At 39.6% G+C, this 132784-nt stretch overlaps 2 protein-coding genes and 1 long non-coding RNA gene across 6 annotated transcripts; 2 read left to right on the top strand and 1 right to left on the bottom strand.

Moving 5' to 3' along the window:
• The first annotated feature begins 2633 nt into the window (after positions 1-2633).
• GABPA (GA binding protein transcription factor subunit alpha) lies at positions 2634-32705 on the top strand. Of its 2 annotated transcripts, none has more exons than XM_026089220.1 (9): positions 2634-2734; positions 6737-6881; positions 9214-9298; positions 17583-17828; positions 21255-21449; positions 22233-22289; positions 23407-23547; positions 24953-25145; positions 29859-32705. In XM_026089220.1, the coding sequence occupies exons 1-9, from the start codon at positions 2658-2660 to the stop codon at positions 30085-30087; spliced, it is 1368 nt and encodes a 455-aa protein (XP_025945005.1). In that variant the 5' UTR covers positions 2634-2657; the 3' UTR covers positions 30088-32705. The 2 variants fall into 2 exon arrangements, with proteins under 2 accessions (XP_025945005.1, XP_025945006.1); XM_026089221.1 differs by lacking the exon at positions 29859-32705 and adding an exon at positions 29658-29773.
• A 1293-nt stretch (positions 32706-33998) lies between these two features.
• LOC112977183 lies at positions 33999-42867 on the top strand. 3 transcript variants are annotated; one of them, XR_003257349.1, is made up of 5 exons: positions 33999-34544; positions 35618-36575; positions 36765-36885; positions 38179-38372; positions 42119-42867. It is a non-coding gene; the product is annotated as an uncharacterized LOC112977183 (long non-coding RNA). The 3 variants fall into 3 exon arrangements; XR_003257348.1 differs by lacking the exon at positions 42119-42867 and adding an exon at positions 40264-40982 and having other exon boundaries at positions 35618-36570; XR_003257347.1 differs by lacking the exons at positions 33999-34544; positions 42119-42867 and adding an exon at positions 40264-40982 and having other exon boundaries at positions 34968-36575.
• Positions 42868-64434: 21567 nt separating this feature from the next.
• On the bottom strand, positions 64435-129309 carry LOC112977179 (amyloid-beta A4 protein). Its single transcript, XM_026089222.1, has 9 exons — positions 129233-129309; positions 127825-127983; positions 114377-114505; positions 112137-112236; positions 93122-93343; positions 87171-87224; positions 76364-76464; positions 73019-73165; positions 64435-65393 (listed from the first exon to the last, which is right to left on the bottom strand). The coding sequence occupies exons 1-9, from the start codon at positions 129302-129304 to the stop codon at positions 65292-65294; spliced, it is 1086 nt and encodes a 361-aa protein (XP_025945007.1). The 5' UTR covers positions 129305-129309; the 3' UTR covers positions 64435-65291.
• Positions 129310-132784: the final 3475 nt, after the last annotated feature.

The following is a 132784-nucleotide window of genomic DNA, read 5'->3' as shown; positions in this document are numbered from 1 at the left end:
CCGGGGCCCCCGGCACCGCCGCCCCCCGCCGAGGGCAGGAAATGCAGCCCGGCTCCCCGCCGCCGCCGCGGCCACCGGCTGCCGGAGACCCGGGGGGAGGCCCCTCCGTCGCCGGTGCCGGCGGGCGCGGTCCCGCCCGGGTAACGGCCGGGCTGGGGCTCGGCAGCCCGGGCGAGGTGCGCGGCTCCTCTGCGGCAGCGGCTCGCGGACAGGCGTCCTCGCGTTGAGCTCTTGCAGAAGCTAGTTTAGCCATCAGTAGCGCTCCTGGCCGAAAGCCTAAGGGGGGCTGTGGTCTTGTTTAGTTTGCTTCCTGGTACTTGCTCAGGGCCGCGCTGCACAATCGATTTCCCCAGTTTGGATTTGCTTTCTGGCTTCTGATGCTTGATGAGGAAGGAGACCTGGCAAGACTCCACCCCTTTTAGCGGTCCACTGTCCTTAAATCCTACTCGACTGTTAATTTCCCAAAGTGAAATCCAAAAGGATAAGTTGTTTACTTTGTTATCTATTTAAGGATAGTTTATATTGGTAATTATCAGTTGGAGAAATAATGTGAATGGCTACTACCAAGTACTCCACGTGCAACTGAATCCCTGTTATAGTGGGAGCTTCCTAAACTAGCACGAATATCTCTAGTGGTTGTGCTTTTTAAACATTATTACTTGATAATGCATATAGGCTCCAGTAATTTACCCCACTTCACAATAACCTGGTAGAATGACAAATGCTAATTCTGCTAGTAGAGTTTGTGCTTCTCTCATGAAGCCCTTGCCTAATTCTGTGCCTTCTAGGGAAGAAAAGATAGATTTTTACAGAATAATTACACTTGGAGGTTTTCAGCAAGAGGAGACACTCCAAAGATACTGGAGTAGCAGTGGGCTGTTGTGCAGAGCGAAAAAAGGCCTTGTTAACAGGTGCCTTCTCTTACATTAGCAGAGGTCTGTGTCTGGCTTCGTCTCATAGTTAGAATCTGTCTTAGATGACAGGTAAGTCTCAGGGCTTTATATGCTGAAAAAAATAAGACTGAAACAGAAATCGGCAGCCTGTAATGTGCACAATTCAAGCACAGTTCTGTATGTTCCTCCAGACAAATGCTGCTGTTGTAGTATTGCTACTACGTAACAGGCTGCTTGAGTACTCTTATTCACCAGTCTTCAGAGAAAGCTCCAGGAAGCTTAATAAGGACAATATATGTCTTCAGTACTCTGAGGAAGAAAGCAAATGCCAGAACTAGTTCTCACATGTTTTGCAATTATTTATTTATTTAGCTAGTTTCAGGCAGCTGCTGTACTTGGTCTAGCCAGGCATCTTTCTTTTGGAGAGTTTGAGAGCTGACACTTGGGGTGGTATTCTCCCTGTTTATTTTATTTAGTAACTCCTGGTGAGTTCATCTGCATGCATTTGTCTAGTCCCATTTGAACCTGTATACGCTTTTTGTCTCTGCACCATCCTGTAGCAACAAGTTTCATTAGAATTTGTCTGACATATTGATTTTTGTTTTAAACTTGCTGTCTTGTCATATCACCAGGAGTCTTTCTATTCAACTGTAAGATAGATGAATAATCTTCCCCGTTAGGCTTCTCCAAACTGTTAATGACCATACATGTTTTCATAATATGATTCTTCCTCTTTCTACCCCTGTCATCTCCCTTTCTTGCTCTTTTGCTGTGTGGAACAATCTTTTTCCTCTCTCTATGCATGCTGTCTATGCCTGTGCTGCCTGCTTCTCAGGCAGGGTAACCGGAGCTGTAGTGCAGCCATGCGAGATGCAAGCACATTGTGTGTTTATATGCTACCATGTTAATGTATGCTTTCTTGTGTTTCTGTATCTTGCCTAACAATTCATCAGTTAAAAAGACAAACCACTTTTTATTAAAGAGAGTGAACAATTACTAATCCAGATGCCCGTTTAGAGCCCAATCCACAGGGGACTCCAGAATGTCATATCTAGTTCTGTACACTTGCAATTACTATGTTCTTATAATATTTACTCACTGTGTGTCATTTTGCATTTATTGTTATTAAATTTCTTCTGCTGTAAGTCATTCAAGATCATGAGTTCTTTCTGCAACTTTTCAGTTTTCTCAATGGTCTTGTGTCATTAGTGAATTCTGTCACTGTGCACATCCCTTTTTGTAGTGACTTATGAAGGTGTCAAGGAGCAGAAATTTAGCTCAGCCCTTTTAAGTGCTGCTTGAATTTATAAGCAGCATCTTCCAGCCTTTCTAGGAGGGTAGTATGTAGGAGGATGTAGACAGCAAAATTTAAACATTTTCAAAGAGCTTTTGAAAGTTCTTTGAAACCAGCCATTAAAAGCTGTAGCCAGTCCATTCCAAGGGTATCCAATAAATATGGATGCCTCCAAGTAAAACAGGTGCTGGGCTCTGTATTTATTTCCATTTATAGTCCTGAATTTGCATTCATTTAAGGAACAGGTATTGTCATTTGTTCTGTGAAATCTGTATTAGCTTTTCATATTTTTTTGAGAAATAATGTGAATGGGTAGTACCAAGTGCTCCACTATTTTATAGTTAAAATGCTGTCCAATTATTTGGTTAAGTAATGTTTGATAGGACACAACCATCATCTAGTTTTATTTGTCTGTAACTTCCTAAAAAATTATTTTCTGTTCATAGCTCTGTTTTTAAAACATTTTAGCCATGACTAAGAGAGATGCAGAGGAGCTGATAGAAATAGAAATTGATGGAACTGAGAAACAAGAATGCACTGAAGAAAGGTATGTACTCTCTTTGCTTTTTGGGTCATTGTATTGTAACTGATTTTTTTTTTTCTTTCTTTCTTTCTTTAATTGGTTTCAGATTTATGGCTGCACATACTAAGTTCAGTTATTCAGATTTTTTATTTAGTTATTCTGTAGTGCTTCAGAGATGGCCAGTGCTAAGAAATAAGTGTTTTCTAGCTAGGCAAAAAATAACCTTACACTAGCAGAAGTAACCGGATCAGTATGATCTCCACACTCCTGCTGTTGATTTTATGTGGCAAGAACGCTGAAAAAATGTGGAAACAACATTCTCAGTTTTGTGTGTGCACTCTTCCATTCTTATGTTCCTTATCTAATTAAATGGTGGTTGTCTTGAAGTAGGAATGTAGCCACTATAGGAAAGCAATATAGGGCATTGCCTTCATCTTAATTGCTTGAATCCCAAACCAATTTATCTCTTGCCATATTCTTCATAGTTCTCTTTCCCCTAACTTTAATGTCTGTAGGAATGTGTCTACATGTACTTGCTGTGAACCTTACAGCTCCAGCATATCCTTCTGTAAGTGAAATGAACTTTTCAGGTTCTCCAGTCAATTGCTTTACTCTTACCCAAGGTCATTTTTTCAGTGCAGTAGAAATGATATTCTCTCTATATTAGAGATTATCAGGTCCATTGAAATGATAGATATCGAAGTCTGATGTTCTTTGCCTTATTTGCCTCAACCTAATTTTTCTTCCTAATGCTTCCTTCCTAATTCTCACACTATTTTGAAAGCTCAGAGAGGCAGTTAATACGTTGGGAAGAGATAGCTGAGGCTGTAGATGACCTGCTCTTTAAGAACTTGTTTTGGAAAACTGATTCTGAACCATTTATTAGTTTCTCCTTGTCCTGAGCTCCTTATATATTTTTAATTCTTACAAACTGACTCTATCCATGTATTTTCTAATTTCCATCTGTGTAAATTGAAAGAGGCCAACTCTCATGATTGTTGTTGGGATATGAGTCCTATAAAATCGAGATTTCTGAATGCCTGTGCCATATATTCAAGTCATTTTAATGCATGACAGCTATAGCATGTCGCTAATGTTTTTTGCAAGGTTACAAGTTGCTGTAGTTCCTTCTGGTTGTCACTTGTATGCATAAGCTTATGCTGACTGGTTAAAAGATACAGACGATCATTCTGCGTGACAGGAGGTATTTTTCTCCTTCTTTGTTCCCTACCTGGCAGTCATCATTCATCAGTCAGTCACTAACTTAGGTGACTAGTTTCTTTACTTGAAAAATCTCCCCTCCTTCACTTGCATCAAGGTTGGGGTGGGTTTGCTATGTGTCTGCTGCTCTGTATGCTACAGCTTTAACAGTTATTCTGTGTTAATATCTGAATATGACTTCTCCTGAAGCCTGTTTACCCTCCATCAAAACTAATGACTACCTTGCTGGCAAGGATTTGAAATTCAAAAGTAAAGACTTGGGTTGAGCAGTTTAAACCTTTTCTTTCGACACAGAGACAAATGACATCACACCTGCCTTTTGACTGTACTTCTCCATTGTTCCAGTCCCTCTCAGCTGTTAGATTTTCTCTTTGATCTTTCTTGGGCCAAACTTCACTGTTTGTTCCTTTTCTTTTTATTCAGGTTTTAATTTATTCCATTGCTTTCTCAAGAAGTTCTTTCAACACTGTCTTCCACGCCCCCACAACTCTTTCCAAGTGTCACAGAAACTTCCCATTCTAATGTTCTACCCCTTTCCTATGTAAAATTTTCTATTTTTAATAGAAAAAGTTATCACACGAAGTGCATTTCTTCCTTCACTGAGGATTTCACTAGTGCCAGCAGTGCCTAGATTTATTTAATCACTTAATGTAGAACATTATATAGCACTTAAAGACTTCTAAAAGCCCCATGGGAGATACCAGTCCTAAAATCTTGAATTTTCAAGTAATCTGGTATGTACCTAGTGGTTATGAGTACTATTAATGATCTCTCTGGCTAGCTTATTGCAGCCTCAGAAATTGATCTTAAAAGCAAACTCCAGAGCTGAGTAATGATTGTTCCGCAATGTTTGGTCTAACTGCAGAGACTTGAGGAGGGAAGAAAGAGAAATGTATATCCAAGAGGTTACTGTGCAGATATGTTTACCTCGGAGAATTTTCTTTTTTCAGCTCTGTCCCAAGCTTTCTGCTTAAGCATTTAGTGAATTGCTTAGTCCATTCTTCAATTACCCCTGTTAGAAAGCTAGTTTGTGCCTGTTCAATGCAGATTGCAGGATGCTTAAAGAGATCAGAAAGGGACTGTTTCACTGTGGACTATGATCACAATTTTTAAAAAGTAACATCCAGTACTAGACAGCAAGGCCCTCTGCTGTATGTGACATCTGAGCTGCACATCAACCAGCCCTAGAACTGCTACGGTTTGCAGTGCAGCATTTTAAAAGGCTTATTTGCTAGTTCTGGTTTTCCTTAGTGTTCTTCTCTATAAATCACAGGGGTCATAACTGACACTTTAGCTCCTTATCAAGCAATTTGAAATCATACCCTTCTTAAACAAGGTAAATTATCCTCACTCAGCACATGCAGCCTTTTCTTCCTCTGTTAAATACTCTTTGTATTATAGTTTGTCTCTTAATAAAATATAATTGTTTCTTAACGTATAGCATTAATCATTTCAATTTGCCAGCATAATGAGTTTTGGGGTGGGGGTTGCATTACAGTGAGAGCAAAGGGGATTTGAGGATTAATTACCTCGATGTCTGGAAGTAGTAAAACTTTCAGAAACCTCTTGGAAATTTTTTTAATCATCCAGGACGTTCCATCAAGTTGTTTAGACACTATTTATAAGTTAGGAATAACTTTAAAAGTTGTTTAATTACAATTTAATTTTCCCCCAAATAAGAGCTATTTACTTTAAGAAGAAATAATAAGCAATTTGGGGGAGAGAATGCAAAGAGCAGATAAATCTAAAATTTGAATCAGACTTTTTTTTTAATGATTTGCAACTGAAGAGTTTTTCTGCCATGATCGAAGGAATAAATTATCTTTGTTCCCTAGCGCAAATCTTGCCAAAATTTTGAACAGCATATAAAATGGAGATTTTTAACGTGAAGCTGACTACTGTCCTAACAGCATAAGATTTTCCTTCATAGAATCCATTGTAGAATTTGTCTGTTTATGCTCATTAATAATCCAGAAGGAATGAATAGGAAGGCAGCAGAGGTTGCAGATGGTGCAAAGTTAACATAGGTTAGTCAAAATCATCAAAGATAAACTGTGGAGGGGCCTAATAAGAGTAGGTGATTGGGAGTTATGATGATACGGCTGCGCTGAGCAAGTGCAGCATGGTGCCTCGTGGTAGGAATGCTGCATTCAGTAGGAGCTCTGAATGTCAATAAAAAATCGGGAAAAGACTTGGATTTAGTAAAAGCATGTTTTAACAATATGCAGTTGTGTTTTAAGAAGAAACACTAAAATTTTAGAATGAATAGAAAACATAACTGATGTGTATGATGCCATATGGATCAAAGGTACAGCTTTTCTTATTTTTTACACCAAGTTCTGAATAGTTGTGTTGTATTTTTATAGTTAGTCATTAAATCATTCCTAGATCAGGCAAGATTGTAAATACTAGGAAATTTGAGTAAGTGATTAATGAAAGCTTAGTACAGTGAGATACAAAGTTCTAAGTGATACTGAAGTGTTTGAAGAGACTCCTGTTTATACGTCTTCGTAATATGTAGGGACTTTGAATGAAACTAGAAAGTTTTTGCAGTTGATCTATTTAACATAACAATTGTGTTGGATGAGAAAGTTAGTTAATTGTTTAGTTGTTTATGCTATTTAATGATGTAATTGGTCAATAAAACATACTTGAATCGAGCTCAACTACATGCATTTCATGAAGCAGTTCACTTAAATACAGAAGTAAGCACAGTGGAGGTGGAATTAAGTCACCTCTAAGAAAAGCAGTGACCAATTTCAGTGCTGTTGTTTCATGATCTGTTGTATTTATTTCGCATTTAAGCATTGTTGAGCAAACCTATACCACAGCGGAATTTGTGAGTCAAGCTATTGACATCAATGAACCAATTGGAAATCTTAAGAAGTTACTGGAACCCAGACTGCAGTGTTCCTTGGATGCACATGAAATTTGTCTGCAAGATATCCAGGTAAATTGAAAGATTGTAGAAAATTGCTTTCAAGGATTTACACTCTTTTTTGAGAAGCATTTTACATACTTAGTCCCTTTCTACCATTCATGGAATTCATGCTTCATTTGGTATATAAATTACAAGTATAATTGTGTCAGCTTCATCATCTTCTGACTATTTAATATGCACACACTAATTCAGTACAAATGAAACTGGAAGACTTCATGAATCATGTGAGATCAAAGGGGTTCATGGGAAGGTGTGGGGGAGAATGGAGGGGGAACCCAAATGCAGAAAGACCCTTCCAAGTGAAAGAACATCATTGCATTTCAGGAGCATGAGGGCAATGGCAATACTATTTAAGTAAAAGCTCTTAAGGTAGCTCACATCATTTGTTGCCATCTGAACTTCTGGGAGTCTAATCTTGCTTTGACTCTCTGAATAAAGAGAGAAAGTTTGTTTTTATAGTTTTCAGGTGCATAGATAGCAAAGCATTACACAACAAACTTTCCGTAATGATAAACTCTTGGCAGTTGAAAGCCTGAAATAAGTGGTTACTGTACTGTTCCCTGACTGATGCGTAATTTCAGTATAATGTGCTGTTTTGTGATAATTCTTTTAAAGCTTTAATAAAGCTGCCATACAAAAAAGCTTGGTAGTCCTCTCTATTGTCCTGCTGTTCTTACTGGTCCTTCATGGTTCTCTGGAGTACCAGAAAAATCAGTGGAATATTTAGTGCAACTTTAAGATTTTCATGATTTGGATAGTAGTGAAAAAGATTTAAAGTTCTTAAGGAGGAAATACCTGATCTGTAGTAAATTTAGGCATAGTGAAACCTGGGAAATCACCTTCCTGTTTCTAGATCTTAGTCTTATCATTCTAGTTGCTTTCATATTGCATAGCAATTCATTTTAAATATTTCGAAAATTAGTAGTATTACAGTAAACTCTCAGAACCAATATAATAGCATTTAACAAGGCAAAAAGGATGGTATTTTAGATCCTGGATTTTTCCAAATACACCCTTACAAAAAAATTAAGACTTTTAAATTATGATGGATAACCAGATTGTTGTTGTGGTCTTGTTAAAGCTCTGTTGGTATTGCTTTTGGAGTTTTCTCATAGGCTGTTCAGATATGGCAGAATGTCACTTTCATTAGAAATAAATACAGTGGAGTTCTGGAGAAGTATGTGTATACATGTCAGTAACTTGCTGATGGAAAAGGAAGAAAGCTAAGTTTTATTTAAGTGAACTAAATTAATAATTAGACTTTTTCAACATTTTTTTTTAAGTGGGATTAGAGATTTCCCCCCCACCCATCTTTCCATAGTTTTAACAAGGTTAAAAATGGGAAAAGATAGTCTTACAGAAGAAAAAAGACTGTGTTTGGTAGGGTGAAGAGATGATTCCAGTAGAAACTGAAGTTTTTGACATTCTTCCCTGCATCCTCTGGACACCAGGCAGCAAGTTCTTAGTAACTCCCAGTGAGTTCTGTGTAGTTGTTGCAGACGAGATGTCATTTTAAATTGTATAATATAGAGAAGAATATAAATAATTTATTTTACTCAGATATATATTTTAAGCAAAAAATAGTAAGTGATGTAATTACACTAAGATTGTTGGGCAAAAGGGAAGAACCTTATGCAATGACAGAAAATGATTCCGAGGCCATGTCGGAAAGACTGAAAGATTAATTTAAATTAGTGTTAACACTGCCTGTGTAGCAAGATATAAGATTTCAGAGGAAATCTGATTCTAAAGGAAAAGCCAGTTGAGATGATTATCTTTGATCAGCATTTATTGGAAGCACTGCAGTGAGAATATTGCTGGTTTCCCCAAAATGGAGTTTTCTCTTTCTTTTACTCCTCCAACCCACCCCTGCCACACTCTCTACAGGCACCATCACATGTTAAGCAGTACAACTATTTCACTTTGTGTTCAGCTGGATATTTTATTTGTAGTTAGTCAGACATCTTTGGCCTTTCCAGAAACAACAGGAAGAATACTGCTTTTAAGACAAAAGTATTTATTAAGATGTTAAAAACTGAGAAAAGGAATTCTAGAATTTTTTTTACAAAGTAAGGGTACTTCCAGGCATTTCTTTACTAATCAGGTTAAAAAATGTTCCTGTAAGTGAAACACCATTTTAATCAGAACAGGGTGACACATTTCAAATTCTGATGAAGTTCTTGGTGTTGTGTACTATGTCTACTCAGTAATAAAAATATTTTCACCCTTCTTTAGAAAATTCACTGCAGACATTTTTATAAAGTTCAAAGGAAAGTAAGTGTTTCTTGTAACTGTGAGACTAATGCGTGTTTGTTTGTTTGTTTTTTCTGCTTTTATCAAGCTGGATCCAGATCGCAGCCTTTTTGATCAAGGAGTAAAAACAGATGGAACAGTACAACTCAGTGTGCAAGTAATATCTAGGCAAGGTAAGTAGTTAATTTTGTCTGTTGTACAGACAAAGTAATATTGCTGGAGTGCTTGTGATCAAAATCAATCCTCTACTCTTTTTAACAGTAATTCTGAGAAAATAACTGAACTGTCACATAGATTCAGAATGTCTTTTCCATTGTATACCATGGTTATGTGTAATTAAAATATATAGTATAGTAATTAAAATAAATATGATGGACTGATGCTATCTAAAATGTATTTTTCTCTTATAATAACTTCATATTGATTTCACAGTAAAGAAAACAAAAAACTGAGTCAAATAGTGGTAGTTGCCTAGATTATGAGGCTTTCATTAAGGGTGAGTAGTTATTCATATCAGACCAAGCGTCTAAGGAGGCAAAAGATTTTATCTAGCTATATGACAGTCCTGTCTGAATGAGGAGTGTGAGCTTGTGTACTTCCTGAATAACTGGCTTATGAGAGTACATGCACCTACCTGAAAATTGTTATGAAAGGCTGGTTCACCATCTGTTACCTGTTTTCTTTGGATGAGAATTTGGACTAAACCATTGTGACAGATGAGCATTAACCAGGTGGATAGGTATTTGTTGATACATAGTCTTTATTTGTTTGCGGCGTCAGGCACACCAGGATTTCACCTTGTCAAATTCTCAGCAATTAGTAGCTCTGTTTGTTGCTTTGTGCCCTGTTCTTCTCCTTTGCCCCCTCCGTATGTCTGTGTGAAAGGACTGCAGCCACTCACTGAGAAACTGCGTATCAGACTCTGGAAACAGCTATAAGTGGTTCTAATGTTTGTCGTATTTTTAAATCAACAATGGCAACAAGTTCCTATTGGAGTAGGATATCTTTGATTTTCTGTTTTGAGTTATGTCAGCTAAGCAGATTAGCAAAATTTGGGGAGCACATCTGGTTTTCTTGTGGTTTCAGCATAGATTAGACTGAAGAAAGCCTTTATGTTTTGTATTAAGTGTTCAGTAGGACTAAGGGTTTACATTTAATGCTGTCAAGTGACAAGTGCTAGGTTGAATTCAAAATTTCTCTTATGTAACTGCTCTTAATTCATGTCCAGTAGCTTATAATGTGCAGTGCTCAGACTTCCATTTTCAGAAGGGTGCAGGTAATGATAAGGATCTTTCAATAATATCCTCCATTTTTCTCCTATGTTTTCAGTATTTTTAATGTGAAACTGAAGTATATGACCAAATAACCCAAAGAGCCTTTTTTTTCTTTTCCCTCTTCAAAATAAACACCGAAATACTAAATGCTTTTGTATGACTTCAGAACAGTCCTCAGTGTTATTTTCAAGCCCTGATACTTAACGCTTAAGCAGCTCATAAGAATTGTGACAGTTCAAATTGAAAAAAGTGTGGCAAGGCAGAAGATCACTAAACAAATGGCATAGATGCAAATAAACTAAAGAAGTGGTCAGGTCACTACCAGGGAGAAAGTCTTGTTATTCTGACTGCAGTGTCTCGTTAAAAAGGGAGTTTTGTGTTGTTGTTTAGGATATAGAGCCATAGAAAAAAAAAAACCAGCTTCTTATGTCACCTCCCGTTCCTTCTCTGTTCTGTGGGTGAAGTATCTGAAAGATTCTTGATTTCTCCCAAGTTGACACCCCCCCCCCAGTTGTCTTTTACAGAATTAAGCAAGCAATAATCAGTGATGCTAATCCTCGCTGTGGACTGGATTCTCTTATTTCTTGACAGGCAATCTGTTATGTCAGTTCAAGTGTTGTATCAAATTTTGATTAGCCATCTATAAATACAGAGGAATAAACACCAGCTGGAATATGACTCAGTGTAGCTCTTTTATAATATTTCATCCAAAAGTATCATAATGGAAGTTATGGTAGATTAAGTATCAGCACAAAAATCAACAGATTGCAGTACATTTAGTAGGTGGGCTTTGCTGCTATTGCTTAATGTTTTAAGGGTTGGAGGGGGGTGTTTTTTTAACTTCCCTTGCTTGGTTCATTAGAAAGACCATTCTGTCACTCCATCTTCACTTAATTTCTTCCTCTTGGTTTGAAGAATGGAGATGTATATGTTTTTCCTGCCACTGTGACACCATCTGTTTTGAGTGCAGCCTGGTTCTACATGACTCTCAAATAAGCCTCTTGCAAGTTTGGGGAGATCCGAGTAACAGTGTTGCATTGTATGTCAAAGAATTTGAAAGAAGCTTTAGTTTTGAAGACTTCCATAGCAAGTATTTTAGTATTTTTTTTTTTTTTTTTTTTATCCAGACACAAGTTATATCTGATTAAGGATTTATCCTGCCTGTCTGACTGATGATAACCATTAACATTTTGCCATCCTTAAACTGTAAGGGTTGATATTCCTGAAGACAGGGATCTTGATGCTAGGTTAGACTGTGGTAGTCTGTTTAGTCAAATGTTTAGTTTGTGTAGTTTCTTCACAGTAGATAGTGTAACTTAGATGCTAAACACCAGCAATGGGTATGAGGAGACACTGTCAAGAAGTTGAGGTTAACTGGTTGAGGTTTGTTCTTTTCAGTGAACATCACTATCTACATGGCTTCCAGCTAAAGCTGTCCAAAGTTGGGTGGGGTTTTTGAGATGTGGTGAAATTGTTTCTTACTCTATTTTTAGTTGCTTACTTTGATCTTAAAAAAAAAAAAAAAAAGTTGATAAACTTTTCAAGTTGTAATTCTTGGTGCTGGGTATACGGCTTAAGTTGAAGTCTCTTTTGGAGGAACTTCCCCCAACAATATCTCCTCTGAAAGAAGTTCAGTAGCTGTTTTGTTTGTGGTGCAGTCATTTTGAAAGACTGTTTCATGCAGAAACATGCTATTGCATTTGTGATAAAAGAATATTGTGATAGAAGAATTGTATGTCAGCCAAAATGACTGCAAAACAATATTGCTATGCAAGAAATATTGTATAGGCAGTATTATAATTCTGGTTAAACTTATTTTTTACTTTTTAATTTCCTGTGACTGAGAGCAGTGGTGGAAGATCTGGCTGGCAGTCTGTCACCTGAAGAAATCTTTTCTGTTTCTTCTACCTCCTTAATCACCAGAGTAGAGACAAGGCAGAACAGAAGTACTTAACACACTTTTTGCAGATGGGTTACAGGAGATGGAGGTACAGATTCAAAGGGCTGGAATGAGAGCGGGGAACGGAGATCTCTGTCCATCATTGGTTTAAGCAGTAGGAGGAGAGAGACCTGAATTATGCAGGTGTCCAGTATGGTTTTACTTTCTCTTTCTTGTTTGGGTGGTTGGTATATAAACAGATAGTTCAGTTAGCCTGGCTTTCAAGACACTCAGGTACAGAATAAAACAAACTTAAGCTTGTCAAGGCAGTGTCTATAAATGAAAGTGTCTGTAGTTGCTTTGTCTGTGTTGAACTCAGTTTTGTCAGAGTATGTTACACACACCCAGAGCATTCCTGCAGGGTTAACATGTTCCTGCACAGATGCAATTCCACTTACTTTTTGAGTGCTTGAATAAGGCAAGAGCTTAGTATCAGCAATTTTTGCCGAGAATTTCTGAGCATGTGTACATAGCTGTGCTATAGGTAATTACAGAGATTTCAGGGATAAGCGGTGGTGAAGCATGAGATGTTCTTTGGATTTAGGTATCTGAAGTCTGAGTCCTGTTTTAAGTGCATAACTCCTTATTTGACTGTGATTTCTAAAGAGTTTTTTGCAATAACTAGGCTTTAATTTCTAGTATGTAAAGGAAGGATTTGTCAGCATAACGAGCCGTGTTGGTTTAGATTAAAGGTGCAGTTTGACTAATGTCCTGTCTCTGGCTGTGGTCATTAGCATGTGCTTAGAGAACAAAACCAGGGTGCCCATAGATCAGTCTTACCCTAGTATATTCTCTAGCTTCAGACAATTAGCAGTGAAGGGACTTGTGCTGGAGGCTACATCTAGAAATCTTGATGGCCAGCCTCCTTGAATTTTTTTCTCCTTTTTGGACCTCTTTATACTTCTGATGTGCGTGAGATTCTGTGACATTGAGTTCCACAATTTATTTGCTGGCCAAGGAAAATGGCTGTAAATTTATCATGAGAAATAATTTATAAAAGCTTTATAAGAAAATTTGTAACATTTAACTGAAAAGTATCAGAAATAAAGCTGCAGAAAATATAAAATCTAACTTGCTTCAAGGCATGTATGAAACATAATATTTTCCTGAAATGTTTAGAATATACTCTGAAACAAAAAACGGGCTTTGTTTCCACAGAGTGGAAAGTGGTCATCTGTTTTCTTGTAAAGTAGGTAAAGGGAGAGATTTGAGAAGAGATGCAGCCAAATCCAGTGAATTTATTTTAATCTAACATTGCAGTAAGGTAGGTGGCAGACTGTTACTTCACAACATTTTTACTTATAAGCTGATCCCTCTACAGAGACTCATCACTTTGATCTCCCTGTTTGCATTATGGATAAAGCAGTAGATTCACAGTTTTTTTGGCATGTAGTTATTTGACAGACAGTGAATTATTTTGGAGCAATAGCAAACAGTTTCTTTCTAAAAGCTTTTTCTGGTTACTTTCTTTGCTTAATCTTGAGGATCAAAAAATACAGCTTTAACCCTTAGTATTTTCCCTTATCTATTCCTATCTGAATTTAAAATGAATCTTTGCTTCATAAGTTAATGGCCTAGTCAAAACACTTGCTACTCTATGCACGTGTTCTTACTTGTTTGCTTTATATTTATGTCTGTTTCTTCATCTAATCAATCACTTACTGGTTGCCTACATCTATTTTCACATCCTTAATTTCATATTACTGTATACAATCCCTTTTATTTTATTTTCCCTCTGCTCTCTCAGACACAGAATTTTTTGTTTGAATTCTGTTGCATCAACATCTGATCAGAGTAGCTCCAGTATTTGCAGTCTGGTAATCAAAGTTAGAACTAGGTCTGTATAAGATGATTTAAAATGACATATTCCTTTTATGTTTTGCTTAAGTAGTAAATACAATAGGGAGCCTCAGAAGTCTCATACTTGAGTGTCACTTCAGGGTAGATTGTTTAGAATGTGGAACTATGTTTTAAATGCACTTCAAATGGATTTTTTTAAAGGAGAAACACGATTTTTGAGCAGAGATTATTGCACTTTTTAAGTTAGGGTTGTAGAGAGGCAACACCAGAAGTTTCTCCTATGCTTAAGAAGACTTTCACTTATCTTAAACTATTTCTACTGCTTGGAAAAGATGCTGAATTGGCAACCCTACAAACATAAAACCTGTTTGGCCACATAACAGACAGTGGACAGCATGGTTCTCAGCCGGATGATTGTCAAGTTTTCCAGAATATGACAGAGCCATGGAAAGACAAACAAATGACCAAAATAAGGAATACCTGGTTTTGCCCATTGTATTATGACTGGCAAACTGGATGTTCATTTACTACAATGCTGCTAGTGTTATCTACAATTTACTGTAGAGAGCGCATTTTCATTCTTTTCTTTCAGCCAGCACGTTTCTTTGTCCTATACAATGTGATTTTATCAGTTATATGTGCATTACCAGTGAAAAGTGTCCACTTATGCCATCATTCTGTTAATCATGTCAACTTTCATCTCTTTAGTCTGTTGCTCCCTTAAACACCTTTGCATTTTTTCCATGCATAGCAAAAATCTGAAGTCATCCCCTTATCCTCTTCTCCAAGTCCCTTTATGAGAGCTACAGTTGTGAGGCCTATTGAATGCTTTCACCTGAGCATGACTAAGTAGGCAGTGAGTTGTAGCTACTTTGTTATGATGCTGAATGCTTTTTTACTACCTTTACTTATCCATTGTCTGGATGTTTTCTTTTTTTTCCTTTTCTTTTTTTTTTTCTTTCCTCCGTGATTCTTGGTAAGATTGACAATCTTGCTTAGCTTATTCACTTTTTTGGGTACAGATTGAATTTTTATTTGTGTAATGCACAAAGAATCAGTGTATGATCTGGAGCCTGGATGTTAATGTAATACAAAAGAAATATTCAGGTCTTCCTATATATTTCATTAAAAACAAACAAACAAAAAAACAAAGATATACTGTATTCTTCAGCTTGGTTTTGTTTTCTAAAATGTCAAGTTGTCCAACAAATTTTAATAAGAATTAAAGTTAGTTGGAAGATCAAAAATGACACTCCTCTTGCTTTTGATTTCTTTAGTTAGTTTTGATAATGTTGTAATTACAGGTATGATATTATGCCAGACAGATCAAACATTAATATTAAATGCAACCAAGTGAATGGAAGCACTGGCTTACAGTTTTCCTCTACTTGTCTATATTTCTTGTTTGGGAAGGTTGAATGGGAGTACAGTGACAAAATTTGGGCTATTGTGCTTCAAATATTATTTGGAAAACTTCTCTGTCTTTCTGAATTAAAATGTCAGGAGTAGGATGGGTTTCGAGATGTGCTGTGATTTTGGGGTTTGTTTGTTTTTTTTTCCCGGTAATTTCTTTGGGGTTTTTGTGAGTTCTTTTTTTTCTCTTTAAATAGAATTCATCCATGAAGACTTCAGTGTATGTCACTGGAGAATAGTCTCTTTACTAGAAAGTGTAACATTTCCATTCAGCATTTGCCTTGCATCTTCAGGAAATTTCTGATCAAGGAGAAAAATAAACCTTTTATCAAATCGGAATGTCTACAGTCACTGAGTGTTTTCTAACTGACATCTTCTCACGTTAGTTGTGTTCAAATCTAAAAACGCACAGTAGGAGAGAGAAGTACAGTTGACCTAAATGTTCATGACCCAAATGAAACACCAAACAGCTATAACAGCAAAATAGTGGTTTTACCACCAGTGTTGTAGTACCAGAGTTGTGTTTCTCCTTTTTTGTCCCATGTGTCTTGCAAGTTTGTGTAGAAAGCTCAAGGCTGAATAAACTGTACTTACTATCTTTGTACTGTTCTCATTGTCATTTTTCTCAAGCTGAATTCATTTAAAATCAATAGGAGTTCTTGTCTGAAAAAGACAAGACTTTATTCGTTCTTATGGATGTGCTACTTCTATTTTTCCTCCTAAACAGTAAATAGATTGTGGTTTTTAGCTTTTATGGCAATATCACCTCCAGAAACAGCCTTGTTGTGTTAAGCTTTAATATAGGTTAGACAGCAGGGATGTGAAGTAGTATCTTATGGCACAAGATCAAACTGAAATTGTTCTGGTCATGTGATTTCCTGTGAATCTTGCCAAATGAATATCTAGTCCTAGTCAAGGTTTTCAAAGTCATGTTGAATTTAAAGAATTTTACAGATTTTCACAGAATCACAGAATAGTAGAGGTCGGAAGGCACCTCTGGAGGTTGTCTTGTCCAGTGCCTCTGCTCAAGCAGTGTCAGTCACAGCAGGTTGCCCAGGACTCTGTCTAGTTGGGTTTTGAGCATTTCCAAAGATGAAGATACCCTCTTCAAGGATTTTCCCCAGAAGTGTTGAAGGAAGGTTCAGATATGTTTGACAGAGATCTGTTGAAGTACAGTTGTTCTTGGTATTATAATGGAAATGATATAAGCAACCTATATGCCACAAAAATGGAAAGAAATTATTTCTATTTAGTATATTATAATGGCATTGGAGCTGGGGAGGGGACAGAGAGAAGGTATCTATCACATGGCTGGAAAAGTCTCCTAAGCAATGTCAGATTTGGCGAGGTACAAGTAGGGCAGAATGCCTTCTTGGAAGACCACAGAGATGGCAGTGATATAAAGCATTAGTATCATTACTGAATGCTTTCTTCATTGCTGCCTAATGGATACAGACATATGCAGCAGAGTTGGAAGAGGTCTTAAGTGACTGACCTAAAACCACAAAATAAATAGCTGATAAAGATGAAGTCCTGCAGGAGGCAGTGTATTTAACAGAGCACACATTTTGAACAACAGTGTTAACTTGGGTATGTAGACTCCAGAGAAAGTGGAGAAATATTGTAAAGACTAAAAGTAACACCTGTTACTTTCAGGAGAAGGGAGGCAAGTCCCACCCCCCACCCCCCGACGCACTGTATTTCTTTTCTAAAGAACAAGTGTTTTGTTCAACATAGGGGCATGCTGAGCATCTTGTTCAAGATAGGTGAAAGGGATCACCTATCTAGAATATGAAACTAGAACACAGGAAGGGAAGAGAGACAGTTTCGTGTTCACTTGTAAAGTATGTACTTGAAAGTAGGTACTTCAGTAAGTATGGACACTTGCAGAAATTAGATGATGTTTCTTTTGTGCCATGCTTCTTTCCTAAGTTTGCTAACACTTTTTAATTGGCAAGTTTTAAAATAATATTTATCTGTTATTGTTGCACTGTGATCTTTAACTTTTATGTTTGTTCTTTCTGTACCTAGGGATAGAGCCCAAGTTAAACATCCTTGAGATTGTGAAGCCTGTGGAGACTGTGGAAGTAGTGATTGATCCAGATGCTCATCATGCTGAGGCTGAAGCTCACCTTGTTGAAGAAGCTCAAGTGATAACCTTGGATGGAACAAAACATATAACAACAATTTCAGATGAGACCTCTGAACAAGTGACACGATGGGCTGCAGCACTGGAAGGCTATCGAAAGGAGCAAGAACGCCTTGGAATTCCCTATGGTACTTAGTACATGACTCTGTGTGTGTACATGGAGGGGGGAATGCTCTTTTGTTTATTTGGAAGTTTGCATTTTTTTAATAAATGAGCATTACTTAACATTGATTATACAATTAAAGTGCTCTGGTACCTCAGAGAAGGCTGCCTATGGTATAGGTGAATGCAATGCAAATATTTCTGCAAAAGAGTAGGCTAAAGAGAAATAGAATCAACGTTTCTAAGAGTTTTACTAAAATAGTGCTGTTTGCTCCACAACTTCCTTGTAATTGGAGTTTTTAGAAATCATTTTTCTTCTTATCACTCTCTTTAAAATATATATGTTAATGGCAAAACTCTTCAAATATGGATCTGAATTTGAACAGCACTCAGGACTTGGAGAGGGGAGGAATTTAATCTAAAGATACTGCAACAAACTATTTGATAGGCTGCAGGAAGTTGAGCATGTTGTAAAATTGGATTTTGCATGGAAAGCAAAATGTTGGCTTGAACACAGTGGAAAAACGTAATTCAGAATTGAATGTAAAGATACCTGTATCTTACCTGAATGTAAAGTAAATCATAATCTTTTGAGCTAGTGTTGTTGCCACTAAGCAGGTTACTAATTTCTTGTTATCTTAGAAAAAGTGTCTTTTAAGTGTATGTTCAAGATTGAACTGTAACTGCAGTTTCAGACCTATAATATATTCAGGAGCTTATGCAATTGAGTTGCTTTTTGTGACTCTGAAATGTACTGTCAAGATATGTCCAGCGCATGAAGCTGTACTACATAAGCAGATTTGAAGAACTGGAGTATTTTTGGCAAAGGGGGTACTTGGAAGCAATTAAAAAAAAATGCCAGTGAAGTCACAGGATACTTAATAGGTTAACAATGTTAACAAATTTTTGATAATTAAAGCAATGGCTTTTTGATACTTTTTGTTGATCTCATTGGCAAGCATTTCCAAAATAGCTTTTATCATGTCTGTGAATTAAGGGTGTGATGCAAAATGCTTTTAGAGATGTCATACATTATCAATAGTCCATGAAATCTGTCCACATGTTCTCCCATTAATACAAGAAGAAAATTATTTAAGACCACGTTGTTATGACATTGAGTAATGTGAATAAATTTTACTAATTTTGCTGCCTGGCTTTAAAAAGAAAAAAAAAATCCACACAATTGTGGCTTTAGAAGTTTAATGTCTTCTGTGTCATGGGAGTGCAGTTTTTCTAGGAAAATCATACTAGTTTGTTGTGACAGAGATCTCTATAACCATAGTCTTCACTTGATATCAGAAAAATGTGCTAGACTGGCTATCTGCCCATTGCATGGACTTGAGTTGAAATGGGGCACCACTAAGTTCTATACTGTGATGCAGTCAGAAGTTCCTGAGAACATAAAACACTTAAAATTTATGTGTAGTCCTCAAAAAAGTAGTTTGTTTTTTTTTTAACATTATAAACCTGTATTTAAAAAAATGGAAGGAGAGGCCAGTTTCCTTTAGAGTTGTGTAGTCAGGGTCTGTAACACTTTCTGAAATTACTAATCATTTTATCAACCTTGAATCCGAAAAGTAGTGTATGCTGGTATTAAAAGTCAGATCTGATCAGTAAATAATATCCACCAAAGAAGTTAGTACCTTGGTGTCTCCTTCCTTACATTCCTGCAGGTCTACCTCTTTTGCTGTAAATTCAAAATCAGTTTTTAACAGGTCTTTAAAATGTTGTGGCTTTCCCTTTGTTATATGTTTTTGGTGGTTTGTATCAGAGACTACAAATCTTCAGCTGTTAAAGGCATTTCTGCTAATGGAATTCAAAAGTTTGGTACCATTGCAAAGATCCCTAGGAAGAATGAGACTATTAATTGATATGAGAAATAAAGCCAAGAAAGGAAGCAGTAGAAAACGCAGAAACTTTGGGGTTGGTTAGGGAAAATAATGATTTGTGTTCCTCTGCAGATCATGTTCTGTCAAAGAGAGCAAATTAGCAGATTTTTGATGAAAAGTCACTGCATTTCATGTTACGATTTTTAAAGACCAAAACCCTTTGGGTTTGGCTGTTCTCAAAGGATTACATTGCATAGTTTTAGGTAGTAGTAATGAAAAATGATGCAATGTTATCTTCCTTTATTAGGAAAAGTGGAAATTGTGGCTCCTAGATAACGTTTGTAGACCTAGAAAGCTTTGCTTTCTTTGCTTCTTAAGATAAAAAACATCTTTTGGGGGTATCTTAATTTAAAATATAATTGTTTTGCTCCTATTCTTTTGTTCTTCACTTTTGACAATGAAAATAAATATCCCTGCTTTAGTTTCCCTTTCCAGTTCTCATTCATTGACATGTCTTAATATATTGCTTGTGACATTAACAATGTTGTGAAGATGATACTTAGATTTACCCATCCTCTTTTCAGTTTGTTTGTACTAATACGGCTTGAAACAACAGATTTATGTTAAAATGCCTTGAGTCGGCAAATCACTTATTTCACATATCTAGACTTGATTATTTGTTACCCCTTCTATGTGCTCCTCTATTGTGGCTTGCTTATACTTTTATACCTTTTGTATTGGCACTTAAATGTTGTGCATGATATGTTCTCTTGAAATGTCAAAAAAAATCCTTAAATTTGGTGTTTTATTGTTTGATTTAAGGATAGGTGTGCAGTGGGGCCTATTATATATAAACTTAGTTTAATGGCTTAGTTAATATGGTCTTGCTAGATACTGTACATTACAATTACTATTATTTTTGTATATTGTGCAAATCTCTTAAATGTGATTTTAAGTAGTTTAGAAACTGGGATAACGTGCATGAGTCTAGAATTTAATATTTCACCATAATCACATGCTGATGAACATATTTGAGGAAGAGGAGCCTGGTGTGTGTGAGAAACTTGTTTTTGAAACTAAAGAGCTACGGAAAAAGAAAAATAATGATGTTCTGTGTTTTGAGAAATTCAGTGCATAGTTCTGATGCAAAAGCCTTTGCTGAAGAAAATTCTTTTTTTTTTTTGCCTTTTCCTTCTCCCCATCAAGCTACACGAATCCATCAGCATTTTAAGAGGAGTCAGCTTTTCACACACTCAGATTTGCTCTTGATAACTATAGTTATCCTTCACGTTCATTACTTTGATTTTAAATAGAAATTATTACATAATTGAAAACCCTATCATCAGTGGACTTTGAACACCAGTACTGACTGGCCTAGAAGCAGGCCCTTTTTTAAAAAATTAAATAGCAAGAACCCCCAAATAAAGCTTAAAAAAGGCCTTCAGAAAGTTATATAAAAGAACAAGTTCTAGGCTAAGCTTGTCTAAATTCTGTGAGGTGATAGCCACTTGCATTTAGTTCTCATTGCCAGTTACGGGAAGGAATAGTTACGTATCCTCAATGAGGAGGGCTCCTTGTAGTATGTAACGGATGTATTGGCGTTTCTTCTTTCTCTTTCCCTAGATCCTGTACAGTGGTCGACAGACCAGGTGCTCCACTGGGTGGTGTGGGTGATGAAGGAGTTCAGCATGACTGACATAGACCTCAACGCGCTCAGCATTCCCGGGCGGGAGCTCTGTAGCCTCAATCAAGAAGACTTCTTCCAGCGAGTCCCGCGAGGAGAAATTCTTTGGAGCCATTTGGAGCTTCTTCGAAAGTGTATGGGAGATTTTTCTGTGACTATTTTACTCCTCCTTGCTTCTCCTTCTTTTTTTCTTAAAGATGACAGATGGTGAACGTTGTTTTTCCTTCACTTCATATTAGCAGTAAAAATGAGGGCACCGAATACAGGAGATATTAGTGAGAATGCCTGCTGTTATGAAGCTTGTCTGTATATTAAACATTGTTTGCCCATCTTTCACCAAACTTCATAACTAATAGGGAGGAAACACTGACTTATGATTCATTCTTTGCTTCTAATAAAGATTCTTAGTTTGTGCATCTTCTCATTTTGACAGTTTTTTAATTAAATATTGATTTTGAGTTATTTAATGTATACCTCTATCTCAATAGATGTGAATAGTATTAAGCATATATAATGAAATCCTTAGACTGTGCATAGCACAGCTGATGAGTAATGCATTGTATGGGCATTAATATGCTTTCAGATCTACCATGCTCGGATATAGTTAGGCAAGCTAAAAACAGTTTCTATCTTGAGTCGTGGTATTAATTTACATTATATCTCTAAAATTTTAGAGGATAAAGTATTGAAAAGATACCTTGGAATTCACCATCAACAGGTCTATTTATTTCTAAAAATTGAACAACAAACATTAAATGTCTTTACCCATAAGATCATGGATTGTGCATGTCATTTGCAAATAGTTATCAAATTTTGGCTTCTTTAACTTTCTCTGAAATGCAGAAGTTTTTGACCTTCAGCTGACTTGAAGTTTATGGGTTGAATAAAAATGTAACTATTTTTCTTTTTATTTTCAGATGTGTTGGCTAGTCAAGAACACTCTGGAGAAATAGCAACTGTTACTATTGATCAGCGTGAGTAGTTTGTTGATTTACACTATTAACTGTTAGCAGGATCCTTGGTTTCAGCACTGTGATGATAGAAGATTTAGAAAAACACTAGAGAGAATAGTTTTCTTTTGTGGGGAGAAGTGTATTTTAAGCTTTAAAGCAAAACTTTGAGTTTGGGGTATTTTGTTACTGGCTGGAAAGTTCAGTAGAACCTGAACTACAAAAGTTTGTAGTTTTCATTTTGGATTATAGGTTTTCCGCTCTGTTTTGTAATTGTGATGAAAAGTATTAGTCTTCAACAACTGAAGTTGCTATGTTCTGTTTACATATATGTGTGTGTGTGTGTGAATGTGTATTTATTTATACAAAAGATTTCTAGGATATATATCTGAGACCTTGAGGGTTTTTTGTTACATATTGCATTAATGAATAGCTATATTAAAATGTTTTGAATTTTTAGAAGAAAGCCTTTTCAAAAATTGAAAGGGCACCTGAAAGAGAGGACTTGCTTAGGACTGGTACAAGAGAAAATTATGTGAAAGTAATTTTCAGGTTACTTGAAACTCATTCTTCTTGTTGTCATACAGTATCATCCATTAGTAAAATGAATCTATTTGTAAACAAGCTTATGTACAGTGTAGATAGGCCATGTGTTACATCCTTGGTATGTGTCTAGTTAGTCATTTAGAGTGTGGACTTGGCACCCTCTTACACCATTGCAGTAGAAGGATATTTCATTGCTGCTTGAATAGCAGGTTTGGAGGGTTGTTCAGTGACTACGGAAAAAACTGCATTAGGGCAGATTGTATGGGAACAGCTTGAAGATGAAAATACAGGCGTGAGACTTCTTTCATAGAAATGTGTAATGCTCATGATAATGGACAGAAGCTAATGCCTTACCTATAATTTAGCATCTCTCCTACAACTCTAAAACCACTATTTCCATTGTAAGAGGTAAAAACTCTTTAAATTATTCTTAGCATGATGACTTATTAATACTGCATGTCTCTTTTTAGCAAAGGAAAAAACTAGCTCCTAGATGTTGTTATAATACAAATAATAAATAATATATGCCTATGCATCTGATGTTTCTGTGCCAGCAATTTATAATTGATGTTTTGCAATGTTTTCTGCTTTACAGCTGTGCAAATTATTCCAGCATCTGTACAGCCTGCTACCCCAACCACCATTAAAGTAATAAACAGCAGCGCAAAGGCAGCTAAAGTACAGAGAGCTCCAAGGATCTCTGGGGAAGATAGAAGTTCCCCTGGGAATAGAACAGGTATTGTCTCCATTCTTTAAAAATGTGAAGGCAGTAGGTACTTACTTAATTTGAATTACAGATTTGCAGGACGCGTATCTGTCACTTTGGATATGATGGTTGTAGAAAAAATCCAAGTGGTACAAAGAGAGTGTATCTACAAAGTATAGCACAGGCACGTGCCAACCTGCCGGGGTGGTTAGCTCACGTAAGCGCTATGCTAAGGTGGCTGCACAGCTTTTGAGTCCTGCTGACTTGGAGCAGGTGGGGCTAGCCTAAGTGCTATACAGTAGATGAGATGCAAAAAATGGTCTGTCTCTTCCTATCATTAAACAATCTGTTCTCTCAAGCCACTCTACAGCATTACTCAAGCTTGTAACATCTTTCCACTTTTGTTCGCAGAAAGCGGAGGAAATAAACTGTATGTTGTAGAATCCTGGCCTAGTCCGCTACTGGCCCTGTTTGGCTTGCTTTTTCTTTTTTTTTCCTTTTTTTTTTCTTTTTCTTTTCCTGTTGCCGACCTCAGAATTTAGCAGGTTTCAGATTCCTCTTTTGTTGTTAAATTAATGCACCTTCTGGAAAACGGCACACTAAATCTGCAGGTTATTTTCAGAATTCTTGTTATTCATACTTGCTCTTTGATTCATTAATAACTTATCACATTGCTTTCTTGCTGTCACTTCCCCTCAGGTTCTCTCCACTCTTGTGAATTGTTCTGTTAAATCCTTTCTTCTCCTTGTGCCCCCCCTCCCCCCCATTTTTTGGGGGGTGGAGGGCAAATTCTCTGATAAAGTCTGTGATGCTGAAACTGGGTTCTTTGGCCAAGACTGTGAACTGACATCAGTGGGAAAGGTGTTATGGGTTTCTCCCTTCAAACATCAGGTCTGCTACATACACCTCATTGAGAATTTAGGAATTTAACTTCAGATGGTCAGGTAAAAAAGAAATTTTAGTGACATGGAAGATGTTATATTGGCTTAAGCTGAGGGTTTTTTGATATTTCTAGTATTTCAAGTAGAAACCTGGAGATTAAAATATTTTAAACAAAAACTTCTATTATGTATTTCTGCTGTATTTCTGAAGAGGAATAATCAGCTCTCACTAAATCTGTTCCCTTTTAAGGGATGGGTATGTGTCTAAATGACTGTGTTTAACTTTATATAAATTTCTTCTTAAGTTCTAGAAAGTATATATGAAAAATCTTAATTTACCATATTCCTCAGTTTCTTTTTGAATCAGTTAATATTTATTAACTTGGAAAGTATTATTCTTTTGTAAAGTAGGAGAAATTAAATAAGGGCAAGTTTTTCTTTTGTGAGCACATTCTGTGCTGGTTTGTTTTAATGTGGTGGCTTAAAATTTTTAGCCATGATGGGAACATAAAAAGGACTGCTTAAAATGGATATCATTATTCCTATTTCAACAGGAAACAATGGCCAGATCCAGTTATGGCAGTTTTTATTAGAACTTCTTACTGACAAAGATGCTCGGGACTGTATTTCTTGGGTTGGTGATGAAGGAGAGTTCAAACTGAATCAACCTGAACTGGTTGCCCAGAAATGGGGACAGCGCAAAAACAAGCCCACCATGAACTACGAGAAGCTTAGTCGGGCTCTGCGGTAAGAAACTTTAGAAACTGATCATATACGAAGTATTTTGCTTCCACTTAACTGACTAATTTATTTTTGACTGTCATAATGTGACACTTGCACCTTTTTTAGTAAAGGGATAAACAACTTCTCTGAAGCTACTTTTTCCATCAGATCTCAATAGCATTAGGGATAAGGCTTATTTAAAAAAAATTAAAAAGCAGGGGGAATAATACAGTAATGATCGAATATTTGAAAATATATCTTCTTAAGTTTATTGAACCATGATGTGATTATTAACTTGTGTAGCTCTCTTTCCTAAAAAAATTTTTTTCTTTTTGGAATATCTTCAGCATTTGTTTTTTAGTAATGTGCCAACCAGTATTTGTTAATGATGAAAGAAACAAATGTGTGAATACTCTGATTTGTTAACTTTTATATTTTACAGTTTACATATGTACCTCTAGCTCATGTTATGGTATAAAGAAGACATTCTTCTGTAATTAATCATTAATAATTTCCTATATGTAACAATTTTTTTCTATACATAACAAATCTTTTTCTGAATTTAGACATTCATTGATTCATTCCATTGTTCTTAGGGTACAGATGTTAAATTCCAAAATACAGTTGATAAACAGATAAATGTAAACCAGTGTTGTGATTCCCATATAGTGAACTTCTATGTTTGAACAAATTGAAATGTTTCAGGCTGCCTTAATTCCATCATGATTTTGTACTTTGACATGATAAAAGGAACTTGTGCTATTACATCAATGTAGATGATGTGCCTGGGGAACAAAATGCAAGTACCTGAATTTTAGACTACTTTTTCTGATTATTTTGGCCTCTGGAAGCATTTGGAAATTCTTCCAAGTTCTCTGAAATCATTCAGAGATTGAACTTTCACTTTCTTATTCTGATATGGCTAAATCTATTTTGGTGATTAGTTTGGAAGACAGGTTTTTAGTGCCTAATGCTGCAAATATTTAAGCAGTTTTAAAACTCTTTTTATATGAGTAAAGTTGCACATCAGTTTAAGTCTGAGATTTAAGATTTAGTTTTAGTGTTTCCATTTTTGCTTGTTATTTTCTAAAAGGAAGTAAGCTCTATTCATCTAATACTGTTTAAAAGTACAAATTTCTCTTTCAATGTAACTTGATTAGAAACTAAGTTAAAGTTACTGTACATTGGCTTTTTTCAGTCTTTTGAGGAGGATTTAAATAACATTTATATGCGTTATGCTGAATGCAGTACTTTCACTTGGGGAGATTGAAGCCTATAAAACTATGAATGGCATAGACTCAGTAAGGAGCAACTGCTCACTATCTCATACAAGAGAGACAAAAACTTGGGGCATCAAAAGAAACGAGCTGGTAGCAGATTCAGGAAGGCAAACAAAAAGATATTGCTAAGCTGTGGAAATCCGTGAGACACTGTTGTGGGTGCCAAATATATCTGAGTTTCAGACAAGAGTGGACAAATTAATGGAAAAGGAGTCCTTTGGGCATGAAATACAGAAAGGTGCATCATCTGGAAGTTTAAGCTACACATCTTTGGAAGCAAGAAAGAGTATCATTATTTGCTGACTCTACTTTCATACTTTTCTTTAGACCTGTTGGAGACAGGATACTGTTCTAGACAAATCTTTAGTCTGGTCTTGTATGGCTGTTCTTAAATTGTTAATATTCATATATTAAATTAGAGTGTTATTCCCTTCCATAGGATTACAGAGTCACTCTAGTGGGAAGGTCCACCAGGAGGTCTTCAGCTCAACCTCCTGCCCAAAGCAGGGCCAGCTCTGGGAGCAGACCAGGCTGCTCGGGGTTGTGTCCAGGCAGGTCTTGAAAACTCCAAGGACAAAGCCTGCGCAACCCCTCTGGGCAACCTGCCACTGCCTGCCTGCCCTCATGGAAAAATGTTTTTACTTATATCCAGCCTGAACCTCTCTCGTTTCAGTTTGTGCCTGTTGTTTCTTGTCCTCCTGCTGTGCACCGCCCTGGAAAGTCTGGCTCCTTCTTCTTGATGACTTCCCCATAGATCCTGGGAGAGCAACTATTAGGCCTCCCCGCAGCTATCCCTTCTCCAGGCTGAACAAGCCCTGTCCCCTCAGCCTCTCCTCACAGGGCAAGTGCTCCAGCCCCAACAGTCATGAGGGCCCTCTGCTGAACCCCCTTCAGCTTATCTATATCTGTCTTGTACTGGGGGACCCAAAACTGGAGACAGTATTCTAGATGTGCTCTCAGGAGTGCCAAGTAAAATGGCATAATCCCTTCGTTCCATCTCCTGGCTCTGCTCCTGTGCGTACACAGCCCAAGACTTTGCTGGCTGTCTTTGCTGCCACAGCTGCTGGTAGCTCATGCTCAGCTTGCTGTAGGCCCAGACCCCAGGGCCTTTCCAGCAGAGCTGCTCCCCCATCAGCCAGTTCCCAGCCTGTATCGTTGCAATGCCATTCCTACATTTCCAATGTGTTTTACTGAATCTGTGCAGTTGTGTACTGAAGGTATATGTGCAAAACTTCTGGAACATCAAAATCGTTTATATGATTTTGTAATGTTCTCTTGGTTTTTGTCAACAAACTATGCAGAAGATCTCAAAGGCAGCTGAAGAAATGAGGAATAACATTCTTATCACTGGGATATTAAACAGATGTCTGCACAATAATTTGCATAAATCACTATTAGAGAAGTTTTGCATTTGTATTTTAGTTGCAGAATCACAGAAATCACATTCTTCAAAGTCTTGTCTTTCTGGCAGCTACATCAATATTGACATATTTTCTAACACTTGAGTGTCTGAGGGGATATTTAATGCCACTTGCTACTACTGAGATAAACGCTGTTGTCAACCTAAACTTTTATTAAAACAAAAATGGTAGTGTAAATGGTTTTTTTACTAATGTTTTGAAATTACTATGTTAATTTTTGATTAATATAGAAAATAGTGTTGATGTTATTGAGAAAGATGCTAGATTTTCTGCCCAGCTGTAGGAATCTAGGCAGTTTGAAGCTTCATATAGTACTTGATAAGTACAGGGCAGGGTTTAAAAAAGAAAAAAGAGAGAGAGGAGGAAGAGAGCTTTTTTGAATTGTTACATACTGCTGGCATGTTTTCTAAAATTGATGTCTGTTTAATTATCCAGCAGGGAAGCGATACTTGAAAATGAATCTGTCTCCTGGTTTGTGTTTTTTGCGTAAGCAAACACTGTAATCAGAACTTCATTCAGCACAGTATTTTTAAAAACTATTATCTGGTCATATTTACTTGCTTCTACCTCAAGTATTTCCAGCATGATGTAGGGGAATTTTCCATGATTTTGGCCCTTTGCATAAATGCAGACTACTGTCTTGTGGCACTTGACACATACTATGGCCGCATTTTACAAAGTCTAGCTTTCCACAGATGCTTGGAGTTCACCCAGGTCAGCTTAGCTCACAGTTCCCCACTTTTACCATGTATGGTCCTCTTAAGCATTCAGCAGCAGTAATTCCTGCCCAGTGTTCCCATGCTGAAGTGTTCTCTAAGCTGTATTGTAATTCCCACACAAACGATGCGTCAATACATTGCTACTCATACATAGCTTTCGTATAACTAGGGCGCCCAGGAGAAAGGGGAAAGGGCAGCTTTGGCAGACAGACTGGGTTTTCTTCACCCAATGGCAAGCTATTTTGACAGTTCTTGTACTCCATAACAGACCTCTGTGTCTTCCTTGATGATAGCATTAACCAGCAGGCTTGTCAAAATTTTCTCTATATAGTGTCTCTCATCTGTCCTTGCTTTGGGTCCTACCTACTGCTTAGATCCTGACTCCAAAAAGTAAGAAATTCAAAGGCTATGGTATTTTCTGAATTCAAAGTGTCTGAAGAATTTTGGTTCCTATTTATCTATTTTCCACTAGAGCTAGGAGACAAAAGCTAGTCTTTAACCTAACTTTGATGAATGAGAAACCTCTTTGCTTTACAAACATGTTATTCAGAGGATTGACTTTCAGACAGTCAAGAAATATGGGCGGTCTCATATGTATTTGGAGGATGGTTTTGAGGAAACTAAATCATGTGATACTTTTCCAAATTTATCACAAGCTTGCTAAGATTATCAAGTCCAAGTTACGTCCATCTTATGTTTTCTTAATGTGAAATGTAATGTGTATTTTATTAGTGCCTGCAGTGAGACAAGAACAATAAAACTGTAAAATGCCAACTTCTTTTGTTCTTGTTAGTATTACCTAAGGATTTATAATGTCTCTGGAGTACAGTAGGTCATATAGGCTATATCTTTACTGCATCTCTGTTCAGTGTGATAATTCTTCTGTGACATAAAAAGCATTCATAAGTAAAGAAAAGTCACTTTTAGTTGTAAATAAAGGCAAAGGATGTAGTTTTGCCAGTACATGAAGTACGCAAAAGACAAAGTAGAGCATGCTTTTACAGTTGTACTGTCTTTAGAGTAATCATTCCCTTCCTATTGTTTTCAGTAGCATAGAAAGCAGTGTTAATTTTCAAACTGTTAGCTACATGAATTTTTTTATCCTTGGAAAAGCAGGGAGAAGAGTAAAGAAGGCAAATGACAATAACAAGGGGAAGACAGCACTCTCTTATCTTGATATATGAAATTACATGAGAATCTTGATGAGGAAAAGATCAATTTTTGGCCTTGGAGTATCCTTAGGCAAGTGACTGTGTATGGAAGTTACAAATGCTGAAAACTTACATGGATATATATATATTTTTTTTCATTTCACAGATATTACTATGATGGAGACATGATCTGCAAAGTGCAAGGCAAGAGGTTTGTGTACAAATTTGTCTGTGACCTGAAAACCCTCATCGGATACAGTGCAGCAGAGTTGAATCGTTTGGTCACAGAATGTGAGCAGAAGAAACTGGCCAAAATGCAGCTCCATGGCATTGCACAGCCAGTCACAGCAGTAGCATTAGCTACAGCATCCCTGCAAACAGAGAAAGATAATTAAGCACTAGGACCTGAAAGTGGGAGCCTGAGGCCTTTCATATATAAGCGGAGCAGTTGCTGCTCTTACCTTTATCACAATTGGAAGCTTCTTTTCTTTCTTGACAGTACAATATGATGCATGACTTTCTACAAAGAACTGGGACTCCCATAAATTTGGATCTTTTAACAGCGTATATTTCAGTATAAGTTAAGGGATTACCACAACTTCTGCAACTTTGAGACTGGGCCTCTATGGTATGCAGTCTGGAATTGGTGAGAAGGGCTGAACTGGTCAGTGTTCTGTGTCTATAGCTCTACAAAGTAATTTTTGCAGTGCTTTTAAGAAAAATGAAGCACCTACAATAAGCAGGGTGATCAGTTGTCTGAATTCGATTCTTTCCACTCTTTTGTTCTCTGCTGAACTACCAAATGGAATGTGATGCTTTCAAAGTTAAACATGCTCATTATTCTCATCTAATCAAGCAGAGCTGAAAGAAAGGCACAGTAAACATTATAAAGCATCAGGTTCTCAAAATAACTTCTGTGTTTATAAGCAAAGAAATCTAAGACTAGACCAACTGAAGATCAGTGCTGAAGAAGGAGATCCAGGTTTAAATCTGGCTTAGGTAAAAAGCCAATTATGAGTATTTCATTGTAATATGTAGATAATATGCATATATGAGGGCAAGTACTGTTTTGAAAACCTGTTTTGAAAGACTTATTAATGCTAGCCATTTAGCAAAAAAACAAAACAAAACAAGAACAGACAAAATCCACCCCCACCCCACCCCAAGTCAGGGTGATTTGAAAACTTGAAAAAATATCCCTCACCCAAAGAGTAGGTTGTTTTGGTGGGATTTTTTAATTCTCTATTGTCAAGGTGCTTATACCTGTGGTAGTCAATCTTAGTAACTGAAGACTTAAGTTGATCACAGTCAGCAGTCTCTTCCTGTTTAGAAACAAAATGCAAGTTGAAAATAGTTTTACAGAGAACTGAAGTTTAACTTCCAAATTATTGTATAGTCTGACATACTAAAATATGAAGATATGTAATTTTTATTTAAAATTAATTTGTTTCTGAAATGATGTTTTTGAAGCCTTATAAACCAAATGCATGCTCCAGAGCCAGGTGCAATTTAAAGTCTGGATGATTAATAGAAATAGCTGGAATGTGTTCTGAATTGTGAGACACTGGTATAGAGAGTACTTCACGCAAACCTAGACATGCAGTAAAAAACAGGCTGCAATTTTTGAGCTTCTATACTGATGCCCATTAGACTATTTCTTTTGATGTCTGAAAACAGTATGTTTTTGCTTTTGCCCCTTCATATTCTTAAACAAGTATAGATGTTATGTCACTGTGTGTATTTTCTAACTTTTATAAATGACATTTTTTAAAAGCCCTCTGGTAACACTTGACAATTAAAATGCAAGTGGATAAGGGAAAACCTTTTGTTCTGTGATGGATTGAGCTACTTCTAAAATGTGGGTCAAAAGCGTTTGTACAGAGAGATTCTGAACATAAAATGTGATTATACTGAGTAGTGGGAGCACTGGGCTGTTGCTCTTGATCCGAAAAGGAATGGTCATCTTGCAGTCAGAGGGCAGAGAACACACGAGACCTATTTTCATTTTAAAGATACTTTGAGGACAAAGCTGTTTGTTTTGAGGTAGATGTTCGTCTGCAGATAGTTTTTGATTGACTAGAAATCTTGCATGTACTTCTCTAGCCTACTTTTTCATCACCACCAATTACACTTTTTCTTGCTAAATTCTTTCACTAACTCTTGTCTTAATTCTTGAGCTTTTAAAGCACTCCATCTACTGAGCATGCTCCCCCCCCCCCCCAATTTGAAAAAATCTTCAAAGTCTTGAGCAAAAGATGTCAATGCATCTGTCAGAAGAGGTCAAGCATCAGTCCCCTGTTGCTGTTACAGTAGTCTGATTCCACCAGTTGGCAAGTGTTTGAGGTGACTTTTACAAATAGATGCAGATTTGCTTACTAGGAATAAAATGAAGCTGCTAGTTCAGTGGCAACAACTATTTATATAACATCACTCTGTTACTAAACAGAAGTCCAATACAAGTTACTGGTTATATTGAACAGAGTTTATGAAAACCTTTTAGTTAAAATACAGTACAGAAAGAAGAGATCTTAAAATATTAGCTTTCTAAATCAAAATGGACTCTAGTAGGATAAACTAACAGCAAAATTGAAAGGTAATATTGCTACTTCATCCCCTTGAATATTCTCTTTACCTCATAAGCCCCCTAGGGGAGAGATCCAATATCACGCTTTCTTTGTAAATGTATTTAATTATTATTTTGAAACTTTTCAGTAGCTGTGATAGTCCTTTGGATGCTTTGTTGTGGATTATCTGCTTTTCCACCTTGTTCTCTTTAGTAACGAAAGAATCTTTCAAACAGTGTAAAATTGCTGTCACGTTTTCTGCAGTTGAGGGAGAAATCTGTGACTAACTTGATGTCTTCAATGAAATAAAAGATGTAGAATATATTGTCAAGAGTTGTTCTGTTGCTGCCAGAAGGAAAACATAGAATATTCCCAATTTTTTTGTAAAACAGAAGGGTTTTTGCATACTTTTTACTCTTTAAATAAAGACACTTATACTCTGCTAATAATTATGTATTTCTTTTGTGGTTTGCATTTTTTTTTTGGTAATTTTACATGAAACAATTATTTTCTATTTTTACTCTGATAAAATATTTGTGCATAAAATGTCAATATAGTAAAATAAAAATGTTATACAGCTGATGCCTGTTGATTTGTTAATTTTTCAGAAAGCTGTCATTGCTTTCAAGTGTAAACAATTTAAGGGTTAATGCATGCACTTCATTTTTATTACTTTTAAGAGCACAAGCTATTTACAGGAAGAAAGCAAAATATTTGTCTTTTTTGAAGACACATCTTTTACTCAATACTTGGCTATGTGTTTTTACTTTTAAACTGGAGCTCAGTATACTTCATCTCTGAAACAGCTTTCTTTAGAATCTTATTTGTAAATCTCAGAATGGTGCTTTGCTAAAAGTACTGACTTAACAGTATAACAAAATAATGCCTCCTATAAATAATTAAATTTTTTTAGGCTGTTAGTGTTTAAATTGGTAAGGTTCATGTTAACCTACAAATTAAATACATCCCAAGTACATTCTTTCATATGTGCAAATAGTCCCACTTACCTCATAGGGCCTGCTTACACAATTGTTAATATTGCTCTTATCAACAATATAATCACAATTTGGTCATCTTTTTATTACTTTATTTTAAATTGTGTCTAAATAGAGATCCTTGTCGTTATACCTTTGAAGGATGGGTAAGCTTAGGGTATGTCGTCAGTTACAATTTTCTCATCTATCTGGATTGTGAAATCCAAAATGGAAATATTTAGTCATCTTTAGACATACAGATTGCTTGATTTCAAAACATTTATGTTTACATCAGCAAAAGTAGCATGTAATTGACTGAAAATAATTTTTGAGGGTATTTCAATAATTTGTTGGGCTTTCAAAGCGTACCTGCAAATGTTTAGCATCTTATTAATTGAGGGCTTTTTATTTGTGTTTATAGTGATTAGTATCTTGATGCCAGTGTGAGTTTGTTTCAGATTACCATACTCAGACTGAAGTGTTTACTGTACCAATATAGGTAACTACAAACTGAGAACTTGTTATTATCGATCTTAAGCAACATAAGCTGATGTTGCCCATTAATATTGCTGGGTCTTCATTGCCTAATGATGAAAGAAGCATGTTACAAGGTCCATTGACACAGGTTTATGGGAAGTATCAGCTAGACTGGGATGTTTTGCTTTGCAAGATCACACACATTGTTAACAGTAATACTTTTTATGTGGTTCTAGCATGGCTTCTGCAAGATACTTGGTTTGATACCAAGTAATTTTTTTTTTTTTTTTGAAAAGCAATACTATGGATGATGCTAAACAGAATATTACTTAATTAAAGGAGAGGAAAGATTAACTGGTTTCTAGAGTTGTAACAGTGGGATCTAATATAGCAGACAGATATTATGACTTGGTTACATAGCATCTTTATTTCTGGATTAGAGCACGCAATATCTAACCAGACACCAAACTGAAATTTTAGCAGCATGTAATTTAGAGTATTGACATCTTAGCCATTAATAATTTGAAACTAATGTTAAAAAAATTGCTGAGGAGGGAGAAACATATATTGAGCATCTGCCTTTAATTATAATTGTTTTTTCCATGAGGAACTGTTTGTCTGGAAACCAAAATTAAATGATGCTAATGGCAGTGGTATCAAAAGCTATATCTGTAACCATGAAACTGTTACCTCATTTACCTTGATGAATAGAGGAATCGATTGTGTTTGAAGTTCACGACACACTTAACATTCAGCTATGTTCTTTTTGTAGGTGGTATCACCATAACTATTTACAGTGGGAAAGGAAAAATCTGAAGATAGTTATTGATCATAATTGTAAGCAACTTATTAATGCAGTTGATTAATAAAAATGAAGGAAGCTAGAAATAACTCTTTATAGGAACCAGTTGAATTCCTTGTGTAAATAGCTGTCTTTATGTTACCAAAAACAGGTAAAACTACAAGAATGCATCATTTGACATGTCTAACAGTTCTTGAATTGTAAAACAGCTGTTGGACAGTAGGTATTAATAAAAATTCAGTTTATTCTTTGTAGTCACTTTCAGGTTGCCAATGTTAAAATGATCATTTAGAAACAAAGCAGGAAAAGTGCTTGTTTAATTCAGAACAGCCCCAGTGGGTGTGAAAACTTGTGGAAACATTTAATTTTGTCTACTTAATTCCTTCAGGTATTTGCTACTAATGATCTAAATGAGTTAGGAGTCCTTAGCAGAGAAATAAGTTGTGCTGTCAATAACAGATCTGATCTCTAATGACACTTTTTTTTTCTTACCTTTGCAACCTGCATTACAACCTAAATGGAGAAATTAGCATTTAGGAGTTGTATTTCTAATTTTACATGTGCTGCATTTCAGGATTCACTATTCGAAGTGTAATGTCCCCATATCAGAAGGCAAAAGGCAGAAATTCTCTAAATTATAATTCAAGCAAACATAGAGGGCACTGAACAAACTGTTTCTCAGAAATGAGCAGATCTGTTGTTTGTTTGAAAAATCTCCCATTTAGAGGAAAGTATTTGGGGGTGAAAAGGTCAGTTAACTGTTCCCTGCTCCTCCTATTAAGCTTAGGTTTGTCAATATTCTCATTTTCAAGGAGTCTGCAGGAACTGCTTCATGGGACCTGGGTGTGGAAAAAGCTTCAGCTAGAGAATACAGTGAGAAATGTGTGTTTAAAAAAATTGGTTTTGTAAGAGTAAAAACTGTGAACAGTGCACACGAAAAAGTCAGTCTTAAGGAATGAAAATGCAAGGGATGAGATAAGTAGGGGTAAGGACATCCATAGGATGCAGTTCTGTTTAAACTTCAGGATTAAGACAAAAACAGTAAATAGTCACTTGTAACTTATTTTTCTTTTCTGTGAAAGTGAAATTCCACAATGTTTCATTCCAGGAAACTCAAAGCCACGTTCTTCCCCAAATGAAATAAACTACCTGTCTCCTAATGGCTGAAACCCAGGGCTGTGTGCCAGCATGCCGGGCTTCACAGAAGCTTGCCTGTGCAGAAGGCTGTATATGCACACTGGGACTTGGATTTACTAATTAAGATCAGCGAAAGGAGGTTAAAGACATTCTCTGAGGATGTGAAATTCGCTGTGTAACTTGAGTCTGTTCTGGCTGTTGTCCACTAAAAACAACTGAGGGAGGCAGAACTGAGGGAGGCGGTTTGGCTAACAAATGTGGTAACCATAAACTAATCAATAAGATGACTTGAACTTTATCCAACAAGAAGCTGTAAGAGGAGCTTGAACTTGGCCCTCGGGAATAATTCACCAGACCTACTGTGAGCTGTGTAAGAATGAAAGGAGAAATCAATGAGGCGACACTTGTAGCATAGGGTTTTTTTTATTGGGAGAGATGTGTTTGTCCCCCTCCAATGACTTTTCAGCCTGGGGGCCGGTTACTTCTAAAGGGCTCCAAAAGAGTAAATTTTTGCGAGTTCTGTGAAACGCAGTAGCTGGGTAGATGAGAGCGCTCTCAAGTTACCTTGTCCAGGCAGGGAAGTAAAGCAGAATTCAGCCTTTATGCAAACGCTGCGCGTTCCTGGACTAGCCCCTTGCTGAATTTTGCTCAGCTGGAAAGACAGGAAAACATGGAAAAGAGCTGATTCACAGGTGTGCATGTGTTGGGAGGGAAGTATTATATACCAGACCAAAAAGAAATACAGGTCAAGAACTGATACTGCCTGAAGGTGCATGCAAGCATGAGGGGAGGAAAAAAGAAACTGAAAAGTCATCACTGAAAAATAAAAAGCAATGAAGCAAAGAAACTCCTGATTCAGCCGTCAAAGCTCTGAGGAAAAGCAGTAAGAGCTGTTGATGTTGACTGCTGGCAGAAAGCAGCCTGGTACTGTAAGCCAAGAGACTGTCTCCTGTTGGATCCATATCTTAGAAAGTCTCTGTAAATAAACCAGATGGTATTAAAGTAGTTCTTGATTATATCATTGCTATCTGCTAACTCAAACAACCAAAAATTGATTATGCCCTTGGGCATGGATGAGTAAACATGTGAATGCAATTTTTCTCTCTCATTTTCCACAGTGCATACCTAGAAATATTTCTTTCTCTAATTTTCCTGGGCTTCAGTGAAGGGTTTTGAAAAGAACAGTCTGATTAAACTTCGAGCATCCTGTGGAGAATTATTTTAAGCATCAGCTAACAGGTATGTCCAGTAAGTGAATAATCTCCTTGGCCTGGAGGGTGCTTGCTAACAGAATGGCATATTGGAACATTTTTTGATGAAGGGTTTTAAAGGAAGCATTGAGAGCCTCCATTTCTGAAGCCTCTAACTACTGGAGAATCCTGTGTTTCATTTTTAAACTGTATTCAGCCTTGTGGCTGTAGAGGAACACTTGCTGAAGAGCAAGATGGTATGATGCTCTCTACTTTCCCTGCAGTTTTCGATTGCTTGAGCTACTTATAAATTTCTTTCAACCAGCATTAAAATGAAAGTTTGGCCAGATGCTGTTTGCTGCGGAGAAACTAGCAAGCTTGGTATCAACTCAATCTAGCTTTCATAAACAGTTTGAGAATTACTGGTGCTATTTATTCCCATAAGCACTTTGCTCCTTCCCTTTTCTTGTATTGCCTAGAAAACTCTGGAATGAAATAATAGAAGAACTAAAGGCAAAAATATTCCTTTTTCCTGATAGTAGTCCCAAGCAATGTGATAGCTCAACACCTGCCTTTCTACCAAAGGATGGTGATGCCAAGAAATCTCCAGGAATTATGATGTTCTTCTAGAAATCCCAGGTTTTCCCCTCCTCCCAAAAGACATGCTGTGTGCAGACTGATTTTTCATAGGATATTTCCTATGGAAATATATTGCTGGGACCTCAGAACTTACAGAAGCCTCATCACAACTTCTCCTGTCAAGGCTGCGGCTGTTCCGCAAATCAGTAATAGATTTGAAAGTAGCAAACATCATAGGTATTAGCAAATAAGCTGCTTTTCCCAAAAGACAAGCTCAACTGCACCTAAAGAAAGTTTTAGACTGCAAATTTCCATAAACTTTACAAAAGGTCTCCTGCCCTTGAAAAAAAATTTTTTTTTTTTTACTGTTGATCTAAGTCTCCTAGGATTGCTTTACCTGTCCTCCTCTTTGAGAAGGATTTCTCAAACCTCTCCTATCACATATTCAGCGATAAAGTGTGAATACTCTTTTACCAAAGAAAAATTTTGATATATTTGCTGCTTGTCTGTGTATGCCAGAATTGTCCGGGGTAATTTACTTTCCAGCAATTGTTGATATCTTTCCGAAAGAAATATAATCCTGATTTTATGCCAAGATCATATGAAATACATTATGTTCTTGCATGGTAATACGTGTTGCTAGCCAGAAGCTATAATTATTACAAACACATGTTGAAAAACTTAGTATATTGTGTTGCAACTGCTTTGCCTTTTAATTAAAACCCTATATGCATAGTATAATATTAAAATACAATTAATACAGCCAGAAGGTCTGAAAAAGATCACATCATGCAGCCAGCCCTCCAGTATGACAATTGTCATCTCCAACCCTCATGAAAATTAATGCTGAAGCATCGTTCCTATATAACCGAAAGAGAAAAGACTCAGGTCCCTTGTGATCAACTCCATCCTGTGATCAACTCCGTCCTGTGCTCAACTCTGTCCTTCAAAGAATGGGTGAGTTTCTCTATAGCTCTCTAGTTTTCTCTTGCTAATTTTATGTATAACGACTTTACAGTTAAAATGAATAATTAAGCTAGAACTTCATTTGGTATTAATCTGGGTAGCTCTTTTGAAGCAGGAGGTCACTGGTTGGTTTCGGATTATGGAAAGTTGTAATTTGCCTGACATTTTTGGACTGAGGGAGTCTTCTGTGCAGTGGGGGGAGGGGGAGGAGGAGGAGGAGGAGGAGGAGGAGGAGGAACTTGCTTTGGGATGAAAAGAAACTTCTTGAAAATGAAGTTGTGTTCCAGTACCAGCTTTTTCCAGCTGATGTCACTCTGACAATGGATTCAAGCACACTAGGTAGGAAAGCAGAACCCTAATAACATCTAATTTTGCTCCTGAACGTGGAGGACGCTCATCCTGTGGGTGTGAGAAGGAAATGTATGAACAGGTACCGCAGAGCTGGGGCACCGGCGGCCAGCTGAGCGCGACACCCGCGTTTCTCTGCACATTACAAGCCAGCAGGAGCGGCGCGAGGCCCTTGGAGGGCTGTTTCCCATCCGCTCCTTGATCTCCAAAAGAGAGGGGCCAAGCCAACATTCAAAGCTGTGCCGGGGGACAGAGCTAGCAGCAGGCTGCTTTCAAAGGAAAAAGATAAAAAAGGCTGTTTGTTGGTGTGTTGAGGCGAGGAGACGCGCAGGAAGAGCATGTGACTGCTGCGGGGATTTGGCAACTAGACACGGAAAGTTTCTCGGTGGATCAGATCTCGGTAGAGTCGTCAGGCATTCGTATCCAAATATACTAGTAAGGGTACTGCTGGCCAAGAAACACGTGAATAATACGGCTGAGGGTGTGGGGAAAATTAAATCCAGAAGAGAACTAATGATGAATGTGTTCCAAGACTTTGCATGTACCTTGGTCATATTTCATGCTAGACCAAAGCCCAGAAAGATCCAATAAGATGACATGCAAATGCGCAAAGGAGCACAAAAAAACCTGGAAAGCTAGTGAAAAGGATTTATCAAGTCAGAAGAAAGGAAATAATAAAAAATGTTCCATCTTAGTGTGCAAGGTGAAAAGCATAACATAACAGAAGCTTGCCAAGGAATTGCAAGTAACGGGATGTTAAAAAAAGGGGAGGGAAGAAACCTTGATCGTCTGCAACTGTTGTTAAAACTCCCTCTTACATTACCAGACTAAGACATGTCCAATGTCATGTGGTGAAGTTTGCTGTCAGACAGGCCCCCCCCCCCCCGGTGGGAAATATGCTGGTTAGTTAGTTATTTAACTAGGTCTCTACAATCTCCATGGAGGTGGGGGACACACTGACAAAATGATCTTGGGATGTCTGGTCTCAGTGCACAGGGAGTCTGACTCAACCGCTCTTGAAAAGTAAGAACCGCTCGCCTGTTTTATTGTTCGTTTTCTTTTAATGCTGAAATGCATTTTGCCGTGACACCCAGTGGCAAGCTTCCCATCTGCTGCTGCTCCGTAGCGTGTTTCTGAGGCTCTCGGGCTGGCTCGTGCATCCCCGCATGGACTCCCGTCCCTCCTCCTCCTCGCCACTGCAGCAGGGCATCAGCCTCCCTCACTGCAGGCACGAACTGTCTGCTTGGGACCAGGCAAAGGCTGCTGTGAATCAGCTGAAAATGTTTATTTTCAATGCAGACTTTCTCAAAAGCACATGAAAATTATTCCAGTCTTTTCCAAGCAAGCAACTTGGGTTTTCTGCTTTGACATGCCCTGGAGATGGTTTGTAATGGTTTCTGAGATTAGAGCGATGATGGTTATTTGAAGTAAAATTAAAATCCTAACACTTCCCTCTTCCCTAGGGGGAAAGTGTCAGACAGTAGCAGTCATCCTGGCAAAAACATTGTGGAAAGCACTGTCCCTCTTTTTGTAGGTGATACGGTGGTGCGTCAGCAGTGCTCCTCTCTCGACGATATTGATTTGTTTTCTGACATTTTCAGCGGTGGGCTTGAAGCACTTTGACTGAAGTAGCGCAGAAAAAATACATGAAGCTATAGGGTCTATGTGCCTTGTGTGTTACGAAACTCTATTCTATTTACTGGAGAGGCACTCACATTTCCCAGTGCCAGTGGGGCATTTCTGCAGCTTTCTCTTCACTAACCTTGTAATTGCTCTCTCAGTCTCCCTCTCTCTCTCTCTCTCTCTCTTAAAATCCTGGGTGTAGGTGCATGACAAGCTGGGGGAGGGGGCATATTTTCTCTTACATGCATACACAAATTAAAAGGATATTAATGGAAGATTGCAATATCAATAATTTGAATTAAAAAATTAGAGTGTCTTCTTTAAAATTCTTGCTCACTTGTGGTTAATTCCATCTTCTTAATGAACTTTCGAAAGATTTATGATCTTTTTACCTCTGGCTTCAGAAGGAGGGCTTTTTTTATTTAAAGAAATATCTCCATTACACTGTCACACAACTTACTTACTTACTGTTTTAGTGCCAAGTAACGGGGAAGCCATAAGAAAAGCAGGGAAATTACTCTAGGACTATAGCTTGCAAAGCAGAAGAAACTCCCTGACCTGTCTAACCAGCAGGTCCACTGGCTTCATTTCTCATCCTGAGACACCTCAGGCAAGTCCCTTAAAAAATATGTGGGCTCTGTCTCTCAATTTTATATATATAAAACTATATGTATTATATGTATATGTACACACACATATATGTATATAGACACATATACACACACATAAATGTATATATGTACAGAATATATAAATTATTTAAAATAAGTCTCACAACACATTTTGTTAGGGTTATTTTTCAGCTGGATCAGCTCTGTGATCCTGTTAATTATGTGTCTCCATAGCTGTTGTTCGGACCCAGTGGGGAAGATTGCGTGAGGCTAGGAGCAAATAACTGCATGTGACAAAGGACAGACCCTGCTTAGCTGGGGTTTTGCCACTGGCAGAAATGTCCTTGGGACCATAGCCCAGGAGGCGGCACAGGGCTGAAGCAGTGACGCACTCGCAGTTCTCAGCACTGATACCCAAAGGCTTTCCTTAATTAGTTTAATGGAACTGCAATTTGTAAAGAGGAGTGAAGGATCATCCAGCACCATTATTTGTCATTAGCATGCGCTATGTGCAACTGCCCACATCTCCTGAATGCCAGCAGCTGCTAAAATTAAACTTGGGCTCAAATAGCCGGCCTCGCCATGTCGCTAGACAATTGCAGTGGATCCTTCTTGCATCGAGTTTCGTGAGAGGTGGTAGGTGGTTCGTCTCAGTGTATTGGCACCGAGTCCTGCACGTGTTGTCTTAGAGGTGTAATGCTGCCGCATGTGCAGCAATTGGAAGGCAAAAACATCCTTCCCCCCTCAGATGCTTTCTCCTTTTCTTTTCTTTTCTTTTCTTTTTTTTTTTTCCCCTAACTGATGCTGGTTGTTGTTGTTGTTGTTGTTGTTGTTGTTGTTGTTGTTGTTGTTGTTGTCATGAAATGCCATTCTGGAGTTGCCAGAGCCTACACTTCAGTAGCAGCCACTTGTTGCTTCAGAGCCAGAACAGGAGGCTGGGGTAGAGGATGCCTTCGGAGAAATTAAAATGGGATAGCTATTTGCAGAGATTGATTCACTCAAGTGCCTCAGTGAGCAGTAACTTAGAGATACAGGCGTCTCACATTTTGTAACCATTATGGTTTAAGGAGATAGATAGATAGACCTCCCTCCACTTTCCGCCATCATGTTAGTATTTTGTTCAGTTAAAACTACGATATTTTTTTCATTTTCAAGGTTTCCCACTGGTGCCAGCAATCACGCTGAACCCCAAGATGGTGCTTCCTGGCTTTCAGGAGTCCTACCCCTCTCTCCAGACAAGCTGGCCTCGCAAAACCAGACACCCGGGGGCATTACTTATGCTATTGCTTTCCTTATGGCTTGTCTTGCAGTGTTCTCCAGGCTCCCGTGTCAAGCAGCAGCGACAGGCTGAGACCATGCAGGAAGGCAGCATGATATACAGAAAAACTGATACTCAGACAGGTTTTTCACAGCATTTGTAGACCGGAGCTGCTTTGTCGGGGCGAAGCACATTCCCCTTCGGCTGTGACTGGGTAGAGACAGCCCTGAGGGCAGGAAAGCAGTGAGATGCACTGGCCTCCTAGTTGCAGGGAGTTAACAAACCCTTGCTAGTCCTCTTGGTCCCAGGGTTTTTTTGCATGCAATGACACGGAAGCATAAATCTCTTCCCTCCTCGCCCCTAAAATAGGACACAAAATCCAATCATCAAGGTTATCCTGTTGTCCTAAAAGTCCATTATTTCTGATGAGCTTTGTGCAGAGACAAAAGCCAACACGCCCCCTGAAGCCTTCCCAGCCTTTGTATGTGCTAAAGAGGGGAAAAATAAAGGTTTTTTCTCTTAGCAACCTGTTGTCATATGTCTGAGTAGGGGGCTGCCTCAGCAAAATCTTTGCTTCCAATACCTCTTAATGGGCATCGGGATAGCCTGATCCCTTCATCTTTTCTCTTGAGCGTACAAGACAAAGAAAGAAGCTAAAGGGATAATAAAAATATTATCCTACACACATACATAAACTGTTCCACATAATAGTACTTATTATGCTGCAATATCTGGTTAGAAATTATTTGTTGAAAAGAAAGATGCAAATGATTTAGATGATATAACAGCTTGCAACCACAATCAATTGAGCACTGACTAAATAACGCTGAAAAGACTGTGTAAATCATGCGAGAGAAGGACGATAAAGACAGGTTGCCACAGTTATTAATCCTAAAAGCATTTCCTCCGGCTGAAATGAGAGAGCCCAGCAATGCTTTCAGGCAGCAGCCTGAAAATGTGTGGCTAAGAAACATTTCTTCAGGGGGCATAAAAAGCATATTTTCAGCCAGTGGTGAGACAAATGCGTGGAGTGACCCTCAGCCCAAGCAGGGACTGCAAATCTGGGCCACGCAGATGCACTCAAGCTACCATCGGAAAGAGGAAAGCTGCTGCCGTGGCCTCTCACAAAGGAGCTGTCCGCATACATATCCCAGTCCTACTGGAAAGCATGTGGACATATGGACCATCTCAAGAGTCCTTTCTCATATCTACCTTTCATCACCAGCACTGCGGAAAAAAAAATCAAGGGCTTTTTGTAAATGGAGGGATGCCATCAGGAATCCCTAGTCCAAAGGAATTGGATGCATGGATGACTTTTACACAGCTTATGCTGGCTAATTTTTTTCCTTCTTTTCCTCTCTGTGCGGTGAAATTTGACAGCTCCACAGATGACCCTGATACTGCACAAGACCGCCTTTGCTTGAACTTTGAAGCATCATTTAGACCACTGTTGGCATTAGTTGGTATTAGTTGGTATACACTGTTGGTATTTTACAAAATATTTTAGCAAGTTATTAGTGAAAATAGCCATCTCCAGTGGATGTTTGTTTCACTAATAAAACAGCAATTTGATTTGTTTGTTACGACTGACAGTTGCTGCTCAGAAAGGCCCCCTCAAGATGGGAAAAGCAACCGCTGCACCGTGACAGGTCACGAACCACTGTGCGCCTTACAAAGGGAATTAATGCTTGATGCTAATACATCCGCTTCTCTCTTTGCGTTCATGAGCTCCAAAGTCCCCCATGGTTATTAAGATACAATGCAATTTTTTCTTAAGTGTGTATTTTAAATTCAAGTGGGTATTATTGGCTTCTGGTGAAACTGCTTGACAGATTCTACGTACATGCTTGGCTGTGAAAACAGCTGAAATGCGAAAGGGTCTGTTAACTAAAACCTCATTTTAATCTGTCTGGTTGAATTTATCTAGGCCTTTGGAGCTAAAGAGATATATTATACCTCATTTTTATGAGCTAAGGGATAAAAGGACATGACCAAAAAAATGAAAAAGGAACCCATTTTCACATTAGTATCAACACTAGCTGAACACTCTCTGTCACATTTAGGTTTTTGCTACTACAAATTTTATTCTCTGAAGAAAATACATGTTTTGAGTTTGTTTGTTTGTCTTTCCCACTGACATCTCTGTGGGCAAAGCCTTTTTTTTTTTGTCTGAAAAAACCTCCCGGCAGCCTCCAAGAAGGAGGAAGCGCCGCCTCCCACCCCTGTGAGTCACGGCGGCAGCAGGAGCTATCTCGGGCCCCCCCCTCACTGGCATCTCTGCCCACGCCGCACTGCCGGGCTGCGAAGGACATCATTGCCATTGCAAAAAGCGGAGCCAGCTCAAGGCGTGGGCAATGCTAAATTTTGTTGCCCTGAGGAGGAGAAGAGAAAAAAAAAAAAAAAAAAAAAAAAAAATCTTCATCCTTGCAGCAGCAATACTCAGTTGGGTTTGCTGCGGCTGCCCAGAGTCATTTCCCTGCCATCAAGAAAAGGGTGGTGGCAGCCCCTGTGCTTGGCACCAGCTTGCTGGAGGATGATGAGGACCTGCCGGCCCCACACTCGGCACAGCTTGGCTGCTGTCAGCTTTGCCAGTGCCACAAGCCATGCTGGGTGGGCTTGCTTTTTGTTTTTTCTGAGGGTATTTTGTCTAAGAGCGAAGAACAGACGGTGCTGAGAGATGCCAAAGGTGCCTCTGGAGGAAGAGCCTGGGAGGATGCAGTGTGGGGGCAGGTTTGCTCCGGCCCCACTCCTGAGCAGCTGGGCCAAAGAAGCCCAGGGATGAGGGCGGGTTGTATCTGAAACAGCTGCATAATTTATCCTGAACGAAGTCCAAGGGACTGGGACTTCCCTCTCAAGCGATGCTGAGAAATGCTCACTTTCTCCCAGCATTACACTTGGCTGGAGGAATTTTTTTTTTAGAGCTAATGACAACGTGGTACGTGATATACATCACCAGCCCACTGGAAGTGATGTACTGATTACCAGGGAAGTATTTTCTGATGTTAAAGCTTTGAAGGGATTTATTTTATTTTGAATCTACATAAATACATCCTTTTGGCTGCAAAGCCACAAACAGCAGGCCTGAATTTTATGTTGCCACACAGTACCATAGCAAGAAAATTTTTTTCTTTTCTTGTTTTAATGTCATATGACCATGGGAAGAAGTTCAGAAGTAGCAGTTCAAACCTGGCCTCCCTGTCACCCTCAGGCCTCCGCTCAGTCTGCTAAGCTTTATTTCCATCTCCATTACAGCCTTCGCAACCTCTCTGGGGTGCTCTCAGAGACAGTTAAAAAGTAGGTATCCATCAGTCTCGGAAGCAGTAGTCAGAAGCTACCTAAAGCTCAGTCCTGCACCCTGTAAGCAGCCCTTGCAGTCGCGCACTCTCCTCTCCATATGGCCCTTTGGTTTTCACTGTGGTCAACTGTTTCTCAAATGGCAAAATTCCCCTAAAACCGAGTTTTGCTCTGATTGACTTGCTAATGCTAATCCCCACGTAGGAGAAGTCATAAGGCTTTAAATGATTCAGCAGCTTATTTCACGCCAAGGCAAACCATTTGGTTAAATAGTAGGGAATAATCTGCAGCAATTCAGTCTGAGCACTATGGTAAGTGTGTTTTCAGTGTACCTGAAAGCCTCCTACCATGCCTAATTAAACACACCAAACAGATGCTATCGACGCTCATTTATTAACTAGAGTCCAGGCCTCTGCCACTGTGGAGCTTTCCCGCAGCTCTCCTGCGAGCCGTAGGTCCCGGAAAAATAAAAAAATAAAAGCAGTTCTCTTCGACTTGACCTGAGGCTTTGGCAGGGCATAATTATGCCTGCTGATTTCCTTCCTAAAAATACAGCTCGACAGCAGAAAAGTGCAGGGCTCTGCTGGCTGCCCCCCTTGCAGCCCGCCAGCAGGCGCCGTGGGCAGAAGCACAGAGGCCAGCAGCAGTGAAGAAGGCTTCCAAGTCTGACGCCAGACTGTGGATCTACCAGCCGTTGTGCGTTACTTGGTCATATAACATAGTTTCTGTGTAAGATTATGGATTTTCCTGGCAGAGGAAATGTAGTCTGTCTCAAGCGACCTGCTTCAGTAAAGCTTCTGCTACGGTTTCACCCAGGAAATTGTTAGCTTGGCTAGAGGGACCAGAGAGAGGTGTGCGGCTTTCTGACATGAGAGGAGAGCTGGCTCGCGGGAATGGGGCTGACTGAAGGTGAGGGTGTCTGTGCCGGGGAGGCGATCAGCAGCGATCCCCAGAACAGCTTTTGGACTGGTCTTTTAAAGGTTTTCACTGCAATAGGAGACACCATTGTCAAAGCAGAGGAAGATATGACACAGGAAAAAAATCCCGGGAGAACTGGGATGAAATTCGGGGAGTGCAACATAAAAGCTCAGACCCTTGTTGTGAGACCCTTGCAAGAGGAAGGCCTCTTCTAAGAGGGCGCTTATCCCATAGACAGCGGAGTCCAGAAAAAGAGCAAGTCACCACATGTGCTGCAGGCCTTGGGTCATCAGCCCTGCAGAGGCTCAAAGACCCATAATTAATCAGAAGGTGTTGTGAGGTGGAGGCGGCCCAGAAACGATGTGATTGCCCGCGAGGAGTTTGACCCTGTCTCTTCAAACCCACGTCTCTCTAATTGCCCTGGCTTTTTTGTGCCCAGCCCAGTGGGCCTTGCTGCTGCTGAATTAAAAAACACTATAACTAAGACGTGTTCTTAGAAAGGAGCAATCGCTGCTTTTGCTGTGGCCAAGAATTGCCATAAAAGCACCTTTTCTTCTATTTTTTTCTTTTTTCCCCCTTTTTTTGGTGGTCATCAGTTCCTTGGAGATGCGGATGGTTTGGAACTGCTGCTGCAGCACCTGGCCAGGAAGGAGCCCACCCCGGCCTGCAAGGGGCAGCTGAGTCACTGCTCCTATCACCCAGCCCTTTAATCGCTGTTCCTCACCCGGGCCTGGGAGGAAAGCAGGCTTATCATCGAACCTGTTGTCCACAGCTTTCTTGCCTCTCTAGCTCTCTTTTTTCACAAGCGCTCCATGGAAGTACGCTGCCTCTCCTAAGCAGTTTAATGAAAAACCCCATCTATGGGCACTATCCACTTAACGAACAGGTTTATTAGCCCTCCGCAGGTCTGTCTTCACGCCCTCTCACAGTGAGTCATCCTGATGCTGGGATCAGTGAAAGCTATCGTGCACGGCAGCCCACGCGTGCCCTTCCTTGAATTGCTGCTTTTCTTTAATCACAGCATTAACTGCTGCTCCTGGGGCAACATCCTGAACTTAGTGCTGCTCAATTCTTTAAAAAAAAAAAACATATTAAGGGGGAGGTCTGTTCCCCCCCCCCCCCCCAGGTTTGCTTGAGGATACTATGCTGTCTTGCTAACCGATGAGAGTAACAGAAGGGCAGAGGTGCCACCAGCCGTCCTGCCCACCACAGGCGATGCTGCGGGGAAAATTCAGGGCAGGAAAACACCCTTTCCTTGCAGAAAGGAGATCCCTCCTGGGGCTTTTCGCTGGTGGAGTTTCCTGCAGGCTCCCTGTAAGGGTGGCTCAGACAGAGTGATGCTGCCTGGGTGGTGCTGCTGCATCCAGGTGTCCAGCCTGCTCGCATTAAAAAGGACATTCATGTTCACTTGACCCCACATACCCCCTTATCGCATGAAGTGTGAAGATTAATATCAACTGTGCCAACACTTTCTGTTAAGGGCAGCCTGGGGACCACGCTCCAAACCGGAGCAGCCTGCCTTTTGCATCCAAGCTGAGATCCACCTCTCCGCCCAGGACCCGATACCCTGACTTCAGCCTGCCAAATGGCTCTTCTTAGTCTGGAAGTTTTTGGTGGCCTCTGCTCCCATATCGCCATGGGATGAGAAAACGCTGTGCTGGAGGTGCTCCTTCGAGCCAGAGCAGTGTTTCAGCTTGGCTCTTCTAGCTCTCCCTTGTGTCCTTGCGGTCCCCGCTCTTCCCTCCCTGCCCCAGGCCTGGAGGGTTTTTATGACATTGGCCACCCACGGCTGATTAAGCACTTCACAGACAGGGCTGTGAAAGGTGCCGCCAGAAGAGGCATCAGAAGTTAGACCTGCCACCTGTAGCTGGTGATGCCGGCAGTGGTGCTGGCTCCCCGCAGTGTGGTGCTGCCTGTCTGCTGGATAATTTTGTAAATGCAAGGCAGAACAGGCTGTATGAAACAAAGAGTTGGCTGGATTCTAATCTGGAGGAGGGCAGCTGTAGAGCATCAGCACCTTGATAAATAAATTCCCTGAAGTGTACACTCACGGGCTATTGCAGGCAAAGCAAGCAGATGCACCAGTGCTGTCTCTGGAGACAGCCTTTAAGAGCTAAGTTGCCTTTTTTGTTTGTTTGTGTCTTTCTTTTTTCTTTTTTTTTGCACACACTTAATTGCTTAATTCCAGCATCGCACTAATGAAGGCCTTCAGTGCCTGCATTCAGGGTTTTACAAGAGCAGCATCACAAATGCCATGAAAGACAAGTATGTTGTAATCCGGGGCGGCCCGGCTCCCCCTCCAGCAGGTTGAAGCGGCGCAGACCGCATGGTCACGCGGCCCGGTGCAGGTGGAGGCAGGAGAGGGCAGCAGGGCACGAGAGGGGACAACAGCCCCACATGGCCTCTGCCCGCTTCCACCCAGGAAAGCCACTCCGGGAATGGATGAGGGATTGTTCCTGATGAGGGAGCGGCGAACGCGTGTTGTGAGGACCGGGAAGGGAGACACTGTGGAGGGCTCTGTCTTCTGCAGGCTCCTTTGGCAATCGCCTGCTATTCCCTCCCACAGCTCCCACATGTCCTCTCAGGGCCAGAAGGCCTCAGCTGACAGGTCCACAGGGTGAAGCCCAAAGAGGAGCTGACTCCTGGCTGTTGCCTAGTAACTGCAGGTGTAGCATCTGACAGCCTTCAGGTACCACCGGCAAAAGGACCTGTGGCTAACAAGGAGAGCAAATTATTTTCTTCGTGCTCTTTTTGTAAAGCCACCTTCTTCCTTGTGGTTACAAATCCCACCAGAGCGCAGGTGTACTAACTGGCATTTGAATGCCAGAGCTCCTTCATGGGCCACCAGTGCCCTGTGCTGCCTTGCTCTTGGCTGCTGCAGCAACGGGCCAAGACAGCACATCACACACCGGGTGTGCACAGAGGGGACAAGCAAACCATTAGCTCAGCAAAGCCTGGAATGGATGTAAAAACCCCTGTGGCAGCTAGGTGCGTGCCTTTATTTCTGTTTCTCTGCCCACTGTTTGATTTAAATTTGCTCACTGAAGGGACCACTGCCCACGCGTATGTCTAACCTCTCCCTCGTCAGGTTTTATTCCATGTCAGCACTGCAGTGTTCAACAGCTATTCCCACTCCAGAGTTGCCATCATTTTCATTTCCATATTAATTTTCTAAAGCACATAGCACAGGAGAATGCAGCAGCAAAATGACCCTGCCAGCAATCTCCACTGTCGGTCCAGCCTGAAATATCAGCCTCCAGTGCCTCCCCAGCACTGGCTGGCTGCAGAGATCGCCTGGGGGGGATGCCTTAATGGTATAATTAAGCAGCTCCTGAGGTGGTCAGCACTGGTGAAGCTCCCAGGAGTGTAAATGCTCTTCTTGCTGCTCATACTTTCTGCTGTCACGTGGAAGGGGGGTTTTTTTGCACACCCCCTCCTTCCCCCCGAAGGTAATTTGCAACATGACAAATGCCCTACTGAATCAGATTAATGGGCCATCTCAGCTGCCCGGCATTTTAACACTGACAGTGCTAGCAGAAGATGCCATTTGAGGCGATCGTGTGCCAGCGGCTGTCCTTTCTCCTCAGACTCTCTGAGCGTTCCCAGTCGTGGTATTGGGCTCTTAGAGGATACATCCTTGCCTAGTCCCTTTGGTTTTTATTTATGGACTTGCTGATGAATTTTTCTAGCCCCTTGTTGGACCTAGTGGTACTGCCTCTCCCACAACCCCCTGAGGAAGCAAGATCCTCAAGTTCCCTGCCTGCAGTATGAAAAAGCATGTACTTCTGTCTGTCTGGGACTGATCCCCCATCAGTGTCACTGGATGCCCTCGATTTCTGAGTAATTTGGTTGATAACAGTTCTGCATACACCATCATCCCTTTATAAACCTTGATCATATCCCCACAAGGTCTTTCCAAACTTGAGTCCCTGCCTTTTCAGCCCCTTCTCCTACAGCAACTGCTCCATCCCCTTGGTCATTTTGTTGCCCTTCTCTGCTCTGTCTCCAACTCAGAGATGGCCTCCTTGCAAGGTGGTGAGCTGGACTGTGTGCAACAGTCCAGATGTGGCTGCAATGAGTCTTTACAAAGGGCAAAGCAAAGCTTTCTTTGCTTTCTTTTAAGCAGTTCATGAAATCTTCACAGTCCATATGATGGAGAAGGTTTTTGGCTTGCTATCATCAGGAGGAAACTACATGGATAACTGGTGGGATATGTAAATGCATTTTTAAGAGGTTAAAAATAGGATCCTGAAATGCTGATAACTAAATAGTGCATATTACTCTATTTATTTCTTGTCTGTCTCCTAACTTAACTTTCCATAAGTTGTCACATGTGAATATTTCTGGTTTAGTTTCCTTATTAATGTAGAGTCACGGTGCATCAGTCTGAAGCTGTTCCTCTAATGAACAAGACAGCATAATGCATATGTTTTACACAGTTTTATACAGTCTTTCTTTTCCAGCTAGGTTTTGATCTGCTCGAACAAAACAAGAGTTTCTCCCTGCCTCTTTCTACCCCTCAACGCAGCACAGTGTTTGGATGTGTGGTTTGCTTGTGGCTGATTCAAGAACAGGTACCAGCAGGCAAAATCATTTTGTAGTACAAGGCAAAATTGTTGCGGATCATCATCTAGCTGGGATGTCTTGGGAACTGCGAATCAGTCTCTGTTTTCTTCTGCACTTCCGTTTCTACCTCCAAAACTATGACCATGGTTCTCTGGGAAGGAGGAAGACCTTTACTGGCACTTCCAGCAGAACACTGATAGTCAGCTCAAGCCCTCAATTTTTGTATCAGTTGCCCCTTCCTCATGCCGCAGCATTTTATAAAGCCAGTGTATGCCAAAGCCTGGTGATTAGCACCTATTCTGCAAAAGCTGATAGTTCTCTTTCTGTATTTCTAAAGAGCATCTGCTATTTAGTTAGGACAGATTTTTTTTCTGCGTGCCTCAGAGCCTGTGATGCTCTGTGCTTACAAATACGGAGATGCACAGTGCAGAGACTGTGCCTGCCTGCAGAAGTTTAGGATCCAATCTCAACTGAGGTACCCAGCAATGCATAACGGGGGTTATTCAAAGTGTTAAATTTGCCTTCTCTGACTCCCCATCTGGAAGCTCTGTCTCACTGCCCACAGAGTAAGCGTAGGAAGACTGGCGTCCTAACTCATGTCCCTAACATCGAGAAGTACAATTTCTTCTCCAGTGCAATAAGCAGCATTCACACACCAGCTGTTTAATTAAAAGTTTGCAGGCATAGAGGTGAAGGTGGTGTTTTAAAGGCAAACTGGAAAAGAGGAATATCTTGCAGTTTTGTACCCATAAAGGTTTATTGTCAACTGAAGTTTTCCGAGACAGTCTTCAAAAGCTTAAAAAAGTCTGCGCTATCTAAGTATTTTGGGCAAAAGACTTAAGACTCATATCTATAAGAATTCCTGATATCTTCTAAGCTAGAACTGGACTCCTTTGTCAGTAAATTCACCTACTGGGGTTCCTTTTCTGGCCAACTGATACGAATGGATAATATATTTATCATTGTTTTACAAGGCCTCCATTTTTCCTAAATGCTTTGCTCTAACTTGGTTATCTTGCTCCAAACTCTGAACCACAGTCCTTTTTGTAGAGCTAGTGACCCCTTGATTTAACATCCTTAATTACTCCACTTTATCTTGCCTCATTTTAGATGTCTACCATGCAGCTACGGGTTACACTTACGCTGACTGAGTGGGTCCTTAAGACTCATGACGGTCAATACAGAGGCAGCTCAGATGCAGATGCCTGCACTGTAGACTGATAAAAGGAGGCAAGATGAATCCAGAGTCCAGACAGTGATAATTTTCTCCAACTGAGGCCAAGGTAATAGTTCTCTAACCAGGATCTTTATCATTTGTACTGCCATGAGAAGTGTTTGTAATAACTACAGTTCCTCGTTCTACCTGCAGCTGTGTCCTCTCTCACTCCAGTCAATAGAGTTTAGTATGCAACTCCTGTGACCAAATGTAAAAATCCTGGGGTGAGATGACTCATTTGCTTGACTCCACTGGCTGTCTCTCCATTGACTGTAATGACTGCATCACTTAAAGCCTGAAGTCTTATGACTGGGATAGAAATAAGAAGACCTAATGCAGCTTATGCTTTTTGATGGTGTATATGGTGAATTCAAAGGTTGGCTCTTTACATTTTTTAGATGGGGAATGCAGTACGATAAGCAAACTCATGGCAGCCCAAAGATTAAAAAAATCTATAATTGTTTAGCAGGCAAACAACGGCAGGCAAAACAAATCTATAGTCCTACTGAGCTGACTTCAGTTTCAACTACTTTTAACTTGATCTAGTTTCAGGAAAGGAATTGCTGAAAAATCGCTTGGCATTATGAGGATAGCGCTCTCATTTCTTACCTTGTGGGAAGGAGGGGTGGAAAGGGAGAAGAGGGGAAGACAGGAAAGACTGAGTGTATCTCACACCTGGAAAAGAGAAATTGAGTCAACTTTAGCAGTTTGATAAGGAACAGCAGTGTGGGTTAGAAGCAACCCCTCAACAGCCTTCGTTTCCCCATTGGTGGATTTGTTTCTCAGAGGGATTTTGGTGTGTGCAAGATAGATCCCCTTCAGAGAACATGAACCTGGAAGGTCCATTTCCAGTGTGCGTGCCTGATGGGGTTACGGGTCCAAATCATTGAGGGCCAAGGAATGCATAATCCAAGTAACCATGCTCATCCATATGTGTGGATTAAGCTTTACTCAGGAGTGAGGCAGTGGAGTAGGCAAATCTTGGAGGAGGGTGTAGGAAGGCAGGAAGAAACCTCTGAAGAAAGGGCATGGAGAAGGGCAACAGAAACACTTTTTGTTTTGGCATTACATTTACCACGTTGATAAAAGGATCGAAGCACATTCCCCATTCCCTGCCCTCCAGTCTGCTCCCAGGTGACCAGTTTGTTTGTGGCCCTCATCAATAAGGGTCATTAACTAACTCCACATTCGAGAGGCCACTGGGAAGACTGGCATCCAGTCAGTCACACAGGGCTCTCCCAGCAAGAAACAGCTGTTTGACTTTACCATGCACGTGCTGAGGGCACGGTGAAATCAGGCATGGGCTCTGTTGTGTTTAGGGTATGGTCTCAAAACCCATCAGTACAGGCAGTGGGCACCACCTCCCGTAATGGAGACAGGCACCCAAATACTGCAAACCATTCAGTCCCTTCTTGGAAAAAAAGATACCAGAATACCTACTGCATCTGAATCTGGAAGAAAACATCCTGGGTGTCTTGCGTCTTTCTGCTGAAGCATGCTAAGATGTCCATAAATACATTGTGGGGATCCGCAAAGGCCCATGTAATGGTAGGTAATGTTGGTAGTTAATGTAGTCAGAGCCTCCTTGAGCTAAGCTCAGGATGGGAAGGTCAGTGCAGCCAGCAGCCTTTGCAATGCAGGCACCCAGAGGGAGCAAAGGCCTGCAGGATTTCATGATTTCCTCATGCTCCTCAAAAGGAGCAAGTCTGGAGAATGATCTCACAGAGCATGATCACTACCTTATCCTTGGTGGTCTTGCCCACTCCAAAATGGTTAATGGCTGACTGGCAAGGCTTAGATGGTGAGATGCCACAGGCAGTATCTCCACTTGTGATCCCAGGGATGAGCTCTCAAAAGTTTACATGGAGTCACAGTGTCTGCTCACAGCAGATGGCCTTGATTGTGGCCTCTCACATCCCAAAGCTGGATGTCAGCCAGGCACACTAACGGTGACATGGCCCTGCGTGTCACCGAGGCCCAGAAATTCTGGTCAGCCTTGGGCAGAGGAGCCCAAGCATGGTGCCCACCCAGGAGGAAATCCTGCCTGGATTTTTAGGGAAAAAACAGCCCAGGATAACAGACATCAGGTGTCCCTCCAGCACAGCCACAGGATTAGGTTTCCGCCCTCAGCCCATAGCCCGTTGAAGGTCATTTTGTCCAGCTGTGAGCAGGGAGGTGGACAGAGAAGTAAGCTTTGTGGTGCTGCTTCTGAGCAGGAGGAACAGGAATAGAGTTGAGTTTCTTGAAAAGAGAGATGGTGACGTGTACAAACTGATGCCGGCAGTGACTCCTGGACAGGAAACAGACCACAGGACAGCGCGGTAGGGCTAGAAGGGGCCGCAGTAGAAGGAGGGAAGCAGTTTGAGGGGGTCTGTTGCCTTCTGAAAGTGCCGAACCATATGTGCTGTAGAGCTGCTTAGCCCTGGAGGCTGTATTATATATAGTCTGAAATAAACACCTTCAACTTGGGTTATAACAGGGACATGAGACGCCTCAGGACCAAATGCTTTGATTAGCAGATCTGCTCTTATTGCACTGCATTAATTGCTAAGGTAGACTGAGCCAGATGTCGCACCAGCTTTCAGTTCATCAAAAGCAGCAACAGCATGAAGTTTCCTATGCTCTCAGGATTCATTTCCTGCGCAAGAGCTTTTGCAATTCATGGTTCCTCCGCTTCTTCTTCCAGTTGTGTGAACAGCTCTGTGTCTAATTCAACACTGGGAGAATATATATTTCTTAGCAACAACGAGACCAACACATTCCCAATTTTCATTAATACGGCTTTTTATAATTCACTTAGGCTTTCTTTATTGCTTGTTGGGAGCTGAGCAGTCCCAGTCTGGAAGCGTTATGAAATGAAAAATGCTACATGTGTAGAGAGAAAGTACCTCACTCACTTTTAAACCGATTAAGAATTTTGCTTACAGGTAAAAAAGACTAACTGTGCTCATTGATGTCTAATTATTTATTACTGAAGAAGTACCAGTTTTGGACCAGAGTTTCCTTGAGCTCACTGTCATCAAAGCAGAAAAAAAATTCTCTCAAAGAGTTTATATCTTATGCAGTCTGCAACCAAGTTGGAAGAAAATGATCAAAATTCTAAACAAATACATGATTTTGTGTTTTGTAAATGGAACTGAAGTTTGTTCTTGGGTTGTGTAATAGTCTGCATCACTATAAAACTGAAGAAAACATTATGCAGTAGCAAAATGTTGAGGTCTTTATTGTGTACATTTACAAAGTAGTTTATTTGAAATGGCATATGGAGCCATTTAAAATGCCATTCAGCTAACATTGACTTGCCTACACTGTGCATGTATTTAGTGTTCATTGAAATTATAGGTTCACAGAGATGCATCTACAAATGTGCATTCTTAATACAGTTAACTGTGATAAAGGCCTTTTTTTTTTTTATGGCCTTTGACTTACAAATTTCCCAAGTTGTTTATTTAAATTTGTACTTTTATATATAACAGTCTATGTTAATGAGGATTTTGTGTATTTTATAGAGCCACAGAGCTGTTGACTTCAAACAGCTCCCTATTATTTAAAAATAGAAATAATAGTACCATTTTCTGTCTTCCTTCCCAGCCTGTAGGAGAAACTGTTTGATTAGCTGTTAGCTGTGATTGTGTTTTTGGATACAAGTGGATACAAGAAAGAGAATTTATTGGGTAAAAAGTGAATCTTCATGCTTGCTTCTCAGACTCACTATTCTGTGACTGCTGGTATTTTGCCTGGATACAGGCATTAATTTTTGAACAAATATGTATTTCAGTTATGCTAATTGGGAGGATTTCAGTCACAAAATTGCTTGCTTTCACAAACATACTATGTTTTTTTGTTTGTTTTTTAAAGTTTGTTTTTTGTTTTGTAATCACAAAAGGACAACATGATCTTTTGCTCTCTGTCAGTCTTGGCAGCCTTAGGGATTTCATTTGGGCCGATGATGGACTGGACTAATCTCACAAGTGTCATACCTTTCGTTTCTACCACAGCATCACAAGCAGGTTCTAGTCCATGTGACTGCAGCTGCGAGCTTGGAAGTGAGATGTGAATACATCTTCAAGGTCCTGAAATTGGAAAGCAGATAAGAATGCATAATATATTGAAGTCGCAGGATCTTGCTTTGCTCAAGCACGTTTTGAATGCACAGGCTTGCTAATGCTGCAGAATACTCCCTCTTTCAACTAATCTTGTTACAGCTCTCACACATGGCCATCCAAGGCATATGCCAGGGCTCATGATTTTAGGCAGATCAACAGAAGACTGATGCACTTAAAAGCTATGCCTTTTTTTTTTAAAAAAAAGGTCTTTGGCTCCTAAGCCTCAGATGAGGTCTTAAAGTCAGAACAATGAGTGGAAATCTCTCTAGAGCAAACCAAAAAGAAACACTGAGGATGTGGGTGTTTATTCCTTGTCCTCAGGGCTTCAGAGCTCTGCCTCTGCCTTTTCTTAAAGTGGGCAATAAAACCTCCCCAGGAAGTAGGTTTGTGTGTCTCCTCCTTCCAGAAACTGTGCAAAGTTTACTCTTTCGCACAAATTACTACCCAGATGGTAGCTTTGCCCCCTGTTTATTTTATGTTAGATTAGTTTCTAGCACAGAACTCCACAACTTCCTCCACCTGGATGAAGAAACTTGTGACTGCTTACAGCAACTTTCTTTGGTTCTTTTTCTCCCAGGCTCAGTTAACTCCATACTTCAAGGCGGCACAAGTGCAGCAAAAGAGCTGAGGAGTGCCTCCTCCCAGTGCTCAACAACCATCTCCCGAGGTAGGTCGGGTGCGCTGCTGGGATAAGTGGGAAAAGTGTATTTGAAACCTCTCCAGCTGAGGAATGCCCTTGTCTCCCATATGCTGAGGAAGGCTCTTATTGCTGGATTTATCAATAGAAAATAGAAACCATCATGAGATTAACTCTTTGTATTGTGAAGTCATGAAGAGCCTTATGTCTTCATTTCCATGTGATGGACCAAGCTGGTGTGTAGGCAGGAGGGTGAGCCAGCACTGCAGGAAAGGCAGAAAGGAAAATCCCGGCCTCCTCAGCACATCTGTCTGCAGGACGTCCGGGCAGTGCCCGGTCAAGTTGTTTCCATGCCTCTCCCTTGTGCCAGGAGCAATGGTTTGAAATCACTGGCTTCTTCCTACAAGGGTATTCACATGATTTTGCTGCAGGGCCAAATGGGATTTATAGGCCAACAGGGCTTAGCCTGAGGGTTTACACCTGGGCTGGAGGCAGCAGCATGGGTGGGCTAGATCTGGAGGCTTGCTGAACTCATTGCCTAACTTGGGATGTGATGCTCAGTATACATAGGCTCTTCTACTGCTATCTTGATTAGTAACAAATGAATCAGTCAGCCATGCAATAGATTTCTAATTTCACATACTTTTTTTTAACGTGGCATTACAGACACCATTTACTCATCAGCCACAGAGCTGAGATTACTTTTCTGTTTAGAATCCAGATGTGAAAGCTGAAGCCACCTCCAATCTGCATTTATATTGTTTAGCTCTAGCCATGAGGTCAGAAGCAACTTTAACTGAAACCATAGTGAATTCCTATTCTTTAATATTGCCAAAAGGCTAGAGAAGATGGAAGTTCTGAGGAATCTGCAAAATTATCATCCTGATTTGCATTGTGTTGTTTAACCACTATGCTTAAGCATTATGTTCTTTGATCAAAGTCATGCTTAGAATGAGAATTCAGTCCACTGGTGGAAATGATATATGTTCAGCCAAATTAAATAGAACTTATTCTTAGACATGTCCCTTGTCTAAAAGCACTGTTTTTTATTCTAATGATTTCATGTCACAAATGTGATGCTGCATTAAGATGTCAATATGTGCCAGAGGCAATAGCAGTTATCTTGGCTAGATACACTCAATTGTGGTATTTGTGTTAAAAAGAGGCCTATATGTCTGCATCTTATCTAAGTCCCTCCTTATACTGTGGCTTTCTAGATGTGCTTACCTGGAACAGATATTGTGGACATTGAGTATTCCCAAAACTTCAAACAATGTTGGATGTTTGACCAGCAATCTGCAATGAGTCCTGATAGAGAGACCACTGAGGGAGACTATGATAGATATTTAGGAAATCTCTAACAGTATAAAAAGGATTAAGAGGGATTAATTCCTAGTGCTTCTTCCAGTACAAGAAATGGGGCCCATCAAATAACGTTGTCAGATGGAGGGTCCAAAACAAAAAGAGGTGGTTCTTCACACAACATGTAGTTAGGCTGTCACAAGATACTAAAATTTATGTTAACTTAAGGGCGGCCAGACAAATCATGGAAAAGATCATGAGGGGAATTAAATACAAAAATACTCTTTCTCTGATTCAGACAGATCCTCTGAGCCACAGATTTATATAAGGCATGAAGAATAGCCAAGGAAAGCAGCACTGCGTGCTTGCTTTTTTCTATGGCCTTGTCTTGGCATCCAGTTTGGGTCACTACCACGAGAGGCAGGATGCCGGGCTAGGTGGACCTTTGCTCTGACACTGTACATCCATTCCTCTGTTCCTGCTATTTATTCTTTTTGTTCTCCTCTTGGTTGGCTTAGGAGAGCCTTAGTCATGGCAGTGGTACACAGCACAAATCAGATTTTTTGACATCTACTTTGTTTGAGAGTAGTCTCCATTTGGGGGTCCTACGCCCTTTGGAAGGTGGGCTCTGGTCCCTGCTTAATGGACCATGTATTGAAGAAGGTCAGGTGGGTTGTTTGGTTTTTGGATAAACTACAAATCATAAGTGGGATTGGGATCATGGCGAAATCTTCTCCTGGTTCCAGGTGTTTCCTTCTCTCTGCACAGGCTGAGAGTTGCTCTGTTCTCTGTGGGCACATGAATTTTAGCATGATCCAGCACCAACAGAGCTGGCAACAGATGCTCTCACTAGGCCAGGCCAGAAATGGGGTTTCAGGACTGTCTCCTTGGCAAAAAGTAGATGTAGGCTTGGCCATCTTTCCTTGAAGGAAAGCAGTTCTTGTTCTTTGCTTGTCACTGGCTAGCTTCTGGTGATTTCCTATTCATTTATGGGGGCTTTTAAGGATCACACCTGTCTTGAGGTATTGAATACGGAGTTTCATTCCTTATATCTAGGTTTTAAATACCTTTTTTTAATACCAACCATGTAAAATGTAGGCTTTGCAAAATACAGGCTGTTGGCTCCTAAACTCTTTCTTCTGATGAATTTTGGCAGCCAGCAGACTTTCATAGTAGATTTTCTAGCAACCCAGTTGCCAAAAGCAGCAAAATGCCTTGGCAATGCAGGTTTTCTATGCCAGCAGGGCTATCTTGACATTTGTCTTCAAAAGACAAACTGTATTATAATATTCAGTGTTAGGTAATGAGTATAACTGCTCTTTTAAAAAAGACTGGGCTAATTACAGGTCAGGATATGCCCAAGCCTGTTCTGCTGTCAGGTCAACCTGAGCTTTGTAGCTCGCTTCCTCAAAGAGATGAAGCTTGTGAGATGATACCAGCACCTCCTACCTGCCCTCCATGAGAAGTTTCAAAAATATGAAATCTCTATGAGGTTCATGACAATTTGTGGGAGACCCAAATAAATGCCTTCAGCAGAGGAGCTGGGCAGCACCACCTTTTTCAAGAGATTTCAACCCGCTGGCCAGCAGCACACGAGTGGGAGCCAAGGAGAAACCCCGGGGCGCATGGAGACGCTTATTATCAGTCATTATCAGGCTGGATCCCGGCTAGTGTAAAAGGGCGACGTATTCCCATGTTGTCTGCACATTACAGGTACCTGCCAGCTGTGGCCCCAAGCCATTAGCGCTCTGCGAATGAGCAGCGTATTCGACATTGCAGGCATGTGTGCAGGTACAGCCACATCACAGGCTGAAATACAGCATCCTGCAAGACAGCTCGCAGCCGGGTGCCCGGCTCTTGCAATTTTAGCTGTTTTATCACAGCTGGGTGCCTCATCAAGGGCACGTCTCTCCTCTCTGAGCAGCGGCTGCTGCGCTGCAGTTTTAACAAGGCAAAAAGCAACTGCTCGAGCCACGTGGCACAGAGGCACCAGGCTGGGCGCCTCCGCAGCCTGCTGCACGCCGGTGCGCAAGGGCAACCCACAGGAGCAAGGGGCTCCTGCTTGTACCCAACTGCCCGTGAGGAGCTTTACACAAAGGTCTATTTAAAAATAGACTTGACAAAAATAAATATAAAAATAGACCTCTTCCTTCCCTCCTCACCTACCCTTTTTTTCAATAAAACAGGTTGATGGCCAAGCTGGTTAAAAGGAAAATAAAAACAGTTTCTTCAGCATTTATTCATTCTAGGATATTTTTCGAAGGACTCTAGAAACCACAATATTGCAGGAGCTTTGTTCTCTGCTGTCAGCCCCGCAGGGAACGCCACTGGCCATAGTTTGGGCTTGCTCCTGTCTCTGGGCAGGGGCTGGAGGAGGGGGGAGGCTTTTCCCTTAACCCTTTTCAGAGAATTACGTGGAGTAAATGGGATTTTGTCTCCTTTTCTCTCCACCCCTTGCCCTACTTAAAAGGAAAAAAGCTCCTCCACTCAAAATGCTCCCCAGCTTGAAGTGTCTTTTAGGCGCAGTTAGGCGGACTTGGTGTGGTGATCCGGGACTCAGAGCAGCTGTAATTACCGGGTCCCGTTTTGGACCAGTGGCAGCGTCGTGGCTATTTCAAGGACCTACTTCCTGTGCAGTTGGTCAGCCCCTAATGAGGGAACTCCACCCTGTGGCATGTATCTTTTTTTTTTTCTTTTATTTATAGCAGCTTTTAAAAAAAGGAATGCCTACCTATCTATCTAGGTGATATCCCTTCTTATATTGATCCGGATGCTGCTCTCCAGCTGCACTATCCAAGACAGACTGAGTAACAAACATAGGGGGTGAAGGGAGACTCGGTCTCCAATTCAGCATCTAAATTCAACTCTGCTTTAACTAAAAATCCTATTAAAGACAGAATATTTTATTACCTCTAAATAAATCCCAAACCTTATATCTGGAAGCTTAAAATATTTTTCTGTATAGTTAGCCAAATAAATTTCCCAGGACTGTAGAAAGTTGCAGGAACGATTTAGTGTTTACTTCTTTTGGGAAGAAGGTGGAAAAGAGAATTACATTGGGGAAGCAGCAAGACAAAACAACCATCCTTTTCTGACAAAATCAAGGTTCTCCCTTTTTGAGTGGTAAAAAGATTGTCCATGAATAGAAAACAATATTTATATTTTAATTTACTAGCTTCATGCTGCCAGCACCAGGGTGCCGTGCACAGTGTTATTTGTAATCTATTCTCATATGTCATTAGGATATTTTCAATCTTGCTGCCTAGAGGCATTTTAACAGCAACTTACCCACCGCCCACAAAATCCATTAGTTTAAACAATAAAAATGAGCAGTTAGGCCAACAGCGATGACACTGAAATTGCTTTGGTAAGTGCACATATAATGAGGACGGAGACTTCGGAGCTGCACAAGCATCATGGTAGACCTAATGGAATATATAGCCACTGCAAATTATTCTCTGTAAAGGGCAGCACCAGGCCTGGGTTTGTTTTTCCTAGACCACCTCATAGCTGGGGAACTAAATTTAGCAAGAGGTAGGTTCCAAGCACAGAGATGAACACGCATTTTTTAGGGCATCTCTTCTAGCATGTGCCTGACATGTGTGAAGCATCATTTCACATCTAATACTGGTTAATCTAGTTAGAAACCACCAATGTGAGCAACAAATGCAATTTTTTTCCAGGAGCTTCTGAAAGTGGAGGAGGAGGAGTGGGCCTGGGCTAATCAAATCCTCTCCTGCAAAGCCTCAAAGGGGGGAGAAGGAGGTTTTGGGGCAGATGTGCTGCCCTGGCGCAGGTGGGTTGGCAAGGGCTCCTGCTGCCAGAGACCATCTTCAGCCCTGCCACAGAGGTACTTGCCCTCCCAAGTGCTCCTGAACCCCATTCTGTCAAAACAACTCAGGCTAGAAAACTCCTCCTGTTAAACCTATCAACTCAAAAGCCAGGGATATTTTTCTTTTATTTATTCTTTTCCCCCAGGAGCAATTTCCTCAGAGCTGGGGAGCAGAATTGTGTTTCCAGCCTGCCGCTGCACGCAGACGCCCTGCTCAGTTTATTGCTGAAGGGGATGGTAAGCAATCAATCCTGCGCTTGGAAGTGAGGTGCTTAGTGACTTTCCTGTGTCAGCTTTTCTACTTTATGAGCCTGTCAAACTGTTTTTATTCACTTTTAATATAATCTTCACACAATAAGGAGCTTGCATGGCTAGAAACAGGCAGAAGGCTGCTGCCGTTACCTGGGAACTGTGATAAATTTCTAGGCAGCTTTTGGGGTAGCAACAATTATGGGAATATTAGTCTTAAAGTTTTAGGAACTTTACTTGCATCCTATCCTTTATGCGCATGTCCAGGTGTGTATTTATTGTTTTTCTTCCTAGAGTGTGCATACATGGACAGAATTGTAAAAACTGATCACTTAATCAGTGCAGTAAAACTGTGCAGTTAATTAGAAGTTGGTCTATGAGTAGAAAGAACAGCACCAGTGTCTCACCAGACAAACAACCCCACTCTGTGAAGACTGACTTACTGTCTGGGAATTATTGTTCAAAGCAATTGCATTTTTCTATAACTGGGATTGTATGGGATTATGGTATTATAAGTGGGATTTTCTCTAAAGGCTGGTGGCTGCCTCTATTTTATGGATTACTCTAGCTTCTCCTAAATGGAATTTCAATAATGCTCCTTTAATGAGACTGCACTAAATTGAATTAGGTCCTGCTTATGCTGAAGTGGGATCTTTTTCTGTCATACTGGACATGTGCACAGAAGAGGATCTAATGTACGCCTTTGTACGGACTGTGTGTGGCCTCCATAACAAGAGCTACGATAACAGACACAAGGCAACCAACCTAATCCTGAGTATTTGTGGAAAAAAAAAAAAGGTAGGTTCCTGGGGAGCTTTTTGGGCCTGTAGGCTTCTGCTCACCACCATCCATCTCTATGGTCTGAACAGCCCAATTCTAAAAGCAGAGATCAGAAATCCTCTGGGGACATTTGGCTAATTCTTTAAAATATACTGGTACTGAAGGGTTAGGAAATGCCATCATCTGTGTCCACCGTTCTGATACCTTGCAGTGAATTCCCTTCCTTAACAAGTATCTCAACAGAGCAGGGATGGGAGAGCAAAGTCAGTAAAACACTTGGCTGGCAACATGCAAGGGGAAGCTCTGCAGTTTTCCTGTGAGCAGCTACGGGGAACATGTTCCCATCCTTCTGGCAAGCTCGCAGGTGGTTTATGAAACCGCACGGGCTCTCTGCTTGCTGAACGAACACCCGTCCTGGTCAGCTGGCCCGCGCTGCTACGTCCTGGGCCAGCGGCAAACCGGCCAGACAAGGTGGGTTTTGGGGAAGGTCATGGGCAGGGAAGAGAGGTGACAGGGCTGGAGATCACGGCCATGCTTTGTTGTGCTACAGAGACCCGCAGCAGGCGATGCTGGGATCCGGCTGCTGTGGGTTTGCAGGCAAGATGAGTTAACAGGGGCTTTCCCTGGATATATCTTGCTTTCTTCATTCTACTGCAGCTCTCTACCCTCAGTCCTGCTTTATTTAACATGTTTGCTGGAAAGAATAGGAAAAAAAATCACTGGTTCTGCTGTTTTACTCTTCCCAGGCATCTGCTGTTTTGGTGCAACATGGGGCCTTGCGAGCCGGGAAGCTCCGTCGTGCACCCATGGCTGAGGCATGCAGCAGCGTGGGGACCTCGCCGGGAGGCGACGGCATCGGGCGCTGAGGCCAGGCCGCGGCATCAAGGGAAGAGGTCCGCGGCGGGTCTCTCCGGGGACAGGTGGGAGGCTGGGGATGAACACCGCTGTGCCCCTCTGCACAAGCCGGGGTGTGTGGCTGCTGCATAGACACACTACCACAACGGGCTCCTCCAGGAACACGTTTATTTACATTAAAGCATTATTATACAAACTGAAAAAAAAAAAAAAGAAAAAAGAGAGCGAGACAACATTTGAGAGGGGCAGGTGTGCCAAAGTCAGCATGTGCCTCATTTCTGCCCCGCACTGCCGCTTCTGCTCCACCCTGGTCTCTGGTCAAGCCATGAGCGTCGTTATCTGTGTAGGAAAATCCCCTACTGCCCCTCGTTCGCCCAATGCGAATGTCCGATGTTTTCTGTTTCAGTGGCTTTCAAACTATTTTTCTGCCTCCAAAGAAAACTCTTGCCCAAAGGTTTTTTTCTTAATTTATTTATGTAACACAGTGTAGAAAGCTATCAATTCATAAGCAATGGTTCTGTACAATCATCCTGCAGAGGATCCCCGTTAATTTTCGACCAGCAGGCACTTTTCCCCCCCCAGAAGTGCTCACAATTAACAGGGATTCTTTTTAATATTTTTTTAAGATCAAAAAGATACATGGAAAAGAAAATAAAGTTTACCTTTCAATGCCTAAAGTGTGCACATAAAACAGGCACAAAGAAACAAATGTGTATTCCCATGATTTCTACGTCACTAATACAGCAGGAGCAACAATCTGTACAATAATATGCAACTGCAGAGGAAAAGAATTTCAATAACTCATTTGGAATACTTTTTAAAAAATGTTGTTTTACTTTAAAATGCATAGTGATCAGAAAAAAACGCTCAGCAAAGAGAAGCAGCTAAACCCCACAGACACCAAAAGCATCCCCCATCAATTCTTAAAGCATATTTCAATTAGGACTTAATTTTTGTCACAAATCACAAGAATAATATACAACTGGCTAAGGAGCTACATGATAAATAATTGGGAAAGAGAATCTATCCATGCACTAGTTAAATACAGCTAAACTCTTTACAGTACACAAAAAACATTCATTAATAATGTAGTGTAAAGACTGAAATGTAAAGAGAAAGAGAGAAAATACATTACTGATTTTATTAATTCAAGTTCAGGCATCTACTTGTGTTACAGCACAGCTGTCAAAAGGCGATAATGAGTAAATAATAAAACAGAGTGTTTTTGATTCTTTCCACATTATTCTATAACTGAACACCAATGGGCAGTGAAGCAATCATTCTGCTGTCCAACTCATGAGGCTGTTGTAGTGTCCTAGTTCTGCATTTGTTCAAAGAACTTGTAGGTGGGATTTTCATAGCCATTTTGCTGCATCTTGGAAAGGTGGCGCTCCTCTGGTGTCACTGCAGCATCCACCTGTGAAGAAACCAGGGTCAGGTTCTTGTTCAATTCACAGCACACTGTGTTTCCTCACTTAATGGCCATCCAACGTATTTTGTATCCTGCTTTACATGTATTTAGGCACAAAATATCCTCTGAAATGCAAGATAGGTTTTAAAGCTCAGGACAATTTTTTTTTTTTTTTTTTTTTTTAAAGAAGGGAGGAAGCAACTCAGGTCCCAAGCTCAGTCACACCCTCACAAGAAAATCTAAAATAAAGGTGTCTGGAGGTGGTAGGGAGGAACTCAACAGTTGCTTGCCCTGCTGGACCTAGCTGCTCAGATACTTCTCCACTAAACAGAGTATTAAACCTAGGACCTGGAGGCTCTAATGTTGCCCGAGGAGACAACTGTCTCTAAAAACTCTTCTCTCCAAGTTACGCAGGACTGCAAATGGCCTCAGGGAACAAAGTCAATATACTGTGTTGCAGTATAAAATATAATACAAAATAAAAGCCCACGAACAATTTTCCAGAGCAACCTGCAGGGATGGCCCTTCTTGTTTGGACAGTCATGGTTCGCTTTCTGGATAGAGTAATGTGCAGGAACAAGGTAAGGCAACCGGAACAATTCTGCAACTTATTATTTTTGCTGAAGGACTTCATGATTACCTGCCCAAACTCAGCAATACCACCTTGTGTTTTGTTTCTGTTGATTGGTTCAGGAAGTATGCAACATTACAAAGAAAAAAGGGAATATATTTTGCATCTCCCTGCCAGACTCCCATTATTATGTCCCCCTTCTCCCCAATACAGTATCTATACTTGGGATCGACTGGATCTGAAATAAGGAAAAATTCAAAGAAAAAGAAAAGATAGAAAAAGCTGAAGGAAGTGGCTGGAGGCTGCCTTCTGTCTATACTATACTCTCAGATTTGTTGCAGGGGTAAGGTCTCAGAACCATTAAATAATTAATTGGTAAGAAATAAAATGAGAATACCAAAGAAAAAACAGAGCAGACAGGCAGAAGGTGAGCAAAAATTCCATTGCAGTGCCTGAAGCAGAACTTCTCTGGCTCCAATGTTGAATTTGGTTCAGTTTAGTGACAAAAAGCTTGAGGTTTCTGCGCTGGTTAAGTATTTCTACTTAACAAAAATTGACCTTTCTTGATTACTTGGAAGACAGGCATAAAAACAGCTCAGTCAAGACTTCTCCATTGAATACCTGCTGCTCCACAAATTATTTTCTTCTTTCACTGAACATTACAGTAATACAGAACTTCATCAAATTAGAGTGGGCGAGAACAGTCTCTAAATGTTAATTAGGTATTTTACCTCCACTGTTTGAGCTAAATACCTGTTGTGAATTCAAAACCTACCATCTCCTGGCTATCTTGTTAACTACATATTAAAACAGAGCTAAGATAGCCTGTCAGCTATTTGACAGTTCTTAAAAAGAGAAGGTAAAAAGTGAATTTTACACAGTCAAAAATTTTAAATCAGGAAAGTGCCTAAGACTCTTTACATATTGGTTATGAACATTTTCATGTGGATTTCTGTAAGTAATGACCTTTAGCAAAAAGAGCTGTTTATTTTTAGCATAAAAATAACCTTTTGGAAAATGGAAAATGTATTCTCTCAGGAAGTCTTATATAGCAGGCTAGCTTACTTTAACCTTTTAATAAAAAAGTAAAGAAATAGTACTTATGTTTGATGCTCATTTTAAATCTGCTCTACAATACTAGAAATAATTCACCTCAGTGAGGACAGACTATAACCTTCAGTGGGTTGTTACCTGATGCTCTGGAAAAAAATAATAGGGATGTTGTTCCACGCTTGGGACAAAGGCAGACCGCTCAGCTTATTTTTGCAGCTGTTATTTTATTGTGGTAGATCACATTTGCCTTTCCTGCAGTACCACCAGAACGTGGCTCCTGTCAGAGCCATCTTCCTTCCTGATGTTCTTGCATTGATTATTTAAGAGATGAAATGGTTCTGTGTGTGGTACATATACTGGACTGCTCAGATGAACTGCTGACCCCAGGTCGGATCCCTTTTCTAATCCACGTCCCTTCTAATCTCCTTAGCCATGTTCCAACGCCCAAACTGCACTTTCAGCCATCACTGTTTTCAATCAAATCTCTCTTTTGTCATGCAGTAATTGCAAATTTTTGTGACATATCCAACTTTAAGGGTCACACCCTGCTTCCACTTGCAGACTATTACAAAACTCTCTACAGCAGGAGTCCTGAGTCTTCCAGAAAGCACGTGATGCCTGCCGATGGGAAACGGGATGCCAGGCAGAAAGGATCTCTGGGCTGAGCTGACGTGGTGCTTCCTGTGTTTCCAATTTTGCAACATAGCCTGACATTTCTGCTGTTAAAATACTGTCAAAGCTGTATTTGCAATAAGTAATTCTCTTATGCAACAAAACCAAAATACATCCATTTCTTCAAGTCCTGTGGCATGCTCTCAGGCAGTAGGTTATTGTTTAGGGAAGTGGCGCTCTTGCTTTGAGCTTCTCTCTTTTCAGGTTTCTCTTGTTTTAGATATTAGGGGGAAAAAAACATGTGTTTTCCTTTCCCCGCCCCCCCTATCTCTCCAGAAGCGACAAAAGAAACTTTCTTGCTGACAGCGTGCAGTTTCCTTGGGCCAGCGCACGTGGCTGGTGAGTGCTCAGCTTGGCTGTCAGCAATCATTTCAATCCATCATGGGCAGGAGAACCCCTGGGAATTTCGCAGCCTGTCTCCTCTTCAACCTCTACACGCAAATCCCCAAGACACTTCTGTATAACAACCTCCTCAGCAGTGAGTGTACAACTGTGCACTTGCATTTTAAAGACTTGTCTGTGCCTGCTGTTCGAGCCTTCCTTTTTAACCCCCTTTTCCTGCAGAGACCTATGCTCAGCCGAGAAGGCAGCTGTGGGGCTATTTGGGCTGGGTGAGAGGCAGCGACAGAGCTGCTGCAACTCATAGCAATATCCCTACAAGGATCTCCTGGTGCTTGGTTCGTTCCTGCTGTTTTACAAGTCCTTTCTGGGTTGCCAGCTTTCCCCTCCACAAGGGTACACCATCAGTAACCATATGCAGTGAATTAATTTCTGGCAATTCCTCGACCCTGTCGTCATTCTGTAGAACACTGTTTTCAATGTGAATATTTCATCATTAAAATGGCAGCAGGGCCTAACAAATCCAGTTCAGTATAGGTCTTGTAAAAACACATAGAAGGCCTAATGCCTGCCTTGAGGACCATGCAAATTTAACAGCGTTAACTATTTCCATTGTGACAATGTCACCGCATGCCATCTGCTGCTGCTAAAGTCGTCGCTAACACGGCTGTGAAGGAAAGGGAAGAACAAAGCAGGGAAAATTGTAAGCATTCCAGTAGCCTTTCTAGCACTCACAGAAAATGAGAATACAAAGCAAACGCACAGGAAAAATCACCCTTCCTCTTCTTCCTGAATGGGCTGCTGTAATGTCAAGTCAGCCCTGTGTTTTATCCTACCACGCTACAGGAGTATCTTGTGCTTGTCCAAACCAAGAAGTGAGAGCCACTGGAGAGCTCACAACTAAACCCACTGACTGCTCTAAAAGGCTCTCATTGAGGATGAAATCAAAGCCTAATATGAAGCACTGGGCCTGAGAGATCAGGGATCTCCACGTATCAATACACACCTAAGAGCATTTCCCCTTCTATGGGGCTCACACACTAGGCTGGGATGCATGCAAGGGCATGCCAGAACCAGTGCTGGACTTCTCCCTATTTAAGCTTCAAACAACATTGTATTGAACCTTATAACCTGTTTTAGCTTTAAACCTCCCACTCACGATTTCTATCCAGGACTAGAAGATATGATAAGCCCATAAGACAACCTGCTTGTGGAGAAGAAGCAGGGTAAGAAAACAAAACAACATAAAAAACAGAGTCAAAGAAAGAAGAAGCAAAAGAGACTAAAGAATGGACCAGAAACTCAGAGGAAATTCAGGAAGGAGAAAGAGATTAGAAAAAAATATAAGGAAGGACAGAAGAAATCAGACTGAATTTTTAAAAAACTTTGCACAATATTCCATATCAAAAAAGTCCCATTTTGATAAACCAGTTTACAATGGAAGGCCAGTAACCTCTGAAATACAGCATTTATAGATGAAAGGGATTTATTGAGGCCTGCAGCTGACTATGCCACAGGTTAATCTATCTCACTGCCAACTTCAGTGCACTATTGCTCATCCTGATTGTCTTTACCTTTTGCTTTTACCCATTTCTACTCTGACAAACAATTCCTTTCTTTTCTTACAACCTTTGACCTAGGTATTGCTCTGACAAACTACATGTCTTTAAACCTGATTATTTCCTTGTCAGTAAATCACGAAAAGCTCCTTACCATTTTTATTTTCCCTTACTTCCCTTATTTTAAGAAGCTTTTTGCTACCCATTACAGAGGTGGTAGGAGTTGAACACAGCATTCAAGACTGCTGAGAAGCAGCCCAGACACTTCACTTTTCTATGGCCTGATGCCCCTTGAAAAAACAGCCTGGACAGGTAAATAACCTCTTCTTTTGAGCTTGCTTGTCCATCTACCACTTCTTCTCTAGCTTATACTTTTTTCATGCAGAACTTCCTAACGTGGAGTCAGGAAGACAGTAATATCGCAAAAAACTTCTTATGCTGCCTCTGCACATATGGGCCAGCTCAGAAACCCAGACAGTACGTGTAAGGCAGTTCTCAAAGATCCAGCAAACACAACATTGTTGTTTAGATTGTGCTTTTCTTTGGTAAATGCATGCTGTCTAATATACATCTGCAGATCCGGCTTTGACAGATGAACTTTGGAGAGTACAGCTACAGCAATTTTAATGACTGCTGTGCTACTCCTGTGAGCCCTTATGTTGTCCCCCCTCCTCACACACTCCTGGCTGGAGGTGCCGCCTCTGTAACAGAAAGCAACTGAGTTTCAGAAAGGAGATACTGAAGGAGGATGAGTTGAGACAGTTGGCTGAAGTTTGGAGCATATGAGAGATGATGATGACTCTTTTGCCATCTGCTTTTATAGAGGAAGAAACCTCCTGCAGCCAGGTGGGAAAAAAACCTCAGAAGGTTTGATGGAGCCCACCTGGGCACATATAATAGGTAATTTCAGTCACTCAGTCATCTATTTACGTACTTGTGATTGTCCTTTTTCCTGGTAAGGATGAATCACTTTGAAATATCTATACTGTCAAACTGGTGAGAAAATTATTATGACACTTTTTCAAAATAGGAAATATATATTTCTCCTTAGAACTTCAAAAAAGACTAATAGAGTTTTTCATAACATCTTTTGTTAAAGAAATCATAGTGGAATGAGAACAAGCATTACAGTCAGAGATGACTTTTTTGGAAGATAGGAATACAGGTGGAATAGGACCTGTTTTGTAATCTTTGCATCCATTAATACAGACTTGAATTTTCACAATAGTTTCTGACATGCAACAAACAGATAGGTTGCAAGATTTGTTAAAATATACCCAGCCAACCTAGATCTGATGTACAGTTATTTTTACATCAAATGTTTTACTTTTTAGTGCACAGCATATTGTAGGTGCATCTCTGCTAGATAAATTAATCTTCTTTTAAATGGAATAGCTTAATTTTGAAGACATTTATTGTACATGGATCTTTGTTTTTCATCAAGTAACTGCTACACAATTTTCACTACCCTAGGGCAAAAATAGGTGTTATGCCTTTCTTGCAAGCGAGAAGCTGAGACAGTGAGGTTATGCAGACTGCCAACAGCACAGAACAAGTCTGGCAGAATTAGGAATCCTGGCTGCCAACGGCAGACCCAATGCAGTGAATCTACCATGCGACAACATCTACAGTGTGGCACTATAAACTGACTAATATTCTTGGTAGATCCTCGTGCTACACCTTTAGTTTGTTTTCTGTAAAACTTTTTACTCCCCAAGTTAGGCTGTCATTTTGACATGAATAGCTTGTTCAGATTGTGCACGTTATTTCCAGCAATGAAGCCAACATTTCCAAGCTCATTTTCACTGAAGAAAGCTCATAAGAATCTAGGAGTATTCTCTCTATATCATTCCATCAGGCAAAATCTATCAAAAATTTTAAGGTCGTACTGCAATAACGGTATGTCCACATCCAATGTCTGATTCAGGGCTTTGGCCCAGCAAGCCTCCTGACCTGTTCTGTTGCAGCTAAATGCAGTCAAAGAAGGGTCTCAGCTGGGCAACCCCAACTCACAGCCAGGACCTTCCTCCCACCACCTCTGGGTGTCCCCACACACGCGAGCTCCAGCGTGGAGCCCCGGGTGGGCTGTTTCAGCAGGACCAACGCTCACCGACATGGGTCTCACACCGCAGCTGACGTATAACTGTTGGAAGCAGAAACCGACTGGGTGGTTTAAAATTCAAGCCTGTTTGAATTTTCCACAAAATAGGTTGAAAGCTTTCACATGGAAAGTTAAAACTGAGATTCTTAGTTGCTATTTTCTGCCTCTCAGTCCAAAATTCTGCATGGCTTGTTGGGACTCAAATCTATCCTGCGTATAAGAGCGCTCTCGCCAGGTGCTCTTCTCACCTTGTCTCTTTGGGAGGCTTTAAACCATAAGAAAAAGCACAGCCTGGATTTTGGGAGGCTTACTTAAATGTTTTTAAGGCTCTTCACTGCCACCAAAAATGGAATAGGTGCATCAGAAAACATCCCTCATATTCATCTAGTACGACTAGAGCAAGGTTCATTTGACTCAAGGTGAAACCAACATAACTGTGGACTTGAACAAGATTTAGTTTCAATTAAAAATTGCAAATATTGGTTTTGGAAGACAAAAACCATAAATGTCGGAAGTGCTGCCTAACATAAAGTACTACCTGCACATCAGATACTCCCACAGCTAACTTCTAGATATAAACATATTGGGGGGGGGCGGGGGAGCGGGGGCAGGGAAAAAGGTATACGAATCCCCTTCCAGTTCTCATGATCAAGTTTTTCCTATTTATAGAGACTCCTTTTTAAATCCAAGCAACAGACCTTGTATTTTAAATTATTGTAAATTGACCATAGCTTTACCTGGAAGATTGTGAAGAGACAATGGTTTTCATCTTGAAAAACTCATATAGAATTTTATATTTGTATGTGCTTCTCAAATCTATGAGTTTCAGATTAGCCATAAATCAAAAACTGTTGGTGGCAAAAGTTAATCTTGTTTAGAGAACAAAAAGTAATAAAGTATCTGTATAAGAAAAATCCTTGTAGTATGCAGCACAATCCACAGACCTGCCTCGAACCTTTATTTGCAAACTACATAAAGAAGTCTGTGTGTGAATTTCCAACAATAGGAAAAACAGATTTTTCTCCTTGTGCAGTATCTGCTCATTGGCTACTATCAAATTTCCTATAAAATGAAGTTCTGTGTTATAAGGTAATTGATCTAGGATAATTCCAGAACAAAGTTCTGTGGTTTTGCATCCAACTTGACATGGTTTATACTATGACTGTATTTACAAACTGAGGCAATTCAATTCCAGTCTGCTACATACAACCACTCTGACTTTGAACACTGGGCTAGCCAAAAAACCAGGCTTTTTTCTTTGTAAATGTATTTATGGAGCAGTGTGTTGACTGTGCTGTTCATGTGACACTGCTTGTGTTTGGAAGCCTTGTCTTACCTCCACAACACCGTGGTGAATAGACGTGTACTGCTTCTTCTTCAGCATCACCAAAGTAATGACAATCACTGTTGCTATGACAACACCTCCCACCATTAGTCCAATGATGGCACCTTTATTTGAACCCACATCTTCAGCGAAGAACACCTATAAAAGAAAAATAAAATAAGGTGGCTAATAAAAACCTGACCGAGTGTTTGGCTAATGTGTCCAGATGCCAGAGCAATTCAAAGCCTACTGAAGTATCTGTAATTAAACGCTACTGCATGTCAGCCTAATTATTCAAAACTGGATCACTGCAGTACAAAGCTCTCCTAGCAGGAGAAGAGGTACAAAAGTGTTTTTTATTGCCTGTAGTGTAGCAGTTTTGTGCCTACGTAGAAGACTTATCTCTATGTCTTTTAAATCAGCGCCTTACACAGGTCTTAGAAACAATACAAGTGTGCCAGTAGTTGTCCTTTTTTTTTTTTTTTTTTTTTTAAAGAAACAGCCAAGCTAATTGCAAAATGACTGATAAGCTCGTAGAGGAGTAACCAGGAAGCATATAAATTTCTTTATTTTTAGAATGTAAATTATGAAATTGTTCACAACTTGACATCTCTTCAGCTTGTTTGGACCAAGTCTGATGCATTGGTTTGATAAAGAAGTAAAGAAAACCAGTAGGATGACAGTGAAACTCGCACACGACCAGTTGGGAGAAAATTCTCCCAGCAGACGGACCAGAGTCCAGCAAACACAAGCGTACTAATTTAAGTGACTAGCAAGGAAGTCATCGAGCTTTCACAGAGCAAAGGGAGAATGAGCTACACCTGGATGATGACAATCCTCATGTGAGACTGAGCCGATATGACAGCTGTGTGAAAAACAGAGAAGATCCACTTGGATTGTGTATATTGATAAGGCAAAACAGTGAACAGCAAGGTGCTTTACCATGCATTTAATAAGGCTGGCTGCTAGAAATGGGAACAGGTATGAAAGTGGGTGATTGTTTTCACTGTTCCATATTGTATTCAAGTAATATGCTGAATTATTTTACTTCTGTGCATATTTTACAAACCTTTTGTCTGCTTGTCAATAGCAGGCTTTTATTATTATTATTTTTAATCAAAATGGGCAAAATGGATTAGAGAACACATTACATTCATAGGACTGTAAGACTAACTCACTCTGAAAGACTAAATTCTTTGACAAATATTTAACAAAAATGCGAGGGGAAACAGGAAACCTGCTGAGAATTATAATGAGCTGTATTACATCTGCACTCTTTAAGAAAACACAATCTTCTGCAGAGAGGTATTAAAACATGCAATATAAATACGTATATTGTTTCTAGTTGTAAACAAGAAATATGTTTAAACGGAGTTAAAAATACACTGGAAAGCACACACAATGGACAGTGTTGGCATACACTGATGTGAAGTAGTAACTTCCTCTGTCAATTTTACCTGCACAGGAATGAAAGTCTGTTACTATACTATTTTAGAGCACTGTGAAATATCCCAGCTAATATACATGTGCAACAGAGGAAGGGCTTAAGCATCCTCAGTCATGAAAATGAACTTTATATATAGTTAAAACATGAATACCCATAAAGAGGAATATAACTATAATTTTGGATCAATTCAGAAGCTTGCATGTAAAATACAATGCATAGCTGAATTCAGAACAATATCTTAAGGAGACTGTTTCACCCAGGTGAATGTATTTTTCTACTTACTGCTTTTGAATTTAAACTAATGGAGAAGATGTCTTCAAATTCTAACCTCAAAACCAACTCTGGCTGGGAATAAGGAGAATATACAACTTCAGAACAACTCACTGATATGAAATGGCATATGACATGCAATGCACTGTAAGGCATCATCCCAGTATTTTCTCAATGATACTAGGCTCCTTGCTCAGTCTCAGTTGAAAAAAAACAAAAAAAACCCCAACCAAACTAGAGGACAACTTACTAATTTTAAATAATGATTGTAGCTATCAGTGAGAAGTATGACATAAAACGCTTTAGAAAGCTTGAAAACTCTTGTGTTAAGCATGCCACATTATTGAAGCGGATGGATTCCAACGGTAGGGGGTAGCTTGCAGCTCCAAACTGCTTGAGATGGTATCAAAGCACTTCTATATAAAAGGTTACTGTTGAAAAGTGCATGTGACACAGGATCAGTAATGTAGGAACAAGTGTATGAAAACACATTTCTACAAGTTTCCTCCCTTCAGTAAACTCACACAGGTTTACTCCATCAGGATGTTTAACTCATCTGAGCTAAGCGTGTCAGAATTTCCCAAATTAGTGCTAATGCATTTTGGATTAGTTCATCAAACTGGGAATTCTCAGTTCTCAGCATCAAAGAGATGGCGGAATATCTTTTTACACAGTGACTGCCTAGTTCAAATGCAAAAACGAGTCCCATGCTAATTTTAATTTTCAGCACTACTTAGCTTTAAAAATATATTAAAAAAAAGCTTTCAAGTTTAATATCAGGATATTGAAAGTCAGAGAAGTGAAATCTCATGATGTAATATACCTTTACAAAAGGGGAAGCAGAACAGGTTTATAGTCAGCACTGCTGTATGGGTTCTTCATTACTTATTAAGAGACTGCAAAAAGCCTTTAGAAGATCCTTATTCTCACTTACATGGCTTTTAGTTGTTACTTTTCATAAGAATCACAGTTCAAAAGGGGAACAATATTTTGTTCCTATCTGCCATTCACCTGTTAATAATATACCCTAAGAAACAAAATACAGAGATACGACCAAGTACAAATTAAAATTAAGGCCAATGGAGAATCTCTCCTCATCCCAAGCAGGGAATTTTGTGAGAGGTTATGCTCCGTAGAGATCAGCTCCTTCATGCACCATCACCATCTGTCTTGAGAGAGGGGGACTCTTTTCCCAAAACAGAGTCACTCCCCAATACCACTCTTATTTCTTGCTGCACCCTGCTGGGTCTCCATCAGACTTTCTTTTACCTACTTAGTGGTGCCCTTCCTCTGCATCTCCGCTCTTCAGTTATGTGATCCCTGACGAGAGACGGACCAGGGGGCAGCTATTACACAAATGACCACATCTGGTTGCATACAAGCGTGAGGGCAGGAACCGTCAGCATTGCTTCTTACGTCAGACTTAGTAGTATTCAGCCTTCGCTGCTGAAATTATTCCAGATCTCCCATTAAGAGAGAACCAGAAGAAGCAGAAGCTGTTCACGTGAAGACTTTTTGAGGCAATTTTGACATCCCCATCCACATCACACAGGGGAAACATGGCCATAATTGGCTCACAAGCCCAGAATTTAACCACCAATTCAAAATGCACATGTAGAAAGCACAATTTGTTCACTTACCAGCTTCTGATGATGCACTTCGTATCCTGAGTCATGCCGGAACTCTGCATCCATCTTTACTTCAGATATCTCTTCTGTTTTAACATTGGTCAACCCAGAACCTGCATTGCACCGCAATGACAACTTATTAATGTCCTTGATTCAATTACACTCTACTTACCTCCACCATGACAAGAGCAGAAGGTAATGGTATCATTCACACAGGTGAGGTGTGATGTAACATTCACACAAGATGAGGTGTGAAAGGGAGCTGGGAGAGAAGTGAGGTACATCTGATGTTTCATTCCCACTGAGGTGATGGAGAATGAGCTGGTAAAATTTCTCCTCTGTTAACGTTCCTTAATCCACTGTAGCTATGTTGGTACATGCACTGAAGGCTTTCAGTATGAAATACTGCAAGAACTAAGCTGCGGGGGATTAACAGTGGTCTCCTGAACTGGCTCAGGGGATGAAGACAGATCCGCTCTGACAGCCTCTCTAGAAACACCAAGGAAATTTGATGTTTAGGCTGAAATCTTCCCCCTCCCTAGCTCAGGCTGCTGTGAGGAAAAAGATATACCCATGGTGTGAGGTGGGGAACCCCAGATACTACATTCTCTTGCTTCCAGTGAGTCTGTGCCTTATGCACAAACATGCATATGAGTTATTAAAAATGTTTGTGAAGTTTACAGAACTCTTGCTTTTATAGTGCAGACCGTTCAGAATTAATATGATTCAAATTTTGACTTCTGCCTGAGAGATAACTCTGCCTCTTGATTAGAAGCAGACAGTATAGCAAGTAACCAGAGCTTGCAATGATTTTAATCATGGATAGTTTGCAGTCCTGCTTTCTCCTTATGGATGTGAAGAGGGGGATGCTGCACTAGCTGGAAAGAAGGCCAGGATTTCCTCCTGGCCATAGGAGAACTAGCCAGACTTACAACAGCTGAGGAGCGCAGCTGATGTGTATATCTGTGAATGTTCTGTCCTGAAAAACCGGCTCTAGCTCATAGAGAACATATGGGTATTCATGTAGCTGGTTGTTTTCCTTCTTAGTGCAACTGATTGACATTCGTATCTCTTGGAGATACAAACACTGCAGAAGTATGTTATTTATGAGAAGTTATCTCCTCACCCGATATAATGTGATAAGAACATATGAACTGATTCAGATTCCTTGCCTATAACTATTCTAACATTTTTATCCCCTCTCTTCCCCTCTCCAAGCTTTCACTGTGATTCCTAGCATTTTGGGCTGACCTTAAGTCCCAATGTGTGGAAATTTAAACATCTTCGAAACTCTCAACACCATGGACTGCTCTTGTTCTCCACAGTGTCTCTGGACTCTCAGTAAATTCTTGAAGACTTACAAGTGCCAATGAGCTCCACAATCTAAAGTAGCACTGAATGAAACAGTTATTCCCCTTTTACTGCTTCTGAATTTGCCAGTTTTTTACATTAAATGCTGATCTATTCTTGTATTGTGAGACAATGAGAACAGAAGTTTCCCAGAACTTCTCTAGGCTGTACAGACAATCCCATTCTTGGGTTCTGATCCTACTTTTCACAACAAACCATACAAAAGAGAACAAGAATAATCTTCATGCAGTAAAGTATTTATGGTTATTTTCTTGAACAGTCTGACCGTCCCATAAACTGAAACTTAGTCTCTCTTTTTTTTTGAAGGAATAAAGTATTTAGCGGCTCTCAAATATTTTTATCAAGCAGCTGATGCCACATTACACAACTAAGTCTGACACAAGTATATTATGACATTTATATACAAAAGGCCATTTCTAAAGGCAAAAACTGTAAAGTATGTAAGGAATTGCAGTTTGAAAACAAACCATGACATTCTGTCAATGAAATGCAGGAGGAAATGGAGATGAAGGAAATAAAACCCACACGGTGCCTGAAAGGAGGTTTAATTTTCTATCCCTAAAGCAGCTATGGTTAGTTTTCCAAACTAAAGAAAGAATACGATTCACTCTCCTGTCTGCATAATCTGAAAATAGCTCCTATATCTGCATCAACAGGAAGTGAAAAAAGTGAGAACACATTTGGCAGCACAGAGGCTCGCTTCTTCAAATCCCCTGCCTTTTTGGTGCTAGGATTAAGAGGGGAGAAACAATAATGGAATAGTAGCTTTTCACATAGTTGCAATAGTTNGCAAAGGGCTTTCCTTGGACTTGGTTCACTGCCCACAGCTGTAAGGGCTGAAGAGGTGGCTGTTCCCAGCTGCTTGCCACTGTCCACAGTCACACTTGTGTGGAAGCTCCCTCGAGGCAAGGACTTTGGGAAGTACAGAACTTTATTGCTATAGCTCGCAAACTGAATGAAGCTGTAAATATTGATTAAAAAATATACATGCATATATGAGATATATTGGTGAAGAATCAACTTGTCTTGCAACAAGTCTTGCCTGCCAAATCTATAATAGGTCATTGAAGGAGTTAATAAGCAAATGGGTAAAAGTGATTTAGCTTAGAGTGAATGTGGCTTTCCAAAACACTTTTGAGAAGGACCTTCATCAAAGCTCTGGCAGAAGATAAGATGGCAAGAATTAAGAGGGAAGGTCCTACATGACTTTCCATAACCGATTAAAAGGTAGGAAACAAAGTGTAAATACACAGTCATTTTTCACAATGGAGGAAGGTTACCAGCAGGGTCCAACAAGGATCTGTGCTGTGCTATTTGTAAAGCGATCTGGATAAGGGAGTGAATGGTGCCGTGACAAAGTCTAACAACAAAAATAATAATAAAAATGAGGGTAGACAAAGTAAAACCAACTGCAAAGAACTGCAGAAATTCTGAGCGCACAATAAAAGAGAAATGATATTCAATGTTGATATAATGTAAAGTGATGCACACAGGGAAAAATAACCCTAACTATACATACACAACATTGTGCTCTAAATTAGTTCTGTTTCACCCAGGACAGAGACCTTGGAGTCACTGTGGATAATTCTCTGTGGGCAGTTGGCTCAGTAGCAGTCAAAAAGGCAAAGAGAAAGTTAGGAATAATTAAGAAGGAAAAGAGAAGACAGAAAACATCATTACACCGCTGTATAAATCTATGATTCATCCTCACTTTAAATATGGCTATCAGTTCTGGTCACCCCATCTCCACAGAAGAACTAGAAAAGGTACAAAGAAGGGAGACAGTAATGATCACTAGTATGGAATGGTTTCTATACAAGGAAAGACTAGACAAATCAGGAGTCTTCAGACTGGAAAAGAGACAGCTAAGGGGGAACACTACAGAGGGCTATACAGCTGTGAATGACACACAAAGTCAACAGTAAACGATTATTCATTATTTCTCCTAACAAAGTGCAGGACACCAACACAATTAGGACACAGCAGATTAGAAACTAACAAAAGAAAGTGTGTGTGTGTATATATATATATATGTATGTATATATACACACACACGTATATATATTTGGAACAATGCAAAATTAGGCTGTGGAACTCATTGGCACAAATTATAAGCATGTTCAAAATGCAAATGAACAAATGTGAAGAAGAAAGGTTCATCCATGGTTACTAAACACAATGATGAAGATAAAATTTCCAGTTCTGGAAGTCTATCAAATGCTGATTGCCAAAAGCTCAGTGGATGTGCTGGCAGCACAGGCAGAGGCGATATCTGCAGGTATCCCGCTTGTGCCATGGCTAGAGATAGGACACTGGGCTTGGGGACTTCTATTCTTGGCTCTAACCACTCTGAGTGAAAACAAGATAGGTTAGCTTAGACTGTGGGTCTTTGATAACCGCAGTTAGAGGAGTCAAACACCACAGGCAGGAATTACAGCAGCTTTTCAGCTGGCAGAACGGAAGGCAGCAGCCCTCGCCTCAGGCAGTGACAGACGGTGGGAAGTTTATCAGTAGGCTCAGCTGCAAGTGGAAAAAAGACATGATCAAACCCCCAGGCTTTCCTAAGCCCCATTTCTCTGACTGGCTGTTCCCCTTCCTCCCTCTGTTCCTGTTTTACGGTAACACAGGAGCCCTACTTCCAGGGTACGGCAGCTTGACCAATCTTTTGTTGCAAGACCAAGCAGAAAAATCTCTGCTTTGGGCCAATGTGATCAAGGTCTGGTGGTCTACTTGGTCTTATTCACCAACCCCAAAACTGCCATGAGATCTGAACACAAAAAAGGGCCTGCTGTTAGGCAGTTAACACTGTTTGGCTTACTAAAACTCATGCGTGGTATCTAGTCAAGGAAAAAGGTCAAGAACAGAGAGAGATGAAACTTTTATTGCACTAACAAACGTAACAGTAATTTTTCTTTCCTCTTTTCCCCCTTAGAAGTGAAGATAAGGACAATTAAAAGTATGAACAGGGTAAAGTAGTGGTCTTCTGCAAATAATTAATTATATGATAAGAGACCCATGACTCTGTACTGGAATCAAATACTTGGTATGACACAGTTATACACAGGGTTATAAACTGCCTTTCCGTAATGTTGCATTACGGAAGACTTGCTATTTAACTTCCCTCTATTTCCAGTTCATTAACCTTCTTGTCCTGGTGAATACATATTTAGAGATTTAGATGCTATAATCAAAGATTTATTTTTCAAAGGTAGTTACTAAAGAAGGAAAAAAATTAAGGGTCTTTTGAAAAGTGTTATCAGAGGGGTGTGAATCAGGTAAGAAGCAAAAAACTAAGAGCTGGCTAACACTGCTTTACCCTTGTACTGAAGAAAAGCATACAAAGAAGAGTTAGCTACATGACAAGATCCTTAATTCTGACCCAAAATAAATAACGTTTTTTCGTTACCAAGTCTAAAATATACAACCCAAACACAAAAGCCAATATAAAAGAAGAAAAATGAGAGTAACAGTCTGATGGCAAATTCAAATTCACAAATAATCATAATTATTAATGCTTTTTCTTCTAAAATGCATACTATCTTTAGGGACTGGTATTCCTAATTACTTCAATTTAAAAATGTTACAGTTCAGCTGGTAAATAAATTAACTTGTATCTCCTTTGCAAAACTAACAAATCTAATTAGCCATCAAAACCGCACACTTAAGAGCACCCAATAAAATCCAATGAGCTAGTTAACATTATTATACTTTGATAAAATAAAGCATTTACTAAACAATGACAGGTTTGCCTGCTTACTTTATATGTATCAGAAAATAAGATTCAACTGTTTTTTTCTTGCTTTGCTCTTGAGTACTTAAGGTTGTTGAATGATGGGCTTTTAATTATATTGCTGTTAATTAGTAATGTTAACTACTTTTATATACATATATAGTCCAAACATCAAAAAGAACAGCATATATAAACTTAATTGTTCCTTGCCCTTAAAGGAAAAAAAAATCCACAGGGAGTCAAAAACCACTCATATGAAATAAAAACAAATCAGTGGCTTTGAGGAACATTTTACTCTCACGCAGATGAGCTTTTGTGTTTGTGTAAATATAAATTTATGCTTTAAGAAGAAGAAGAATAAAGATGATGCAATGAATTCTACCAAGGAAGTAATTAGCTGTACATTATTTACTACACTGTTTATAATTGTTTCTTCTACTAGTTAAATGGCCTTGCAAGATTTCTGATTTTGTTTTGCAGGGATCTGAAAAAATATTGTGGGGATCTGAAATAATATACACATGCCTATGGTCTTCCAGGTTCTTTTAGACATAAAAATCAAACCTCCAAGTGAAGCATGATTAAAACTACCCAAATTGGGTGGTCTCTGCATAGAGAAACACAAAATTTTTAGCACATTCAAAAACCATTTGAGCAAAAGATGTAAGAACCAAATTAAGGAAAACATTTAACCCCACATCTATGAATTGGACTTGAGTAATTTCGAGAATAGAAAAGATTTGTTGAATTTGGGTCTGTTGTAGAAAAGAAGTTCTATAGTTGTAGTACACAGCTTTATCTGGATAAAGATTCATCTGAAAAAAGGATGGATGGAAATGCATGTAGTGTTCAAAACAAGTACCTGGGAAGTAGATAGTCACAAGATCTTACTGGAAGTTCAACTATTATTTGCTCTATGACTTGGTGCAAATTATTTCAGCTGTTTCATTTTCCTCATGTATAAAGCAAGGATAATATACTCACTTTTGTAAAGATAACTTAAGTTGTAAAGATAATTTAAGTATCTTTGAGGAACAAGTACTTTAAGACTGCGTGGAACTAAAATTTCCTGGTCTCTCCTTGGAACTTGTTAAAATGGTGGTGTATTTTTACTCCATAGATGATGACAGGGCTCTCAGATTGGAGAAAGCAGTGACAGAGCACAAAAATAATTTTTATTCATTTTTTAAAAACTCTCACTGGAACTTAGTATGAAAAAATTCTTCCCTAGAAGACCAAAGATATTTTACATATGTGTAAAAATGAATAATGAAAAACAAGTGAAATTTGGTCATCTCTTTCTGGCATTTGTCAGTGCAGATGCTGTGCTTATGCATATATAATTGTGCTTGCAGTTGATAACTATCTCATTTATAAGAAATAACTATCTGATGCAAAAACCCAACCCATTAATGATTTAATTTGGTAGCTGCAGACAGTTGGCTTAAGTCAACTGCATTGAACTAACATCACTAAGACAGGAAAAAAGTGCAATTTCTGGCAAGAAAATCATAAATAATTCACTGAGCTGCTCTGTGGCCTCACATCACACAGGTTGCAGCGTATGTGCTAATGATTCTGCGGAACAGTCATTAGGCTTACAGAGCCTCTGCAACTACCCCCCCCCCCGCCTTCTATGCAACGTAACAGAATTAAGATGGTCATGTCATGAATTATCAGCAGAGGGGCCAAAGACACAGAAGCAGCTTTATGTGCAGTTGGGAGAAAGTAAAAAAACAAACCAAACCAAACAACCCCCCAGCCCTACTACATGGAAGAAAATGACACAGTTAATATCATAATATCTTTGCATGGACATACTGGATTACAGACATACTGTTAGTGATATAGTTGCAACTGTGCGACAGATGAGAATAAGATCTACTCTGAACCGAGCACTGGTTCTTTTCTTTAGCACCTTGAATTTCAGAAATTCTGCTGATGTTAAGCAGCATCATTCAGATGCCAGGTATTCTAATTTTTACTCAATTTCTACAGATCAGACTTGCTGATTGAATGTGAGTAAAAGGGATCATGCTTATGAGTACCTGGGCGCGTTTTTACACTATGCGCACAAAAAAGTTACTAATAAACACGTACCCAAAATTTGGCCACAAGAAATTAAATACTCATAATGAAAAAGTGACCTCTGGAGTGTCGGGGAGTAGGAAGCACTATTGAAAAGACTACCAACTAAAGAGGCATTCTTTCCATTTGAAGCTCTTCCTGTGGAAGTAGGTAGCGATTTATATATGTCAAGAAATATGCAATAACCTCTTATTGTTTGGCCCAGTATTTAAAAATACAGGCCACTGATAACTCCTTAGTGCATCTGTTTATTTTCCATCCCTTTCACCTTTTTATTATCTCTGTTTACTTCCTTCTGGGGAAAGAAACAGGCATAATTCTCCCTTGCTCTCCCCACTTGTGAATTAAAGAGGAGAGGGCAGTGTGCTGAAGCAGCAGGCTTTTTTTCCAAATACCAGTGTGAATCACTCAGATGTTTCATTTATACTAGGAAATAGGGATTTCTCCTCCTGACATTACTCTCCTCCTACGACTGCTGTATTTCAGACTCAAATTCAAGCTTCAGCTGCTGCCAGCCAAGGTGGAGCACTGCAGAGGTAGAGATTAGGACAATTGGTTTAATTTTTATTAAATGCTTTAAACTTGGTCCTTACTCATAAACTTTCCTGATCTATGGATTGGACAACTCTTCACATTTCTCAGCTTTTCTTATATGATTTTTTTTTTTTTTTTTTGGAGAGAGAGAGAGAGAGAGAGAATGATGCAGTGAGGTAATAAGATCCCTATATAACTGTTATCGTAAGGATTAGAAACAACAAGGTATTTGTACTTCTTTGCTGTACTGTGACTCTTGTGGGAAAGGGATCTGCATGATCGTGATCTTTTTTTAAGAAAAACTTAATGAACATTGCAAGAATGTTGTATGGGTGAAACAGTGGTAAAAAAGAAAATGGAAAAAAGAAAAAAGGCATGTGTTTGTACGTGCATGTAAATCATTAAAGAGATGATTTTCCTCAAGAATTTTAAAACACCTGCTACAAAATGTTGACTTGTTAAGCCCAGACTTAGACCATTGCAGACTGACTTAATACCAGTATTTTTACCCTGAAGAAGCAGGTCACCACCTCGTTCACTTGAGCAAAACAAGTGAAAGAAGAAACTAAGAAGTGAAGACTATGAAAACAACAAACCTTTCAGGAAATCCACTGGAATCCAGGCAATTAGAACAAAACAAAAAAGTTACAAGTAGCAGCATGTGTCTTATCTGCCTCTAGGTCCCTTGTCAATACTGTTTCATTCTAGAATAATATCCTTGTATTTCAAAACGTTTTCTTTTCATAAAGAATAGCCCCAAACTGTAAAAACTGATTATCCCAAAAGGATAATGACTGCAAAAAAGTATCTCTTTTCCTCCTTTAACCTCTAGCATAGATTTTTTTATTTATAATTAACAAGTAAAACAATTTTAGAACACAGTAATTTTTGAACTGACAGAATCCCTTTTGTACTTCACACTCAGTTTAATTAACCAGCCATTTTGCTTTCCAGAATTCCTAGTTTACGACAGATACTCAGACTGCTATCAGTTTTTCTGCAAACCGAAATTCTAACGCAGTTTTAAAGGACGATGAAAAAATCAGGTGGGCATTTATTGCCAGAATTTGTGTCTGGTAAGGACAAATTTGGAGAAGTCTAGGCATGGTGTTTAAAGGTGTTAGGCAGACTTAAAAAAAGGAAAGCTATCTCACTCCCCCAGAAAAGATGTTTGAGAAGCTTTTCCAGAAACAGTGAAAAGAATATGTTTTGCTTACTGTTACAATACATTTAGCACTATGGTAAGGTGGCTCAATCCCTGTTTTACATACATATATAAGATCTGTGTTGTCAAATTAGGAATGTGGGCACAACAGTGGCAGCTTTTAATGTGCCCAGTGAAGTGACTACTCTTCTTCACTGGAGACTGCAGTCTGCATCCTTGACAGTCCGGAGGGATTCAATCCATGCGTCAAAAGCAGAAGAAGGGCCTTTGCGCCATTTCAATTCTGTGCCAAAAAGCCACAAATGCTGCCAAGGCCACTGGACGGTACTACTTCTGCACTCGAGCAAAAAATTGAGGAAATATTTCATGGTTTGTATAGTGTAAATTTACCTTTATCTATTGGAAATTTCAATCCCCAAAGGACACATGTTAAAACATTTTTACCTTTTCCTAATAGTCTATCGAATATATTCACAAAGATCACTCATGACCTATGCTAGCCATACTTTTGGTACTCTTTATACTGATCAATGGAGAGCTCTGATACAACGCACTAAAATCCAGTCTTTCATTCTGAATATAGAGTGTGCAGTAATACTAGAAAATCTTTTTTTCCAGATAAGTAATACCAGCCATTTCCCTCACTTGGGGGGAGGGAGAAGGGAGAAGGGAGAAGGAATCTTTAGTAATAAACACAGGCCTTTAAACAGGAGTTTTTTCATGAAGACTGAATTAAAAAGATTAATGATCACAAACTGACATATGACGAGAAAATTATCAGACTGAACTGACATTACAAAATTATGATTAAATGTGTTTCCCATTCATGTTTCACATACGTGTTTCATTTGCAGTGACATTTCTACTGTCCTTGGGGAAGAAATCTAATCCAGAAGGTAGAAAACTCCAGCATTACAAGAACATTTGCAGGCTATCTTCGTGGAATGAATCAAGACTCTAAACTCACGTAATTCCTAAAACAATGCTAGTAACATATTACCTGGCCAGTCTTGACCTATATCCCAATTGGTATAACATATTTTACTTCCCATGGTAGCATTTTCTGTACTTCAGTTAATACTGGTGAGTTATGTGAAAGATTTAAACACAGCAGGAGTGTGTGGCCCATCATGTTTTCTGACAGAAGTTTGGAAGACAAGATGAGAGGAAAAAGAGGAAAGATTGATCAAGTTTTATCTGACTTGGGAAAAAAAAAAAGATTGTGTGACACTGAAATCATTCTGACTCCAAAATAAATTGATCTAATCTTATTACGTGTTGGAGAGTAATCGCTTCTTAAAGAAAAGGTTGTTGCTCTCAATGGAACCAGCCAGTTCTAGATATTCCTAAACAGAGATGAGGGAAAAGCAGTCTGAAAAGCAAAAAAATAATATAAAAAGCAATTTTTTGCTTTGGAAAATTGGGCCAAATGGCATATTAAAAAGGAGATCCTGTCCCTGAATACCTCCAACAACTGGATTCACCTCACTTTTTCTAAATGATTGCAGCTTAACCCAAGCCAGTCATCTACTGTTCCTCTGCAATCAACGAGGAGACACAGGCATCTGCACAGGGCAAATAATCACCGCTATGTTAGGATGGGATGAATACCTGTCTGGAGGTGTCTGTATGATGACTCAATCCAGAGGGAGAACATTTTTGCTACAAGGGATGACAAGTTGATGTAAGTTCTGGGTCTCTGCGTCCCACTCCCTTTTCCAAGTACGTGTACTGAATGTCCTTAATACAGTGCACACAGGCTGACGGGGTTTTGTGGGGGAACTCTTCCCTGAAATACCAGCTACTGGTTCATGACATAGCATTACATTTTAACAGAGGGTTATACCAAAGAAAAGGCGATCATTTCAGCTCAAGCCAATCACAGGCATGCTGGGAAAACAGGTTAGATAAAAGCCATGCAAGTTATATACCTGGTCGTGTGGTGAGTCCTCTGTCTGCAGCTGGGCGGGCATCAACTGGCTCAACTGGGCATGTGCAGCAAAGAAAAAAAAAAGCAAATAAAAAATAAACAAAACCCCCCAAAATGATAAAGTCAACTGCTCTTCTGTTGGGACAGTGCAGGAGAGACATACTGCATAAACAAAGTTATAAAAAGCAACAGCTAAAAGAGATCTGCCTTCAGTTAATCCTGGAAATGAAAGGAAGGGATGGGCAAAACTTCAAAAGGAAAGTTTCACAGCTGATGCATCAATCAATTTTGTATCATATTCTGGTTCCTGCTTAAAACGAGAAACTATCGAGATCAAAGAATTCCTGTCTATACAGTGAACCTACACTCATTACATGCAAACCTCTTCCAGTGTTCTGATTAGAATTAGCAGTAAGAACTGACATGATGAGTTCTTGCAGCAAATTTTGGTCAATGTTGACCTATAAACCCACTGAAGCTTGACTTCCTTTCCCTTGCAATAGAGATTTTTTAAAACACTAGCTATATGTCTTGAAAAAAGTACAGCACATTTAAAAAACATGATCAATACTGCATTCCAGTATGCTCTGATTTGTAGACAGTAAATTCATCTTCCAATTTTTGAAAGGGGAGCAAAGGAGAAATGAAACTTTCCAGTCCAACTGGACATCATAAGTAGTTTTAAAACCCTTGTATTACCATACAAAGACCTTACCAGCCTAAAACATTCAGAGTCTTTCTCCCTTTTTTTCCTGGTTGTTTCTCTCTTTTGCTCCAATGCTTTTGCCTTTTTTATTTACTTTTTGCTAGAAGTGTCAGTGTCAGAAAGAAATTAATTTTGGTAAATAAATTATGTCATAGCTTGGAATTACCTAATTTTTAGATAAGGTACTCTCACTCATTTGAATTTCTAGATCCAAATATGAACCATCTAATCAGCAGTAGGTGAGCCACAGTCATGCAGAAAATTGACAAAAATCACAGTTTTCACACAGAAAACTGATCACTGCATTCTGTATCAGAAAATCATGCTAACCTGACGATTACTGCTGATTGATGCAAGGGGCCTCACCATCTCCTTAGGAAGCCTGTGTCACTAAGTCTTCCTATGGGTCTGGCAAACAACCTGCCATGCTTATAAGTGAGAGTCTATGTGGCACCCCGATCCTTTGCACCCAGGAGCTGACTGCAATAGCTCCTGCCTCAGCAAGAAAGCACTAAGCCAGCTTTATAGCAGCTGCAGGTTAAAGGCACATCCAGGCATCCGGCTTGCTTGTGTTTCCAGAAGTACAAAATTTTCACAGAGCTTGCTGGCCTGGTGCTGCGGAGACAAGCCATCAAACCACTTTCCTTCACAGCAGTTCAGAGTGGCACTAGCTGACCATGTAATTGCTTTCCTTACACAGTGCTATACAAAAAACAATTTCCATCCTTAACTAAAAACTACAGTTTTGAGTATTTTCTTATTTAAGTCTTCCACTAGGTTTCCCAAAATTATTGGCACCAACCCTTAGGTAGGTCAGCAGTAATTTTCAGTGAAAAAGACTGAAGAGAACAAACAAACAAGCATCAAAAAACTCCAAACCATCCTTCTATTCTGCCTCTGCAGAACCCTCCCCTGTCACCACCCCACCGCTACCTATTTCCTAGACCGCTGAAGGGTTTTATATCCTTCTTGTTTAGCATTTTGTAACCCTGTCACAGTCAAGGAGGCATGCAGAGGATTTCACCAATAACTACAAAGAACTGAGAGAGCAGGTTATATGTAGCAAGAAAAATGGGGGCAGCTGAAGGGAGAAAAGGCTGAGGGAAGTTTCTGTTATATAGCACGGCCCTGACCTAGGGCTAATGCACTCTTTGTGGAGTTAGGTGAAAGCATTAACAATGAATAATTATTCCTGTCATGTACAGTTTTAAAAGTACTTCACAGGAGGAAGGCAAACATCAATGGCACATTTCATAATTGGGAGAAAGAAACAAAAGTGATGCGACCTGCTCAAGGTCACACACCAGTCGCAGGATAAAAACTGGGAACAAAAGCTCAGAGCCAAGGGTTTTTCAAACCAAACAGTGATTCTGGTTATCTCAGTGCAGCATGCCACAGATGGCATGATGTAAAGGAGGTCTGATTTCTAGAGAGTGCTGAGCAGTCACTTTTTGAACTTCAGCTTCATTTTAAAACCTGCCTGCTCTTGCCCCTGTATTGATGTACGCACAACTAACAGTTAACTCTGAAAATCTTGTCAGTGGCCTTCCTCACTGCCTTGCTCACTGGACCGCATTGCCTCACAACAGTGATATAGAAGGGAGAAGTTTAAACCTGTTACAGCATTTATGAATAAGCAAATCTCCAAAAAGACGTACAGGATATTATTGATACAATCTTTTTTAAAAACTGCATTCATTTTGTTGCTCCAAAATCATTGCATTTCTCTTGAGCACACTTCCATGTGCACACAAGTAGGCACAAGTGAGCACGTACACAGAATTAGCCTCATGAAATTAAAATTGGTATATACCTGCTTTTTTCATGACACGACCATGCAGGCTTCATGCAGGGTACGCATCCCATCTCATATCTTATGCTAATACATTTCAGGTTGAAGAAGAGTGCAATGCGGATGTGTACGAATGCTCTTCTTTTCAAAAAATAAAAAAAGTGGAACGTAAAAGCTCAAAAATGGGTACAAATGAACAGGCAAGGATAACTACATGATGTTGACCTGACCAAGGACAGTGTTGAAGGGAGTAGCTGGCCACATCATAATGGCAACACTATACATTCATAAAAATCTTATTTTAGAAAAAGATAGATACTTTATCACTAAGGCTAACGCTATCTGCAGGGTAAATCACTAAATCCAGGTAAGTCATTGGCAAAATTCCCAGCAACTTCTGCAGTGTCAGGGCTTCACTGTTGGGGCTTCAACTGCTCAGCAGATTCCCCAGATACCAGGCCCTTCACTTTGAACCTGCTCTGATTTTCTTGATGGTGCTGAGCACCCTCTACTCTTACCCATGTAAATGGGAGCTGAGATCCTCAGTTCTCTGAACTTTACTGGCATGCTCAGCATCTCACAGGAGAGAAAGACACTGATGATCACTAATGCTGCAACAATTAATCACTAAATAGCATGATTTTTGAACTTACACTTTTTTGATTAACTGTTATTTGTTAAGAAACAGCAACGACTTGCTCAGTACTGCATAGGATAGAAAAACCTTGCCTGTATAAGGGGAACTTACTGTGTGAAAAACAGACTATGCAAAGAGACCCTAAGGAGAAAGGGAGAGGAAGGGAGAGAAAGAAAGAGAAAAAATGTGTCATTTATTATTTTCTTCTTCCTCCTTTTTAAAACATATTATAACAAGAGAGACATCAGTTTTTGGAAGCTATTTAGATGAAGCCTGGGATTAGGCCATGGCCACGGAAGAAAACAGGCATAGGAACAGAAGACAAAGGCATAGTTAGTTCTGGGTTTCTGAAATAAAGAGCTGGAATACACACAGAAGGAAAAAGATGAGGCTGTGAAATTCCCCTTTGATACTATGGGCAAAGGTAACAATAGAGAAGATATCTAAAGAGAGAAAGAAGGTATTGTAGATATGACCATATTAACAACACTTACAAATGTTATTTGTGACTGTGGTTTGGACAGATGACAGAGAAGTAGTGTAGAAACAAGAAAGACTTGAAGAGGTCTGTGTCATCAAATAATTTATATTCTAACTATACAGGACTTGCACATTAATAGTGACTAGCCTGATGGACCTGTTCGCCTGAAGTAACTTCATGGCAAAAATAATCCTGATATATATATCTCTCTATATAAATATATACATTTTATATATATATAAAAATAAATAAAAATCCTTTAAGGCTCCATGACCAGCTATAAAATGTCCACACAGTAAACATTAAGAAAGGCTGCAATAAATAACGTAGCACATAAAAATAAACAAGGATTCATAATTAAACAGTATGCTATTCAAGGCAGAAGAGTTTTTGTTTCTTATTTTCTATCATACCTTCTAAAAGGACAACCACACTCCCATACTTGCCTATGGGAGTTCAGTGTCACATTAAAGTATGTGCCTTTCATTATCAAATTCTGGGTGTAGCCTAGTTTCTCAAGTAAAAACAGGCTCGTGTGATTAAAATGTGTGTATGTCTGGGTGCACCTGTCTACCTAATCACTTCTGAACTTGGTGACTAAAATCAGTAAATTTTGAAAGCTGAAAGGACAGACTTCAAAGTCCCCCACCACGAGTTTCATGAAAGCAGGCAGCGGGTAAAGAAGTAGATCCACCGTAGGCCCCACCTACGGGAAATGCTGCAGAGAGCCATACAGGAAAATTCCTGCAGGAGAGACACCACCAAAGGGACTGTGGCCTGCTCCTGGCAGAGTGCCTCGACACTTAATAGCCAGCCACAGCTGATTCCCCAGGAAACTGAAATTCAGCCTGCCAGCCTGATCAGCAGCTTGCACTGCTCGCCAGTACCTGATGCAAGCCAGACAGCTGCTCTCGGCCGCTCAGTGCATCAGTTTGGCTGCGGCTGGGCTCCAAATACATCTCAGTCTGTGTCACCATTTACCTTCTTCTGGTTCGTGCTGCTGGCCAGTCCTTCCAAGTTTGCTCCAGCTTCCTTTGCTCTTTCTGTTGGGCCCTACCTGCAGTCCTTGCCTCTGTGGCTTTCTCATTTTGGCCCCACTCCTCCTTAGTCTCTCCCCCTCAGACCTGGTACACGTTCATTTCATTGATTTTTTGACCCTTGCTCAGGTCCCTAGCCATGTCTTTAGCCTGATCCCAGGCTTCTCTGACCTCTGGGGATGGCTCAGCTCAATCACAGAATTGCTCTCGACTCCACTGACTTCACCCAGTACCAACACTGGGCCTGACGAGTTCATGGCCATGTCTATGTCCATGCCCCACGTTTTGTCTCCCAAGCACCCAGCTCCCATAGTCACTCAACTGTCGTGTCAGAGTGAGACTAAAAGGGAGTACTAAGTCACAGAGAATGGCTTAATGTGCTCAAAATTCATTCTAAGAGCAGGTTTAGCCTAAGCCAGTGGTTTCAAAAGATTTCTGGAAGACGTTAACGTCTGCGTTCTTCTGTTTCACAAGGCACTTGATTTGCAAAACAGAAATTTGCATGCAACAAGACTTCTGTAGCTCCAGGCTTTGTGAAACCACCACTCCTTTCCTGTAATAAACCTTCATTTTTGGGATTACCTTATCAGTAATGATGGTGGAGTTGAACTGATATAGGAAAGCAAACACAAGGGAAGGAACTTGATGACATGACCAAAGTCCCTTAAGTTTCTGATTAATTGGCTCAGGCACCTAAGTGAACTACCAATTCCAGATTATATATAAATTATTAAAATATCATGCAGTCTCTTCAATTAATTATTCCATAAGCAACATAAAGTACTCCTTAGGAAAAAAGTTTTCACTAGCCAGTTGCAGTGCAGATATGCAAGAGGAACATATCTGCAGTACATTCCAGCCAACAACAAAAATAAACATAACTCATATGCTGGGATTGTACTGGCTCTGTAATCCTTTTCATGCCAGCAATTAAAGAGCTCTTTCTTAATTAAACACTCATTCTGTGTTTGCACAAATCTGCCAACCTATCTCCCTTAACTCATCACCATGTATTTTATAGGACTCTCACCCGCAATTTGTTGGAATTTATTTTGCTTTGTTTCTAAAGAGAAGTAAGTTCAATACTGAAATTTATTATGCATCTAAATTCAAAATTTTAGTCCGGACTCTGTTTAATTAAAGAAGCACAGCAGATGCGGCAGACCAGTTCTAAATTTACATTTTAGACCTCTACCCTGCTTATATCAGAAAGACGCCAATTTTCAGGGAACTAAGTGAAAAAGGAATCACAAAAGTCAATTCAGATTAATCTGGGGTTTCTACCCCAATTGTACATACCTTCATTTTCAGTATTGGCTGGAACAGAATCAACACCAAAGGGATGCCATGGCTGAAGGTCATCTAGGCTGAACTCTCCATCCACTGGAAGAAGTTCAACTGTGGTCTTAGTTTCAGTTAATGAAGGCATGAGAGCATCATTTCCATAGCTGATTCTGGGTTCACTGATCATATTGGCCAAAACGTCATCAGAGTAGTTTTGCTCTTTTTGAAGCAATTCATCTGCAAGGAAAAGAACATAGAAACTAACTAAAAGAGCTTGTGGTTTTGAGGACCCCTTTCCAGTGCTATGATAGAAGAAATTTACCATTAAGAGATTCTATTTTTTTATGAAAAAGAAAAATGTAGAGGTTTGGGATAGTCAAAATTCTGTGATGAGCACTGCTGCTAAAGCAGTAAGGCATTTTTTTTAAAATATCAACCAGAAATGTTCAATACTGTTTTCTACCCACATATCACCACAGATTACGGGTCTTTGCTTTATGAGTCCCTGGATTTTTCACAACCACTTTTAAAAGAAGCACAAATCAATTCCCAGCATACTGCTGTAAGTTAACATACAAGAAACCCACAGGAAGAAATGTCTTTTTTCTTTCCTGTTCCTCTTAAATGCTGACTATCATAGCTCATCATTGCTCTTGAATCCTAAGTCACCACAGAACTTACTGTATGAAATTGGGCTTACTATAACAAACTGAATTTGAAGAAACATTTGCTCTCTTAATATATATACCTTAGCCAAAATACTGAAGTAGTTATTTTCCAACAATCTTAAGCAGTAAACATCTGTGATATAAATATGTAGTATTAACCTAAATTCAGGTTTATACAACAGGCAGAATAAAACAGCTAAGTAAAATATTACATTAAATTCTCTGCAAAACATTTTACAAGCAACCAGGACCTAAAGCTGTGCAATATTACATAGGAATTTTTTTTTTTTGCACTAGAACAAGGTGAGAGTAATAAAAGCATTTTTCAACTTCATCAGGTATATGGGACACACTGCCCAATTCAGTGTTAAAAAATAAGCTAGGAGATTGTGTGCTTCATTATTGCAACTCCCCATGACAAAGTTCCTCCACTCTTGAGTCCCCTCTTTGCTGATATTTTTTCTTGGTAGAGGCAAGGCATTATCTGCATGTAACTTTTAGGGAACTTGGCACAGGAGGGTACATTTAAGTAAGAAAGCAATTGCAATGAGGAAGCTAGCAAAGAATTGCTAATAATGTGCCAAGGTACTTAGTACTCAGGCTTTACAGTGCTAAACAGTTTAGACTCAAAACTGTAAAGATTATGCTACTGAGTGCAACTGCTTGCACACATACATGTGTGTGCGCAAGCACACACCAGCTGATGATACAAAAGCTTTCATTCTTCAGTCTTCTTCAGCCAGAAGACTGGCTTCTTTTTCCACTTCATTAATGACCTACTGACTGTCACTGCATCAAACCTCCATCTGAAACCTGCAGCAATTCAGGGTCAGGAAACCCCATGCTGCTGCTAGGTCCTTTGTGCCACTCTGTAGGAGCTCACTTATTTCCCTGTATCAACCGTGAGGAACTGAGTCTACGTTTCCAAACCTACCAGCTTTGAGGCTTCCTAGTTTCTGTGAAGGGTAGCTCTTACTTCAAGGATAGCGAGGTCCAGTCCTGCCAAAACCTTCTAACCCTCAGTAACATCTTTGAGTCTTATTTCCCTCCTGAGCTTACCACAGCAGCACACATGCTAACACCCAGCCCAACACCACAGCACAGCACCATGGAAGTACCCCACACCTGCGCAGCGGTCCTCAGAGAGGATCCCCCCAACACAGAAGCACTGGAGCTGGCTCTGCTTCAATGCCTTCATCAATGAGGATGAATTACGGCTCTGCTCTGCAATAGGTCTCTTAAAGACCATCTGTTAATGAGATAAGTTAACATGGCTCTGTGCTGCCCTATTACTGCACTGAAGCCAGGACATCAAAACAAAACAAAAGTTCCTACCCCAGCCCTGAGGCCAATATGACATAAAGGTCTTAAATCTTGTCAAATGATGTCTAAAACCAGCCTTTCCTGTTTAAACAGTACTTGCATTAGTAGACAGTAAGCCAATTTCACTGTTAATATGTACAGAAAAGTCAATTTTGTCATTTAATTTGTTCATTAAAATGACTTACCGGGACAGCATAGAAAGCCTGTGTAATACTGAATTGTTTTTCCCTTTGTGTTCATTTTATTGAAAACAGTATTATAAGATACATAATAAATCTACCACAGGAGGCAGGTTCAAATTTTTTCTCCCCAGTGCACTTGCATTAATCCTTTATCAAATTAAAGTGTCTCCTTATAGCAGAGAAGAGACAGCCAAAGCAACTCAATATTCTGAGCAGACATTGTATCACATTACAGATGTTAATTCTTATTAGGTACGGACGACAAGACTTTACAAAAAGGAGCTGAATATTAGTGGCCTGAGTAAGAAGGCTGGTTTCTGAAGTGCCAGCTGCCTAGCAGGTAGTCACAGATGACACCATCCAAATATGTTATGATAAAAATCTGAATACATTATGATAAAAAGTCACCATAAATCATAGGAAAGTGATTATCACAGAACCACTAAGCATCCTGATACCTGCAAGTCTTTTTGACAGAGGAACTAGAAGGGTTTTGGGGGACAATTCTCCTCATTCCTGCCATCCTCCCAGTCCCTGGAGACTGCGTAGTAGCCCGGGGCAGACCATGGTGGCTGCGGCATGGAGCTGTGCTGAAGATGCCGTGCCCCCCTGCCCATCAATCCCCCACCACCGCCAGGGATTCCCTGCCCACCCTCACCCTGTTCGCGCACAGTGTTACCTGCGGGATGGCTCCAGTCCCTTGGAAAGTGCCAAGTGCTGCTGCGTAGGGACAGAGGGAGAAGGGGCCTGTCCTCCCGAGGGTGAGGAGAGCCCGGGGCTGGCATGGCACTGGGGAGGAAGGTGAGCGCCATGGGGAGGAAGGCGAAGGCAGCATGAGGCAGGCACAGCCGAGCCCACCAGGCTGACAGAGATGGGCACAAGACTAACATCACGGTACTGTGGATGTATCAAAATTATTAGACACTGGGGAGGACACATACATAGAGATGCTCAATACCACCAAACGGAGAATGCCGTCACCAGGACTTGCAGGTCCCTTTGTTTCCCTGCTCAGCTGCTGTGCACAACGCAGACATTAACTGACCCACACAATAGCTCAAGCAAGGCAGGCACGTATTACAATGAGCAGATTATGATCACATCCATTTTTACAAGAGGGGAAACAACGGCCAAAATGAATCAGCCCATCTGACGTGATGAATCAGAAACTGAACTGTACTGAGATGTTACAAGCTCCTGGCTGATAAACTGTGCTCAAGCCCATCAGATCAAGGCATCTGTGTCTGCACCGAGCAATTGATTTGCAAACAATTGTTCCAATCTGAAAACTGCTAAAAAAGTTTGCTCTAGGATTTCCGGTTATTGATACTAGCTGGCAAATTCCAAGATCAAATTTTCAGTGTTGATTTTGTTCAGAGCATTGTTAGCTACTTCAATCATCAGTTACACTAACGGAAAGCCATACAGCCTCACCGTTACTCATCAGTTGAGTATTCCCTCCATTTATCACAGTTACCAATTCAATCTCCCCACCCTGCAAAAGACAATTCTCTAAATGAGCAGGGAGTACTGCTGGAGGCCAGCATGTGCATTCAAAACTATTTCAGGGGGTTTCTTTGTCGGGCAAATGTCTTCATTATAAGGGGCTGAAAATAGATATATTCTAGGCTGCTCTTCAAGATTTCATCTCATACCAAACCAACAGGCCAAAAACCCTATGACAATTTTCCCATAATAGACTTGTTCCTCTGTAACTGTTGTCGTTGCTTGGCTCATTATCTCCTTGTAACATGCTGCAAGTGCTGCCATCAAGAAGAATATGGAGGATCTTTAAACTTCTTGTCATTTTGAGAGGGTGCGTTCAAAAGTAACCATGACCTTGGGAATAATCCACATTCAGTTTGGACCACAGATCTCCCAGCAGCTCTGGATTTGGTGTGCGGGTGCACAATCACTTTACAAACAGGACATCCCCCCCGGCTTACAACAAATCCTCCTTTAGGCACCCAAACCCTTTCTTTCTCAGGATGAGAAGCTCACTTCTGGGATTTTACTACACATTTCTCAGATTTATCTTCATCATCTCCAAAGAATTTTCACTCATCTTTTGTCTCACTGTGGGCATTTCCCCACAGTTTATCACTACTGAAAAAAACATGTAGAAATACTTAAGTAAAATAGGTTTGGGAAAGTAGACAGAAGGGTAATACCACTACAAACTCCTTTCAGACTACTGTCTCTGTGGTAAAGAGACATACAGAGCAGAAAGCAAAGGAGGAGCAGAGGAAGAGAATGAAAATCTGCTACAAAAGCTGCTGGTGGACCCTTGACTGCTAAGAGCAGTTCATCTACAGTGCTCCTAAATCATGTACTGGCAAAGACATTGTGACAAATCCTATTCAAAGTGATGGAGTCTTAGAATAGCAAAAAACATGTTATTTTTTAACTAACTATCTGCTTTGTATTGGCAAGCAACATCGGCAGAGTCTGGCATGCTTACCCCAATACTTAACTGATGCAGCTATAATGGCAGAAGTTTAATATAGAACAGCTTTACTTGCTGCTCTGGAATGCCAGCAGTCCATTAGCTATCTTTCAAATCATCATTTTTATTTAGTGTAGTAGTTCATTATTTAACATTTCCAAAACTAATTATAATATCTAAGTTTAGGAGTTTGTTGTGTTTTCTTTCTAAGGAGCCTATCTACCAGATGAAAAGCTCTGCTATCCCTACCCTGTGCAGGATTTTCGAATTTACTTAAAAAGCAGCTTTAAAATTAGGAGTTATAACTTTTAGAAGTTCTATAAATCAACAGAGCATTTTTCTTTAATTTAAAGGTCTTATACACTATTAGGAAACAAAATGCACCCAAAACACCTCTTCTGCGTAGTAGTTAAGACCCCATCAAATTACATGCCATAGTTTAATCCCAACACCAAACCTCCTTTCTAAAGCCACATCTACGTGATAGAATATATATTGATTTAACAAAATAGGTTTGGGAACCAATTCAAATAAATTGTTACAAATGCAGACAGTCTTATTGCCTTGTAGTGATTATCTTATCAGTCACTATTCAGTCTGAACTGAACACATGTTTTTCCCAAAGTTGTGGTCGCTTTTGAGCATATGCTTTCAAAATGACAAATTAAAAAGTGTCAGCAACCTCCTCATTCTTCTCGATGGCAGAACTTGCAGAGCAGTTGAGTCATACTGATTGCTTCATTTGCACGTGCACAGAGATTAGCTTATACCAGTTTGAAGACAGTTTAAATCATGCAAATGTTTTATGTTACAATTAAGTTTTGCTAAGAACATCTACACAATAGTTTCTTACAGTACACCTGGTAAATAGTAACATGTTAGACACAGTAACTCTGCTGCTTTCAGATGTATGCCTATCTTATGGGCTAAATCAGTATGTAGTAGTTTTATAATCTTCAATAGGAGCACGTGTCCAAAGGAGTTGTGCTGACGTAATGTAGTCAGGTTTTAAGGAAATTTGAACGGCTGCATCTTGGCAACTGTATGAGTCAAAAAACCTCAAACTGGTAAATATAAAAACAAGGCCTCCCTAATGGCTTTGCCTTGGTGAATGAAGTAAGCTTTTTTTTTAAAACAAAACAAAACAATATTTTCCCATGTATCTGACTCTATATTAGGGCTCATATATATCATATAAATTTTATACATAAATTATATACTTCATATAAAAATTTATAATATACATTTTTATATTATATATATTTATACATAGCACATATAATATATATATATATAAAATAAAATTTATACCTATATAAAATGACAGCATACCTCTAACCAATAGTTATACTAGTTTCACTTTCACAAGCTTGGTGCAAATAAATACATGTTTTTCACATTCAGAAAGCCCGTGTATTTCTGCATAAGTCATTTTCACTGACATGTGTTGTAAGTAAGTGTTTGTGTAGGAAACTCCGGAATACTAAGTGTTAGTATTGCAGGTAAAGATTTTAAAAAGGGTGACTTTTTTGGTTCAAAGTGCTTTCCACACCTGTGATGAATGCAAATTCTATAAAGTCAGGGAGGTAGGTTAAGTCACTTGTATATCCTGTGGGTTTCATATACATAACTTTTTACACCAAATGATATTTCCTCCTCTGAGGTGAAAGAAAGGAATATGCCAAAAAATACATGGGGAATTTCCTCCAGTCCCTGCCCAAGTCAGAGGAAATTGTAAGCGTGAGCTTAAATTTAATCTCATTGAATTCTGCATTTAAGCAAAAAGGGTTAAGCTCTGCTCAATTCCAAACATATACTTTATAAAATCAATTTCTAAGGTGTTTTGCTGCATCAAGTATTACAAGATTATAATGTCACATACTACTAAGTGTCATCATTATAACATTATTAAGGTACGAAATACAATTATGTGGTATTCAGTGTTGAACTAATTCATTTTTACAGTGTAAGTCAAATACAATTTGGAGAGCAACTCTGATGAGAACTTTATTGGAAGTGACCTGTCTCCAGGAAGGTGCAAGAGCGGCTCTGTCGCCTGCGTGCTTTGAAGATGGTGATAAAAGAGCCATCTACATCATCACTGTGAAGTACTGGAAATGAGCCCAATCTGCAACATTCAGATTCGTATTGGCAGAGAAATGTGATCAACTCATCAGAGTTAAGCTTCTTCCCATCTCATGGTTAGCCTGTGCTATTACACCACAGGTCTGCTAATTTGGAAGCTTTTATGGTGCAGTATGTCTCTCTCTCAATGTGGAGCTGAGACTTAAAGAGCAAGAACCATGGAAAAATAATATTTCACAGTTCTTATTTTCTTTCCTTAAGAGACATCACCACTAGGGCAAGAGTAGGTAGCAGCAGTAGCTTTGCAGACTTCAGAGATTTCTTATGCTAATGAAAATCTTGTTCAATAAGGTGACAAGACTTCTGTTTTTTCAAGTTCTAGGAAAATGAGCATTTAAGGTATAATAAAATAGTAAACTTAAGAATTTTTTCCTAGAAATAAAATAATAACAACTACCCTCTAGCCTTAGCTAATATCCTATAGCCTTAGAACCAAAGCTTTGAGAGAAATACACCTCTGAACTTCAGAGCAGCTGTAATACTTGGAACCTATTAAAAGTGAACATCCTTCTAACACATAAAAATAGAAAAAAACCACAACTTTATCATCACTTTTGGGTAAAAATTCTGAATGAAATGTAGTTATTTGTACACTGAGAGCAACTTTTTCAACTTTAGGATCTCTAAGTTCTAGACATATTCCCTCTGCCCCCAAAGCAAACTTTAGTAAGATAAAGGAGAAACAGCAAAAAAAACCCCAACATGGCACTGTGAGAAACTATTACAAGTGCAAACGTATATAATCTTGGGGTAAAGAAAACCATTCACCTAAGTCAGTTATCACTTACAGCTGCTGGGGAGAGATTATAGATTCTTAACAGAAAAGATACCATGTTCTGTCCCTCTCCAGTAAAGTGCCAATTGTGGAAAAGAAGATTCAAATTAAACAGTATTTACATAACAGTAAAACCACTTGAGCAAAAGAGAGGCAATTTAGTTGTCAATTGTAGCTAAAAGTTTTTTCTTTACTGTAATTTAAATACTGACATCTCTTCTTCTTTCTCCTTTCCAATCACAAAATACTTTCCCTCCTTTACTGGGTGTACAGTATAACTAAAACACTTCTAGAGACAATCACCTTCTGCTCTATACAACTCTAACCGTTCTTCATGAAATACTTAGTTTCCTCAAACCTTGAAGTTTATATTACTTAAGAGACATATTCGAAGCCTGGGACAAAATGTTCATAGTTTTCCTTGTGTAAGAATTTATTCACACCTCAGATGCTTGGGGGAAGGGGACTAGTCTGAAATATTGACAAAAATTCTTCAGAACATTCTTCTAGGTAAGACTGAGCAATAAAATTCCCAGTTTCTGCTTCAATGGGAAGAATTGTCAAAAGAGAGAGAGAGAGAGAGAGAGACACACACACACACACGTCTCATTAAAAAAACCCTTCAGCTACTGCCCTGGCGGTGATGCTGTAAGTTAGCATACTGTACTGTCCATTACCTATTGAAAAAGTGCAACTTCTTCAGGACAGCAAGTTCCTCTTCAGGAAGAGGATGGCAACCTAGCATCAAGCTAAGCAAAGAAGTATTAAAAAATGCTTGGGCAAAAATACTGTAACTCCATACTGTAATCAGGAAAAATACACCGTATGCCATCATTCCAATCCACACAGAGCACTGTGTTAAAATCCTGAAGTTTAAATTTAACTCTGTATTTAACTCCAAGTGAAAATACCACTAAATGCTTCAAAGTAGGTGAAAGAGTCTAAATTAAAACACATAAACACCCTCCACCCCAAAATCCCATCGCTTTTTCTGTAACATTAATAAGCATTCATTATTATTCTCCATCAGTCCTATGAGAGGTGGGGAAAAGCTATGTAAGTTTTCATCCCAGATAAGCAGGTTATTAGTATTAAAGCTGAAACTGCCCTACATAAAAAGCATTTAAAAAAACTTCTTCAAAACTTCTATGGAATTTTATTGTCTCATTTTCTATACTGATAAAAACGATCACAGTTACCTGTCGACCTTATAATACACAGTAAAATCCAAAACCACACCAAAACTTAAAACTCTTCCTGTTTCCAACACCTGAAAGAAGTCAATTACTCATCATTTTCTAAATATATTTCTGAAGGTCCAAGTACAAATCCCACATGATTTTTTGACGTGTACTGAACTCTGAGGCAGCTAGGGAACTATTTTTATTATTTAGGGAACCATTAGGGGGTATGTAGGGAACTAAATAATCCACAAGTGTGTGTGTGTATATATATATATATATGTGTATATATAAATACGAAAATTTACAAGTTTTAATTTATTGCACCTGATTCTCCTCATCACAGAATTGCATTTTAGATTTGACTCACTTGTACTAATTTAAATCAGAATTCACCAAAATTGAACTCTGCAGCATCTGCCTCAGACAAAATACATTTTGGCTATTTATTAACTGCAGCTTTAGCACTTGACAGGCCAAATGTATCCTGGGTTATCCGAGTATTCTTGAGACACGTTCATTATGTATAGCAAAAATATACATTAAGGGGTAACATGTCTTATTTTGACGGCTTCTTTGCCATTTTTCATATACATGATTTAATAGCAGGGAGCAGAACAGTGAAAGGACCGGAATCTCCACCTAGCTAGCGCTACTCAAGAAAATATATTTTTCAATTAAATTGGGCATATGAGAATCTCACAGCAGGAGAAAGCTGTGCTGATGAAAAATTGCTTCATTTGTAACCCCATGTGCATGGGAACTGACTGTTAGGAGATTATTGCAATGTTTCCATCAATCCAGCTATTCTGTAAAATCATACATCCTCAGTAATTCTTTTCCTTCTTTATCCTTATAAGAAGAACATGTCTAGCAAGAATAGATCAGATATTCTTGACTGTAATAAGCACCGAAGCATTTTCTTGGAGCCCACCTGAACAGCAAGTTATGCCCGAGTAAAAGAAAACTTAGCACGTCACTGGCATTAGAGGCCCCGTGTATCCTGCACCTCAGGATGCCCGACCACTGTTACACACTTCAGACTCCAGTGTTTAAATTCCTCTGGATGAGAAGACCAGAGACTTGTTCGGGGAGCAGTGACTGCAGCGCTAGCTCTATAAACCACATATTGAGTGCACCTGGCTTGTGCTGACAGCCTGGGACTGATGATCAGCGGACACGTAACAGTTTGCTAGCACAGGAAAATGGGTGCCCAACTCTAAGAACATTAATTTGCTTCTTTTACAATCTAACATTTCCTATTAGGAATTTAATCTCAGACTGAATTATGCAGAATGACAGAACTGTTTTTTTACACCAGGTAGTTATGAAAGAAAACCCATCATTCAACAGTTAGTATGAACTGGAAGCTGCTGTTGCATTGTTTATACTCCTATGATTTTGGGCTGCTTCGGTGCTGACGGATACCAACATCAGGAACTTGATTTAAGACAGCAGGGAGAGGGGTTTGGCTGAGGTGTCCCCGTCCCCACTAACTGGTAAAGGTTGGGGCAGAAGAGCACAAGGAAGCTTTAGCGTCTCCCCAAACCATTCCTTTTTGGCTTAACTGTGGGCTCTCTGCATCAAGCTTCTCAAATATACCTTTTACCTGCTTTAGACATACACATTTCTAAGTAAAGGTATACATATATTCAGTGCACCAAAAAACTCTCTGTAACAAAAAGTAATGGAATTTCCGTAAGTGGGTAATATTTCACTGAACGAGTCCCTCTCCACCTGACTGAAAGCTACACATTCACAGAAAGTCAAGCTCTTCTAAGCTAACCTTCCTTCAGATCATATTTGCAAGCTGGAGAACTTCAAGATTTTTTCGGACTTTTGTTATCCATCCAATAAAAGAGCAACATTTTAAATCTGGCACAAGATAAGCTAGCTCATTAATTCCTTAAGTATAGTGGCAGAAGCAATTACTAGGGACTACAAAAGAGAGGCTGAGAGAAGCCATACTGCTGCACAGAACAGTAAAACCAGACTTTAAAAAAAAAAGGCACCAGGTTAAGGCCACGTGAGAAAAATGTCAGTACCACCATGTATTTTATCTGTATCCTCTCAAAAACAAGTGCTCCAGCTTCTCTTTTTACTTACACCAAAGAGAGAATAGAGTAGCAAATCAAATCAAACACGTTTATGAACATATGTAACTCTGAGGTAATCATGACCAACGATGCTTTTTAAAACAAAACATATCCAGTGCATTCATTTAAAATAATATGTTAGACACTTGCATACAATTGTAACCCCTCTACCAAGAGAAACAATGGTCTCCAAAGCAGAATTCCTCAGCCTCTTGTCTGAAAGACATCAGAACACGGCATGTGAAAGGGTTGGAAAGTTGGAACCAAAATCCTAATGAAATCCACACTTTTCCATGTGTACAACCAAACAAGGAAAAACAGGAGAGAATACAAACTATCAGCAGGCAACTCTTCAAAGTTCAGTGTGGTTTTAATTTAACTCCAGAGTGAAAATCCGTCCTGCACAAGCTCATCTGTACACTCATCTAAAATGGTGTATTAAAAAAAAAAAAAAAAAAGCTGTGAAACAGACACAGTTCCAGACTAAATCTGTTGCCACTGTGATTCCAGCATTTTCTCTCATTCACAAACTCCCTGTGGGACCTGCAGCAGGGATGATAATTTCCTATTTAAGGAGAAGCATATATGAAAAAATACTTGGGCTAGAGTAAGAGAACTAGAAAGAATACAGATTAGAGACTTCAAGCCAGATTTGCCAGGGCAGCAGAGAGTGCCCTCTAGCTATTAGCTCCTACTGAAAATTGAGCTTTTAATTTCCCCTGCTAAAAGATGCACTATTTAGAATGAAACATTTAAATATTCACTGGAATAGTGGATGTCCAGAATATGAATACTTTGTTTATAATCTACAAGTCAATAATTATCAGAAGCTCCTGGTTTCCAATTCTAGCACCTGAACCACTAGACCAGATTTCCTCAAAGGTGCAAATGAAACAACTTTTTCAAACCAAAGGAAAAATACTGTCATAACAAATTTTGTGAGATCTTCTAATTCTGATTAAATTTCTGAAAAGCAGATGAAAAGAAAGATGTCCCACATCTTTTCCTGATTAAAAAAACACCCCTTCCCAACAGATCCAAAGACACGTGAAGCCATTCATCCCTTTCACAGTATCTGCAGATCTGCAGAAAGCTTGTTCTTTTCTTGTCTAAAATCATGTTCACAATATTTATGAGATTAAAAGAAGGCTTGTGCACACAAAAATCAGGATTCATATCTTTCCTAAAGAACAGTAGTGCTCAGGGCAAGATACAATAGACCATTTAGCTACAAAAGATGGGGAGGATATAGTACGCTAGTAATGAAAGCATTTGAAAACGTTAGTGTCAGTGAAGTGTATTTACATCTATTTTAATCATCTACTATTCTCTGCCTAATTATCTATGACAGTCAAATAATCTGGACAGAAAATAAGAGATGCTTGGAAGAGGAAAATGTTGCATCGATATCTAGGACTTTTTTTTAATCTGCAGCAAAAGATCTTTTTACTAGCACGCAGAACTGAGCCTCCAACCTGGAGAAACAACAGGTTTCTCACCTCTTCAAAGCTGCCTAATGATGTGCAGAATTTACAAAGCCTGCAGCAACATATAACTGTCATTCCAGCCGCCAACCATCTTTGCCTATTAAAATATAGCAGAGTAAGGAAGGACATTGTTTGACCCCCCGTTAAAAACAGAATACATCACCCTGCTCCAACAAATAGCTCCGTTGTATCTTATTGTGGTATTTAAATCAAAAGGGAAGTACTCTATACAGAAGACAAAATGGCAAAACCGGTGGCACAGTAAACACTGTAAGCCTATGATGATATAAAAAAAACTAAAAAAAAAAAAAAAAGGAAAAAAAAAGCTGAAGTATATATAAACTAGCCAAATATTATCAAAAGCAATGCCCTTGGGTGGAAGATGTCTTAATTGCTTATCAGACAGTTCACCTGGATCATATCACATCAGTATTTAAGCATACAAAAACTATTTAAACAGTGTTTAAGGCTTAACATAGAATTTGCTTGCTTTTATAGGAGAACTGATATTTTTAACCATGGTGACCCAGCAATATATTTTTTGCTAGAGTTCCAAAAATTCATCTATTCAATTGAATGCTATGGGGCTTTAAGGGAGAAGATTAAAGGTAAATAACTGCATCACAGAAAATTCAAAGTTTTCTTTGGAAAACTAAGGTTACTGGATATGCACAAATATGTCAAATCAATTATGGGGAGAAAACACAGGCACGGTTATTGCTGGAAGTTAACCTGGGTACCTGTGCGAATACACGTTCTCTGAAGGCTTCTTGAGACTGCTTGCTCCAGTCACGTTATCCTTCCGGGCAACGGAGGCAGAGCAGAACGGGAGGAACAGAAAGCCAATATGATACAGCAGACACACCTAAACTATGTCCTGAAAACTAGAAGCTAGAATTCACAGTACATTAGGGTAAGACCTGCACATAATTGTACTGCTTCCAGAAAATCTGTTTACTAGAGTTCACTGAAAAATTTCTGTATGGTGTAGATATACCCATGAAATCCAAATGGAAGAATTGCTGCCACAAAAAATGCGGCAGTTATACAGGGTGGAAACTTTTTACAGAGTGGAAACTTAACACCTAGAATTTGGCAAAGATGACATTGCCTTGCATCCCAAATGGAAGGCACTCTTCCTGAAGTACCAACCAAGCACCTGGGGCAATTCAGAAACTAAAATTCCACATGACAGACCTGACCTCCTGAATCGTAGAAAGTATTAAAATTTAGCAGGACTAGTCCAACTTTTCTCAACTACAGTTTTTTATAACAACTGCAGATGTACACTGGATTTGTGACTGTTTATTTTATCCTGGGTAAAAAGTTCAACTCTAGTTGTGTCCTTTAAAAAAATAAAAGGAAATACTGACTGTAAAGTATGGATAACTAGAAACAGAGAAGAATTGCTTCAGAAAAACAGCTCTACATCTCTAGTTTCCCAGTCCTCAATGTGTTTCTCTGCATCTTCATCTAGTCCTAGAAACTGCCTCAAATCAACAACCAAGTTAACCTCTCCCTGGGCCTATCTCAGAACAACACAGTAAATAGGGATGACGTAGGCATTCGTTGCCAAAGCATACTCCTGTGCAAGTCTAAATGCTAGTGTAGACAGATGCAGGAGGATTTACATTGACTGAACTGAGCAGGTTTGTCAATTGAAGCAAAACCCTAAGAATCATTAGGATGAGGACAATTGATGACAATTCCTCATATTTGTCTATGCCAATTCACTGACTACGTCCATCCCAGTACAGGTAAGGCCTACAGTGCTTATTCATTCACCCATATTTTGACATCTCTGTTTTTCTTCAACAAAAAACATAAGGCATTATAACCTCCCTGATATATGATATTAATTGCAAAAAACAACTATTGCCCGTACTTTTAACTGTAAGTCTTGCAGGAAGACTACAGCTCCTTTCCCAATTTCTAACTGCAGTCTCCTTGCCCAACAAGCAATCTCAAGAATCTTCTAAATATTTTCTGGTCTAACATACTGAAAATTAGTCATACGATAAATATTGTTCTTACTTGATATGAACTACATATAAGCCATTCTATACTATATCAATGCCATATGTAACACTATAACATCATTCTAACAAGCTATTGACACATCTAATGTATGTCAAGTTGCCTTTATTATTCTGATACCTCTATACGGCAACACAACTTGAAATAAAGATGCAGAAATCCTACGCATCCCTTCAATGATATTAGTATCATCTGGAAGGGGGCTTTCTCACCCTTCATCTAAATCTTAAGGCAGCAAGTATATTAGTTACAGGAAAAGGAGATACTGAGAACTTTAAAAAAGTTCCCACTGCAGTCTGAAGGACACTTCTAGTTATATATTCAAAGCAATATTTTGAGCGAGACGATGAAAAAAACAATCACAAAAGAAAGGGCACCCACCAGGGCAGGCTGAATTTGCTTTTGCAAAGCCTCCAAGGTTGTGTTTTGGTTTTGCAATATCTAGCCAAAAACCATGATGGTTTTCATTTTGGATTGACTGCCTGTGGCAAACACCTAATGCTCTCAGAACTTCTAGACAGATACCACAGCATGAATGGAAAACAGCATATGAACTGAGCTCATGGAAATAAATGCAAAAAGGTTGTGAGTTCATTGTAGGTCAAAATTAGCAGCTAGAAACAGGAAATCAACAATTAGCTTTATAAAGCTATGTTGATAGACCAAAACTAGCTGAGGCAATGCCAGTCCAAAAATATGCACAGAGGCAGGCTGACAGATATAGGGACCTAATGGTTAAAGAGAAAGGGTTAAAAGAAGGCAAGTCTTCACATATCTTTACTCTGCAGTTTGCCCTATATTTACAGCTGTCAACCTTTTTCCAAAAATATGTACAAAATTGTCAGAAGAAGTTGTGAACCGAGTGTCAAGAGGCAAAATTCTCTTGCTCGAATTTTGTTATGCTAAGCTGGAGCATACAGATATTTGAAATGGCACATTACCCACAGCACTCCATATCCAGCTGAATGCAAGTAATGACCTGGGATCTGCTTTTGTCTGTCCTCTCTCCCTACTATATGACATGAATGTGGCATCCACAACACGCTGCAGAAGAACAAGATAGGGGCAGTGGAATAGAATGATAAAATAACAATAGCTTGAACTTATTTGCCAAGTAACAAACAAAATCACATTTTCTTACTTATTACTTGCTTATGACTGAGTGTTTCAGAGCTTAGTTATCATACTGCTATAGTAGGCTGTGCTGAATATTTCATCAGTGGTGGGCTAGAAAACGTGCAGTCAGGGACATCAGTTTGGAAACAGAGCAGCAAAGACAAAATAAAATATTCAGCTCATCCCCTGCCCATTTGACTGATATACAGAGCTCTGATGTAGCTTCTAATTCAGAAGCTGTGCCACTCCCTGCAATAAATTACCTTTACATACATGGATAAGCAGTCTAATCAAATAAGGATTTAAAGCAGGATGTGCTAAAAGGAATTGCTGATTCCCCTTAAAGTCTGCCATTGCTCTTCTGAGGTCTTGTACATATTAAATAGTATATGAGATTTATCAGAGAGAAAAGGTGGGTAAAAATATCAAAGTAATCAAGTAATCTGCTCATCTACAGCGCACAAATATCTCTTCTCAGATTTTTGTTGCCACTCTCATATTCATGCTCCTGTTCCTCAGAAACACTAAACACCACGGACTGTACCTGTTGCAGACAGTGACCTGGTTAGAACTGTAGGACATTTGCATCAATGTTCTTTGAGAAATCCTTTGCATCCAGAATGGCAAACAGGCTCCTACACAAATATCTTGTCTAAGCTTTCCAAGCTTTGTCATAAAACTCATGGTCAGACAGACTGCTCTCTGCAGCTCTTACTGGGGGTCTTTATCCCTGCCCCAACATGAAGTAGAGATAGTCAGCATTATTCTTGCTTTCACATCTGGAATTTGCTGCTACAATACATGCCTGTAGTCCTATGAGGACAAGGCATTTATACATTGCACATCTGTCAAGTGCTTAGCAGCAAAAAAGTGCTCACTTCATGTAAGTGCTGCTTTCTACTCTTCAGAGTACTGTGGGTCTTCCTACGTATCCATATGCTCAACTGGTGACAAACAGTTGTAGATAAGAACTATGATTGGTTTAAATTTTACCCTAAATTTCTGCCATCATCTCTGCTAGAGCTGGGAAAATAACCAAAGCTTTTGAAAGGCTGCTTTTAGCTTAGAAGCTGGATTTGTTATTTTGGATTCAGCACCTTAAAACCACGGCCGTTGATCTGCTTTTTGAGGTCAAGATCTTCAGTAATATCCTGTATTTGAAAGGAACTCCAACCATCCCACTGCTAGGTTGTGATTCATCAGCATTAATTAAAAATATCTTTGGATTGATAACAAAAATGTTCTGTATACAGTTGCTATGCCCCAGCAACAACTTTCTATTCTATCTGTTATCATTCAAATTCATTGCTCAGCATAAAGTTCTCAAAAGGTAACAGGAAGAGATTACAAGTGTGCACCTAATTTTCAAGCACATACACTTTCCTGTGAAAGATGAACATCTGTCTCTCAGGAATGAAACTTTGTTGGTGGACTGTTGGGAAGACATGAGGAAAATTTTAATTTATTTTTAGTCTAGTGTCAAAAAAAAAAAAAATCCAAGACCCGAGTGATTCAAATTTGTCAAAAGCTGGTAACAGAGAAACTGTGCAAAATGGGGCATAATATTTCTAGCAATGAGAAAATCTACTCAAAACTGGCACCTTATTAGACATTAGAGGAATTAACCACGGGTATGAATTCACAGGAAACTAGAACTCATTTGTTCTGCTGCTCATGAAACTACTTATTCAATTTAGAGGAAAACTACCTTTGCCAGAGCTCTATCTTCTAAAGCAAAGATTATTCATTCCTCAAGGTGAAAACTGTTCATGAAGAACTGCTGTAAAGTGCAGAACTAGAAACTGTAAGTTGAATGAACAGAAAACTAAATGATTTGCCATCTTAGCTAGCATCCCAGGCTGACAGAAGAACTTTTTCAAATATGCTTTCTTACCTGCAATTTATTATTCAGAGACATTGTGTGCAAAGATGTTCTTATCTTGGTATTTTTCAGATTTCCACTAACACTTTCTAAGTCAATAGTTCTTATAAATGGTATTTAATGAAACATTTGTCTTTTTAATGAGAGTTGCACTATTTCTTGGAAATGTTACAAAGTGCAATTTTATTAATATTTTACTTCTCCACAGATTCTGCAGCTATAATAGATTTCTTTTTCCATGGGTTTAGGAAGAGTACCAAGACTAAAAAATTCAATAATTTCAGAAAAGATTTTCAACAGAATGATCAGTACTCAATCTAGAAGGTTGCTGTCTCCTTTAATAGCAAGGAATGATCTCAGTGAATGTCCTTCCATTAAAACCAATATGTAAAAGTTAGAATACAGTCAATGCTATCAACAAGGAGAACGTTGATATCAAAAGAGAATAGGCTTTCTTTTCAGTACTAAAAACTATTGTATCTAGTACAGCCCAGAGCCGACAGGGCCTTCATCAATTAATGCTGTCTGGTAACTCCCAGTAAAAGAACCTATTTTTGGTTGCTTTTAACTTTGCAATGCCTTGAAGAATTTTTGGTAAACCCAAAATCACCAAAAATCAAAGTAGGGAAAAGGTACTTAAGAGACTGTGACAGACTTTTCCTTTGAGATATCTTAGCTTCTCTCATCTTATTGGGAGACAATATTCTACTAATTTCAGTTGCTTTTTACCACTAAAAATAAGTATTAAAATTTGAGATTAGGAGTCATATTTCTGTAAACCACTAAGCAGTTAATAGACTTTTGCTCCCATGTCACTTCAAAGCCTCTAAAATTTCCATTCCATTTCATTACTTCAGATAAAAAAGAAAAATTAGAAGCATGTCCCCAACAACAAGCATTAACATTACCAACAATAGAAGAAATTGAAACTTCTAGCAAAAAAAACCCAAGGGAATAATGGTGGCAGGGAAATAAAGCAAACCGAGCATCTGAGAGACTTAGCAACAGTATGGGCATCTCCTTTGCTACAAAAAGGATACCGTTTCAAATAAGGGTTTTTTAAAACTGCATTCTACAACTACAGACTGAGGCTGTTGACTGTGACTTAGAATTGTGAAAAATAGAAACACATGGTGAAGGATGATTATTAATTCAACTATCTTTTTCTCCTCCCAACCCCTTCCCCAACTCACATCAATGCATCTCCTTCCTAACCTGCACTTTGGCCAAGTGAATCCACTGGTACTCTCCGCGTCCAACCCTTCCTTGGGCCCTAAACACATCCTTACCCTTAACCGAATGGCACACCTCCCTCCCTTGCTTTGAAAAGAAATTGGTAATTGATTTGGTCAACTGAAACTGCTTATTTGTGAAACTAACCCAGTAACTGCCCTTTGATAGACTATGCATGTTGTGAAAAAAAAGCTGTTCCAAAGACAAAGACCACCCCATCACTGGCCCTTCTTTTCATCCATGTAGTATTTTTCTTATAGGTGCACATTAGAAACCTGATTATAACTTAACAAACCTCATTATAATTTAATTTATAATTTAAAAACATTGGCAGGTTTGTGCTCTCGTTTATCAGCTACAGCAGTATATCAACAGAAGTAAGAGGACGTATTTTAGCTTTTGGTGGTGACTTTTCATCACAGAAACAGTTCTCTTTCTCTGTATTAATAGTTTGCATACCAACTTCATCCTGGATCTCCTCAGCCACAGCAGGCACATTATAGAGGAAGGAGAGAGACTGGTTCATGCGTTCATATATCACACGTAGATGTGTCATAACCTATGGAAAAACAAAAGTGTTTTAAAGAGAGGAATACTGTTGTTACTCATCATTACTGCAAATTTTAGAGACTACACAAAGCAAGACACTTTTCACTTGTGCTAGGTATAACACTTGGGTATGCTCTACATCCTGAAACAGTTGAATCCATTGCAAAATACACCTTTCTCCTACAGCTGCCACATAGTGTTCTGGGCCACAGATGCTCCTCCATGGCAACAACCTGAGAGACCATGGGAATGATGAAGTAATTTAAGGTAGGGGTTTTACATTTGCTGTGAATCAGAGCATGTATGCAAGCAGCTATTGTGGCAGAAATTCACTGCCACACTTAACCCTTCAATAACTTGTACATTTGTCCACACCCTTAGGCTTCTGCATCACACATGAACCAAGTGAGGCCCAATGATTACTGGATCAAAATGTGTCAGCTGTTTTTTTTATTTTGTCCAAATATGGCAAAAAGAATTGACTACTCTCTGAAGAATGCTTCAATTTTCTAGTTAAAAACATTTGCAAACATTTTCAGCTGAAAACAAAAACATATCTACCCAGATGCATTACTGTGTTGTCTCATGTGATTACAGCTATTGCTCCAGGTTGCTGCAGGCTGCTGCAGGGGTTGAGTCACTCCATCTCGTATGATGTATGCTCCCCAGGGGACTCTTGGGAAGTCTCACCTCTCTTCATTAGAAAGGGAAACTGAGGTGCATCTTGGATGACTTAGTCTGGGCAATGAGGCGTACAGAAGAAAATGGGTTGCAGACAGCAATTTCATTGAAGAACTGGTGTGGTTTCTTCAAATTGAAATATAGTACTTATGCTTTTGACTAAAATATTTTGTTTTCTATTTTCCACTGAAATAAAAATTCCCCACCAAATCTGTCAGCCTACACCAACCAATCTTCTGACCAATTCAGGAAGAAAAGATATTATAGAAATACTCATTCCTTAGCTCTATGTTCTTACTGCAATATTCCCATCATGCAGAAAATACAGGGCCCTACAAAAGTATACTAAAAAAATACACTGTACTTCTTGCATCTAAATGTCTTCCTTTACTTGTGCTGCCAACAAACCTGTAGTTTGCAAATTTTCATTGTTTCCTTTTGGTTAAACAATCCAATGTTTTAGAAACTAAACAGCCATGCTGGATGCAAAAGGACAAGCTTGAATGTTTCAGACATGCACAAGCTGTCTAAGATCACTGCAGAAGACACTTAGAACTGCACATTTCCAACTGTAGCAATTTCAAGATAGCACAATCTCGATACACAAGTTTGGCTGGAATAGATGTTTGAGAAGTCTAATATGTAAATTGTGCCATTCATGGAGGTACATGGTTTTGATTTGGCTTTTAGTGATGCCAATCAGTTCAAAAACTGTGGCTGGAACAGAGCTTCTAACTGCATCCTGCAGAGGGAACAGAAGCAGATTCTGCAAATTACGACACACATTTTTAGCAGCTCACCCATTGCACCTGCAATTTTAATTGATGTTTTGAAAACCAGCTACTTCTTCAGTCTTTTTTTTTTTTCTTCTTTCTTTCTCACTCTCCACAATTTATGAGGGAAACACAAGAACTGTTCCAAAACATACACGTTAAGGACTGCAGTAACATTCAGCAGTTAAAATGCCATGAACTACAGTACCCATTTGTAAAAACATGTTAAACTCAAGTGCTTTGTAGGAATTGCATTTACAGACACTACAAGTACCTCTGAAATGACTGCAGAAACGTTGGTTGCAGTCAGATGCCTATACCATTCCTGGTTCTGCCACTTCAGCTGAGGGAAGCATAATGGTGTGTGGTAACCAAATCTATTAAAGATGTTCCCTCAGAAGTATTATTTACCAAAGCAGTAGTAAAGGCTTTGGGCATTATTGCTCTGGAGGGCTCCCCAGAAAATGCCCACAACCGACTCACTGACTGGATAAACAGTTCTTCTCAAAAGACAAATCACGCACACCTTATTCCTACATCACTTTGCTTTAATCTGCTGTTGGAAAGCAGATTATTTCTTATTGCATGTAAAAGTGCACAGGAAGGAGTAAAAAAAAAAATTTTTTTTTTAATCAGTTGACAGCAACATGATAGTTATGAACAAACATGACCCCATTAACCCTCAGGGGGGATTACCTGAGATCTGATTTGGGCAGCTTTCTTTGGGTCTACCATGCGGACATGTTCAAAGTGTTTGAGAGTATGCTGTCTGTCTTTCTGCTCAGCACGCACGTACTTCTTCAGCATGTTGAATACGTGACGAGGCTATGGAGAAGAAACAAGAAAAAAAAATTGGTTCAGTTTAGAACACCACATGTTTTACAGATCCTTAGACCAGAGGTGCCTCCCAAAACAAAAGCAGACCCTGCAGCAACGATCTTCCAAAGGAAGGTCAGACTCCTCTGAGAAACACCCGATCGCTCAGCCCCTTCGGCGGGATGCATTGCTCAACCATAGCCGCAGGTAGACACGAGAAGGCCTTCCAATACCTGTCCTGACCAGAAAGGAAGTTTGGCTGTTGCTTTTCCTTGTCTAACTGCTATGATGTTGCCCCAACATGACAGGAATTGCCATCTTAATATGCTAGTTAATACCTCCCCCACCCTTCCTCTGGGTGGTGTTTCTATTCTCCCCACCAGACCACTTCTCCTCTTCTCCCAGGGAGGAAGCCCCCATGATTCAGGCCCCCAGTTCTGCAACTTTCACCACCACCAAGCAAAGTTCTCCCAGAACGTTCCCTGAAACCTGGTCTTAGTCAGAAGCATTTCAAAGAGTCCCCTACTATGTTGACTATCTGACCAGGATCAACATCCATTAACTACAGTTAAACTGTAAAACCAAAAAAGATTACAATTGTTAAGTCTCATCAACAGTAAACTGAATGCACAAATCCAGATTCAGGTCAGAAGGTAAATAGTCCTGGGCTGCCCACCACCTGCACAGAAGACCATTTGAAAGCCCTATACTATCCAAGCCAAGGAACAGTCATCAGACTTGACTGTAAAACTCTAAAAATCTAAGACTATTCTGTCCTGCTATGCCTTCAGGGAGAAATGGGAAAGGAACAGATAGTCAGAAGCTGAGTTGAGGTGTGGAAGGCACACATCCAGAATATACAACTGACTGAAAAACTGTAAGAGAAAGAAAAAAGGACCACCTACTTGGTTCTTCTGAATGCACCCAACTTGGGTGGTTGGATTTTTTAAAATCTTATGTTTATATTGCAGGTGACTTTAGTTAGTAAAAGATACTAAATAAATGCCTTAAAGCTAGTGTGTGCACTGTCAAAGTAAGAAAGCAACTATTTTGTGTAAAAATATAGTTGAATATGAACAGAGGAAAGGTCTGTAGCTGAAGGGAACACTAAAAACAGATATAGTCTGATGGTACCTGGCAACAGTGAGCACAGACTTAGATTAAGAAGCCTAAGAAGAAATGTATATTTCAATGTTCTTTTTCACTCTGTACAATAACATAGTACCAAACCAGGGAAGCATTCTCTAGTATTCAGGCAAGACAATCATTTTTAACTCTGTGTTTATGACGATTCTGGAAAACAAACAAACAAACAAACTCAGCTTGTGCTGTTTCTATATCCTACCTGATACTGCTGAATGGTGAGAAAGATGCCCTTGACATAGATGGAAAGAAAGGAAATAGTGACCTTCCTGTGTACTCAATTAAAGAATGAGTAGAAGTGGTGAGCAGCAGCTCTGGGACTGGAAGTGATAAAGGGGAGTGGATGGATAAGTGACAAAGCAAGTATTAGAAGCTCAATATACAGCATCCTGAAGAAGAAAGAACTGTTGGAGAAGTTGAAGCTTTAAGAAGACTTAGAGTCACAGAGAAATATAGAGCCTAAACTAATTTAACATTTACACAAGAGATGAATACTAAGCTACAAAGCTCAAAGATTTAAGGATCTCTTCAGCTTTAGAGAAGCAACAGATTTAAAAATGCCTGAAGAAAGTAAAACAAAGGTTATTTGAAGAAGATTTGTAGGACAGAAATAGAGAAATGTGAAGCCATTACCTGACAAAGGATTAAATTTAGCGGCTCCATCACTTAAATTCTTTCATGAGGAAAAATAAAACCTAAAGCCAAACACCTTGGGATGAAGTTGCAGGAAACTGGACAAATGTTGGAAAGCAAGCAGCCTTTGTAACACTGCGGTAATGACAAAAACTGAAAGGCCAACTGCGAAGCATTATAGGAACAAAGACTAGAAGGCCAGAGGCTTACAACACAAGTAAAAATTCAAAGACTGACAATGTTGCTACCTCTGTTGAAACTTCAGTTTTCTTTGCCCCAAGAAATATCAAGACAGCAGGTTAGGGCAGACTAGAGAGAAAAGTATTAATTTCTGTTTCTTCAAGTATCTCTTGAGGCATCGCCATTTATGTGTCACGTCTAATGCGAGAAGGGCATATTTTTCACTTCAGCATGTTTATGTTCACTGCAATAGGTCAATGGAACATTTACATTAAGAGTTGCAACTAGATATTACTATGATAACAATCTTGAAAACACCTGTCAAATACCGCTAACAGCAATAGTCACTTGGGTAAGTTGGTAGCCAACTTTCAGTGCATTTTTTGACATTGAGAAAAGCCTCAAATTATCACTAACAAGAAGAAATGAACATGGATACCTCAAGCATGTCTGGCCAAGAAAACTTCCTGTCATGGTGGTAGGAAACCATAATTAAAGCAGAGGACAATGCAGAAAGAATACTAAATATAAGGTGCTTTCTTACAAGAGCAATGATTTTGCTGTTTCTTAAGCAAAGAAAAAAAACACTAGAAACTCACTGTACATGGGTAAGACAAGCCTGCATTTTTTTTTTTTTTTTTTAAAAAGCTATCCATATACAAGTTTTAACCCTGATGGCAACAATTGACTAGTGACTGTCTAAAAGCTAGTGACTTTGCTCTAACAAAGAGAGATTTCAAGCTAAAAAATCCCTGTGAAGCATTCCATCACCTCACAGAGATTTACAAGGCTTTCACAGTCAGCTAGGCACTGCAAGAGTCAGGAGTTCCTAGGATAGATGCAGGCACCAATAAAAACAATAGGAACCTATTCCTTGAACACAGCATTAGGCCCTGAGATATAAAAGCACTCAAGCTTCCCTGAAGTGGAAGCTGAAATGGATTAGCAGTCCTACAGTATACTCTTGTCATTGCCAAATATTCCATTTTTGTGACCTTCAGGAAACATGCCCTGCTTTATCCATTAAGGTAATATGGTGGGTCATTTCCATGCTAATTAAAAAGAAAAACAGAAACAAAAACAAACCTCAAGAGAGTTGGTGGTATGCCCTGACCATTCAACATAAATTACAATGTCTCTGGCTCCCTCAGTCTTAAATAACTACCAAGAGTTACAGACACACTGGATCAGGTCAGACCTCCAACCTCCCAATAACTTTGAAATGTTACTGCCTAAATTTCAGGACCTTTGCTGGAGGCTAAACTGCCAGGGCTGGTGATGGACAATGACAGCTCTCTACTAGCTTCACATGCCTGGAGGTGGCCAGGACCATAATCGAGGCCCAAGTTTTATAGCTGGAGGTAACCTTAATAGTGTAAAAAAAGGTAATTGATACTTTTCTCCTCTATGCCTAGAATTCTAGACCTACTGCACTTAACAAATCTCCTGATCGCTGTGCTGACTTTACTCTTTGCTACCTCTCACCAAGTTCCACCTCCTCGTTGCATTTAACATACTTTTCTTTCTTTTTTTTTTTTTTAAATGTCATCATGGAGTGAACCGGTTCTGCTTAAAAACCCCTTCCCCAGACACACTTTTCTGCAGAGTTATTTTCAGCAGGATTTATTCCCCTGTCTAGTACACCATGTAGCAATACAAACACTTGTGATGGTGCAGCAGAGGGGCCACAAGGTATGGTACGGTCAAGCACGGAGATGAGGGAGGGCTCCAAAGCCTAAGAAAATTCAGTTAGACCCTGTGTCTGAAGCTATTACAATAAATCTGGGGGGGGGGGGGGAATCTATTAGTCCAACCTTAGGAAATAAGGAAGGACCCTTCAGACTAAATTATAACTGAAAAAGTTGCCATTACCAGCTAATTTAAGTTCTCAAGGCCTGAACTCTGACCCTGTTTATGGCAGAAGAACAAACTGCTGACATATCCCAGGGTCAGCTTTGCACCTCTCACTCTTGACAAATAATGTACCAAGTATTGAAGTTCATTAAAAAAAAATTTGGTTTTAGTTTCTGAAATTCTGTTCCACTTTTTTTCCAAGGAAAACTCAATGCATTCACATCTGTAGCTACCTAATAAAAACCATCTGGGAAATGACTCACAGAATAACTAACCTGTATCAGCCACCAGGGGCTACCTAATCCTCATGAAATAATTTTGTTATTTTCAGTTTTCTGTATTTGTTTTGCTGGCTTGTTTTTAATCGGTCTTCCTAGGAAAGCAACAAAGATACTCCCAACATGACTTCCATTATCTACACGTTTTTAGTTATCCTGGCCAACGCTGCTGGCAACTAATTTATCCAGTAACAGGAATGACAAATGACTTCTGAAACCATAGGATCCAGCACCAAACTCAGAATACATATTATTTCATAAGGAGTGCTGTTTAATTAGGAATAATATTGATTCCTGAGTACTGGAAGAGCCTGGGTTGGCTGGCAAGAAGCTTAAACCCACAGGATCATGGCACTCTCATTTAGGAACATACAGAAAAAAAGGCATGAACACACCTAACAAGGACACACACCAGGCACCGCAGACTGTGGTAGTCTGAACATCTCTGTTATATATCACTTCTGACCGGTTCAAGCACACTCAGCCATGCAGTTTACTCCTGCGGAACTTGTTCTAACACTTCCCTTCTCAGCAGCTTCAAACACCTGCTTTTTTTAACCTAAAAATAAGCAGGCATCATAGCCCTTTTACGAGCATTCATCACAGTCCAGCAGATGTACTCACATCTGCAGGTATTTTAACTGTTAATTTAAAATCCTGTTTATTCTGGAGGATGTTGTCAGAGTATTATTTTACACAGAGTTCTTATAAATATGTTGACTTGCATGTGTTCAATTAATTCTGTACGCAGGAGACAGATTCACAGACTTCCAATCATCATTAAAAAGATGTCTTTCTGCCTAATACTGTAGGGAATACGCCTCTTCTCTTATTTGGAAGACAATTCTTTTGGGGAAAATATATATGCACCAGGGCAGAGTTAAGGCTATGAAAATGACCTGTACTGCAACTTCCTGGCTTCAAAGCTTAACCAGGCAATCCTGACAGCCTACCTCCAGTTTTCTAGCTGAATGAGACAAGCCCAAATGAAGCAGAAAATACTGATGACAACCTGGCTACCTGGTGCTGACTTCCAATCATATTGACTCTACAGGCCAGAAAGGTGCCTGTATTCCCGGTGGCAACAGCATCAAGACAAGACTGCTGACATCTTTCTCTAAGAATAAAATAACAATATTAACATTGCAGCTAACTGCCAAACTCACATTAGCAGAATCTGTCAGCCTAGACTTCTGTCTATATTCCACAGGTTCCAGACATAACCAACTGGAGAACATGGGCTCTATTTCCACTCCAGCTTTTAAGGCATTGCAAAAGGCAAGAATTCTATTAAAAATGCTCAAAAACACTTTGGGATCCTTCTGGAGGAAAGAACTTCATACATGCAAGGCATTTGGAGACAGCACTCATCACTATGATGATAATACCAATTTATTAAATACAGTAAAAAAGAGCCTTTCAAAAGGCAGCTTACCAGAAGTTATTCACATAAGATTCTAAATGGAGAATATTCAATTATTCCATTCTCTACTGATCTATGCCATTTTAGCAAGGACTTAGCTTGATTTTGTTGTAGCTAATGGAGAATATTTCTTACAATTTGTCCATAAAACAGTTCTGATAATTTACCACCTTTATTGTTCCTTCTATACTCTCTCTTTCACTGTAGGTTTTGGCTCTATGACTACCAGGATTCCCCTGAAATGGAGACAGTGCAGGTTCTTTCACAGCTACAAAAATTAGGAGATGAAAACTACAGCTTCCCTTTCTATAGGGCAATTACAAGAAAATGTAACCCACTGGCCTCTTTGTAAGCTCCATAAAGGAACCATGTATCAGATCTAAAATATCTGAACAACAGTTTCTAACTGGTAAAAGAATGTCTATAAGTACCATGGCCTCTGCACAGAGCTAGCCTAGTATTTCTGTTTTTAAGTGAGTGGTGAAACAGTGTAATTTCATTGAGCTTGGAAAATGGAAATACCAAATTTAGTTTGAATTGTTAGAAACATAACTTACATTCTCTCTCCATGGAAATTCAAAGTATTTATTACAGAAAAACAACAAGAAAATCATATTAAAGCACTTCTGTGTATTTAAAGTACAACTTCTAGCTCTGTGCCATGGGACTACCATGGGGAATTCTGAGCTGGCTTGTCATTTTGATCAAAATTGTCTCTATAAATCAAAACCGGAAGTCCCACAATGCTGTATTTCGCTATTTAGTTTTGCCTGCAGAGCAAAATCAATCACCGATCCTTTCTGATTACCACTCTTGGAATGTGCTTTTCATTAGCTTATTAGGGTAATTAACTTGTTACTAACCTAAGGGTCACGTTTGATGCAGGAAAAGCAGCTCACTGTACAAGCACTCAAGACAGGTTAGCTAGAATGAGCAAGACCTTTACACTGCAGTGTTTGACACAGCTATATCCCTTCCATCCAGCTACCCTTCATGTGGAGTTAAGGATACTTTCTCATCAGTTCTGGTAATTTATAAGAAAATACATTATCGCAAACATTGTTACTACATGGCTATAACGGTACTCAAAACTTCCCTGTACATACCATCCCAAGCACTTTTCCTGAGGAAGAAAAAAGTGAAAACAATGTTTGATTCAATCTCATTATTTTCCTTTCAGGATCTGAACTTACTCAGCTTTGACAAATTAAAACCAATTTTGTCTCTGCTTGCCTTTTCAAGAATTTGGATTTAGATATAATGAACTTGCCAAAGTTTTGCAGAACTTATTAGCCATCTGGATTTGCCTGCCTTCTCTTAAGCTTGCTTCTACAAAAACCTACTGGCAAGGCTAGGAGTATGACTATACCACACATTCAAGCCCACAATCCAGGAAAAAAAATAAGAGTCTGGTTTTATTCACACAAAAGCCTCAGCAGCTGCTGAAAAACTGAGTTAGATGACCATGCTTCAAGTTTGACCTGGTTTAGCAGCAGAGATGAAACCCATGCCTCTTCTTTCACAAATCCCATGTAACTGAATTTATGTGAGAAATTCCACAGCTTTACAGGGTCAGATTAGCAGAACTAAAGGGTGGAGTATTAGAGCTGGACTCATCTTTCCTACCTCACAGAAGGATTTTTATCACTAGATGAGTAGCTACGCTTTGACCTGCCTCCAACTGTATATTTTCACAGTGACCTTGTTGGACTCAGAAAAGACTTCTCAGAAAAGCTTCCAGAAACACAGAGGCACTGAGGAAGGGCCCTTCTGCATACCCTCCTCTATGCCCAAAGAGCTAAACTCGACTTGTTTCAGCACATACTATGCTCTCTCCATACGAACAGATACTGGCCCCAAAGCACAAATGGTACCAGAAAGAATTCTGAGGGCAATAGGAAAAAAACACGGCAAATGAATTCAGGTGGGTTAACATACATGCCAGGCTTCATCTTAATCATCCTACTCTGTTCGTCAATAATTTACATCCTGGCAAGATAGTTCCAAATCAGAAAAGAAACATTTTAAACTGCCTTTAATCATTATATGCTTACTTTACTCTATACACAAAATAAGGAGGTTAATTAACTACCTCTTAAAGTTTTCCTATATGTTTCCTTGTTCTGAAACCCTTTTTTTCACCATTATGAACTGGATTTCTTCTCTGCTTCTCTTTTCTCCCCCACTGCCTTCCCACAGAGATTGTGCCTCTGTTACCATGAAGATTAAACAGCAAGACATAAATCCAGTAAAATTTGACATGCATGTGAAAGAAAATTTAAGCGAATTATAGAACCTGCCTGCTCACAGAAAATGATAGTTTTGAATTCTTCTACTTAACTGGCAGAATGAAGGGAAAAAATCACCAACTGTTTTAAAAACTAGGGGCATACTAGTTCCAACTACCACTAATTCTCCTTTTCTGTAGTAAGATCATTAAGCAGGGTGAAACAATACAGTATTTTGACACTGGATACTGAACAGCTGCCCTCCATCTTCAAAGACATCAAAGTATAGCACAGCTAAGCTGCACCAGGAATCAGGGAGACAGATCAAGTTTAAGGTTCTGGGCAGCTTGCATGACAGTGCTTCAGAGAACAGAACAGCAGCATCAATATCTGGGTTTGTTCAAAATTATTTGCTAGTAGACCTTGAAGCTATGCAATTTCAATTCCGTATGCTCCCTGGCTTCCTTGCTGCCCAGATTGCTACCCTGCAGATTTCCTGTGACACCGGCACTGGGTGATCATCTGTATCATAGCTGAAAAAAAAATGCCATTAAAGTCTTTGGTCCAATACAGAAGTTAATCATAACAGATTCCCAGCCTTTTGTAGTTTTAAGTGGAACGGCACTGAAAACAGCTATTGTGACTATAGTACAGGGAAATTACAGCATGAAACAAACGTACTCAGGCATAGCCCCAGGAACAACAGAAACATCCTGCTTGCCTACCTGACAGGAAAATTGCCATAGTTATTCTATTTTTTTTCCATTCTCCCATTCCCTCCTACTGAAGCTTCATCATTGGCTATGTCACTGATCTTGAGTTCAACTTTTGCTGATTTTGTAGGCATTTGTAGAGATATAATGACTACCCTACTGGCCCAGGCCAAAGGTTCCCCCAGTCCAGTATCTTGCTAGCCTGGACTGGATGCCTACTAAGAAGGGGCAAGCATACAGTACTTCCCCCCAGACACTTTTCCAGCTTCCCATCATCTGTAGCTCAGGGACTTTCTGAGCCAGAGGAAGTTTCTGTTCAGCTCTCTTCAGTAAACCTACCCAGATTCATGCCTTGAACACATGTTAAATTTTTAGACTCCAAAAGTGTGGAGAGGAGTTCCACGGCCTAACTATGCACTGTGTGAAGAATTACACCTTTTATTTGTTTTGAATCAAATACTGTGCAGCTTTATTTAAGGCTCCTCATTCTTGAAAGCAGCAGCGGAAGACACAGTAGGCAATCAATCTCTTTCTTAGCTCTAGCCACGACAACACTTCCAACCTAGAAACAGTCTTTGCCAGTGCAGGCAACGGTGCCATGATTCCAGCTTGGGTTTCTCAGGCAGGACTGTTCATATCTGCACTGTGTAGTGCACAGGCAGCAAATAATGTGCTTACTCTGTATGTACCACATAACCTGCATGCACTATGAACTCATATTTTCTGTATGTCTCAGGATTACTTCACTCAGGAAGAACTGTGCACCACGTGCCTAAGTCTGACACCAGGAGAGTCAGACTCAATGTATTCCTATGATAACTGATCTGCAGGCAAAGATTAGACATAGATTTCTAGATACCCAAAGGCCAAATTAAATCCTGATGCTCCAAGTGGTCTGCCAGAAGTCCAAAAAATCCTGGGAAAATGTTCAAATTCAAGTACAAGGATATATCTGGACAATATAACCAAGTGATTAAGCAGCATATGGAAAATAGATATATACGCCAGACTTACAGTAACCCTCCTAGCAACTTCATTTTCCACAGAGAGCCGAGGCTGCAGTTCCACAACACCGTAACTTTGGCAGTGGTACTGGCTTTCAGATTCTCCTGTCCATCATTCTCACCCTCATGCATGAGTGCAGTGGGTTTGTGGAACTGTGCTGCAGTGCTCTTATTTTTAACTTTAAAGTTAAAAAGATCAGCTCCCTAATCTTATTCACATGTGGTCCCACAAACACCATACTATGGAATGGAAGCAGTAACAGAAGTGGTAACAAATGACTAAGGGCAAAAAAGTTGTCAAATTCTTACTCTGGTGCTGCTGCTGAAGTTTCCATATCACAAAGTATGACCTGAGGCACCAAAAAAAGACCTTGGTCCAGTGACTTAGAAAAACAGAGACAGCTAGAAGCTGACTTCAGACTTCCAGAATCATAGACCACCATTTCATATAGCCAAAGAACCTCCTCAATAGATGATTTTTCTCCTAGAAAGTTTTTTCTTACAATAACAAACTATACAACTATACTGTATAGCATATGGTATACAAAGAAGCTGACAAAGTTATCCTCTTGTTTACCAGGTAAATAGGTGACCCAAGCCTGAAAAAAGTATTACCTTCCTTCTTGTAAAGTAGAAGTTCCAAAGACCTTGAGGTGTTTTTTTTTTTGTTTCCTTATTTAACAAATTCTAACCTGCGCTTCCCTTAAAGAAATGTCATCATACTGACAATATCTTAAAAGCAGAGTTTTACTAAAATCTCAAGTCTTACTTGTGCACAAAAACATATACTTCAGTTTTTAAAAAACAAAAAAACTTATTTTTCAATTTAAACTCAAATTCTTTCCTTATAACTTCATATAGAGAAACAGTTTCCACCACTTTAAAAATCCAGAATCTACTTCTGTAGTAAGCATACTAAGAACAAAGCATGTAATCTGAAGCAGGCAGTAGAAAGTGACTCTTCAAAAACATTGTTGCGTAACTCCAGGAAAACTTCCCCCTTTTTAAGATTACTTAACAAGTCACCAGAATAGTTATGACTTACTGTCAGAATGACAAGACAATCGCAGTAAATGTTCTTTCATTTTACTAGGGACACAGTCCCTAAGATCCCTCTCTCTGTCTGAAAGAAAATAGCTAGGGTAACAGAGCTGAATCTTCCATTAATCCCATTTTCTCTTTGGCTAGGTAGCCAAAGTTTGAACGCAGAGGGTATTCCAATATCTGGCTCAATATCGTCCACAGCAGTCACAGGACTGGATTCATTCATTAGATTGCTTAGCTGTCATCAATCACTCCTCAGGTTTCACCCTCTGTCCCACAAAAATACCAAACCAATCCTCCTACTGAATTCAAGATCAGCTTTTTCTGTGCTTTGGCATACATCTGACTGACAGTTCAGAGGCACACAGCTGAACTGTCAGGAACTACAGAACATGAAACAACAACAAAAAAAAGCTGAGGCAAGGACAGCACCATTAAGAAGACTGGCAAATGAACTGTTTAGCATTTAAGAGCTTCTGTTCACCCTCAATAGTTTAAACTCAATTGTGATGATGCCCCGTCCGGTAACACCTTGAACTGGTGTCACCTAAATGTTTGCTGCCTGCTCCTTTCAGAAATATCAGCTTTTGTAGAGACAGAATATAGGATATATCTCAGTCTTTCAACAGTATCTTCAAAACTTGCTGGACTCATGCATTCATTGACACAGCCTTTCAGGTTCTCCTACTGAAAAGGTAAAGTTATTATTACTTTAAATGTCACAGAAGCTGACTACAAACAACCCAAACAAAATTCATTTTCTTCTGGTCCCAAAGTCTGCATTAACATTTTGCTCCTTACTGTTCTGCAGCTAAATTCACTGCTTTTTTTTTTTTTTTTTTTTTTGAAGTGGAGATGCTATTTGCATTCGTCGGACATGAAAGTTCCCTAATGCTAGGAGTAGGGTCTCACATTTTGGCTGCTCTAGAGACCTTTTCTCGTGTTGAGTTTGGTCCCCATCTTCCCCTTGTACATCCCCAAATATTTGCAGAACCAAGTTGTCAGCCAGATCCACAAAACTTGAAATCAAATAATTTTGGGGATACTTGCCAGACAGGGTTACTTTTGCATGAGAACCACCTTTACAGCAATAGATGATTGGCTTAAACCAAACAGGAAATTATACCTTAGGTGAATAACTGAAAACTGCATCGTAAAAGAGCCAACAGAACCTGCAGCCATTCTATGCATTAACCACATCTCACTTCCAGTTATGAGCTGCAGACTCCAATCGTAAGGAAGCTGCATACAGCCTATAATTTGCTAATGTGTCTGCTGCTAATGAGATCCTTGAGTCCAAGCCCTTCACTACCCTTATAACAGTCAGAGGTTACAATACACAACATGACACACTCAGCGTGGGTCCAAACAACATCCTCTACCAATTTATAACAGACTAGCACTGCATTTTCCTCAAATTACTATGTTGCAAAATACAGATCAACTCTTCATACAACTACTCTAAAGTTTCCATAGGACAGGCAGACAACCCCAGACTGTTCTTTTACTTGGCATGCAGTAAAAATAAGAGTTTTGCACCACATGATGCAGAAAATGTTTGCTGATGATAAAAAAAAAAAAAAAAAAAAGGATTACATCTGATAAGAGTTTATAGATCATTTTCTGATATTCAAACATTTCAGCATTAATTCAACCATCCTCATGATAAACATAGCTATTAAAACTGTATTACTCAGATAAAATAATTATTTATTTTAAAAAAGCTTTGCAATATTTATTGCCCTGCAACTGTTAGGCATGTTCTAGTAACAGAGTTGCCCCAAAGATGCTCTTTCCTTAAACTATTGTCTCATAACCAAGTAAAAGAGACTTAACATCTTACCCTACACCCCATACTGGATTCTAGCCCATCAGAATCCTAACTGTAAGATTACAGAGCTATGATACTCATTCATATTTCAAGTATGCCAAATAAACAAGAGCTTGAGATAGATTTACTGTATGCACAAAAATGATGATCACTTTTCCATGCTAGTGAATATGTGGGTTTGTATACAGAAGGAAATTCACTTAAAAAATATAATTTTACCAGGTTAGTCATATTCAGGTAATTCCTCATGAAGCCAAATTCAGAATCTAATGGCTATAACTTACACTGCTAACCCAAAAGCCTTTCACTGACCTAATGGTTTTTCCATCTAGAAAGTATCCAAGAGACCAGAGAAATATAAAATATTTGACTATTGTCCCACAGTGTTCATGTAGACCCACTTTTTCTGGAGGTCACAGATCAACTGTTCTGGAATTAAATCTAAACATCACAGATATGGATTCATTAAAAATTCCATTCAAATCCACATATTGAATTTGGTGTTTACATCACTCCAAAGCAAAAATTTTTCAATTTCTAGTGTGGTAACTTCATGCTGTCCAACAATTCTGACAAGATCCTTCATCCAATATTTTAACAGTTCAGCAAACAAAATGGAAAAACACAATCACCCCCATCCTCAAGCTTCCTCTAGAAATAATCAAGTATCCTACTGTGCATCACTTGAACGGACTGTATCATCATCCTTCAGTAGTATCTGCGAACAGCTACAATTTTTGACAATCAAATCACTTTCATGTTATTTGCCTAAATATCTATATCCATCCATCTATCTATATGTATGTATGGGAGGTGTTTGCCTGTGAGTATGTACATATGAAATCTAAACTTTAACTTTCAAACTGGTTAATAGCTCACGCAGGGAACACACACTCAGTGCGTCAAAACTGGACTGTACCTGCACGTACATTTGTTTTTCCCAGGATAACTAAAGTGATTTTGACACAGCTCATGGAGCTTGTGATATTGCACTTACCCTGGGCGGGACAGTTTGCAGGGCTGTGATATAGTTCTCCAGAGCAATGCGGCGACGGTCATTCAGCATGGCTTCCACCCTGGCCATGTGAGTCTCCACCAGTTGTTGTCTTTCATTCGCTGCTTCTTGTTCCAGTGATTCTACTTTCTCCTGGAAATGCTGAAAAATACCCATCATAACAGAAAGAGTGAAGACATCAGCAGAGATCAGCAGACATTAAAAACTTCATCTGCAAATGACCAAAATGTTCTGTCCTAGTCAGTCTAGCGTGACTTCCAAAAATCTGAGCTGAACATATCTTTTATTGATTTCAATGCAAATTGCTGATGCCCTGTATTCCTGAACACCTGGCCATATTTTATTAATCTATCAAATATTCCTAAAATGGTCAGCAAAATCACCAGTGAATCCTTCATTTGACCCAAGACTGTTTGGTGCAACAGAATTCTGCCTGGGAACAGACGGAGTTTGGCAAACATTTGCTCCCTGTGATTATAAAGGCTTTTCACGTATCAAAGTAACTTCACAAACAAATCTACAAGGCAGAAAAAATTCTATATAAACTAGCCATCAGGAAGAAGAAACAAGCCCAAATTCATTCCAATAAAGGGAAAGATTCACTAGGCAAAGCATACAAAGAACAAAGCTTTGGTATTTAATATGCAATGCAGTCTGGTTCTGAATATCACTTTTTTTTTTTTTGTATTTTTTGTATTTTTGCACTGAAATGTTTCCAGCAGTACTAAGTAATACCTAACACAGGCACAACAGGTCTCAAGAAGCATCTGGCCAAAATTTTTGAATTATAGTATAATTCTGGATAAAGCAATTTTTGTTTTTTTCATAATGGCTTGTTTTTCCATGGTATATAAGGACAATTCTTTCTATTGATCACATTCAGATGAATTTGGTGACAAATTTGGGCTAAATTTGGATTGCTCCAAAGCCTTGGTATAATTCCTCATGATGCTGAATCCTACCACTTGGAACATCTCCCATTTGGCTGAAGGTTTCTTTCAGATAAAAACTGGTGTTTATTGCTTCCTCAAATCACATTTTCACATCTCTGGTTGCACTTAGGAACTTGTGCAGCTTATACTGGTCTATTACAGCTTAAATTTTGAAAGGGCCCACAGGATTTGGGTTTTCAGTTCTCACTGAAGGCAAACCTAAATTACAGTAAAATTTTACCTCTCTACATAGTAACTAGTGATGTTCTGCATTTTCATTTCAGGGACTGGTTTTTAAACACAGAGATACCCAGGAGCCACTAACAGCTGGAAGCAAAAATAGCAACTGTAAGAGCAGAACATAACATTAATTCCCCATATAAATATGTTTTAAAATTATATCACAACTAGCACCCATCGTGTTTTAATTGCAGCCCCTGCTGGTAAAAATCCCTTACCTGGATAACAGCTTTCTTATCAGCCTTTGGCAAGTTCTTCGCTTGGCGTTCTGCCTCTTCCCATTCTCTCATGACCTGGCAAACAACACAGGAGGGTGACTTTTGAATTCTCCTCCCTTGTCTCAGGGCTTAGCAACAGCCAAGTACTGCAGCTCACACAGCCATCAGTTGAAATTCCTCTCCTCCCTTTATGTATATAAAAAGCAGTTACGACATTTAACAAAGGTAGAATCCTGTTATTAAATTAAACAAGGACTGCACTGCCTCGTCTGAACATCACGTCAAGCGCTCTCAGCCTCACCGTGAAGCAACACAGCTGTAACCCTACCATCAAGCAAAGGAAGTGGAAGTCTTGGTGGGTGAACACGCAGACCCCTTTTCATCTTGGACAAGAAAAATGTTTCAATCTAATTTGTTTTATGCTCTTGGTCAAAATAAGTGAATTTCAGCTCATTCTAAAAGGTATTTTTTTTGGTATCACAAAGATTTCTAGATTTATGTGGACTGCATCACTGACCTTTGAGTAGAACAGAGCAAGAATTATATGCAATTTGTGCTGGTCTGTTGAGGAATTGGTGCCAAACACTTCAAGAACTGAACATACTTATATTTCAAGTACAACACTGACAGAAAAAGGGTGTAAGAAAACTTTCAGTACCATTCCTTTCAGCAATCTAAAAGGCCACTTTCTCCTGTAACAGAGGGCAGGGCAGTATTTCAATAATAAGGGAAGGAGTTACTGTTAACTTGCCACAGTGTACATGTACTCTGTACCTGACATCTGAAACCCTCTCAGGGTCTTACTTAGGGACTTTCTTGATTTCATTTCCAGACAGCAATCTCCTCAGATAACACTTTTTGTGCAAGAGTAATTGCTTTCTCTGGATGTAGTGCATACAAATAAGTGACTTGTTTGTTTGCAAGATTAACACAATGCAATAGTCAGTAGAAACCCAGATGCAGTTCATCAGTATGCACGTTTCCTTTCCTTCCTTTCTCACCAAACCCCACACTTTTACACCATTTAAAATAGGAAGTCTCAAACAAACCTTCATCAAAGGGGATTTTAGAAAAGCACAGTCTAGATGCATGACTGAAATTTTAGCAGGATGAATAGCAAAGACAGACTAGGCCTGCTGTGTCTCATGTCTGCACTTGAGCCTCCACCTCTCAGCTCCTGTCTCAAGTTCCCCAGTTGCCCCACATGCTGGACATCGCTAGTCAGGCTCCTTGATGCACAGACTAGAAAGCACCAGTGGTGGCCCAAGGCATCTGGCGAGCATGTGCCACCAAAAGACACCTCTGGACTCAAAGCAGGTGACAAAAGAGAACATGATGCACAGTGCACTGAACTGACAGGTCACCCCATCAGCAGTTATTTTCTTAATACTTTGCACAGGAGATTTTACTGCTTCTCTGACAAAAAAGTACTAGACATGAAACGGCAATGCAATTTAGGGCGCCATGATGTATTTTGGAAAAAAACTATTAATGCTCAGAGCGCCACAGTGTATTAAGTGCACATTAAGTATTCATTTCTTAATTGTGCACTTAGGCCATAAGTGAATGATTGTGGTGGCCTAGAAAACCTAACTCATATACACAGGCAACATCTTTCTAGAGAACTAAAATATCACCGGTGCCAAGATGTGAATGTTACAGAAGACCCAGAAACTACAGCATTAATTCAAGTCATAAACTACAATAGGATGTGCTAAAGCTTGAGCATTGGCCCAGATTAGGAACTTTGATTTTCTTTTCTCTTCTCTCCTTCTGTGCCTTCGAATCACACCTCTGACATCTGCTTAATACTCTTTTTCACTCTGTGAATGAGCGGCCAGTGGGTTTTCAAAACTATAGTTCTTTGCCATCTTTATCTGCCTAACTAACCTTGAAAAATTTAAAGGCAAAGACACTCTGCTAATCCACATGATGAAAACAAATATTGTAGGCAATGCAATAAGGATACACTTGGCTAGACCAGGTCTCTCTGTCTGTTATCATTTCTTTAAACCTTTTCGGGCAGGGGAGGCAGGCTGATGAACTGACAGGCTACACAGTTGTGAAAGATGTAAATTCTGGCATTAGGAGTTCAGCTGTGGTGCAATGAGAGTGAATGTCTTGAGAAAAAACAGAATGGTATGGCTGTTTTCACAAACAATATTCAATGTAAAGATTGCAGAAGCTGTGCTGTGAATGCTGTTTTTTGCAATTGGGATGACTTCAATGGCTAAAAGCATATACATGTCAATCGATCAAAAATACAGGGTGTTTTTTTTGCTACAGTTATCTATGGGCTGTCCCACTACCATCCAGGAAAACTATTCTTTCAGAAGGTCATAGCTTTAGAGAAATTATGAGCGATTAACAAATATGCCTCAGCATTCTGTGGGAAACCAAACAGCAGCACGGAAAACAAAAAATTATTCTGCAGATGTGCTCACGTAGAAAAAGGCTGAACTTGTCCTGTACGCACTATTAAAGTTATTCTCCTTCATTGAAAGCACAAACCTAACAAAGCCACACAGATTTATGGCACTTCAAGGCTTGGCTGCTTCGTGCAGGGAAAATGACAACTTCTGGTTGAGATTTAAAGCAGCAAGCCATTTCAAAGTCACACTTTTTCAGAACTCAGGACTTACTGCCTGACAGACTCCTTTTGGGATTGGGCTGTAAGGGGCAGCAAGAGGGAAAAAATAAGAGGAAGTAAGGAAAGCATCATTCATTAGTGAGCCAAATGCTAAGCGCAAAAATCTCATTATACTGAAACCAGTGGAACATACTCCCATTTTATATACTGGTGCATGGACACGTAACTGCAAAGGGAAGAATTTATGCCAGACATATGGGTTACATCAATCATAGCAGCAGTGGTGCTTGACTGAGAATTGCCAAGTTAGAATGTCAAAGTCATGACAATAAGACACCTACTTTTGTCAAGGGCTTTTGTCCCCACACAAGTCTTGATCCTTTTTCTGGTAATAACATAACTAACTATCTCCAAAGAGAGATTTACTCTCTCTTTACTCTCAGAAGTAGAGATTGTAACTGAGGAGGATGCTGCTACTAAGCCGACAGACAGTTTTAGGGAAGGAGAGAGCCCTCAGACACACCGTAACAGAGGCAGTGGGACCTAAGGAATACAGTGCCACTGGCACTAAAAATCAGATGAAGACCCCTCTAGGATGCTGGAATTAGTAGTAAGCAATGGTGCAAAGCTGTGGTGAATGGCCAGCCAATGCTGGTTCCCCATGAAGTGTGGCAGATGACCATCATCAGCTACTATGGGCTTGCTGATGTGACCCTACCTGATGAGGCAAAGAAGAGAGGACCTTTGACGCCCTTCTGTCACCCCTGCAAATCACAGAATCGCTGAGGTTGGAAGGGACCTCTGCAGATCATCTAGTCCAACCCCCCTGCTCAAGCACGGTCACCTAGAGCACATTGCACAGGATTGCATCCAGGCGCGTTTTGAATATCTCCAAGGATGGAGACTCCACAACCTCTCTGGGCAACCTGGTCCAGTGCTCGGTCACCCTCACAGCAAAGAAG

This window comes from Apteryx rowi, unplaced genomic scaffold (assembly GCF_003343035.1).
Source record: "Apteryx rowi isolate R43461 unplaced genomic scaffold, aptRow1 scaffold_801, whole genome shotgun sequence".
Lineage (NCBI taxonomy): Eukaryota > Metazoa > Chordata > Aves > Apterygiformes > Apterygidae > Apteryx > Apteryx rowi.
The sequence above is the reverse complement of the archived record's forward strand: the minus strand, read 5'-3'. Positions and strand labels throughout refer to the sequence as shown.

Bases quoted from the DNA above. Each gene is read 5' to 3' on its own strand.
- GABPA (XM_026089220.1), top strand. From the start codon at position 2,658: ATGACTAAGAGAGATGCAGAGGAGCTGATAGAAATAGAAATTGATGGA. The intron at 9,299-17,582 runs GTAAGTAGTTAA...TTCTGTACCTAG, and splicing joins GCAAGTAATATCTAGGCAAG to GGATAGAGCCCAAGTTAAAC. The intron at 23,548-24,952 runs GTATTGTCTCCA...CTATTTCAACAG, and splicing joins TTCCCCTGGGAATAGAACAG to GAAACAATGGCCAGATCCAG.
- LOC112977179 (XM_026089222.1), bottom strand. From the start codon at position 129,304: ATGAGAGAATGGGAAGAGGCAGAACGCCAAGCGAAGAACTTGCCAAAG. The intron at 93,344-112,136 runs GTATGCAAACTA...TTTTCCTTGCAG, and splicing joins GGAGATCCAGGATGAAGTTG to ATGAATTGCTTCAAAAAGAG. The intron at 73,166-76,363 runs GTAAGTGAACAA...TTTCTTTTATAG, and splicing joins AAGTGCATCATCAGAAGCTG to GTGTTCTTCGCTGAAGATGT.